Source organism: Phyllostomus hastatus, unplaced genomic scaffold (genome assembly GCF_019186645.2).
Source record: "Phyllostomus hastatus isolate PE091 unplaced genomic scaffold, TTU_PhHast_1.1 phas_contig_113, whole genome shotgun sequence".
NCBI classification, from domain to species: Eukaryota; Metazoa; Chordata; class Mammalia; order Chiroptera; family Phyllostomidae; genus Phyllostomus; species Phyllostomus hastatus.
In genome coordinates this window covers 12,548,360-12,692,538 of record NW_025333530.1, presented here as the reverse complement: position 1 = coordinate 12,692,538, position 144,179 = coordinate 12,548,360, and the positions used below count along the sequence as shown (strand labels likewise).

At 45.2% G+C, this 144,179-nt stretch overlaps 1 long non-coding RNA gene and 1 pseudogene across 1 annotated transcript; one reads left to right on the top strand and one right to left on the bottom strand.

The window, feature by feature from the left end:
• LOC123819716 overlaps positions 1–1,587 on the bottom strand; it is a 2,791-nt pseudogene extending 1,204 nt beyond the window's left edge.
• Positions 1,588–39,482: 37,895 nt separating this feature from the next.
• Positions 39,483–119,286, top strand: LOC123819728. The gene is made up of 3 exons (XR_006785852.1): positions 39,483–39,740; positions 86,488–86,561; positions 119,076–119,286. It is a non-coding gene; the product is annotated as an uncharacterized LOC123819728 (long non-coding RNA).
• Positions 119,287–144,179: the final 24,893 nt, after the last annotated feature.

The following is a 144,179-nucleotide window of genomic DNA, read 5'->3' as shown; positions in this document are numbered from 1 at the left end:
CACAGATTCCGAAAGATGCCTGAAGCTGGACAGCAACTGCAGACCAGCTAAGCCACCTACATTTATGATACTTTGGGGTGGGAGAAGAGGTTCCTGGCACAACCTTGAACTGAGCTGGCAGAGGGTGACAGGGTGATTTTTCTCTGGGTGTTGCAGAGTGAAAGGGCTTTGAGGCAGAAACTTGGCATTATTTCCAAAGACCTTGGTGATAACAGCACTGTGAACAGATTTTTGTTTTTGTGTTATTTTCAGTTCTTGAACCTGTGTAGTAGTCATAATGACAAATATTTAAATAGCTATTTTTGATGTCATACTTTGACTTTTCCTCTTTTCTTACTTTTGTTATCCAGATATTTTAGGCAGAAGCTTGCTATTAAATAAGATTCCTTTCTTTTCCACCAAACTCTGTCTTGGGAGATTTTCCTGGTAGGCAGTGCGCAGTAGAACCTCCCCTACTGGTTGGGTTTGGTAACAGTTCCTTCCAGTTCTCGAGCTCAGAAAGGGGAAGAAGATCCCATTTGACGTGCAGCCCTTAGGTGAACTCTCCAGGCTCCACAGGGAAGGAGCTGTAGGCCAGGGTGTCTGCACTGATGATGTGATCATTGAACACATGACCTTCCGCTCGTCCTCCCAGTAAGGGCCGCAGCCACATCACATTCACTTCACAGCAGCTGTCCAGGAACACCAGGTCTTCTGTCGCATGGGCTGTTGTAATCATTTTTCCTCAAATTAATCCCTCACACTTCGTGTTTCTTATTATTTTAATTTTTTCCAGGGAGGTGTTTTTGGACAAATTCTTCTAGCTCTCCTTTCAAATCATTAAAGTCACTGCCATCACCCATGAGGATGATTTCATGGGAAACTGGAATGGTGTTTGGTCTAGAGTGCTGTGCACGGTCCAGATCCATCTGCTATGTCTTATATTTTATGCTGCATTCCTGGTGTCTGGCACATCTCTGTGTAGCCCAAGCGGTAGCTAAGAAGCTTATTGAAGATGTGCTTCTAATACCCTAAGGCTCTCAACTCCTGATCATGTTCATTGGAAGTCATACCCAACTCAGAGCAGAATTTCACATTGCCTTTTCCTGCATCTTCAATATGACTATCTACCACATTATCAATTTTGTTTGCTTTGAACTGTAATTCTAAAACTTGACTTGGACCTCGAATGAAATGGGGGTAGAAGTTTTGAGGAATGTCTATGGGTCCCAGGAGTGGCTAAGTCACTTCACTGAAGTTGTAGTAAACAAAATGCAAACTTGTCTAGGTTGCAGATGTAAAAAGACATCCATAACAGAAATATTGAACTGTGACGCTTCCCATTACAGACCTAGCACAGCTGAAAGGCCATTTTCAATTTCCTAGAGCAAAAGCTGCTGGAGCCTTAAACTCATGCTGGAGGCTGGGCGTGAACTGACGTGAGAATTAGACACTCCGAGGATGTAGTCTTGCGCAGAGGACACATTTCTGTGGGCTTTACCTCCAGGAGCCTCACTAGGTCCTCAAGGTGACAGTGACCATCCCAGAAAGATCCTCTGGTGAATCCCAATGTAGGACCCTGGCCTTCTGGGACTCAGGTTGTGGCATCTTCCCTGACACCAAGCCCAGGTCCAAACTGCACTAGCCGTACTGCTGGGGCAGGGGTGGGGAGGGTGAGAGCTGGTCAGAAATGCTAATCAAAGTGAGGTGGCATCTGCTGCTGGCCCAGGACCAGGGGCACTGGCCCAGTGCCTGCACCATAGCCTCAGCTCCAGTGAGAGCGCCCCCAAGTGTCAGTTCATTAAAAAGTGGAGGCAGCTGGGGAACAAATTGTGGAAGATTAATGATGCACACAGACCATTAAACAGGGCCAGGTTGGGGAGTAAACACAATCACTGGGCTCCCTCCAGTGGGTAATCCTGCTCTTTTAGATCTGTTCTGGTTAGCTGGCTAAGGTCAGCGGGCTAGGGATTTGACAGGGCTCGCCAGCCTCCCAGGTGGAGGACAGTGGGGGAGGGTGGGGCTGGTTAGGGCCTTGAGAAACTCCATCAGGTTGAAGCACAGCTGGGGAAAAACTGATGACTCCCTTTAATAATGTAACCGGAAAAGACACCGGCTTCGGGCTGCCTGTCACTATCAAACCCAATAAGCAATGACAGCAATTGAATCTTTTATGGGCACTTTATTCAGATGGCGCCTGCCATCTGAGAAGATAGCAGGTTCATACCCTAACAAACCATCTTCCCTTCTCTTTCCTGGACAGATCTTTTATAAGGGGGTGGGGGAGGACAAGCAAGGTGCAGTGAGGGCTTTGAAATTCAGGGAGGATTAGGTGAGCGAAGCTGCAGCCTTCCTCTTCTCAGCAGTTAGCTGCTCCCAAGGGGGATGGGGTGGTCACACAAAGGGCCAGAATGCCTCCAATACGTCCCCAGGCAGTAATCTCTAGCCAGTGCCCCAGGAGGTCGGCTGCTTTTCTCAGGAGCCAGGATGGGCCTTATCTGTAGTTTCTGAAACAAAAGCTTAACATACACATTACTTGCTAGACTTACAGCTTTTGACCTTAAGCTAAAATTTTCCAAATCTTGAGTCCCCTATCAATAGGACTTCCAGGCTGGATCTGGGCTTAGGAGTTGTCCTGCCTAGGTGGGGTTTCTTGAGGAACCCTCAAGATTTGGGGTCCTGAGAGCTGCCTGAGTACACCTAAAGTTTTAGGGAACAGAGGCTCTTACTGGCCTCAGGTCTCCCTCAGCCTGTTACAGAGCACAACAAGGGGGGCCTGGGACAATATACTATTACTGAAAGAAACTCCCAGGTCCGTTATGTCTGACATCTATAGGAAAGATGTCTCTCAATGCCAGAGATTCGTGAAAAAGAAAGGAAATGTTTATTTAATGCTGTACAGACTCAAGTAGTGACCTAATGTCTTTATCAAAATCCCAAAGTCCCTTAAAACACCCACAAACACACACAGTCTTTCCTTCCCCCTTTGCCCAGTCTAGAATACCGTATCTCAGGAAAGGAAATAGAAGTCCATGACTCAGGCAGTCCTCTGGTTATTCCCAGTTAGTACTCTGTCTTGACTGGGAGTCCTCCCTGGGTTCCTGGCATCCTTAGCTGTGTCGCCGGGATCTCTGCTAAAGCCAGGTGGTGGTTCCCCCTTCTAAAGCTGCAGGGGTCCCCACTCTGGCAAAAGCATGTGGTCCTCTCTCCCAGGGCCATGGGAATCCCCACTCAGCCAAAACCACATGCTTCTCCCCTCAATGACTGCAAGAAGGGGGGTCGCCACTCTGTCAAAGCTGAGTGGGGGTTCTCTGCTAAAGCTGCATGGTGATTCTCTCTCACAGGGCTGTGGGAGTCTCCACTCTGCCAAAGCTGTGTGGTTCTCCTCAATGGCTGTGGTCTTCCCTGCACTGCCATAGCTGCATGGTTCTCTCTCCAATGGCTGCCGCATCTGGGTTTAAATCCCCGCGCCAATCTTCCTCTGCAGCCCTATTTCCGACTCCTCCCACACTCAGCCTCACATGCCAGCACTCATATCCTTCCATCTTCACTGGGCTGCCATCATGAGTCTGAGCAGGCATGGCCCCATGTCATGGAGCCAATCACCTCCAAGCTCTCACGCAGGCACTGTGACTTGGGGGACCTGCCCCCCAGTTATGTCTTGGTGGGGAAGTTCCTTTCCATCCCCCTGGCCCAGAGCAAGGCCACAGCTATTTAACATATCTATACAGCCAGTTAAAGGTTATAGATATGTTAAATGACCACACCAGAGGGTAGCTGCAAGGCTATTGCTATGCGAAACAGCTCTCAATGGCCCTGCTCCATTTGTCCCTTCCCCCAACCCACACCCTGGGGGCGTGGTGAGGGCATCCTAAAATCTCCTGAACACCTTGAGTTCTGGGCCCCATTTCAAATGCCCACTTGGGGTCCCCCCTCTTGGCTGCACCCTGTAACAAGCCTGGCATGGAATTCTGAGCCAAGGGATCAGAACACTTGGTTGCAGAAAGAAAATGTCTCAGAGAGGCAAATGTGAGCTGCCTACCAAGAATCCTGCTCTTCATATACCAAAAAAATCCTTCTAGAGGCCACTTTGGCTAGACTCCCGTCTATGGTTTGGGACAGAACACTCCGTGGTGATTTCAGATGTAGGTGGGGGGAGGTAGTTACAGAAAGAAAGGACGACCATTCTTTTGAATGACTCCTGGACCTCATGCATTCATTTAATAAACACTTATTAAATACCTATTACATGCTAAACCAGGGGTGGCACTTAGCTGGCATTTGTTCTATTACCCTTCCCTGCTACCTTCCCATGGTAGACATCAAGATTGAATACAGCACTTTTTGTCACAGAGTTCAGAAGAGTCCTTGGAATCCTTCTTAACAACATTCTAATAGCTACTGACAATTAATTGGCACTAGCTGCTGAAATGAAATATGTTTTCTGTCCTTATGTTAGACATTTTAGAAAATTCTAAAGTTTATGTTGTAAGACAAACTGCTGAGGTGAGAGATAAGAGCACATTTGGAAAAAGAAGTCACTGATCTGAATGAGAACTGAAGAATGGGAGATGTTCATTACACTCATTTGTATACAAGGAACACACCCTCGCTGGAAAGCTTTCAACTTGTGGGCCCCACATCTTTTGGTGGAGTGAAGGAGGGCAGAGCAGACAGGAAACAGGTACTCAGATCTCTCTTTCCCTATGTCTCCAGCTCTCCCCAGAGGGATGGTGTATAGGATGTGATCAAGACCAGAAGGCAAGTGAGAGAAGACCTACTTAGGACAGGGAATTTGTTGAGTCTGCTCTGTGGGTTCCTTGTCAGGTAGGAGAACAAGCTGGGTTGCAGTTCCCTTTAGGAAAAGCTTCCTGGAATAGCCTTCCATTCATCTGTGACTCTGGCCCCACAGTTTCATTTCCTGGTTTCCTCCTGCTGCCAGGTGGCTCTTGACATATGGAATTAGCCTGTGCCCCCACCCCTTCTCACGTGATGAGGCAGAGCCTGTGCTCCTCCTTTCTCAGCCCTGGTCAAGGGATTCTAGTCTCCCAAGTCTTTGTTCCCATCCTCTCATCTCTACTCACCCTCTGAAATGGAAGGTTATGCCCAAGGCTTGACCCCTGAGAAAGGTGAGGAGGCCAGGAGGAGTCCCTGGCTGCTAGTAGAGCAGGGACCCCAACAGCAAATGTCTTTTTCCTGGTATCAGAACCAGGCTTCCTCTTCACCCACAAATCTCTTTTTTCTTTGGACTCCCCTATTCTTGCTCCAGGATTCATGATCCCCAGGCCCTGCACTCACAGCCCAGAGGTATTTCTGATTTCCTGGGCCAAAGACTTTTGGATGTCCTCCAATGACCATCCCTGCTCTCTTCCTAGTGACAACTCCTAAATGTTTTCAGGGCACAGTGGGTCCATCCAAAAGTCTCCATTTCCCACCTTTTTTTGCAGCTAGTATTGGCTGTGTGCCTAGATTCTGCTCAATGAGATGTAAGAGGAAGTGTTATAAGAGAAAGTGTGGGGGTTCCTTAAAGGGAGCTGACTCAGAGGGAGATTTTTGCCTTCTCCTCCTTCCTTCCTGTTGGTACCTAAAATGTAGACGTGAAGGAAGAAGCCTCAGCAGCCCTTTTGGTCCATGAAGTGACCTTGGGAATGGAAACCATATGCTAGGATGTTAGAACAGGAAGAGAAGAAGCCTGGTTCTCTGATATGTCTGGAGCTGCCCTACCAACCTGGACTAGTTTCTTCCAGTCTTCTTTTAGGTAAAAACACTTTATTTTGGGTTTCTGTTGCATTCAGCCACACCTAACCTTAACTGATATACTGCTTTTTCTACATTGCTTCTTGCCTCGGGAGTAGTGAAATCCAGTGGGGTTGTTCTCCAATATACCTCCTGCAGTCTTCTGGCTATTCCCCCAGTTTTGAGCATTTCATGTATCCAAATCATATATCTTTAAGGGACCCCCATTTTTCTAAATAAGGAAAAATTGTTTCTTCTGGCATCCAAGATCTTTCATGGCTGGATCTCAACGCACCTTTTTAGTTATACCACCTTTGTTCTAAAGCTTAGCCAGGTTGATTTTCTGAATCCCCAGCTATCTCATAGTTTTTTGCTCCTCATCTGTGGCTTCAGTGGTTCTCCTACCTGTCAACCCCCTACCCATCATTCCAGGCTTGTCTAAAAGTTGCTTCCTCCATGAAGTCTTCCCGATGCTTCTAAGCTAGGAGTGAGGGCTCTTTCCTTTGTTACTCCCATAGTAAATTATCTGTAGCTATTGGGATATACCTGATATTACTGCTATCTCTGCTTTATACTGACTTTATACAACCCTTATAGGGTTGGACTGAGTCTTGCTCATTCCCAAATTACCAAAATAGACTGGCCCAGGACTGATACACAGTAGGTGCTTGGTAACTGTTGCCTTAGGTGACTGACCCCTCCACTCTCTATCTCTGGCCTCTGCCAAATCCAGGGTCCATGCAACTGTGCAGAAGTCCCCTCCTGAGGTGGGGCTGTCCCTCTTGCTGTCATGCAGCCACTTACTTGTTCAGCACTGGATGCAGGAAGGTAGGTGGTAGAAGCAGCACCTGGGCTGGCAGACAGACAGGTGCTGCCGCCTGGGCAAACAGAGATGTCAGTGTTGATGTGGAGGAGCTGGGCTACTCATTAGATCTGCTAAACTGCTGTCACAGGCTCGCTTCTCTTCAGTGACAGGGTTCACCTCTCTCCGCCCAGGTTCCTTGCTTGCTCACCACCTTGTCCTCTCTGCTGACAGTTCTGACCTATTTGGGCGCTGCTCTCACTCACTAACCCAAAGGCCACTGAACGTCAGGGCTGTCTCCACAGAATACAAGGCCATTTGTCTTTCAGAAGGGATGGCCTCTCCCTCCGGGGACTGCTTGTGGCTTCCTGTCACTCTACAACTGTAGTCAAGAGGAGCCAGGGGAGAGAGAGCTGGTGTGGGCTGAACTGGCCTTGGATTCAGCGTGTTTGGAATCTTTTGTGCTTGAGGCAATGAGTTCTACCTAAGTGAAGTCTCAATTAAAACAATAAATCATTACCAGGATAAAGTGTAGCAGGGCCACAGAGAGTTGAATCCAAATCTGAATACCATAGGCCTATAAATTATAGTGATGCTGTTCATTCAGGGATGAAGGTGCAGGTGGACCATCAGCTTAGGGGGCAAGCAGTTTGCATGGCCATGCCTGGGAGGATATATGTGTTTTGGATCTTTTTCACTAACAGAAGGCAGCAATAAAGCAAGTAAAAGTATATAGCCTTTGAAGTTAAACTGCCTGGGTTCAAATCCCAGTTTGACTAAGTGATAACTGAACTTGGGTATGTTTCTTAACTTTCTGGACCTCAGTTTCTTTGTCCATTAAATGAGCATTCACAGACCTCCTGTGCAAATTACACAAGATAGTACAGGTAAAGCACTTGTAAGAGTTTCCAGCATGTCATAAATGCTTAATAAATCTGCTTATCCACTAGAATGGAAGCTCCTAAAGGTGGGGATCTTATGTCTATTGACCATCTCATCATCCCTAGTGGGATCTCAACAAATGTTTGTGGAATGAATAAATGTGCATCTAGAGAGTAAGTTTTGGGATGACTGGATAATGCATTTTTTTCTATCCTCCTATGTCCCACAATACCTACTATAGTACCCTGCATAGAATAGATGCTTAATAATTAATGATAAATTTCAATATAAAGTGTCCTTGCAATTTTGGAAGATATTTTATATATGATAAGGAGTTTCTTATCATATATAAAAGATCTTAACTAAATAAGTCCTATACTTGGAAGATTTCTCTATCTTCTGGAGTCTCTCTCAGGCTTTGGCTAAGTCACTCCTCCCAGAACTCAGCAGCTTGACTCAAGATAAGGTGTTGTGGGAAAGGTTCAGGACTGGGTGTTAGGAGTCCTTGGTCCTGTTCTTAGATGTTTAATGATTTCACTATTTGACCCTGGCAAGTCACCCTCTGGCTCTGAGCCTCCATTTCATACATCGGTAATGTGAAGAGGTTGGTTGCCTACTCTTCCAGATTGATTTCAGTTTGAGCCTTATAGCATTCTGATTTTAAGGTGCCAGGACCTAAATCTGGGCTCTTGTGTGATTCTGCAATTCCTTCCTCTGGATCAAGGACCCAGGAATATCTTTTCACCTTTTGTCCCTCACAGAGAAACCAACATAAAAGGTTGGAGGAGATGCCATGGAGGCAGGAATCTGGAGAAGGGGGCCACTGTGGAGAGGTTGAGCAGGCATTGCTGCAGCCCACTGTCCTGCCGGTTGGAATGGTGGTGAGGGTGAGCTACAACAAGAGTCCCATTTTATGAACCACTCTGACCCAATCTTTAGGGTGCCAGTGCAGGAAATTGTTACACCTATTGGACTACCCCTTACTCCTAAGAGGCACCAGTGGTAGAGAGGGGGAACATGATGAAGGGAACAAGAGTCAGCATTGCTATCTCACCTTTCCTAGCCATCTGCTCCCAAGGGACCATTTTCTGTGTGGAAGTCTCACTGGAAAAGATCTGGTGTAGCACTGAAAAACCCTCCTCCATGCCCACATCACCTACTGCACCTTGTAACTCATGTAGCATCCTTTAGCTAGCTATGACCTCACCCTAGTACTGGAGCCTAGAGAACCAAAGAAACCCTCTCTATAGAGTCTAGGGTCTTATTGCCTTCAAATTCTACAGAACAGATGTCATATTTTCTCAAGTCTTATGGAGTTACCTGCCCAAACTCTCAGTCATGCATGATATGCTGTGTTCTCTGCTCTTCTAGGTCCTGGGGACTTTTGTGTCCAGTGTGATGGGGCAGCTGGTAGCCTGGAGAGGGCAGAGAGCCATGGGGAACACTCTGAATGCCAGAATCAAGCCAAAACTCTGTTGTGGGACATTGGATCATTTACTCTCTAAGTTTTATTATTTTTTTAAAGATTTTATTTATTTATTTTTAGAGAAGGAAGGGAGGGAGAGAGAGAGAGAGAGAGAGAGAGAGAGAGAGAGAGAGAGAGAGAGAGAGAGAGAGAGAGAGGGAGAGAAACATCAATGTGCAGTTGCTGGGGGCTGTGGCCTGCAACCCAGGCATGTGCCCTGACTGGGAATTGAACCTGCGATGCTTTGGTTCGCAGCCCGCGCTCAATTCTAAGTTTTATTATTAATAAAACAGGGATAGTGATAATTACTTTGTAGTGTTTTGTTAAGAGCAAATGAGATATAGAGAATGAAAAACATGTTTCAAGCTGTAAAGTGCTGGGCATAATAAGGCACTGACACTGAAGGAAGCTGTCTGCCTCCTGGGGAGGGGGGCCCCTTTGGAGCCACAGGCTTATTCTGGCAGAATTTACTGCCTCCCCAAGCAGCTCCTCCTTTTCTCCCAGAGCTCTCCTTTGCAGTTTGATTCACCTAATTGAAAGACTACTGGATCAGGCAAGGAATTTATCAAAGGAAAAGAGAGGAGAGCCTAGTGCCATTTGGCTCTTCACAATTTGTCCTTTCAAATCTTTGTAGGTAATTCCATTTCTGCATTAGAAGCAAGACTGGGGTTTTGCATGAGAGGGAGGAGTAAGCAGAGGAGAGCAGGAGAGCAAGGGATGAGGTCAGATGCTAGGGGAGAGCTGAGGCTGTCAAGTCCTGAGGTTGGACTGGTTAGGGGTTGTCTTGGGTGGAAGAGACCATGGCAATGGCAGACAGCAGCCAAGACAGAGGGGTGAGGCTGAGGAGGCCAGTGCCTGGCTAGAAAGGAGCTCACTTAGGAGGTTGTGGGGGGTGGTAATGCCAGGCCCTTGCAGGTCTTCTCTCTCCTGGGTATGAGGAGGCTCCAGCTGCCCTGGAGCCAGCTTTGTGACATGTCATTCCCTGCATGGAAGCCAGTATAACCCTTGATGCCCCTTCTCAAAAGACGCTTCCCCAAATGGGGGTAGAGAGAGATGAGGATGGTGGCAGAGGCCTGACCAAGATCTTTTCTAGGAGGATTCAACCCAGTCTGACACAAGGAAGACAGACCATCCAGGGAAGAAACTGAAGGCCGTGGGCATTAGGAGGGGAGCTAAATGGAGGGGAAATACAGAGACTAGAAAGAGTAGGGCTACACATACTATATGGTGGATGCTATTTAGAAACTGAAAAATGCCATCTCAAGGAAACTCCAGGAGGGATTATAAATCTCACTTTATGATGGAATATGTTGGAGAAATTTACTACAAGCAAGTGGGTTAGGCTGAAACTTCAAGGGGTGTGTGTGTGGAGTAGGGGATGAATGGGCCCAGTGCAGACAGCTGGGACTGGTGGGGTCAGGGCATGCTACATCAGGAAGGTGGGGATGGGATGGATGAACAATTCTTTTTTTTTTAAAGTATATTGTATTGATTATGCTATTACAGTTGTCCTAATTTTTTTCTTCCCTTTATCCCCCTCAATCCTGTTCCCCTTCCCCCTTAGTTCCCCCTAGCATTCCCCTCCCCCTTAGTTCATGCCCATGGATTGCACATATAAGTTATTTGGCTTCCCCATTTTCTATACTATTCTTAACCTCCCCCTGTCTATTTTATGACCACCTATTATGATTCTTATTCTCTGTACCTTCCCCGCCATTCTCCCCCTCCATCTCCCCACTGTTAACCCTCCATATGATCTCCATTTCTGTGATTCTATTCCTGTTCTAGCTGTTTGCTTAGTTTTAGTTTCTGTTTTTTAGGTTCAATTGTTGATAGTTCTGTTTGTTGTCATTTTACCGTTCATAGTTTTTGATCTTTTTTTTTTTTAAAGATTTTATTTATTTATTTTTAGAGAGGGAAGTGGGGGAGATAGAGAGAGACAGAGAAACTTCAATGTGCAGTTGCTGGGGGTTATGGCCTGCAACCCAGGCATGTACCCTGGCTGGGAATCGAACCTGGGATACTTTGGTTCCCAGCCCGCGCTCAATCCACTGAGCTACACCAGAGTTTTTGATCTTTTATTTCTTGGATAAGTCTCTGTAACATTTCACATAATAAGGGCTTGGTGATGATGAACTCCTTTAACTTGACCTTATCTGGGAAGCACTTGATCTTCCCTTCCATTCTAAGTAATAGCTTTGCTGGATAGAGTAATCTTGGATGTAGGCCCTTGCCTTTCATGACCTTGAATGTTTCTTTCCAGCCCCTTCTTGCCTGTAAGGTTTCTTTTGAGAAATCAGCTGGTAGTCTTATGGGCACTCTTTGTAGGTAACTGTCTTCCTTTCCCTTGCTGCTTTAAGATTCTCTCCTTATCTTTAATCTTGAGTAACTTGATGATGTGCCTTGGTGTGTTCCTCCTTAGGTCCAATTTCTTTGAGACTCTCTGGGCTTCCTAGAAGTCAATTTCCTTTGCAAGATTGGGGAAGTTCTCCTTCATTATTTTTTCAAATAAGTTTTCAGCTTCTTGTTGTTCTCCTTCTGGCACTCCTATGATTCATATGTTGGAATGTTTAAAGTTGTGCCAGAGGATCCTAAGCCTCTCCTCATTATTTTTTGAATTCTTGTTTCTTCATTCTGTTCCAGTTTGATGTTTACTTCTTCTTTTTGTTCCAGATCATTGATGTGAGTCCCAGTTCCCTCCCTTCAGTATTGGTTGTCTGTATATTTTCATTTATTTTACTTCTGTAGCCTTCATTTTGTGACTGAGCTCAGACAGATCTATGAGCATCCTGATTACCAGTGTTTTGAAGTCTGAATCAGATAGGTTGTCTATCTCCTTGTCGCTTAGTTCTTTTTATGGAGTTTTGATCTGTTCTTTCATTTGGGCCATGTTTCTTTGTGTAGGTGCACCTGTTACATTGCAAGGGGTGGAGTCTTAGGTATTTGCCAGGGCAGGGCAATTCTCTTTGCTGTGTTGGGGCATTGTCTGTGGGGGAGGTGTCAGAGAGGGAACAATGTTGCTTGCTTGGCTCTTGTCCTACTTTCCATCACTTCCCTTGCTTCTCACAAGTGGATTGTGCCCTTTTAGGTGCTGATTCACTGGTGGGTGGGTTTGTGTATGTTTTAGGACCCTGTGGACTTCTCCGATGGAGTCTTGTGTGAGACTGGGAGTTTCCCTTGTCACTGCAACCCTCACATATTTTTTTATAGCCAGGGGTTTTGAGTCTTTAGTTTTCTGCGTTGAAACTGTGGGTTTCACAGTCTGTCTCACTCCCCTGTTGTTCCTCCTGGCTTATCTGTGTGCGAATGTGGGGGCATTGCCTGCTTAGTCCACTGATTTGCCTTGCTATGTGTCCTCTCTGCCCCGGCTGCCAGTCTGGATGAATGTTTCTTTAACTCTTTGGTTGTTGGACTTCCATGCAAATGATTTTCTGGCAGTTCTGGCTGTTCTTTGTTTTTAAATTGGTTGTTATCCTTCTTTTGGTGGGGCATGGAAGTGAAGCATTTCTGCCTATGTCTCCATTTTGGCCAGAACCTCAGAAAAGAGCTGGATGGACAATTCTGAACAGAGAAAGAACACTGTTCTCTGTGAGGCTGGATTCAGGTGTTCATGCACTATACACCTTTCAGCATGGCATGCCAAGGAATAAGGTCCAGCCCCCACCTTTGAGGACATTGTGGTTTAGAGAGAGGGCAGATGTGCACATGAGTACATGGATAAATGTAATGTAGTATGGTGAGTTAGTGAAGGGTGGGGAGGTGTGTGCATTACACTCTGGGAATCCTGGGGGAAAGCTATTGATTAGTTCCCTGATAATGGGACAGGTGCCAGGAAAAACTTCACAGAGGATGTGGTATTGCTCCTGAAGAGATTTTACAGATTGATTTCTAGGGTGTTTATATAGGTCAATTATATTCCAGAAGAAAGGAGTGTCTGCCCTGTGCTCCAATATGTTAACACTTGTAATTCTCACAGTAACTATTGTGAATCATTATTCTTTCCCTCTCCTCATTTTTCAGAGGGAAATACTGAAGCTTACCTAAATGTGCTGCAGCCTGTCAAGGCCAGGCAGGTTCACTCAGGATTTGGGTAAATGGAAGAAAATGCATGGAGCCATGGGAATGCCAGACATGCCTTTATTCTAGGATGGGGAGAACATGCAGACCACAAGCTGTGGGTCACACAGCAGGAAGCCCCAGATCCCTTATATACTAAATGTACACAAAGCCAGCAAGGTACCCAAACATTGTATAACACAGCATGATTCTGTGCATGCAGGCCCACTCAAGGTTATGGGAATACAGTTTATTGGACCCACTCTCAAGGCTATGGGAACACTGCTTATCTTAGTCACCCAGACATCTGGGTGAGGGAGCCAGACTGACTCTGTTTACCCTACGCTAGGAAATATAGATTGTGCCTTTTCTATTTGATCTGCTATCTTAGGCTACATGCTAATGGGCCCTCTTGTTGGAGGAAGCATTGGTTACACAAAAGGGGACTATGACAACCAAGAAAAACAACACCTTGGACAGGGCCCAAGGGCTAGCCAAGTTCCAATTCTCCAATATATAAGGTGATGGAATCCAGGGCAATGGCCATAAAATGCCTTTCCAAAATCTGGGGACCTATGGAGTGGGCACCATTATTTATAATATGATACAATTTGTGGGTACTAATGAACTTGAGCTCATAGACCACTGAGCTAGTCTGTGACTGTTGTGTTGAAGATAGGACTGATCAAGCAGAAGAAATTAATAAACATGTTTTTGGAGAGGCTCCAGGCCATTTTGTCCCCACCCTCCCAAACAAATACTACCTGTGAGAGGTGGAGAGAAGCTTTAGAGACCCTGTAAAATGCATTAGCCAAGAGAAGACCCTGTATTAGCCAAGAGAAGATATAGCACAGGACAGGTACATCTTGGAGGGGGAATTGGAATAGGCTAAGTGTGTGCCAGTTTAAGGGGTCTTGTGGCTTCTGAGCGGAGGGCTTACAGAAGACATTATCATAATTTTGCTTCTGGCTTGTATCTGTGTTGGAGTCAGGGTGAGATGGAAATCTTGGTCGGCGAATTCCCCATTACTGAGAAATTTTTAATGAGAGTGGTCACACAAAGACAGATGCATGCAAGGAGACACCAAAAGAGAGAGAAAGGATCATGTACACATACCACCAATATGCACAGAAATGTGTGAAGGGCCTGCTTGCACTTTTATTGGCTGATCATCACAGATGGTATCTGAAGGCCAAGAATGATGATGATGATGATGCCAATGACTTCCAGCTTGTTAGATCTTTTGATTTCCTCCTAAAATCCTGCAAAGTAGACAATGTTCTTTCCATTTCTCAGATGAGAAAACAGATGGGGAAGGTTAAACAAGTTGTTGAAGATAATGTTGTTAGTAGGAGCATAAATGCAGCTTGTCAGGAGCCACGTCTACTGCACCGAAGATGAAGTTGGTGGTCCAGGGAGCCCTATTCCTATGGCCCAGATCAACTTCTCAAGGCACGCAGAGAATCAGGCCAATATAACTGGGAGGGTTCCTATAAAGAGCACAGGCATTGAAGAATGTAGACTCAGGTTTGAATATTGGTACTTCTTCTTGTACCATATAGCTGTGTGATTTTGGGCAAATTCATCAGTTTTTCTGAGGTGACATTTTCTCAGCAGCAATATGGGAATAATAAAATCTACCCCACAAACTGTATGAAAAGAGAAGAAAAATATGAGTGGCTTAACTCAGTGCACAGAGTTATAGAGGATTCTGTTTACCCTGAATGTCCAGGACCTGTCCTATTCTATGAGGGATGCGATCTACCCAGCAGGTAATGGTGAGGGGCAGCAGAGTAGTGTCTTGGAGTAGTATTAGTGGAAGAGAGGTGGCAAGGGGACTGCATAGGGTTTTTCCTGATGTGGGAGCTTGAATTCTTCCACACCTAGGGACTTCAGCCCCTAGAGACACCAAGTAGGACTTCAGGGAGATAGCCCACTGGGACTGAGGCCAGCTCCCCAGGTAGTGATGGGGCTTGCAGGGGATAGCCTGATGAGGTTTTGCACCCAGAACTCCAGGATAGGGGAAGAAAATCTCCCAGGTTCTGCTTGGAGCTCTGCCTATAGTTTCTTGCCATCAGCAGGCAAGACACAGGACCGCTTCATGGGCACCAGTGCATGTGAGGTGATTACATCTTAGTGTTTAATGTGCTGAAAAACCATTAGACCCTGAAATGGACAGTTCTCAGTTGGTAACTTTAATTATTGTTAAAACTCAGTCACGCCTGCTTATTAGCAATTATGTAGGGTACCTCCCAGGGTGCTAGGGGCCTTTTCCTTTTCTTTTCTTCCTTCTTGGGAGAGAGCAGGGTTGCAGGCTGCTGCCTTCAGGTGGCTGGAAAAGCAGCACCAACCAAGCAGCTGGTTCCTGTTGCTGTGTTCTGTGGCCTGGCCTTACTTAGGACCAAAGAGGGCTGTCTACTTCTTCTCAGAGGGGAGGACAGGGAAGAACCTTCCAGAACAAATTGGGAGGGCCCAATAGGCACTAACTGCATATCATGGTGCCCTTTACAGAGCACCTTTGCTTTCATTACGTCATTTCCTTCTATCACCACCTCCATTTTGCAGATAAGAAAACAGCCCTGGAGAGGTTAAGTAATAGCAGTTACCTCTTAGAGAGCCTAGCTGATGTGCATCCACTTCTTGGAGAACTGCCCATGGAAGCCTTAGGCCTAACTGCCATGAAAATAGCATGTGACCTCCAGCCAACCTCTCCCCTCACTCTATTTCCATGGCTGCCTGATCCAAGGGTGGGTTCTTGGTCCTCACTGGGCCACTCAGAGGCTCCTTCTGGAAATGCAGAGTTGGGACACGGCTGAATGCTGCGCCAGGGAATGAGGACCCTGGGTGGCCCATTTGAATTATATGTAAAGAAAGGCAGACACTAGAAATAAGTTCACAGAGGCAGGGAGAGGAAGGAGAGAGAAATGGGTGTAAGAGAGAGGGAGAGAGAAGGGGAAGCCACAGAAAGACACAGAAATCACCCCCGGTTCTTTGCTCTCTACTTATGAGACTTTGCTTGTACTTGCTGTACTTGCTACTCTCAGGTTTCTAGAGGCAATCCTGTATCCTTTACCTGCTTGAGATAGTTTCCTATCCTGATTCCCTTAGTAATCTCAGACATAACCATTTTGAGGCCAGCTCTGGTGGTCAGTCAGAGATTACAGGGCTCCGGTGTCTCATCAGACTTCAGGGGCTAGGTTGGTCCCTGGAGAACTGCCAGTGCAGCTCTGATTCTAGGCTTGAAAGAGGAGGCAGAAAGGAGGCAGCCACTCACCACAGATACCAGCAGTGTTCACTGTCCCCTGTGGAATCTCTCCTACCACCTTTCACCCAACCCAGAACACCCAAACACTGAGCTGTGCTCAGGCAAATGGAGAGAGATGCCACTTACCAGCAGCCAGGCCTCTGGCTCTGGTTTTTAAGAAGGGAAGGAGAAAAGATGGAAAAAGTGAACATGAGTAATGGATCTGGAATGAGGCATACGAGATAACACTGAATAATAACATGTCAAAAACTACAAGATGTATTTTTTTTATTTCCCAGTGGAGTTTCCATTGCGCGAATCCATCATTGTAGAGCAGGCATGATTATATTTCCACCAAAAAAGCTCTGGGAGATAAATGTGAGTAAATTAGGGTTTATTATATTATTTGGGGTGATATAATTTCCAAGTGGGTGCTTATTAAATTACTTCCTCTGGTGCTGAGACCTTCTGCCTGGGTCTGTGCACCTTCGCTCCTCTTTTCTGTCTGGAGCTGGTTTGTATTTTACTGCCTCTCATTACTTTTTGGGGGGTGGGGTGCCAACAGAGAGAGCTAGAAGGGAGGCTGAGTCACCGCTACTAGCGCTGGGTGTGGTCTTTGCTGGGCTTCCTACAGTCACAGAACCACAGACTCACACAGCACAGAGATACATATAATATAGAGATACCCAGCCTATTCCCTCATTTCACAGATAGGGAAACTGAGGCCCAAGGAAGAAAAGTGAGTTGCTAGGGATAGAGTTGAGATGGGTACCCATGTGTTGACTTCCAGATCAGTGTGCTAGTCAGTCTTCTTGGCTTCAGAACGGTTTCAAGTCCAACAGCAGAACCCTGTGGAATTTAGGAGTCTTGCTTGTCTACCATGGGATCTTTTCCATGACCCAAAGGGAGATATGAAAGAAGATCTGTGGTCTACTCTTGGTTTGATCACAGAAAGGTTGTATGGACTTAGGGAAATGACTTTATCTTTCTGAATCTTTATAATAAGTGTACCTTTACACTGAAAAGGCTTGGAACAATGTAATAGTTTTCAGACTATGTTTGTAGCAGTAGAGCTCTGTTTTGGAACCCTGTTTGGAACTCTAATATATAAAACAGTTAAATGAGGAGTTACTCTGATTGAAGAAGAGGACAGGGGATTAGATGGCCCTCCCTCACTTTGCCCCCATCTTTCCCTACCTGGTTTGAAACTACTGGGCCCAGTTTCAGCGTGTGACCTGATTCCATCCTGTGATACCCTTCTGGCAGCCTCACTGAGTACTGCCCACTCTCCAGATGTGCGTGCCATGTCTCTTCCAGAGCTGAGAGACTCTGATCAAATTTCACAGGACCAACCCACACAGTCTTGCCTCGGTCCCAATATGCATAATTCCATGGATCTCAGCCCTGTGGTTAGTACATGGTTTTGCCATTTTTTAGCTGTGTGATCTTGAAAAATTATTACTATTATTTTTAACCTCTCTGAGTCTGTCTCATCATCTATAAAATGGGCTAATAATAATTTTGACCTCATAAGGCAATGATGCTTGAAGGAGAAAATACATATAAAATGCTTAGTGTGGTATTCAGCATGCTGTAAATTATAGTTATTATTTTCATTATGAATACTACTACCTTGGTGTTTTTTTAGTCAGGCTTGTATAAGGATTTATTACAGAACACAATAGATGCTTACTAAACGATAACTGTCATTTTTACTAGTTATCATGTTAATAGGCACAATGGGGAACGAGTTGTGAATACATTCCTGACCCCACTCTCAGGGAACCTTAAGTTCTGCTTGCCCACTTGGATATGGGCACTAAGGCCAAATGGGGACTGGGATCCAGGAGAAGACACTGGGGGAGGCTGAAGGAGAAAGTCATGAGCCTCAGCAGAGGGTTCGGCCAAGGCTTCGGAGAGGAGGTGGACTGCTTTCCTCTGGCTGCACACCTTACTCATGCAGAGCAGTTTAACACAAGACCTATGTACCACCAAGGCAGAAAATAGAACGTGGTTGCCGGGGTCTGTGGGGAGAGGTAATGGGAGTTAGAGTTCAATGAGTGCTGAGCTTCTGTTTTGCAAGATGAAAAGTGGTCTGGAGATTGGTAGTACAACAGTGTAAATATATTTAACACTGCTGAACTGTACATTAAAAATGTTCATAAAATTTTTGTTATGTGTGTTTTACCACAATTAATAATTAGAAATAAAATGATGGGAAAACATACAACAAAACCCTATACAACACTATTTATGACTCCCCTCTTCTGGAGGTTGAAGTCTGGCCTGGCTCACAGTACCCATGAGGCTGAGCTCAAGGTGTTGGCTGGAGTCAGTTCTCATATGGAGGCTCTGAGAGAGAAGCCCACTTGTAAACTTGTGCAGGTCATCAACAGCTATAGATCTGAAGTCCCATGTACTGGCTGGTGCTTGGCTGGTGGTCGCCGTCAGCCAGCAGAGGCTGCTCTCAGGCCTTTCCCTGGGCCACTTCTACCTTCAAGCCAGCAGCAGTGTGTCAGATTTTTCTTAGGCTTCCAACCTTCCTGACTTCCCTTCTATGACCAGCAGGAGAAGCTTTCCTTTAGAAGGGCTCGGTAAGTAGGTCAGTCCACCTGAATCATCTCTGTGTTTTAAGGTCACTGATTTTGGACTTTAGACACATCTGCAAAATTCCTGACAATGATACCTATTTAGTGTTTGATTGGATGACCATGGTGAAGAATCTTGGGGGGCATTTCAGAATTCTGTCTACTCTGGGATGTGTTCTTAGAATGGGGATCGAAGGAGAAGAAGGATTTTAAAAGGTGAAGAAGGGCATTCCAGGACTTCTGGCCAACATGGAGGCACAGGTAGACACACTGTGCCTCCTCGCACAGCCAAGATAGAGACAACAACAATTCAGATACAGAATAATAACCAAAACTGACAGAAAATTGATCTGAATGGAAGTCGGACAGCCAAGAAGTTGAAATAGACACGTTCATCCAGACTGATAGGAGGGGCAGAGTCGGGTAGCTGGTCGTGGGTCGCGGTATGGAGAACAGGGAGCATTGGGACCGGGCACGTGAGGCATCCAGGGCACATAAGACCACAGCGGGTGGACCCTGAGTGCACAAGCGGCAGCTGGCAGACCCCAGCTGAGGGGTGGCAACCAGCAGACCCAGCGAGGTGGTGATTGTGAAGCAAGGTTCTGCGTGCAACCCAGGATCACAGCACTGGGAAATAGAGCCTTGGGCACTGCTTGAAAACACCTGTGGAGGTTGAGATGCAGGGAAGGACTCCCAGCCTCACAGGAGAGGTCCTTGGAGGGTCCCACAGTGTGCACAAGCCCACCCACATGGGAATTGGCACCAGAGGGGCCCAGTTTTCTTGGGGGAAGCAGTGGAAGGGACTGAGGTCCCATGGAGAGTAGAGCAAGCACCATTGTCCCCTCTCGGACCCCACCCCCACATACAAGGTCACAACTCAGTGACTGGGGTACCCCTCCCTGGTGAACACCTAAGGTTCCGCCCCTCATATGCAACAGGCATGACCAGACCAAAGCGGGGGGGGCGGGGGCGGGGGGGAAATGGCTCAAATAGAAATGAAAGCTCTGCAATCAGTTTTTTTTAAGCAATCGAGAGATAGCCAACCTATCAGATACACAGTTCAAAGCACTGGTGATTAGGATGCTCAGAGAATTGGTTGATTTTGGTCACAAATTAGATGAACAAATGAAGCTACAATAGGTGAAATGAAGAAAAATGCACAGGGAACCAATAGTGATGGAATGAAAGCTGGGTTTCATATCAATGGAGTGGACCAGAAGGAAAAAAAAATATACAACCAGAAAAGAATGAAGAAATAAGAATTCCAAAAAATGAGGAGAGGCTTAGGAACCTCCAGGACATCTTTAAATGCTCCAACATCCGAATTATAGGGGTACCAGAAGGAGAAGAGGAAGAGCAACCAGTGGAAAACTTATTTGAACAAATAATAAAGGAGAACTTCCCCAATCTGGCAAAGGAAATAGACTTCCAGGAAGTCCAGGAAGCTCAGAGAGCCCCAAAGAAGTTTGGACCCAAGAAGGAACACACCAAGGCACATCATAATTACATTACCCAAGATTAAAACAAAGGAGAGAATCCTAGAAGCAGCAGGAGACAAGGAGACAGTAACCTGCAAAGGAGTTCTCATCAGACTGTCAGCTGATTTCTCAAAAGAGACCTTACAGGCAAGAAGGGGCTAGAAAGAAGTATTCCAAGTCATGAAAGGCAAGGACCTACATCCCAGATTGCTCTATTTAGCAAAGCTTCATTTAGAATGGAAGGGCAGATAAAGTGTTTTTCAGATAAGGTCAAGTTAAAGGAGTTCATCACCACCAAGGCTTTATTCAATGAAATGTTAAAGGGACTTATCTAAGAAAAGGAAGATAAAAAAACATGTGTAGTAAAACGACAGCAAACTCACAATTATTAACAACTACACCTAAAACAAAAACAAAAACAAACTAAGCAAACAACTAGAACAGGAACAGAACCACAGAAATGGAGATCACATGGAGGGTTAGCAACAGGGGACAGAGAGGAGGAGAGAGGGGGAAAAGGTGCAGAGAATAAGTAGCATAGATAGTAGGTAGAAAATAGACAGGGGGAGGGTAAGAATAGTATGAGAAATGTAGAAGCTAAAGAACTTATAACACATGGACATGAACAAAAGGGGGGATGTGGGTGGGAGAGGGTGTGCAGGGTAGAGGAGAGTGAAGGGGGGAAATGGGACAACTGTTATAGCATGATCAATTAAAAAAGTATATAAAGGGCATTCCAGGTAGAGAGCCTAATAAGGGATATGAGGAAGTGAGTGTTTGTGGGGTAGGGGTTTTGTGATGAGAGGTGAGGTAAGGCTGGCTGGCCACATGATTGTCTGAAGCCCCCCACTGAGCTGGGGGATGGGGACTCTGAAGATGTTTAAGGACAGGAAAAGAACACCTGGGATGGTTTTGGATGAGAGAGTGTGTGCACATGCACACACAAAGTATACACCTGTGTATACTTTGCGGGGTGTGGGCCCTTTGGACCAGAGAAGTCTGGGAGAAAGCAGAAATGTTCTTCTTTGCCCTGGGTAAAAGGAGTGCTGCTTTTTCTTCATTCCATTATTCTTCATCTATTTGGTACAGAGTGCCTATTATATGCTAGACCAGTGATAAACTCTGAGGACACAGTGGTGAGCAAGATGGGCATGACCCATTTCCTCTCAATGCAGCTTAGAGTCTGGAGAGAAGAGAGTAGATAAAGGGACTCCCATGCAGAAGGGAATGTAGTGACAGGGGACACACTGTGTGCTATGGGAGCCCTGAGGGGGACCTCTCACCCCAGGTCCTGGTTTGAAGTGGGTGGAGCAGGAGCCCCTTGCCCCCACCCAGGGGTCAGAAGGTAGAGGAGTGACAGAAGTCCAGTGAAAGGCCATCCAGGGAGTGCTTGCCCAGGCCATTCTGCCCTTCACCAGGAGGAGGCCTGGGGTGGCACTGGGAGGAGCCCAAGGTTGGCCTGAAATGTACAATTGTGAGAAAAGGGGAGGCAGAGGGATGTACAAAACTGTTTGATCAGAGTCTGGCCCCAGGAAAGAGCTAAGTGTCTTTTTGCTGGCAGCTGCAGCAAAAGGTGCGATCATTAGAAGGTGGAATTTTGCATTAAAATTGTTTCCATCAGCCAGTGACATTTTCCTGTTCCTTCTGGTCAGGAGACCTTTTAGTGCCACAGATTCAAATGCTCAGGCTTCAGAATTTCTTTCCTGCTAGGAAAGAAACCCAGACTAGTCGCCCTGGGGTGGAGATCTGCATTAGCTGAGGTTAAAATAGCAGATGAACTAGTGAGCACAGCAAGGCCCAAGGGGTATGCATGAGGTTCCAGAAAAGAACAAAGTCTGTGTTCTATGCAACTAAACTGTTATGTGTCTATGAGGATGACAGGCCTAGGTTTGGGGCCCTGCACAAGGGGCCCTGAAAGTGCATCCATTATTGTGGATATAGAGACCTACATTTGAGTCTGAGTGTGAGTGGTGCACTGAGGAAAGAAGTAAGCAGTTGTGTGTGAGTGTGTGTGCATGTGTGCAGGCAGGCACCATCACTGCCAGGGTGAGTGCAAGGCTGTACTGCTCAGGGCAGGTTGTCAGGCTGTTTTCTCTGAGGCGTGGGTGGCAGTGACTCTCACCTCTGCTCACCTCTCCTTGCTCACAGTCTCTGATCTTGCTGAGGGGTGCCACCACATGCTCAGCTGTCAATCCCCAAACCCAGGAGTCCTTTTCCTTCCTTTCTATCATCTCAAGTTCAAGTTTCTCCAATTCAGATAGATCTCTTGTGACCACTTCAGTCAAAAGAACTCCACAACAGCACAAACATCATTTCCTTTATAGCATTATCTCTCCCTAAAATTATTTTACTCTGTGTTTGTTTATATGGAGAGCATTCTTGCCCCACTCCAGGGACTGGCTTTCTTGCATGTGTGTACACCATGCCAGTATACAAAAGGTACTCAGTAAATGCTGTGTAGAATGAGTGATGACTTGTTTCCTTGTGTGCCCCAGGGGCTGACCTAGGCCATGAGAGAGAAAAAGTATTGCTTCAGTGCAAAGACACTGTAACAAAGGACAAATTAACACAGGAGAGAGTGAGTTACTTGTCATGAGAGCATTCAAATGGCAACTGAATGAATGCTATGAGCTTTCCATGCCTACAGGTATCACCCAAGTGCCATGTTATGGGACACAAGGCTCATCAAGCACTGGTCCCGTTTCCCTGCCCAGCCTCTCAGCTCTCCGACTATGTGCGCCTGTCACATGTGCTGTTAACATGGCCTGGAAGGCCCTTTTTATTTTCTTCACTGGAAGCTCATTGTCATTCTTCCAGCCTGTGCTCAAGTATTCACAATCTATGAAGTCTCCTTCTATTTCTCAGAAGGAACCAAGTTTCTCTTTGTCTTGTCCCTTCTTTGGGGGCCTCTCTTGTGGGCTGCTTAGCTCTGACCATTGTGATATGCTTGCTTTCTTGTGTACCTTCATAACAGACACAGACCTCCTGCAGACAAGACCTATAGCTTGGTATCCTTAGAGCCTAGCATGGAGGTGCTGTGATACCAATACATGCTTGGCAACTATTTGCAAAGGGCATGTGATGATATATCTGGCTGGACAATGTAAGGTGTAGTTCTAACAACAGAATCTCTGCTCCCTGCCCATTCCCCCAGTCCCTCTGATTTTGTGGTCACCAGAGATTGGTCCAATCCAGTGACTCCTGGGTTCAGCTTGAAGGTCTGTGATGCCTCAGTGAGAAGAAATTCAATGGGTGACTGTTCAGATGCCTGGTGAGCCAATGACTGGAGGAACAGCTTCCTCAGCCTGGGCCACTGGGAGGAAGGACCTAGGACTCATGCCATTGAGGAAGTTTACAAGGCCCCTCCTTCATAGGGCCCAGACAGATTGTTCTGTGGAGACCCCAGGAAGAGACAACACTTTCTGAGAATCCAGGACTGAGTGAGGATGGGAAAGGTGAGCCTCAAAGATCCCCTCTTCATTGACATTCCACCAGAGAGAGACACAAAGAGCAGAGATGAAGGCATTCAGAGAGAAAGTATGAGGGGTATGGCAAGGAGGGACCCTTTAGGAGTAAGTCAGTTCGGGCTGGTCCAAAGTGAGCATTCAGGGCAGCTCTGGCTACCAATTGTGGGGTGCACACCGGCAGCACTGAGACCTGGGGATATGATGAGGGACAGTACCCTGAACTGTGGGCTCTGGTCTGAGCTGTGGGTTGAAAACTGTGGGCTCTGGTCTGGCTGTGTCAATTTCTAGGCACATAACTTTGGATGGAATTCCCACATTTGTCCAGGCCTCAGTTTTCTTACTTACAAAAGAGGAGTGTAGGGATTAAGCACTGTGTTGTGCTCTATCTCACTTAACCTTCATGGCACGTGTCTATGAGATAAGTACTACTAGATTTCCTGTTTTACAGATCAGGAAACTGAGGCTTAGCCATGCAGCTGGTGCAGGGATTTGAACCTGTGCTTTGTCTAGCTGTTAAGTCCATGTCCTCAGCCACTACTCTACATTGCCTTGCAATTTCTGCCAGACCTAGTTCACAGGACCAATGTGAAGATTTGAAGAGGTCATGGCTGCACACACAGTGTAAGGGACTCAGCAAGGGTCACATGTAGGACCATGGCTGTGTGCCTTGGGGCTCAGGATAGCCACATCTCCCTGCACTGCTCCCCTCCCCTCTCCTGAAGCTCTCTCTGGGCTGCTCCTAGGGACAGGTGAAGGCTGATGCCCCCTCTGTCTGCTTCTGCCACCACTAAAATTTACACTGGGCTCTGTCATTAGCCCAACAACAAGCTCCCTGTTTGACTAGCCCTGTCCAAATTTGCTTGGTGTGAGCAGAAGCCCATGGTAAGTAAACGGTTTTCTGTTGATATTTGAACACTAATGAAGAGGCAGTGAGCGGGCCCCATTAATAACTGAGGAGATGATTGTGTTTGCACAAGGCCTGTATACAGCATGTCAGCCTGCCCAGACAGGGCCACCTCCTCATTGATTTCCCAACAAGCTGCCATGCTCAGTCTGGAGGCATGCTCTGTGCAGTGTTAAGGCTGAATCTCCTTTCCCTGGGTACTGCGACCCCATAGAGGATCTCAGCCTGGATCTCAGGTGAGGGTGGGGGCTTCATTCTTTTTTTGTTGGTTCATTCAACATGCATTTGAGATCTTTTATTCATGGCTCACTGTGCCAAGATCTAAGTCCCTATGCTCACCTAGAAACAAAGCTTGCCCTTGACCTTACTGGGGAGCATGGTGTCTGATACCTCTGGGCAGACTCATGGGAAAAAGCTGTACTGCGTGGACCTGTGATCATCACTAAAAGCTGCCCATCAGGACCTTCTGCCCTCATCCTGAACTGACCAAATGCCTGATCTGTGATGACAGATGGCCTTCTGGCTGGTCTTAGGGGGTGGCATCTTCCCTCCCCATGTTATCCTTTGGCCCTAAAATCCAACAGGCTCAGCTTGGGAATTTCTGGCTTTGGGTAAGATAGTTAGTGAAGGAGAAGGGCTGCAGGGCAGGGCTGGGGATCCACTCATTCTCCCCACTGGTCACTTTCCAGATCTTGAGCTCTCCAGGAGGTGGCACAGCTGATCCAGGACCAGGGCTCAGGACCCCAGCCTAAGCCTAGTTTGGGGGTGATTTCTGGCTTGTCTTGCATGGGGCATCAGGATGACAAAGGCAATATCCTATTTCACAAGTCTGTAGTCTGGTAGAGGAGGTCAATGAATGAACAAATAACTGGAGAAAAATGTAATATGTTGAGAAGCATGTATCCAGGGCTTTGGAGCAAAGAGGAGGGAACAGAGAGGACTTCCCAGAGGAGAAGACATTGAGCAGATTCTTTAAGGCTGGATATAGAAGCCATAGGGACTGCTCCCACTGATGGGGGAGGACAAGAACAACATCTGCCATTGACTGCAGTATTGCAGAGAGACCCGGACGTGGGTCCACTGGCCAAGGTAGTTATTTGGGGGGAGAATTTTGTCAGGCAGGTCCCTGAGTTGGAACTAGGGTGTTGGAGTTGGGCATAGGATGAGAGGCCCCTGGAAAAAATATTGTCCTAGAGTAGGTGTTGGTTTCCATAGCATTTCCCCCCATTAGATTACTTCTGGGGAAAGATGGGGGAAGGTGTGGGGATGGAGTCAGGAAGCTCAGACTCTCACCAGCCCTGCTGTTCTCTGGGAGGAGAACTTCATTTCTTGAAGTTGCCATTTCCTGAGGCAGTCAGTATACCAAGAAATAACAACCCAAGCACCTGTATTTAACTTTGGTTTCTAGATAGAGAAATACACACATCTTATACCTTGTGGTCCCTCCCACATCACACCAATCTCTTGCTACAGCCCTGCGGACAGAGCCCATCTGCAGATAACTGAGGAGAAACGGTATTTGCAGGAGCCCAGGGACAGATGATGATGCTGGGGACCAAGAAGTGAGTGAGAAGGACTGAGGAGAATGCCTGAGCTAATCCTAAGGGAGCCAGCCTGGGACCATGTCCTTTCTCCTGGAACACAGAGGACCTGGGCAGGGCTGCTGGCTTGAGTACCCTCTAATAAGACCCTGAGCTCCTGGGATCAATGGGGCTATCTGGAGTCCTCCTGGGTGCCTGGAAGTATTCTGAGGAGTGAGAGTGTAGCCCATAGGGCCTGATCTCTCAGCCTTTGGTTCTGGTTTAAGCTACCTCCCCTCCCCTCTTCTACCTTTTAGTTCTAGGAAGCCCTGCCAAAGGCTGCAAAGGGGCAACCCTTCTGTGGCTGAAACCCCTACAGCAGTGGGTGTCTTTGACCAGATTCTAATGGGATAGAGAAGGTCACATCTACTGTGGTGATCTCCTTCCTACTGTCCTCATTGCCACACTGTCTTGTCTTACTGTCTCTCATTGAGAGCTGGAAAGAACCAACCCCAGCTCTCCCATCAATTCCTGTTCCCTAGCCCTGGGTTAGCACAGCAGTATGATATGGAGGCATGTCTGTTTATGCATCTGGGCCCCTTTCCTGGGATGGGGACCTGTCTCTGCCACCTGGCCTATCCAGCAGAAAAAGAGGGTCTTTGGTAAGAGAGTGAAAAGTGAAAAAGACTTTGTTAGCAATAATAATGTATTTCAGCTACACAATGAGTGGTGGTCAATATCAAGGCGGTGATTCACAATCTGGTTGCACTTTAGAATTACCTGGAGATTATAGGTTATGTCTGGACCTCACCTCAAACCAATGCAATCAAATCTCTGGAAGCTAGGCATCTTTATTATGAAAAAGCTGCCTGGTGGTTTGATGCTCAGTGAGGGATAAGCACTGTGAAGCTAGAGAAGCTTTATCTCCTTGGGTACTTTCTCTCAGAGGCTGGTTCCTTCATCCTCTATCCTACATTTGCAGAATCAGAAGCCCTATTTGATTTCCATCAAGGGGAAACCTGGATGGACCTATTGCCTGAGTGCCTGAGCCAGAGGTCAGAGGAAAAAACGGCTGGACCCTGGGAAAGGAGAAGAGAGGCCTGGAGTCTGAGGGGGGAAAGGAGCAGAAAGAAGTCCAGATGTCATACAAGGGGGACATGGCATGCAGCAAAGGAGAGAACCACTTTGCGCTTGATTATCAGATAAGAAGATTTATTTCTGAAAATGAGTCATCCTTCCTGTGCTTCCAGCTGACAAGAGTAACATGTTAAGGGTAACATTTGGGGAGCTGCCTTTGGGGTTTGGCACCTGACTTTTGCAGCCTGCTGCTGCACCTCAGAGTAACACCATTTGTGCTGGGCTCTGGTTTGTCCCATGCCTGCCTACATGCTGAACTCGGGCTGAAGACAGGAGGGAGAGTCAACATGACCCATGGAGTGCCACTGGAAAGTCACAGAGATGTGAGATAACCACACTGAGACTAGACTTGCAGTTTGGAAAGAAAGAACTGGGTGATCCAGGGGAAGAGTCTGACTTCTGGAACATTAAGTGAGAACACAAAAAAGAAAAAGCCTACAAAATTCCTTCATGAAATGATTAACTGGGGATTTAAAACATGTAGCATCAGTGAACACCTAATTTCTTAAGCAGATTTTTTTTTTTAGGGGGAGAGAAAGTCAGGGCTGATGCAGGAGCTTGTTCTTGGCTTTGCCCTGCACCATCACCTGCGTGCGACCCAGACTCCTGGGTCTTGGCTGGGGCTTGGTGTGGGAATCAGCCAGTTCTTGTATCACTGGCACTAATCACCTTCTAGAAACTGGAGAAGAGTACTAGGAATATGCCACTGAGAATGAGAGCAAAAGATTTGAATCATAGTTAGAATCTCATAGAAATGGCACAGAAATCTCATAGAAATGGCCTAGCTGGCACGTAGGGTGATACTGCCAATTATGATACCCAAAGAGCTGAGTCATATGCCCCTCACAGGAGCTGCTCATGGACCCAGGGCCAGAGAGATGGACATTTCTTGCAGCTCTGCCTCCCTGCTCTAGATGGAGCACAGAGCAATGTGGGAGGAGTCACTCTTTTCCTCACTCAGCAGTCTAGCTGGCCCATTGTATAGGAACTGCAGCCCTTCCAGCAACAGTAGGGAGCTGCTTCTTCTCTTCCCTTCATGGTCTCAATCACTGCCTCTGTAAATGAGTCAATGAGATGGGAAGAGGGGCTAAGTACTGAGGCACTGAGTACTTAGTGCTAAGTGCCTAGTACTCAGGCACTTAAGAGTAGCCTGAGTACCTTTCCTCTCTATCCTGCCAGGGCTGCCCTGCCTTCAATGAACCTGTCTTCCTCTTGTCTTCACTGGGCAAAGTCTATCCCTGTAGGGAAAAGGCCTGCACTTTGGAGCACCATGTTTAATTCAAATGAAAGAATTAAGAGCCCAACTGCGGGTATAGGTCCAAGCTATGCTTTCCAATCCCTCCTTGTCAGCAATAAAGCTGGTAGTTTTTTCTGTTCCCATGGAGGGAACTGGTATTTGAGACAGAGAGCAAAAATGGATAGCTTGGGTTGGGACTGAGAAAGCATTGCAGCAGAGAAGGTAGCATGAGCAAAGAGGTGCTGGTAACGGAAGAAGGCTAATAACAAACACAGGTGACAGGAGAGGCTGCAGGCAGACTGTAGAGGGCCTTGCATGCCAAGCTGAGGAGCTTGAACTTGATTGGACAGACATAGGGGAAGTCACTCAAGTCTGTTTAGGTCAAGGCATAACAAAAACCAGAATTGTAAGAATCTAAAAACTTGGGTACTGATTAGATGGCAGGAGCAAGAGAGAGCAAGGTATCCTGAGGAACTTCAGGGTTTCAAATTTGGTTGCATGGGAATGTGGATGGCCTTCTGAGGAGCTGGGAAATAAGGAGGAGGAGTTGGGTGGGGTTGGGAAAGACAATAACTTTGGTGCCCTAAGTTTGGGGTTTGAGCTGTTATAGCATAACCATAGAGAAGGATCTAGTAAGTACCCTTTAGAAGGGAGATGGGAGCTTTCTTAAGGGGAGAGGGGGCCTGAGGATTTAGACATGAGAGTCATCTCTATCTTGGTGGAACAGCCACCAAAGGAAGGGTGGAGACAATGGCTAGAGAAACAGCCAATGTGACAGCGACACATGGGACTCGGGGCTGGAGGAGAGAAAGGGTACTGACAAGAGTAACATGTTAAGGGTAACATTTGGGGAGCTGTGAAAGGAACAGGGAGGACATGGTCAGAGGGAGAGGAAACCCAGTGAGCAGCAGTGCAGTGTTACTGAGATCAAGACCGGGAGTGCTTTTCATGAAGGAAGGGTCTGATATTGACTCAAATTACAGCATAAGGGGGCCGTTCAAAGTGAGAAATGCCACTCAGAAGTCAGAGAATGAGAACTGAGAACAGCTTAGATGTGATAACTGGGAGGTCATCAGTGACTACAGCCATAAAGCTTGTTTGGGTGGGAGTCAGGCTACAGGGGTGCGAGGGGTGAACAGGTGGTAAGTGGAGAAGCCAGGGCAACCCCCCCCCCCCACCACCTCTGAAGCTAGAAAGAGAAGGGGAGAGAGGGTCAGAGGTCACTGGCTCAAGAGAGAATCGGGAATGAGGGACATTACTGTGCTTGTGGGTCGATCTGGAAGTGGGCAGATGAGGGAGTGGGGCTGGGGGTGGATGAATTTCTTCTCATGGTCTCTTTACTGGAATCCTCAAGGGAGTGTGATGTTTCCTTCCTCCTGGCAGGGAGTGGGCTGCTGGCCAAATGCCAGTGGGTGGAGACAGCAGCTACCTTAGCAAAGCTGGATGGGGGTGGGGATTGCACAATGGGTGTGGGTACAGTAAGACTCATTGGGAAGTGGTCTGGCTCTCTCCAGTCCTGTTTGTCTTTATGTCCATGGGGTGGTGGCTTTGTTCTGGGCTACTTATTCACATACCCCTGCCCTTGCTACATGACCCACAGTGAGGCAGTGATCACTGCTGCTCACCTGCTGTTGCTTCCTGCCCCACCTTTAATTTCCTGAATTATACAACAGATAACACACACAACTTCAAGAGTGCTCAGAAAACCTGGTGGGGCCAAGGGATTGTTTTCAGAAGGTGCAGCAATATTCCCAAGTAGAAATACTCTGGCTTGCTCCCAATTTTACCGGATCATTCTCACATTGCCTTCAAAGTCATCCTCACAGCAGCCAGACTCCTCTGGTTCCCATTGACTCAAGTTCAGGCTGCTTACACAGCATGTGAGAGCTTTCACCATGTTACTCTGCTCATTTTTTCTGCCAGATCTGGATTTAAGTTCCTCATGCCCCCAAGCATGCCAGTCCTGCCAGGCAACTAGCTCCTCGTCCTTTGAGCACCTTGCTATGCATATGCAAATGATGAGCCCACTGTCTGGGACAACCTTCTCCCTCTTGTCCCACTGACTCCTGTCCATTGTCAAAGACCCAGCTCAGAGATAACTTTCTCGAGACAGTGTTACTGGCTGCCTACCCTTTCCTTGGGGATTCTATCATGGTTATTGTTGGTAGTTTACCCAATTCCCATCTCAATTTTTAAAAATTCATGACAGACCCTGATTCTGTTTGGGCACTTACTGTTCTCCTGCACAGCCAGTTGCTTTAGGGGAAGCTGACTCCCCATGACCATCAAGCGTCAGGGTCGAGTCTGATTGGTCTGAAATAAACCCACTCCCCCTAGCCAGTGACTGGTTGAGGAACTGGGAATGCAATGCACATTTATGCCAATCAGACACACAAAAATAGGTAGACCAAGAAGCTTCTGGGAAAAGTCTTCTTGGTTTTCAAAGACAGCTAGAGGAAAATGAAAATCTACCTTCTTTGTGTGATGCATATTGTCAGGTCTGGAAGGGATGCCTTTAATTGCTGCAGGTGATCCTGTCCCCAGACTGAAGATGAAGCCCAAATGGGGAGAGCATAGAGGAGGGGGAGAGAGGAGATGAGCTGGGTTTCCTGTCACATCACTGAGCCTTGGGGTGAGCCAATTCTTGGTCCTGCCTTACTTCTGGACTTCCTGCTATGTAAAACAATACATTGTCCTTATTATTTAAGTCATTCTTGAAAAAGGATTTTTGTGACTTGCAACCAACATCATGCTAACTGATGCAGTTCCAAGAGTACTTTTTATACTCTGTGATATCATATCATATTCCAGACTGGGAGATTCTCACAAGTGCAGCCCATTTGTATTCAGAGCTCTGTCCCTGGATCTGAGTATTGTGAATTGGAGTACCAGTTCAAATGTGGAATGAATAAGTGAATGGATGAACTCAAGGCTCATTTGGACTTACTCCATAGGGTGTTCTGCCTTAAAGTCTGCTTTATTATTAGTTCTCTTCCAAAAAGTTTCAAGTCTTGCGTAAGCATTTCATCTCTGCTCCCTTCTTGGTATGGCTGCCATGGGGCAGACATAACCCAGGCTGCAGGGACTTGCTTGATGATATGCAGTGGGCTGCTATCGTCAAGGGTCAAAGATCGAGACTCCTGACTCCCAGACAGGCACCTACCATGTGCTAGGAGCTGTGCTAAGGATGTAGAGATAAATGACAGACAGTTCTTACCTTCACAGGCTTTCCTTTCTTGTCAGACAGCTACAGGAGGAAACACAGGTACAGGCAGCTGGTGTGAACCACTGCATATACTTGGGGAACAAGCATAGCTACACTTTTAAATCAGGTTGCCTGAGAGCACACCTTTCTGACTTACAATTAGTCTGAGATTTTTTTTTGAGGCTCCTCCACACCCTTGCATTGGTCAGTACTCCTGGTGGCATACTTGGTCCAGATGGAGCTGCCTTCTCCCCATTACCAAGTGCAGAGAGAGCTGCAGCCTGAGGGCCCAGCGTGACTGTGACTTGCTGTGGCTATGAGAACATAGCTGACAGTGCTCTGCGTAGCCCACGGGCTCTTGCCCTCTGATCCAAAGGCCCCTGTCAGACCACTCTGTGTCCCCAACCTTGGGCTTTAAACCTGTAGCACTCATGGATTAAACTCATATAGTCAGCCATTGCTACCAAAGTACAAGCACTACCCGAGGATCTCTGGGTCTGGAGGAAATTCTACAGGTCTACGTGGTTTGCCAAAACCACCCCCTTTGTTTGCATTTTTTTTTGTCCCTGACTTGGGCCTAGGTTACTCACCTGGATACCCTCTTTCCTTAAGATAATTCTATTTTAGGGGACTGGATTTTATAGTCCATTAGTCCAGCCATACACATCCCTGACTTTGAGTCATAGGCAGCAGAGGTTAGGCTATTCATCTATCTCTTTCTTCCAAAAGGCACTGGTTTTGTTGTGTGAATTGGACTTCTGCTCCTAGAGTCAAAGGTAAGGTGAGTTTTGCTAAACCACTAAAACAAAACAAAACCCCCAAAACACAGGTTTTGTTATATCTTAATCCCTTAAACAACAAACTTATTCTAGCCTCAGGTGGCCCTAGACAGAACAAAGATGGGCTCTACAAGGACAGAGCCTGTGTAGGGTAAACAAAGTTAGTGAAGAGTAGTGGAGAGTTCTTTGGGGAGCTGGTGTGTGTGGAGTGAGGGCAGAGCAAAGGAGAAAGGACCATGCCCCCCATCCACATTTTATTATGAAATATTTTAAGTATACACAGAAGTTGAAATAATTTTTCAGTGAATACTCAACCCACCTATTTCATCACAAATCTATCTGTTCATCCCTCCATACATCCAACAATTAGCTTTGCTGTTAATTTTATTTATACTGTAACATTTATCCATTGCAAGTGTACACTTAAATGATTTTTTGAAGTTGAAGTAGTTGTGTGACTATTACCACAAGCCTGTTTTAGGACACTTCTGTCATCCCCAAAGAGTCCTTTTGTGCCTGTGTGCTGCGGTTACTGTTTTGCCTCAGCACAGGGCAATTGCCCTTTCACTTTCAACCTCTATGGGTTTGCCTTCTATGGAAATTTTATGTAAAGCCTGGCTTATGTTACTTAGCATAATGTTTTTGAAGCTCTTTCTTATTGCACATAACAGTAGTTTGTTTCTCCCTATTGCTGACTTGTGGTGCATTGGGTGGATACACCACAGTTTATTTATACATTCACTGGATGATGGACATTTGGATTATTTCTCGTTTAGGGCTATTATGCATTATTTTGTCATGAATCTTCCTGTACAAGTCTTTGTGTGAACATGTTTTCCTTACAAGGTTTAAAAGACCAAACAGGAACTGACTAGGTCGTTAAGCCAGAGGAAAGCATTCTTGGCAGGATGCACTGTATGTGCAAAAGCTCAGAAAATCAAAGTGCCTGCTGTATGCAGGGGATTCAGCAGTTCAGTATTGTAGGGAAGGCAAAAAAAACTTTTTTCCTTTACCCACCTTGGGTTCATTGACTGGGGCCCTGAAAATTAGACTGAGAAAAGAGGTTAACAAGAGAAAAACAGAGTTAATACATGCATTGCATGTACACATGGGATAACCCAGTGATGAGTAACTCAAATGGGTGGTTAGAACTTGGGTTTATATAGCATCTTAACAAAAAGCAATACAGTTGTAGAGATGTGACAAGACAAAGAACAAGGGTATAGGCTTTAGGGGTGGCCAACTGTGGAAGGTAAATGTATAGGGGAAACTAGTGGAAGATAAGGATTGTTTTAGCAAGATTTGTCTTGTAGATTCCTCTGTGTCATCTCTGGGCTGATAAGAGTCTAGAGTCATGTCCAGTGATTAAGAGTCCTCCTGCCTTCCTGCTAAGAGAGAAGGAGGCCTGAGAGTTTGCCCTGTGTCTTTTTTTAAAAAAATTGACTTCAGCTCAAAGTAATTCTTTTGCCAGAGTGGTATGTTTTGGGGTGGCATACTCTGAACCTCTTCAGTGTCATGGGGGAGTGAAATAGAGAGGTAGGCAGGCACTAGGCCTCAGAGCTTAAGGTGTTGTCCTAGGGGGAGTGGGGTATCGGACTGTACTTGTATCTTGAAGGCTGTAAGGAACCTCAGAGTTTTACAATATAAGAATCAACTTGGTCTGATGTGGTTTGTAGAAAGACCATGAGCTTGCAGCACAGAGAATGGGCCAGCTAGAAAGGTGTTATAATTGCTAGGTGAGAGATACAAGGTCTTAAACCTGGTCCTGGTTTGGGATGGAGGTCAGTGGAGGGGGTGGGGTAGGAGAGGTGGGGGAGAAAAGGGGAAAACTGTTGGGGCCCGCCCTGCCTGGTCTCAGGAAGCTGTAACCCCCCGAGACTTAGGCTGAGTGAGAGACCTCCGGACCAGGAGCTACTAAGGAGACAAAACTTATTTCCCTGGCATGAACGCTGCCTTTTCTGTGCCTGGCCTCCTATGCTTGATCAGTTAGCCAATGATGGGTAAGATTTCCCATGGGGGGAATTGTCTAAGACAGGCATGATCACAGGGAGGCCTCAGGGAAGAGACTCGGGGCTGTGGAAATGAAGGGGTGATCGACATTGACCCCTGCCCCCTCGGCTTTGTCAAAGCCTGAGTTCTTGTTCTTAGTTGTGAGAAATCCAAGTCTCCTGGCTGCCTTTGTCTCCTCTGCCCGACTCAGGGGAAATAACAGGGGCAGTGCAGCCCAGACCAGAGTCAGCGGACCCCTGGGGTAATCAGGCCTGGGACATAGAATATGCAAGACCCTGTGAAATCTGCTTGCTGGAGGATGCTATTGAATTAGAATATGAAGGCATGGGCAGGAAACGAAACTAGCCTTTTAGATCCTGTAGTCCTTTTAAGTGATAAAACCCCAAACTTTGCCCAGAATCCCAGCGGGAGTTCTGTCAGACCCTTTGAAAATTACCTATTCTTTTGATCTTCCCTGCCAGACTGTAATCCACAAACTGTATCTGTATTCTCAATAAAAACCTGCTTGGGCAGGAGAACGGGGCATTCTCCACTAGAGAGAGTGGCCGTTTTGTCCCTATTTCCCCACAGGACTTGGCTGTCCCTGTGTATGTTTTTCTCGTGTTTCGATGAGCCATCTGCAGCAGGGATGGATACTGCTGGCCAGGATCCTCCACAGAAAATGGCATAAACTGAGACTGTGTATGTGTGTCCTTGGGGAGGTAAGGACAGGGGGCATTCAGAGGACAGTCAGTAATCCCACCTAGTCCACTGCCCCACAACATCCCTTCTCCAGGGGGAAGGCAATCCCCAGCTCTCTGGAGGGTGTGTGGCTCTTAAGATTAGTGCCAAGGGGGTCAGTGCTGTTTAAATGTGATTGTGGAGACAGTGGGAGCTGCTCAGATTTCTAACTAAGATTAAAGAATGTACCCAGCTTGTAAATGGTTCTCAGGAATGTATAATTTGATTAGCTTGTTTTCTCTGGGCACTCTAATTTCTGGATTAGTGACCATTGCCTCTGACTACAGGTGGGGCCCCTTGCTCACAACACACAAAGGGTGGAACTTTGTAGGGCATTAGGATGGGGTAGCGGGGAGGGGATGAAGCAAGAGAAGGTGAGGAAACCCTGGCCAGAGTGGTGCTTCTCTTTCTTCCTTTTCTCTCCACTGGACAAGAATGAAGAGTGCCAGTTGGGGATCAAAAAATGCCCACATATTGACCATCAAATAATCATACTCACCTGATCCCATGTATATCCATTTATTTCTATCCAGAGCTACTGAAGGCAATGTCCTCCCACCCCTAAGGTTGGAGAGGCCTGGTGCCAGGGAATGGCATGAACTCAAGGTCTCCTTCCTTCTCCCAGGCCCCAGTCTGCTTACTTCTCTCCATTACCACCCCCTATCCATGCCCCCACTGCCCCGTCACTGTGGTCTCTAGAGAGCAATATTGGGCCAATATTGTTAACACTGTTTAAGGAATCAGGAAGAGAAAGGGATAGGTGTGGTTCAAACTCTGCTTTGTGGAGTTTAGAGTCTTCATTTCTAGAGGGTGGGGATTACTTCCCCATCAATCCCCTCCACCCCATTAAAAGGCTTGTCTTTTCATGGTTCTAAGGGATGGGTTTAGGGGCTCAGCCACATCCATTAACTTCTGAAAAACAACAGGAAATATTTTTGAGCAAAAATGCTTGTGGATGGATAAATGCTCACTTGCAGGAAAGCAGCATGAGCAACAGTGTAGGCAATAGTTGCACACATTTAAAAAATATGATCCCAGTCACTCTAAGAGGGTGGGCTATAAGGTGCTGCCCAGGATCTGAGAGGACACCCCTGGGCTCTGAAATAGGATACAGCCAAGAGGGGGCCCCCAAATAGGGGTTTGGAATGGGGTCTAGAACTCAAGGTATCTGGGAAATACTAGAAAGACATATAGGATGTCCTCACCCCTTCCCCCACAGGTGTGAGTTGGGGAAAGGGACACATGGAGCAGGAACATGCAGGGCTGTTTTGTACAGTCACAGCTTTGCAGCTAACCTCTGGTGTGGTCATTTAACACATCTATAACCTTTAACTGGGGTAGCGGGGAGAAGAGGAAGCAAGATATGTTTAACTGGTTGCAAAGATATGTTAAAGAGCTGTGGCCAGGCTCTTAGCCAGGGGGATGTGAGGGACTTCCACCCAAGATGTAACTGGGGGGCAGCTCCCCCTGGTTACAGCACCTGCATGAGAGCTTGGACAAGATTGGCTGCATGACATGTGGCTGCACCTGCCCAGATTTGCTATGGCAGCCCAGTAAACTTGGAGTAATACAGGAATGTTGGCAGGTGTAATTAATTGTAGGAGGATTCGGAAAGGGGAGTACAGAGGAAGGTTGGCACAGGATTTAAACCCAGACTCGGCAGCCATGCGAGGAGAGAACCATGCACTTTTGTCAGAGTGGGGACCCCCACAGCCTTGGTGAGAGAGAACCATGTGGCTTTGGCCAGAGTGTGGACCCCGTGGCTTTGGGGTACACCCTTTGGCCACATGGCTTACGAAGTAGGAAAGACTTTGCCTGGAAGAAAAAAAGGGTGAAAGGGTTTTTACTGGTAAGGTATGAGAAGGTGCCCATGTGACTTTGGATTCACTGAAGATCCTGACAGCGGTGACACAGCTGATGGTGCCAGGAGCCTGAATCACGGACTTCAACTTTTCCTGAGATACGGTACCCCAGATTAGGGCAGAGGGAGAAGGAAGCACTGTGTGTGTGTGTGTGTGTGTGTGTGTGTGTGTGTCTGTGGGTATCCTAAAAGACTTTAATATTTTAATGAAGACATTGGGTCACTACTCTAAGTCTGTATAATTTTAAATAAACATTTCCTTTCCTTTTCACAAATCTCTGGCATTGAGAGACTTTGTTCCTCTGGCAGTGGACAAGCGAACCTAGTGGGGGGTCCTTTTGGTAATAGTATATCGTAACCCTCCTTGGCCCTGTTCTGTAACAGCTCCTGCCCCAGCACTGCCACTAACCAGGATGTGACCTAAGGCACCTCTTCTGACACCTCTGAGCCTCAGTGGCTTATTAGAGCTTAGAGCCTATTGAAATAGTGCATATTGCAGCAATTTGTAAATGGTAATGGACTTGATAGGGTACTCAAGGCTTGGAAAATTTTAGGTTAAGGAAAAAAGTTTTAAGTCTAGCAAGTAATGTGTACATTAAAGCTTTTGTTTCAGAAACTACAGATAAGTCCTGGCTCCTGGGAAAACAGCTGACCTCCTGGGGCACTGCTAAAGATGACTGCCTGGGGACAACTGGAGGCATCTGGACCTTTGTGTTCCAGGGAGAGACAGATGACCACAGCCCCTGGGAACAGCTACCTGCCCAGGACAAGAATGTTGCAGCTTCTATAACCTAATCCTCCCTGAATCTCAAAGCCCTCACCACACCTTGTTTATTCCCTGGTATAAAAAGTCTGGCCTGGAAAGAGAAGGCAAATGGTCTGTTAGGGTATGAGCCCACCATCTTCTCAGATCACTGGCCATCTGAATTAAGGGCCCATAGAGATTCAATCACTGTCATTGCTTATTGGGTTTGGTAGTGACAGGCAGACAGAATGCTGGTGTCTTTTCTGGTTACAAACTCTGCATATCATTCATTATTATTTCTCTAAGTATTGTGGTTATTCCAAGGTAGCTAGCAGTAAGGTGTGTTCATCCAGCACTGTGGAGGCCAGGGTTTGGCTATGCTTGCAGCTGGCTATGTGACACAGAGACCCTTCAAGGGCCGGGGCATACAGTCACCCTCCCTAAGAAAGGTGGGAAAAAGAACTCAACATTCAGTCTGGGTTTACTACTTCCTGGGCAGCGTCACTCTGAGTGCAAGGCGGAGATCCACCTGAATTATAGCCTGGTAGGTATACTGCTTGATAAATCCGTTCTGAGTTTGGGTTTGTGCCTCACGGTCCTTCAGCCCTGGCTAGGGCCACACAGGAGGCAGGGATTGGGCAACAGGGTGTCTGGTCAATGGGGGGTATGGTTGTGTGGGCAGCCCTGGATGGGGCACGGGGAGGGCAGCGGTGGGGGTCAGGTAGCAAAACCCCAAAGATTTAGGAAGACACATTGCTTAAGGCTGTCAGGAGGTGCCAGGAGGTGTCAGTACCAGTAGACCACCTCCCTCGCGCGACCTCTGTGGACTCCTACACATCAAAAACTTGGAGCGCCTCCTCAGTGAGGCCTTCCCAGACATCTCCCTCACCCTTACCGGGAGTGGGAATGGACAAACCTGCAGTTAGTCACGTTTTGTGACCTGCTCCTCTTCCTCCCCCATCTCTGTCCCAGCGTCCTGATTATTAGAGGGACTGGGAAAGGGATCGAGAGTCAGGAGGGGTGGGGGGGTTCAGACAGGCGGCAGTCCCAGTGTTTGAGGTCTCCTCGCCGCTCCTGGTGGCTGCAGGCTGGCAAGGGGACACTCCAGGTCTTCTGGCGCTGATCTGAAAGCTATAGGGACAGGACTAATGATAATTATCACTTGGGTCGCGTTTTGTCTTCGAAGTGCTTTACAAACACCACCTAATTAGCCCGCGGGGAGAAGCAGCGCCAAGGAAACACTAGCTTTATTATTCAGTTCTGTACCGTCTGGAGTGCGCAGCCAGGTGGCGCGGTGCTGGCATGGAGGCTGCATTGGTTGGAGCTCCTGCTCCCAGATCCCTCCCCACCTCATCCTCCCGCACTTGGTGGGACTGGCGAGTGACTCTGCGCAGTTCAGCCCTTCTCAAGCATTTCCTTTAATCTGCGGGCAATCTAGATAAATGGGTAGGCGCTGCGGTTCAGAGAGGTTAAGTGACATGTCCAAGACCGCACAGCCCATACGAGGACTCGGATATTCAAATCCAGGTCCTCCAACCACAGAGCTCCAGGTTTTCACCACCTCTCCGGCGCCTCCAGGTTCCTGAACAGTGAGGTGTCTGGGCATCCCGCCAGGCTCACCAGGTCTGCACACAGCCATGAAGGCGGGCGGAGGCTGGAGAAGGCAGGCGGGTGGCAGCAGTGCGCACAAGCTTCCGGGCCAGCCGATACTGTTGCCAGTGCAAAGCTCCTCTCTACACCTGAGCGGGGGACAGATGTGCATCAATATTTATTCGGAACTCCCAGGAAACCTGGATGAAGTGTAATTATCTCAGCTCAATCAGCTTGGATTAGCATAACATCAAGTCAGCCATCAGATGGAGAGTTTGATTTCGGGGATCAAAGCGCCGCGCTGTATCCGCTGATTAATCCGGGAGAAGAGAGCGGTGAGAAGAAAGCTGCGCGCGCTCCACGAGCCACACAGCTGCACTACTTTGATGCATCCATTGTGCCAAGTTAACTTTCCCGGCCTCCGGGTCCTTCCCGGCCATCCAGTCGCTAGCTCTAACGTAAACCCTACCCACCCCAGGCTGTGCTGGGAAGCTGGATGCTTGAATGTCGATTTTCTGCTAGGAAGAGCTGGGAGCTTCGGAGCTTTCCAGCGTGGGGCCCCGGGCTGGACTCTGGCGAGGAAGGACGTGTTCTTCTCCTCGGATCTTTCCTCCGAGAGCGCAGAGGTGTTGATTCTTTAAGGCCGGTCTGGGGATGAGCATAGGAGCAAATACCTGCGTTCAGGGCCTTCCCCAGGCCCCTCCCGCCAGCCTTCTTCACCTCGCCTGCCCTTTCCCCTCCCGCCTCTCTCTCTCTCTCTCTCTCCCCCTCTCTCCCTCTCCCCCCTCCTCCTGCCCTCCCCTCCCCTCCCCACTCCAGGTTTTCTTAACTGGCCTGCTTTCTAGATTCTGTACCTTTGTACAATTTTTTCCGCCGACTAGGATGACCTTCCGTCTTTTTCTTTGGCTAACCAGTTCTTACATACTTCAAAACAGCCCAGTACCAGTCTTTTCTCGGGACCGAGAGAGGGGAGCCTCAGGCATTGTGGCATTGTGTTGGCAGGTTCTGAATAGCTCCCTCCTTACCTACCAGACTTCCACTGTGCTGGGAGGGACCCCGGAGGCCCCAGAGAAAAACATTTTCTGGGGCATCAGGGTCAGATTCATAGATAATTCACACCCAGGTCCTGAGGACTTCAAGACTCCCTCTCCTAATTTGCACCGGCTCCCCACTTCCCCCTCAGCTATTCCAAGGACAGGAACCCTGGCTCACCCATGTTTGTTTCCCCTTGGATACAGTACTTGGCACAAAGCAGGTGTGGATTCCAGCCCTGCCCCTTTGCTAACTCTCTGTTTTCTTGACCAAGTCACTTGACCTCCCAGGAACTCAAACTGCTGGGCTGCATAAATCTTTGAGGCTGTAATGTTCTGAGTTCTGTGATCTTCCTTCATAAACTCTGTTTAATGAAGCCACTCCCAGAACACAGTTCCCCAGCTGGTGTCAGAGAATCCTAGAATCTTAGCATTGAAGGGAAGCTCATAGACCCGTTTCTCATCCTCCTGACAACTAGTCTTCATCATTTGCTTGATGGAATGCAAGGGTTGAAACCAGGGTCCTGAGGGTGTGCTCAGTAGCTGGCCCCCTGGGAATTTGCCCATTGTGGTGGGGGCAGAGGGACTGAATGATCTACATGGCTTCCTTTTAAGACCATCTCTGGCTGGTAGGATGAAGGTATCAGCTATGGCTTCACCTAGGGTGTCTGGATTCTCCCTGCTAGAGCAATGGAGACTCAGGGAAGGTCTCAAAGCTGAGACGTGTTGTATTCACTATCATCCTTCTTTGGAGTATGAGCCCTTTGAGGGCAGGGACCATCTCTATTTTATTCCCTAATGCCCAAGGATCAAAGTTCAGTGCCTAGCACATAGTAGGTGTTCAATAAATAGATGTTGAACAAATAAAACAAGAAGAAATGAATGAGGAAGGAAGGAAGGCAGGGAGGAAGGATTAAAGCATTGCCTGACCTGGCAGGGGTCTGAGTCTTGAGAGGGGGTCGGCGTGTGCCCAATTTACTGACAGAGAGATGACTTTCTGTGTCAATAAATTCCATTCCAAATCTCTGCTACTCAACATCATGAATTTTTCTCTCCCCGTTAATTAAGAACTAAATATAGATCTTAATTAAGACACTGATGAATTTAATTTAGAGTGGCATTAGGGCTTTAACTTGCAGAGCTCAATGCTGTGTTTGTATAATGTGGGATATAAGCTAAATGAGTGCTTGCTTGTTACCACTATAAATAACTCTCTTGCAGTTCCCTTTTGAAGCAGCGCTAACACTAATCTGCCTCTATCTAGAGGATGCTCTTGGATGCCCACTGCCTAGCCCCTCTTCATCTTTCTGCATCACAGGACGGCCCTCTCTTGTCTCCCATACTCTGACCAGGCTGCAGGGGAACTTCTTTTCCCCTCTTCAGCTGCCTTGACCACCTCTGCCTTTGTTCCCACAAGTCCCACCACTGGGTATGCCTTTTCCTTTACTTCTCACTCCAGGTTTGTCAGGAGAACTTGCCTCCTTCTTTCAAGTTCTAGTGCAAGTGTGTGGATTTGATGAAGCCCTCTCTACTCTTTCTGTGTCTCCTGATATCCAAGCAGGGGTGGAGGGGTGAGTTCCAAACTCCCACAGGGTTTTGTTGATTCCAGCAGTTCCCTGCCATGTCCCATTATTAATTCATTGCCTGTGTTATCGCCCTGGCCCAAACTGGGTTGTGAGTGCTAAGGATGGGGGCCTATGCACAGTAGAAGAAGCTGTGATTTTGGCTTTTATTCATGGAGCTCAAGGAGTCAACCTCCCCATCTAAATCCTGGGTGTTAGGCACTGAGCTAGGATCTGGGAGACCTTTGCAATTTCTTTAGTGCAAGGCACTGTTAAAATGTGTTAACTCATTTGACCCTCAGAGGAATCTTATGTGGTGCCTGTTATTCTGTTATTCACATGAGAAACAGAAACACAGAGAGTTTAATACCTTGCTAGTAACGTGAGCTACAGGGATTCAAAGCCAAGAGTGTGCCCGTTATTGCCATGCTGTGCTGTGGCACCATGCTCTTAACAGGAGCTTTCATGTTCATTTCATGTATGAGCCCCATCTCCAGTGACACCTCTTTCTAGAACTGTACTGTCCAATTTGGCTATTCAAATTAAAATTAATTAAAATGGAAAATTTAGTCCCTCCAGCACACTGGCCACATTTCAAGTGCTCAATAGCCCCATGTAGTGGTTATGTGTTAGACATAGCAACTGCATCCCATCTTCGTAGAGATTTCTGCTGGGCAGCACTGTTCTAGTACTGTGGGAAATGAATTTCTTTCTCTTAAGGGTTTTTTGATGTACATTTCTATGTGCCACCAGAGTATTGTGCTTATTTAACATTTATTAAGTCCCAGTGATCTATCTGAAACAGTATTTGGGACTGAAGATATAATGGTAAATAAATAAATAAATAAATAAACATGGGCCATGCCCATAAATGTAATTTACAGTGGCATTAGGTTGTTAATTTGCAGAGTCCTATGCTGTGTTTGCATCACGTGGCTTAGGAGCTGAATGAATGTGAGGGGTGCTAAATTTGTGCAAGGGCCAATGTCATGGTAGCCAGGACAGGGGATGAATAATTCTCTCAGAGTTGAGTTATAGCATGATTCCTAGAGGAAGGACCTGGGGATCCTTCCTTGAAGGATACTTGGTAATCCTTGGGCAGGCAGAGACTGGTTAATGCTATGCTCTTTGGGTTTTGGAGTTGCTTACACTGTCTTTGACTGGATTTCTATTGCAGAAACTTGCAGCTAAGAAGGTAGAGCTGTGAGGGCATGTCAACATTATTTAAAGGGTATTTTATTAATTGGTAAAGAAGTTACATTCCAGGTGAACCCACGCTTGAGTAGAGTGAGTGGGGTAAGAAGTGCAGAGGTAGAAAATATTAGGTAGTATTAGATACTACCTAATAGAAAATAGATACTAGAAAATATTAGAGGTAGTATCACCTCTGCTTGCACCTCCAAACGCCCCAGCATCCTTCTTTTCCTAATTCCAAGCTGAGCCCTTCCTCCCACCTCCCTGGAGCTCTCAGCCTCCACTCCCCACTATTATGAGCTGACCCTGACCAATTGCCCATCTTCCTACTCCAATTCAACACTCCCCTAGCTCAGAAATTGCTTGGTGATATTGGGAACAATGAGGCCTGACTCTGTTAGTTCAGAGCAAAATGGTTTTCTTTTTTTAAGGGTATTGCATTCCTGGTGATGTATGGACAAGTCAGGAGAACAGGAAGAGTGCTGGGGCCAGAGAGCTGGGAGAAAGTGAGTTGGGACTCCAGAGTGGCCTGAGCCTCTCGGGGCTGCTCCTGCTGATGCATGGGCTCCTGGTCCTCGCAGCAGGGCCCTGGCTAAGCTTGGCTAGAGGAAAACTCTGAGAGGGGTGAAGCCATGAGGGCTGCCAAAGAGCCAGGGGCTGTGGAGAGCATATTCTTCATTGGAGGCAAGAGAGGGATCAAATTTAGCTTCACCTTATCCTTCATCTCCTTACAACAAGAGTGAGGCAGTGAGATGAGCTGGGGTGAGAAGATTCACATAGGACCACAATGAGTCCAGAAACTGCAAGTGATTTGCCTGGGGTCATCAATAAGTTGGTGGCTCTGTCACTAGAACTGATGACTCTGTGTATTAATAGTTCATTCCTTTCACTGTTGAGAGTGGTCCATGGTATACATGCATGACAGGTTGTGTACCCATTCATTTGATGATGGACATTTGGGTTATTTCCAGTTTTTGGCTATTACCATTTTTAGTTAATAAACTTTATTTCTTTTAGAGCAGTTTTAGGTTTAAAGCAAAATTGAGTTGGAAGTTCAGAGAGCTCCCTTAGACCCCTTTAGTCCCCCTTTAACCTCCCCTCACAGTTTCCTGTATTATTTAACATCTTGCATTAATGTGGCATATTTGTTACAATTGATGAATGGGTACCGATACATCATTATTAACTAATGTTTATAGTTTACATTAAGGTTCCCTCTTGGCTTTGCACACTCTATGGGTTTTGACAAGTGTATAATGACATGTATCCACCATTACAGTGTCATGCAGAATAGTTTCACTGCCCTAAAAATCCCTTAGACTCTACCTGTTTATCCCTCCCTGCCTCCTAACCTCTGCCAATCACTGATCTTTCTACCTTCTTTACAGTTTTCCAGGGCTTTTTCATTTGCTTTTTAAAAAATATTTTCTAGAAGTCTTCCTTCTTGGATCTCTAGTCCCAACCATGGCTAGCCATAGAGGCTTCTTAGAATCCAGGCCTCACGGGGAGATGGCTTAAGGGTCTGTGAGCAGCCTGCATATGAATTTGAATTGATTTCTTTTAAAGACCAACGATTGCTGGAACTGGCTGATCTAGCCCCATTGCACTTGTTGAGTTGTGGTCTCTAGAGAGCTTATGTTCCAGGCTCTGTTTCGGGGTGAGGGAGAGCAAGGAGGAGAGGCAGTGGCTTTGTCAATTGAGAACTCAGCTCTGGGCCCTTTTCCAACCCCAAGGCCCTTGGAGACCCCAGTCACTCAGCTCCTTTACAACCAGCTTAGAAGCCAGCTGCCTGGGCCTTCTCCCTCCCAGTGCCTTTGGCTCCGCCTGGGGCTGCCTTCTGGCTTGTAGGTTCCCTCTGTAAATCCCACTTTCATTTCTAAATAAACAGTAAAATGAACAATTGATTTTGGGTATTACATGAGCTGGGTGAGGGAAACTTTAATAAGGAGAAGAGCAGAGGGAGGGTCTGAAGATCTGAGACTCAAAGCTACAGAAAGCCCACTGTCTCCAGCCCAGATGGAAACAGCTTCAGCCCTTGGGAAAAGCCTTGCCCAGCCTCATCACAGTGCTCTGTGATGTCCCACTGCAGGCTGAGCCCAGGAAAGACTTTTCTCCCTCCTCGCACCGTGGGTCCCAAGGTCATCCATCCATGCTGTTCCTCAGGCCATAATGTACCTCTACAGTCACACCTTCCTTTGGTTCTCAAACTGCCCTTGGAGGCAGACTGGGACTTCAGACAGTCATGGACACACAGGATGTGAGAATGGGAAGGGACCACTGTGACTGCCGTCAGCACTTCTCCTTGTAGGGATAAGGGAACCTGAGTGAGACGGTGCTGTTAGTGCACAATGGAGGTTACAGTGCAGGTATTCCAGAGTGTATGGCAGGGCCCATGCCACTGTTGCTAGGTGAGATGAGGAATACGCAGTGCTGTGCAGGGTATCTATGATCAATACTTTCACCGATACTATTGATGCTGCACACACTCTAGATGAGGAAACAGAGCTTTCTTTGCCTAGGCCTTTGGATTCCTGGTTTGCTGTTCTTCATTATTCCATGTTTTCTTTATGGTCCTGCCTATCTAGCCCATTTCAGGTTGGGTGGGCTCTTCAGACCAGGTTATTAGGGTGTGTGTGGTGGGGGGAACACAAGGATTATACACAGGGGGAACTGATACTTGGCAGGGGGAGGGTAGAAGGTTAGTGAGGATCTCATGGATACTGCTGTGCACTGCCCTCCCAAACTTGGGAGACCCTCATTTAGAACACATGGCCCTGAGCAGCCACACGGGCACTGGTGTAGCCTCTGCAATCCCTTTTCTTAGACCACTTCTGCTCTAGAGTCTGAAGAGTGCTGGCAGACAGGTCTGTGAATCCCACGTCTCTCCCTAACCTGGAGTCCCATGAACAGCACCCAAGAGGGCTCAAAGCCTTGATAGGGGACCTCTCTGTATGGCCCACTATGAGTCTAGAACCCCCATTCTGTTTTCTACATGGAGGCCAGTTCCTCTCAAGGGAAGCACAGTGGAGGGTTTAGGAAAGGAAGGCAGGTGTGGGAGGCAGGCTTTGAAAAAGCAGCTTGGGTGTAGGAATCCATGAAAAAATCATGCTTTTGACCAGGCCCTAGGTTTCTCAGTGTTCACTAGGGATCCCCAGATTTCTGTTAGCAAATACACCATAGAACCCCTGGGGCCAGCTGTCCTTGGTATTCTACTTTCTCTCCTATTCTACTGAGAGGCTTCAGATTTGGTGTCCCTTTGGTTGTTTCTGAAATGGGACTCTGTGAAGGGGAAGACCATGTCATGGTCATGGGCTGACCCTATAGCACTAGGTACAGGGGCAGGAGAGATGGACATCATCCTTGCTGGGCTCCATGTCTCCCTTTGTCCCCCTCCATATAAGGCAGTGTGGGGAGGGGCTTCTATTAACAGTCCACCTGCCAAAGTGAAGGTCAGGCTGGCTCTGTCTCCTCTGGCTTGACCTGGGAATCTAACACTAGACTCAGAGTGGCTACAGCCGTGTATAACAAGTTCCAGTTTTGATCTTATGGGAGGGGGATCAAAGCTGCAGGGAGATGGATGTGGAATAGGTAAAGGGACAAGAAATATTTAGGACCAGGCAATTTGACCCTGTATCTTCCCCTAACTTTTGCATTTATTCCAGTGACTGAAGGCTAAGTTGCTTGTTGTGGCATCTTGGGAGGGAAATGGGAGTGACCGAAGAGGAGCCTGCTGCCTGAGAGGGGAGGAGAAGAGCCCTGTCTCCCTGTCACTGTTTACATGCACGTTGTGTGATATGTGGTACTCTGTGAGAGAGACCTCCCCACTCCCACCTCCTGCGCGACCCAGCAAAGCAGGATTCTCATGTGGACTTTAGATTTGGCATGTATCTTGGCACCACTTCAGGAGGCATCTTTCTCCCTCTGCCCGAGGGGTTGCCAAAGCTTTAAGGCTGCCTTCAGCCCAAAGCTTTCTCAGGTGACTCACATGGTATTTACAGAGAAGTCAAGTCTTACCACTTGCAGCTTGTAAAGAGCTGACAGTTGAACCTACATTGAGATCAAATCAGACCTCTGAGTTTAGAAGCAGGGGTAGGAATGGGTGCATTCAGTCATGGCTCCCCCGTGTGGTGATAAAGCCCCTGTAGATTAATTTATGGGGCAGCCTGTGAGGGGTGGGTCCTGAAGCAGAAAGCTTGAGGGTTCCCAGACCCAGGACTGAGAGCCTGTGTCCTGGACACCAGCCCAGCATTTCTGCATTCCCCTTGCACCTGGGAGATGAAAGAGCTCGACAACTGCCAGCCCTCTGGCCCCCAGGCCTCTCAACTGAGGAAGTGGCTGAATAATGAATGAGGCCAGAGCACTTCAGAGAGGTGGCCCCAGGGACAGTAGAGGGAGGGGCTCAGACAGGTGGGGGGTACCTGGCAGGTGGAGAGAAGACAGAAGCCCCAATGAGAGCTGCACTGTGTCTTCCACTGCAGGCCAGTGCTGTTGACTCACATGGAGGAAAGTGGCCAGGAGAGCTTGTTTATGGATTGTGTTGTAAACCCTCTACCTGTCGCACATCTAACCTTTTGGTGCTACCCTTATTGTACCTACTAAGAAAAGCTACCTGTGGACTTTGCAGAGATAGTCTGTGGGTTGGGTTTAGACTGATCCCAGGGAAGCTCCCTACTATGAGGATTGCAGGACTGAGACTTTCCCAGGGCATTTAGAGAAGAGCCAGATTCACTGAGAGGCTGGTTGTGGTTCTTATGACTTCTGGCAGGTGCTGGACAAGGGCAGTGTGTGTAGAAGTCCCTGAAGGAGGCAGAGGTCCTTCCCTGGGAAGTACCTCAGGGGCATCCCAGCCAGGTGCTGGATTGCTTTTGGTGATGAGATGCTCTCTTTTCTTCAGGCTGCCCTTTTCATTCAGCAGGTCAGCTACATCAGCATCCAAGAGTGTGACCTGGGGACTCCCAATGCTCAGCCTAAACAGGGCAGCACCTCCCCCAACTCAGCCTACAGAAATAGGAAACACACCTTTGTTGAATGCTTGCTGTGTGCCTAGTTCTTTCCTCATTGAGTCCACATGATAGTTCAGATACAGGAGTAGGAGTGTCTCCCCTTTAAAGAGAAATAAACTGAGGTCCAGAGAAACTGATAACTGGGTTCAAATCACATTGCTAATACTACAATAAATGGGTGAATTGGGATGTACATGTATATATATAGCTGAGCTGGGACTGGAACTTGAGGAAGTTCTCATTTTATTGGGGCTTCCAAGGGCCTTTCAAGCAGGTTCACTGCTGGACGGAACCTCAGGTGCTGCCCACTGCCCTAGACTCCAGGTCTCTCAAGCCCTTATGGGCAGAAAGTCACACCTAGAGCGTGTTTGTGGCCAGAGAACCTGCCTGGTCCTAGATCTCCTTCCCAGGAAACCCTGTCTTTGCAAAGTCAGGTTGATGCAGACAGATGGCCTGTTTTTGCCAGGTGAGTGGGACCCACCTGAGAGCCCTGCTTCCTGATCTTAATGTAGGAGTGCTTTTCTGGGCTTTTTCTCTCTGCCAGTACTAAGCATGTCCCCAAAGCAAGTAGGGGGCACCCCCTTTCAGCTCAGAGCCATTGGCCTATGCCCACCCTCTCACCTCATCCCTCAGGCAGGAGGCAGCATCCCTGGGCTGTGACTGGCAGAGCACCTTCCAGCACACCTCTCTCACTGGGTGGCAGTCAACCCCCACAAGAAGCCTGCACTGGCTGCTTGTGGTAAATATCAGGACCAGATCCCCTTCATCCACTTCCCTTCAAAACTGACTTAAAGAACTGGGCCCTAAGTCTGGCCCTGGGAAAGATGGTTTGATAGGAAGGTTTTCAGCTTTGGTGTCAACCAGCTGGTATTGCCAGAGGTCTGGGAATGTTTTAGAAAGTTTTTCTCTACACACAGGATACACTGGCTGGGAAGTGGGGGAGGCAGGGGACAAACTTCCCTCAAAAGAACTTCCCTGAAAGTTTGAGGCCATCTTGCCTGGGCTCAGGGTCTTTGCTGGAAGCATCACCTAATCTGCTGCCCCGAAAGAGCCTTTTCCCTTCCTCTCTCCTCCCCCAAGCCAGACCCCTGGGCCAGTGCGTCAGTCTGCCACCCTGCCTGCCACCCACTGGCCATGCGCAGGGCTGGCCTCCTAGCGGGTCTGCACATATGGGAGGCACTTTTGGGCAAGGTTGCATTAAAACAACACTTGTGCTTGGAGATTCCTTTCAACCTTAATGCACATATCACCACATCTCACAGTAAATTTCACTGTCGTTCATGTTTTATTAGTATAAGTGCCTTAAAAGCAGATCAGAGATTCAACTAATTTGCTCATTAGTAAAAGGAAATTAGCCATTTGAGATCTGTTCTAATAAAATTAGCTTGGTGACAAATGCTTTGTTGCCATGTTTATTAGATTACCATACTCCTTGCATTTTAAAGGCCAGAGTAGTCCCTGCAACTCTTCAGGGTATTTTCAGAGCTTCTTTCTTCCTTGGTTTTATTCTTTTTTTTTTTAGGCTTACGGAGAATTTTTTTCCCTTTTCAAGGCTAACTGGGAAGGCCTGACCCAAATCTATGTTCTATTCACAGGCCCCACAGGCCAGGGAACCCATGGTCTATGTTGCTTCCCCTTCAGTCTCCTCTTCCCCAGCCTCTTGACTTGGTCCCGCCCCCCCCCCAACCCCCCATTCTCATCCCTTAAAGACTCCCTATGTTGCTGGTTCTTTAAAAACCAGCATCTCCCTGCCATGCACTTCCCCCACCCACACACAGACACTGAGCCCAGCCACAGGCTGGCAGCCGCAGCCTTCTGGCCACTGCCCTGATTGCCATGCAAGGGTCCTTTCACTCCTTGCATGGTCTCCCTACCTTACCAAGCCTTCTGCCTTATACTCCAGTTTAAGAGCACCCTGACTTCACCCAAGCATTTGTTTCTAGTCCCCTGGAATGATCTGCCTCCTCTAGAGTGGTCAGCTAACCCATTTACTACTTCTTTTTAAACATCTTTTACATTTTTATTTATCTTATAAACAATCAATATACTTTCCTTTGAAACAGTAGAGCCCACACCCTTTAGAAAGAAAAGTTCTTTCTAAAAAGAACTTTAAATGTTATTTTTCAATTACAGTTTACATTCAATATTATTTTGTATTAGTTTCAGGTGTACAGCATAGTGGTTAGACAATCGAATACTTTACGTGTTTCTCCTGATATTTCCAGTACCCATACATAGTACCTAGCACCATACGTAGTTATTACAATATTATTGACTCTATTTCCTATGTTGTACTTTATATCCTATGAGTATTTTGTAACTACGAATTTGTGCTTCATAACCCTTTCACCTTTTCACCCATCCCTCCAACCCTTCTCCCCTTTGGCAACCATCAATCTGTTCTCTGTACTGTATCTATGAGTCTGTTTCAATTTTGTTTGTTCATTTATTTTGCTTTTAGATTCCACATATAAGTGAAACCACTTATATATGGTTATTGTCTTTCTCTGACTTTTTTCATTTAGCATGATACCCTCCAGTCAGGGGTATCAAACTCATCTTCACCAGGGGCCATATCAGTCTCTCAGTTGCCTTCAAAGGGCTGAATGTAATTCTAGGACTGTATAAATGTGACTACTCCTTAATAGTTAAGTGAGAGCTTGGCACTGCCGCTGGGTAGAAACAAGGTGCTAGGCTGGATAAAACAAGGTGGAGGACCGGATTCAGCTCATGGGCCTGCCTTGTGTTTACCACCTGTGCTCTAGGTCCATCCATGCTGTCACAAATAGTAAGATTTCATTCCTTTTCATGCCTAAGTAGTATTCCATTGCGTATATGTACCACTGCTTTTTAATACACTTGTCTATTGATGGGCATTTGGGATGCTTCCAAATCTTGGCTGTTGTAAATAATGCTGCAATGACCATATGGGTGCATACATTCTTTGGATTTAGTGTTTTGGGTTTCTTTGGATAAATTCCCAGATGTGGAATTGCTGGGCCATAAGGCAGTTCCATTTTTAATTTTTAAGGACCCTCTGTACTGTTTTCTACAAGGGCTGCACCAATCTGCATTCCTACCAAGAGTGTACAAGGGTTCTCTTTTCTCCCCATTTGCTTCCATCCTTGGCTGTTTGGTACCTGACTGGCATGGACAGAAAACTCATGGCACATCCCATTACTCATACACTGAGCTGCCTGGAGGGTCCCACACAGTCTGAGGCTGGGAGGGATGTGTGGACTGTGTGGGAAGCTCCTAACTAACTCAGGCTGTGATTTAGGACCAAGTGTTCCCCAGCATTGTCACAGCATCTACTGGCACCTTGCTTTCAGCAGCATTTCATTCCACCTACAGTCATTTTCATGACCACAGTGAGCAATTACTCTGCACCAAATACTGGGGTCAGTCAGTGCTTTCTTGGCATTCTTTAATTTTCTGGATGACATTAGGAGGTAGACCAAACTGCTATTCCCATTAAAGATACAGGGACTATTGTTTGGGAAGATTTCCAAGGTGACCCTGCTTGTAGGCTGAGAATGTGAACCAAGGCTTGTGTGTGTCCAAAGCATGGTCTCTAACCACAGCACCTTGTACAGGAGTAAATGCTGCCTGCCCAGCACACTGGAGTGTGGGGTGAGTTTCCTGAAGGTGGAGCCTGTGAATCAGGCATCTCATATTCCTCCCAGTGCTGGGCACAGACCTGACATGTGGTGAGTGCCCTCAGCATTTACTGAGTGAACAGGTGGATGGGGAGGGATAATCAGGTAGCTTCAACTACTCTAGGGGCAGAGGCCTGTTGCAGGGGGACCTGGGCTGGTCCAGCAGAATCTAGCACTTTCTTTTTTCTTTTTCTCTTTTGCTGCCAACAGCTTCAGTCCCAGCCTTTTCCTGCCCCTCCCAGCTCCCTTCTCGCCTGATAACAAATCATTGGCTTAGACAGTAGCAGTGAGTTTATCCCACAGGATGTGACTTTGAATATTAGAATGTCAGAAGTGGCTGCATTTGCAATAAGTTGCTGTCAGAGAAGAAATAAAAGGGGCATTGCAGTTATTTAATTTGGAGCATGCAGGCAACAAGCTGGGCCTGAGGACTCACTACTGTTTCCCCAGCAGCTTGGGCATCAAACCCTCAGGTACCATTGATTCTCACCCTGGTCACAGCTTCCTCCAGCCCTGTATGCCCCACCCACCAGCCTTTATTCATGCCTCCCTACCCACCATGGCTCTCCTGCTCCTCCCATCTCCCACACCCCAGCCCCCTCATTTGTCTTCAGGTACTTCCCAGCCCTGGCAGTCCTGCAGCAAGCCTGTGGTTTCACCACAGGCTCTCCCTCCCCTACTGCCTTGCCAAGGCCTCTCTTCTACATATTTACTATATAGCATCTTTACTATATATTTTCTGTTATTTCTCCTACCACTCTAGTGAGGTAGATAAAAATTGAGGCTCAAATAGGCTAAACATCCAGGTCTTCTCTTTCACCTAAAGGAAGACACAAGAGGAGGCCAATAACAGTGGTTCAATAGTTCTTACGGAGTGCTTTCCATGAGCTCCACTCTTAGAATGTCCAGATAAATGAGATGCCCTTGGAGTGGGAGAGGAGTGGGCCAGCTGAGCTCTCTATTATAGGGGCGGGGGTTCTGGACCCAGCCGGAAGAGGCTGTGGATGGGGCCTCCCTGAGTGGTGACTATTTTGATCTGAATCTCCCTAGCTCCTATGACAGTGAAATCTCCTTTCTTTGGTTTTGGCCCTGGATGGGGGTGGGGTGGGGTTGGCATGTAGGCTTGGGCAAAGTACACTGGTGTTGGAGAGGGTGTCCAGGCTGAGACTTGGGAGCTGGTTTGTTGATGGAGACATTGCCTCTCTTTCCAGAGCTGGGCTGTACATACAAAGCCTGTGCCCTGCTGATCTCAGCCTCTTACTAGACAAGTTTGCGGTGAACATTTGGAGCAAGATACCCAGAGAGATAGAGAGGAGAGCAGCTTGGAGAGCTAGGAGGCAAACGCGGGCCCATCAGCTGTGTGACCTCAGGCAAAGTGCTAACTTTCCTGGGCCCCAGATTTCTCATCTGGAATTCATTCTTTAGGAGGGCTATGAGGATGAATAGAAATGTGAGTGGAGCTGAGAGTGGAGGATTTGGGGAGTGATGATCACCTCTAAAGGCAAGGCCAGACTGACTTCTAGCCAGGCACAGGACAGGCTGCTGGGCCTGGTTCTGAGGGTCAGTCTGGCTAAAGTTGTTAGAAATGCTGAGCCTGCCTAGAATTGTGCCTGTCTAAACCCCAGCCCCCTCCTGGTGAACCAACCCCCTGGAGGCAGGGCATGGCTCCCTGGGGAGTGGGGCAGCCCATCCTGGCAAGAGGTTCACTGATCTGCGGAAAGAGAAGAAGGTCCTGTGGATTCCTGGATGCTTCTGTGCTCACGCCTGTTCGCAGTCTGTTCCTCCACTCAGCGCTGCAGTCTGCCTGGAGTCACTCCATTCCTTTCCCCTACTGCTGAGTCCACAGGGCATTAGTGTGTGAGCTGAGAGGTATCAGGGTGCTGTGAGAAGGGAGTAAAGAAGAGAGAACTGGGTTTCAGTCCTGGCTTTGTGAGCAGGGCAGTTGCACACCACCCTGAGTCATTTTTGCCTCTGGGGATTGTGACTACAGAACTGCTCACAGACTTGTGAGGGCCAAAGCACCTATGTAAGTGTAAGCATTGAGCACAGCACATGGTGGGTATAATTTCTCCTTCTTGAAAGGCAACTCAGAGCTGAGTCTTGCAGAAGCTCTAACTCAGCACCTTCTGACCTCCCTCCCCCACTTCCCCAAATCCAAAGCAGAGTGGTGAAGGGGACTTCAAAATTGGAGGCTCTCTTGATTCTTCAATTATTTTTTCTTCTCTTTTCTCTGTCCCATCTCTGGGCCTCACATTGTAGACAAGTATGTTGGTACAATTCACGTTGCTCCTCAGGTCTCAGTGTGTTAATTTTTCTTCAATAATTTTTCTCTTTGTTCTTCTGACTGTATCATTTCTGATACAAGTTGACTGATTCTTCTGACATCTTAAATCTGATGCTCAGCCCACATGGTGAATTTTTTTTCTGTTACTGTATTCTTCAAAACTATGATTTTCATTAGGTTCTTTCTCATAGTTTCTATTGCTTTATTGAGATTCCCTATTTGTTAAGTCATTGTCATCATGTAGTTCTTTAATTATTTAAACATAATTCTTTTAATTCATCAAACACATTTAAAACAGTTGCTCTGAAGTCTGTCTATCAAATCCAATATATGTACCTGCTCAGAGTTGGTTTCTATTGACTGTTTTTTTCTTTTCTAAATATGGATTATTTTCCTGTTTCTTTCTGTGTTGTTTTCTTGTTGAGAACTGGACAATTTAAATAATATATTATACAAACTTGATTTTGATTTTTCACTCATGAGCATTGTTGTTGCTAGATTTTTAAAATTTTTAGTAACTTATTTTGACTTAATCTGGGGAATCAGTCTCTTCAGTGGTACATGTTGCTAATATCTCTACTCAGTTTTCAAAAAATAATTTTTTACAAAATTATAGTTGACATACAATATTATATTAGTTTCAGGTGTACAACCTAGTGACTGGACATTTATACAACTTACAATGTGAACATCCTGATAAATCTATTACCCACCTGGCACAATACATAATTAATATAATATTACTGACTATATTCCCCATGCTGTGCTTTATATCCCCATGACTAGTATGTAACTACCAATTTGTACTTCTTAATCTCTTGACCTTGTTAACCCATCCCCCTTCCATTAGGCAGCTGTCAAAATGTTCTCTGTATCTGTGAGTTTGTTTCTATTCTGCTTGTTTGTTTATTTGTTTTTTAGACTCCACATATAAGTGAAATCATATAGCATTTGTGTTTCTCTGTCTGACTTATTTCACTTAGCAAAATAATATCTAGGTCTATCCATGTCATTGCAGGTGGCAAGATTTTATTCTTTTTATGGCTGAGTCATATTTCATTGTATATCTGCACCATTTTTTATTCACTTGTCTATTGATGGACACTTAGTTTACTTCCATATCCTGACTATTGTAAATAATGCTGTAATGAACATATGGATGTATGTCTTTTTGATTTAGCATGTTTTGTTTTGTTTTTTTTTTTTTTGGATAAATACCCAGAAGTGGAATTGCTGGCTTCTTTGTCTCTTTTTATGCCTTTGTTATAAAGTCTGTTTTGTCTGGTGTAAGTATCGCTACTTCAGCTATAGTTTTGGTTCCCAAGTCCAGGAAATATCTTTTTCTATTCTTTTACTTTCAGTCTGTGTGTCTTTCTATCTGAAGTGAGTTTCTTGTAAACAACATATATAAGAGTATTTTTTTTTTGTTATCCATTGAGCCACTGTATGTCTTTTGTTTGGTGTATTTAAAGTAAATGCTTGTAGATATGTATTTATTGCCATTTTATTGTTCATATTTTTAATCTTTTTTCTCTTCTTATTCTTAAAAAAGACCCTTTAACATTTCTTGTAATACTTACTTGGTGATGATGAACTCATTTAGCTTTTTCGTGTCTGAAAGCTTTTTATCTGTCCTTTGATTCTAAATGATATCTTTGCTCAGTAGAGTAGTCTTGGCTATAGTCCATGCTTTACATCACTTTGAATATTTCATGCCAGTCCCCGCCGGCTTGCAAAGTTTCTGTTGAGAAATCAGCTGACAGTCTTATGGGAGCTCCCTTGTAGGTAACTAACTGCTTTTCTTTTGCTGCTTTTAAGATTCTCTCTTTGTGTTTAACCATTGCCATTTTAAATATGATGTGTCTTGGTATGGGCTTCTTTAGGTTCATCTAGTTTGGTACTCTCTATACTTCCTAGACTTGTGTGTCTTTTTCCTTCATCAGGTTAGGAAAGTTTTCTGTCATTATTTTTTCAAACAAGTTTTCAATTTATTTCTCTCTCTCTTCTCCCTCTGGTACCCCCATGATTTGAATGTTGGTATGCTTGAAGTTGCCTCAGAAATCCCTTCCAGTAGTTTCATTTTTGTAGATTCTTTTTTCTTTTTTGTTGTTCCAACTGGGTGGTTTTTTGCTTCCTTACATTCCAATTTGCGGATTTGATCCTTGGCTTCATCTACCATTGATTCCCTATAAATTATTCTTCATTTTAGTTAGTGTATCCTTCATTTCTGATTGGTTCTTTTTCAATGTTTTCTACTCCATTTTTATGTTTCCAAACCTCTTTGTTGAAGTTCTCACTAAGTTAATTAACTCTTTCTCTAAGTCCACTGAGCATCCTTATAACAAGTGTTTTGAACTCTGCATCTGGTAGATTGCTTGTCTAAATTTGTTTAGTTCTTTTTCTAGAGTTTTGTTCTGTTTATTAATTTGGGACATTTTTCTTTGTCTTCTCATTTTTGCTGCTTCCCTGTGTTTATTTCTATGTGTTGGGTAGAGTGGCTATGTCTTCTGGTCTTGGCAGAGTGGATTAATATAGTAGGTGTTCTGTAGGGTCTGGTGGCACAGCCTCCCTGGTAACCTGATGCAGGTTACCTCTTTGTGGGTTGTGTACACCTTCCTGTTATAGTTGAGCCTGGAGTGCTGTTGGCACATCAATGGGAGGGGTTTATCCCCAGGTCAATTCGTTGTAAGGATTGACTGTGGCCACAGTGTTGGATATGCTGTGTAGGGGCTAACCCCACAGAGCAGTACTCACTTCTGTGGGGCTGTGGTGCCCCAATATGTCTGCCCTTATGTGTACCACATGTGGAGGTAGTTGGGTGGTGCTTCAGCATGGTCTGAAGCTGTTCACTGGTTGTATTGGCTTTGGAGGTGCAGGCTATGGTCAGCTACCACCTTTGCTTTGCCTGGGGCCACACAGAATGTGCTACAAAGTGATTTGCAGATGTCTGCTACTGTGCTGGGCTTGGAGATGCCTGGGAGATTCCAAGCTGCAAACTCAGTTCGGTTGCTGCTAGTGCTGGACCTGGGGCCTTTTAGCAAGATGTATGGGGCACACTGAGACCAGATGTTGGTTGCTTGGAGTTTGAGTACTTTTGAGAGATTTTAGGAAACTCCAAAGCATGAACCAAAAGAGGCCATCACATGAAAAAAACAGTGGAAAAGGCCTGAGTGGGCCCAAATTTGGGCGGGGAAGGGTTTTGGGGAGTAAACTGGGCAGGTCAAAAAGTGTTAGCTAGGTTGATGGAAATTTAGATATGACACCTGCCTGTCTGCTCTGTTGAGGTGAGGAAAAATGGCTTCTGCCAGCACTTCTGTCTGGGAGAGAGCTACCCCTCCAGCACTTGCTCTGATGCCAGACACTTCAGCTCCTCCCTATATGTCCCTGGCAGCTTTTGAGCTGCTGCCCCAGGGCTGCAGCTCACAAGGAATTAGTCCAAGTAAGTACAAGTAAGTCCAAGTAAGTCCAACTAAGTCCAACTAAGTCCAAGTAACGCTGTTTAAGAGGAAAGCCTGGGACTCGAGCACAAACCCCATTGTTTTTTTACAGCCAGAAGTCATGGGGACTTCTCTTCCCAGCACTGGAATCATGGGGGGGTTTGGTGTGTGGCTGAGACCCCTCATTTCTTAGGGAGGACCTCCATAGCTGAGATATCCTTCCTAAGTTTTAACTGCCAAACATGGTGTGGGACCAGTTCACTCTGCCCCAGTCTTGATGTGGCTTCTTTATATCCTTAGTTATGGGAGTTCAGCTAGATTTCGGGTGTTCTAAATAATGACTTTTTTGTAATTTAGTTGTAATTTTGATGTGGTTGTTGGAGGAGGTAAGTATTGCATTTACCTACTCTGTCTTCTTGACTGGAAGCCGCTCTACTCACTTACAAAAATTTAAAAAATGTTTAGCTTGGCTTCTTAAGGGTTGTGTACACATCTTTGTAGCTTGATGGTAAGCCAGTGACTGGTCAGGGGATGTGTAAACACCTCAAGCCAGAAAACCCTCATCCTCTGTGTTGATTGTCGGGGCAACATTAAAAGTTCAGTTGGTTTTCAGGTCTTCCCTGCTTTGAATTTCTGAGGCTATCCTGGTAGTCCTTGCATGTGTGCAGCCTCCAAGGAGAGCAGGAAGGGATGTTTCTCTAGATGCTCTGTGGTGCTCTCATTTCCAGGAGCTCCCTCTTAAATTTCAAGCTTGTTTGCTGTTTTGCTGCTCTGCTGCTTGCTCCCATGAGACTGCAGCCTCAGTCCAGCAAGACTGTGGACCTCACCCAGGTGCTTCCCCACTGATGGATTATTTGTACTGTTAGCTACTGTACTTGGGTTCCTCACCTTTCACTTCAAATCAAATCATCACTCTCTGTGGTCAAGGCTCTTGTTTACATGATCAACACTACTCAGCACAGGTGGGGTTGGTGATAGGAGCAATCCCAGACAGAATTTTCCACATTCCCACATTTCTTACCAAGGTTCAGTTTTCCATGAACAAGCGCTTCTCAATTTATTGTTTTGCCTTTGGTTGATTTCCAGAGATCTGAAGTGGTTGTTTTTGTTTCTGACTATTTCCCCCTAGATTTTGGGAAGAGAATTTGCTGGCTTCTTCACCCCACCATCACCAAAAATCCTGCCTTGATTTTTGAGGCCTGGGTTGATCAACGTGTAGCTTGAGTTCTATTTTCAAGTGAGGACAAACCCTCTACATTTTACATGTGTCTCATGAGCTTATTGAGGACTTCGATGACCTAACATTTTCTCAGGACAAAACCAATTTAGATGCTTGTCATGAGCCTTGGATGCTGTCCCTAAAGTCTTCTCCACTATTGTCCCCTTGACATCAGAGGACCAGCCCCTGCACTAGTTACTTCAACACTTTGAGCCACATCCTCCCACCACTGAAGGTCTATTAACCCATCAACCATACCTGGTGCATGTCACTGATGGAAATGGAGGGGATGGTTTCCATCCAGAACCCCTGAAATTGGAAATCTGCTTTCTTATGGGGCTTGTCTTATGACCACTCCCCTTAGAAGAAGAGTATTTGTCCAACTCCTCCCTGGTGGAGGGGGTACTGCTCTTTGAAGATTACTTGATCTTTACTGCCTTCAGGATCCCGCAGTATTTGGAGCAGCAGGTTTTTCTCCATAGAACTTTCTAAAACAGTACTCTAATTTATCATGTTCTTGTTTAAAGCCTTATTGTTTTGGCATTTGCTATTTACTAACATCTAAAACTTTGGGCCTGGGATTCAAGCTCCTTCATGATCTGGTCCCCACTCAATTTTCTAGCCTTCCCTCCTGTTACTGCCCCTTACACTCTGTGTTAGCCCAGGGAATAATGTTGTTGCTCTTTGAGCATGCCATGCTCACTCACCTTTGCCTGTGTTCTTCCCTCTGCCTACAATGCCTTATCCTTTCTCCATCTGGTAAAGTCCTTTCTTAATGACCCGTCTCAGTTGTCACCTTATCAGTTGTCGCCTTATTAACCCCTCTCTGATTTCTCTGGTCAGAGGTGCTGTCCCTCCTCGGTCCTTCCAGAGCACTCTGTCTTTGCCTGGGCCAGCCCATCATTCACTGCTGTTTATTTATCTCTAATTTGTGAGTTATCTGAGGGCAGGGTCTGTCTTCAGCTCATCTTTATATCCCAGTGTCTGACACAGTGCTTGGCCCGTGATGGGTTACTAATAAATGTTTGTTGAATGTGAGATGACCTTCTATAATCTTTTCTGCCGGAAGTGAGTTTTCTTGATGGCATACTGTAGGTTTTGAACTCTTTGGAATACAATCTGATTATTCAAAAGTAGGATTTACATGACAACACTCAATAAATTCAAATTGTTTTTTATTATTTTGGGTGGCTTTTAACTTATTTGATAGTTATTGTTAGTAGCACTGGGGCATGCCACCTTCCCCAAACTCTATATTCAGGCTCTAGAATTGCTCAGTTCAGTTTTGTCCATTTGTTATAAATAACTGTGTTTGGAGCCTGAAGAAACATCCTCTCTGACTTCAGGTCAAGATGGCAGCATAGGCAGACATGGCTCACCTTCTCCCACAACCACATCAAAATTACAACTAAAATATAGAACAGCCATCACTCAGAGCTGTCAGAAATTTAATAGAATGGAAGTCTGACAACTATGGAATTAAAGAAACCACATCAATCCAGACTGTTAGGAGGGACACAGGTGTGGAATGGCTTGGTCCCTCACCCATGTGTGGTGAATAAAAATTTGGGAGGGATATCTCAGGAGCAAGGAGTCCCAGCCCTACACCAGGCCCCAAGCTGAGGGTTCCAGTGCCAAGAATATATAAGTCCCCACAACTTCTGGTTGCAGAAACCAGTGGGGATTGAGTCAGTGGAAGAAACTTCTGGAGCCCCAAGCAGTTCCTCTTAAAGAACCACACACAGACACACCTACTAAGACTCACTTTCTCTGAGCTCTAGTGCCAGGGTAGCAGCTTGAAAGGGACCAGTTGCATACAGGGTGAAACTGAAGTGTCTGGGATCAAGGAGAGCAGAAGCCATTGTCCCTTTTCTGAACCCTCCCCCCACAGAGCCACAGAGCCAGCAGGCAGGTACCATATCTGAGACTCCATCAGCCTGGCTAACACTGTTTGCCCCACCCTGGAGATCCCTTGAAACTCCACTCCACCCAACTTACAGGCCCATCCAAGCTGCTTTTCCATATGAATGGTTGGTTTTGGCTCTTCACAGCTTTCTAAATCCTTTCAGACAAGCAACAGTTGGCCTCAGTAAGCCTCAAGCCCAGCACTAGCAGCAAGCAGCCTAGATTCACAGCTTGGCTTCATCTGGGATTCTCCAAGCCCAGCACAAATAGCAGCCATCTCAGATTGCTTTATAGCTCAGCAGGATAGCCCTTGGTAGAACACTGGTGGGGGCTGACCTTGCCCTGCACAACCCAGGAAACCCCAGAGCTTGTGCAGCTAGTGGGCAGCTACAGACCATGTTAGAGCACCATCACCCTGCTCCTGCAGAGCTGATCCTCCGTAGAGGGAGAGGGTGGTCGTCAGTGGTCACAGCCAGTCCTTGCAGCTGGCTGGCCTGGGAAAATCTGTTCCACTGACCTGCCAACAGCAACCAAGGCTCAACTACAAGAGGAGGGTGTACTCAGCCCACATGAAGGGTACACCTCGAATACCTAGCCTAGGTGGTGGGGAGGCTCTGCCACTGGACCCTACAGAGCACCTACTACATTTGCTATACTATCAAGACACAGAGTCAAAGCAGCTCTACCTAATACACAGAAACAAAAGCAGGGAGGTTGCCAAAACAAGGAGACAAAGAAATATGACCCAAATGAATGAACAGATCAGAACTCCAAAAAAAGAGCTAAACAAAATGTAGATAAGCAATCTATCAGATGCAGAGTTCAAAACACTTGTTATAAGGATGCTCAAGGAACTTGGTGAGGATCTCAGTAGCATAAAAAAGATTCAGTCAGAAGTGAAGGATATGCTAATTGAAATCAAGAATAATTTACAGAGAAAGAACAATAGAGTGGATGAGGCTGAGAACCAAATCAATGATTTGGAACATAAGAAAACAAAAAACAATCAATTAGAACAACAAGAAGAAAAAAGAATCCAAAAAATGAGGGTAGTACAAGCAGCCTTTGGGACAACTTCAAGTGGTCCAACATTTGTATCATAGGGGTGCCAGAAGGAGAAGAGAAAGAGCAAGGAATCAGAAATCTATTTGAAAAAATACTGAAAGAGAAAGTCTCTAATTTGGTGAAGGAAATAGACATGCAAGTCCAGGAAGCACAGAAGGTCCCAAGCAAGATGAATGCAAAGAGGCCCACTCCAAGACACATCACAATTACAATGCCAAAGGTTAAAGATAATGAGAGACTTAAAAGCAGCACAAGAAAAGTAGTTAGTTATCTACAGGGGAATTCCCATAAGACTGTCAGCTGATTTCTTAAAAGAAACTTTGCAGGCTAGAAGGAATTGGTAAGAAATATTCAAAGTCATGAAAAGCAGGGTCCTACAGCCAAGATTACTCTACCCAGCAAAACTATCATTTAGAATCAAAGGGCAGATAAAGAGCTTCCCAGACAAGAACAAACTAAAGGAATTCAACATCACCAAACTGTTATTATATGAAATATTAAAGGGACTTATTTAAGAAAAAGAAGATCAACATTATGAACAATAAAATGGCAATAAATACATACCTATGAACAATAGATGGAAAGAGGATGTGGCAGAATGGGTGAAGAGGTGAGGGGATTAAGAAGTACAAATAGGTAGTCACAGAATAGTCATGGGATGTAAAGTCCAGTGTAGGAAACTGAGTAGTCAAAGAACTTATACGAATGACCCATGAATGTGAACAATAGTAGGGGGATTGCCTGAGTGAGTGTGCAGTGCTGGGTGGAGAGGACAAAGAAGGAAACATTAGGACAACTGTATTAGCATAATCAAGGAAAAGAAAGGAAAAGAAATGTCCTCCCCACAACTCCACCTTTGCCCTCAGGGATCTTGGTTCTCAGTGCTATGACCATGGGATTTGGTGAGACAGCTGGTATGTGTGTGTATGTAGGAACACTTGTGTTTGGGAGGAGAGAATCTCATCAAATAGTATGGCATCAACTTACCATTTTATTATTTGTTATTTTAAAGCCAAATTACTGGTGCTGGCAAGTTGTAGAGATTAATCCCATAAATTCCTCTCTGAGCTGCAATGAGCCCTTAATCAAGCCCTTTCCTTGATGGAATACCTTCTAGGAGGGAGATTCTGGAGCAACTCCTGTCCTTGTGGGGGGAGTTTTGAATCTTGAGATGATTCCCACCCAATCTAGTACCTGGAGGGTGGCAGTCTGGGAGCTCGGAGGGGAGCAGGCAGGGCACTGGCTGTAACCCCACTTCCTACCACCTCCTCCAAGCCAGTACCACCCTGGAAGAGATGGTGATGCTTCAGATTACCATACCTCTAGGTATATTGATGGGATAAATCAAAGATATCTATCGGGTGTTCAGTTCTCAGAGAACAATGGGCAGTATCTAATCTGCCACGTGATGGCCCTTCTCGCAGCACCTCCAAGACTCTGTGCCCTTAGTTCTATGCATGTCTGACTCCCATCAGACTGTGAGCAACTTGGGGCAGGAACTGTGTCTAATTAATCTTCATGTTTCAGTAACTTGCACTGTGCCGGGAATGTAGAATAAGCTAAGGGCTTACTAAGTGAGAAAAAGAATGGGTGAATTGGAGAATACAGTTGTAGTTGGAGATGGGTCCAGACAAGAGAACCTTGACTCAATAATATAAATGGTGCATTGGCTCCTGTGTCTCCATGGTGAGCCTCTTATTTGTGAGGACACTAGGTGTTCTCTCTCATATACTCTGCAGACCACTGGACTCCTGTCATTCTCATAGCAGCTTAGGGCTGAGGACAGGGTCCCTGACTGGTGTAGAACAAAGAGTAGGCCAGGCCAGGGTCCCTGCTGGAAGCAGATTGTCCACTCCAAGGGAGTAATTAAAAAGTGAATCTAATGAAGGGTTAAGGGAATCCAACAAGGATGGCAAAGAACCCCAGGGCATAGCAAGATATTACTACTCAAGACTTTGAGGCAGCTGTAGCTATGAAATTCTTAGGTAGAGTCTGCAGTGGAGGGAGCTGGAAATCAATAGCCCTACTTTTCTTTCCTTCCACCCTCCACTTGCTTGCTAGTGTTTCCTCTGGTGAACTCAAATAGAAGCCAGAGAGCAAGAAAGTTTGGGTGATGCAATTCATAGAAGTGGGTCTCCTGGGTCTTGTGGCAGGTGGAGAAGGGTGCAGCTAGTACTGGAGGAAGGAAATGATGATATGTAGAGCATAGGGTATAGGGTGAGATGAGAACATCAGCTCAGAGAGATTTGTGACTCCACAGGCCTCACTACATATAGCGCCTGGGCTAGGCTGGATGTGGGCAGGTGTGGCCTTGAGACTCCATGCCAGAAACATAGGAGTATATCAGCAATTTGTCCCGAGCACAGTCCTCTCTCACCTGACCTTCCTCTGACTCCATGACCTAACAGACTTTTTCTCTTTCTCTCACTAAATACCAGGCAAGAAAGCCAGCTGGCTGTTGATGAAACATCAATAGGCTTGTCCTCTCCCAATCACTGTTGGAGTGGATTGGGAAACAATTAGTGGCTTTTTATATTGCAGGGAGTAGGCTGTCTTTTGTTCAGGGTAGAGGTGGAAGGCACCTGGTTGGGGACATTGAAGTGCTTTATAAATAAAAGCTAGTGATTTCTGGGTCTTTTGAGGTTAATGGACATTTGTAGAGTTGATGTTTGGGTTTGATTGGGGTTGGGGAGTGGGAGGGCAGATGATCTCAAGACCCTTGTCCTAACAGAGACAGAACCATGGATATGGAGAGTGTTTTGATGGTTGCCAGATGGGAGTGGATGTGGGGTAATGGGTGAAGAGGTGAGGGATTAAGAAGTACAGATAGGTAGTTACAGAATAGCCATGGGGATGTAAAGTACAGTATAGGAAATAGAGCAGCCAAAGAACTTACATGCATGATCCATGGACATGACCAATGGTGGGGGGATTGCGTGAGGGAGTGGGGTGTGCTGGGTGGAGGAGTACAAAGGAAGAAAAGTCAAGACAACTATAATAGCATAATCAATAAAATATAATTTAAAAAAGAAAAAATATAAAGAAGTAAGTTTGGAATTGAGGGAAGGAGAGAGGCCTTGGGTTCCAGGGACTGATGACTTTTCTTGGCCCAGACCAAGCTTGACCATGAGTTCTCAAATCATAGAGTTCAGGGCCTTACAGCCTGAAGAACCTTAGTGACCTATGGACAACACTCCTCATTTTACAAGGGAGACAATGAGACTTCATGAATGTGTGACTTTCCCAAGGCCACACATTATCTTATGGAGTCCTTTTAACCAGCTTATCAGGTAGGCTGTATCCAATCTTTTTTATAGCTGAGGAAGTAGAGGCTCAGAGGGGCCAAGGAACTGGCTCAAGGTCACAGAGGCCAAGTCTGCCTGGCTCTGTACTCCACTCCCTCCCACCAGACATTCTGAGATAGTTGCCAGGTCAACCTGGGACCATCTCATCATCTCACATCCTGTGAGCAGAGTGTGGATTTTTTTCTTTATCCAAACCCAAGGATATGTTTGTTGATTTTAGAGAGAGATGAAGGAAGCTAGAGAGGGAGAGAAACATCTGTTGGTTGATTCCTATAGTGCCCTGACTGAGATTAAATCTGCAACCTTTTGTTTTGTTGTGTGGGATGACACTCCAGCCAACTGAGTCACCTAACCAGGGCAGCAGAGTATGGGTTTTTGTTTTGACAACATCAGAGTCACATATCACTAATTGCTATTGTCTGTCTGACATGGCACTGCTCTGTGTTTGGGTTGATGCATGAGGGGGAGTCTGGGAATAATTAATGGGATTCATCCTCCTTTCTTCTGCTCAATTGAACTCAATTTGGGTGATTTTCATTAGTCTATCTGGAGGCCTTTATCCCTCACAGGGGTGGGAGGCTAATGGGCTAGTTGTATCCGAGGCACCTGAGTCTCCCACAGCATGGTGAGTGGGCTGACACAGTCCCTCATCATTGTCAGGGGTCAGCAATGATGAAGTCCCCTGCTCTTCAAGCTGAAGACCTTGATGGATACTTCTCTGAGCTTGTGCACATGCAGGGAGCAGCCAGCCTCTCCATCTGGGACTCCCTGGAGGATGAGAATCTATGAAGTGCTGAGCTGAAAGGAACCAACTTGCTTTCTAATATTCGAACCCTTTCTCCCCAAACCCCCAATCCCATCTTTACATGCCTTCAATGACAGGAAACTCACTACGCCTATACCAGAGCTTCTCCAGTGTACTCCCATTGGGCACATTTTGTAAATTCTCCTCATTTTTTAAATTGCCATGTGGGTGGTGCAGTCCCATCACTGGTTGCCTCCAGCTGTGGTTACCTCATTCATTCCTCTTCCTCAGTGAGTGGTACAGATATGATCAGTTTCTGTGTAGGTCATGACGTGAACGAACTTGGGAAGCACTGCCACATGATGCGTCTGTTAGCCCTAAATTCTAGGACCTCATATGGTGCCTAAATCATCTTTTATTCTACAGTTTCCAATAACAGTATGAACTCCACATTTCATAGCTGGAATGGTCAAGTCCATTATAACAGCTCTTTAAATATTGGATACTTTGTACCTGCAACTCTTCCACAGACTAAATATGCCCAATTCCTCTACTTTTTCTTCTTTGATATCATTTGAAGTCTGTCCTTATACTGGTCACTGTCCTGTCTAAATCTCTCTAGAATGGCAATCTTTCTCATCCCACAACATACAAGCTAATTACTAAAATTCTTTGGCAAACCTAAAAACATATTTTTTGCTTCTCTGACAAAAAATAGTATAATTTTGATTCATTCACATTCAATGGCTATTGATGTGTTGGCTGTTGTCATTTTTATTTATTTGACAATCTAAGGGAAAAGACATCAGTGCCCCTGACTAAATAGTCAGTATTTCCTGTTTTAAAAATTCTTGCAGTGCAGTGGTTGAAACTTGCTGCTCTATACCACAACACTCGGCACTAAACCCAGTTCCCAGGGAGGACTTACCCTACAGAGACAGAGAAGACTATCATCTCCTTTATTTTGGACCTGTGTGTCCATGAAAGCAGCCCATACCCACTAGTGTGGCTGGCAACCCCTGCACAGTGTTGACTTCATTCTGGAGTCCCTGAGTCCCTGTCACAACGACCAGGTAAGACCTTATTGCAGGTCATCATCCATGGCCCTTGAGATGCCCATTAGAGGCCATTACCGTACTCTACTCTGCTCATTTAGTTGAGGAAACCAAACCAGCAAATATTTTCTGACTGATCATTACATTTGGTCTTTTGCTAGTTCAAAACTAGGAGACATGGCTTCTGTTCCCAAGAAAAAAGAGACCCACGAGGATGATGTAGATCATGTGAGTGTCCTGTGAGGGGAGAGATCTCTCTGGCTTTGGTGCCCAGTCTCTTGGTCTGTCCTTCCTTCCTCCTGGTCTCCTTGGTGACCTGTCCCTGCTCACTGAAGTCCTACCCAGTTGCTAGCAGATCCTTGCTTAGCCTTGGTGGTAACACAGGTTGAGGGGAGGGAGTGTGCAAAATTCTAAACAACTCTCATCCAACATCCTCACAGTAGGTCAAGTTGTTCATCCTCCTACCTCTAGGTAGGTTGAGTTAATTCATCCCAGGCTGGTGATCAGATGCTAGGAAGAGGGACCCATCTTTATAGGCCTTCAGATCTTCACAGCCTCTGTCCATGGTCCAAGTCAGATTCTGATCTCTGTATGCCAGATGCCCTCTGCCCCCTCAGTATGTGTGATTCCCTGGGCCTGAGTCACAGAGACCCAGGTCCTAACCCAGGCTCTTCTTGTTAGCTGTGTGTCCTTAGGAAAGCTACTTAACCTCTCCTAGCCTCAGTGTCAGAACGTCCTTAACATGGGGGTATAATTTCCATTTGCCAGAACTGATGTAGAACAAAGGAGATACCATTTGGTCTAGTGTTCACATAGTGCCAGGCATGTTGTAAAGAATCAATTGATTTTTTTTAATTGGAATTTTTTTTACCGATGATGAAATAAACACTTTCCAGGGTGAGAAGTCTGAGTAAAGCAGGGATTAGTTGGTGGTTAGGTAGTGTGGTTTGGTGTGTGGGCAGCAGCAGGCCCCTCCCCAAGCCCATCTTCCTTCTAAGGTCTGGCCTGAGTGGCTGGGTAGCTAGAGAGTCTTCTGTGCCCCTGGCTTTAAGATCTAGTGACACTGCAAGAAAACAGCAGTTGTCGGAATTGATTTAACGTTGATATTTTTATCACATATCAAGGCCTGGCACCATGGCAAGAAATGACAGAAGCAGAATGCTAAATAATTTCTCTAAATAATGAATGCTTCCTGGGCTGCCTGGAGGGAGGAGCAGAGGGAGAGCAGGATTTAGTGTGTGAGGGACACACTTAGTCCCTCACCCCCAGGGTCCTGCCGCTGGCAGCCCCATGTGGGCTGCCTCCAGGGTGAGTAGAGCTGACCATAGGGCAGCAGAGGAGGGTGGGAGTAGAGGCCAAGAGGAGACAGAGTCAGGGAAGGGGAAGAGAGACAGGGATCAGACTCAAATACTTGTTGATTTGATTAGAGAGGGGAGAAGCAGGAGGGAAAGGGAGGACACACAGGCAGAGGCAGAGCCTGGGGCTTGAGTTAAGCCTGGGAGGTGAGAGTGAGGCCCAGACTCCGGAGACAGAGGGAGAAGGGGAAGCCAGGGAACAGAGCAAGAGAGTGGGGAAGTGGAAAAGACAGAGATGAATGTGAGGGAGAATGACCCAGATGGAGCTGCTGTTGGGGAGAGGAAAAGGGGCTGAGCTGGGGGTCTTCTTCCCTTCCCCAGAAAGGGAAGAAGGGGGTGGCAGATATATGGCAGGGGGTCAGATCAGAGACCCCAGGAGGCCCAGGCAACAATGCCAGACAGGTCAGGGTCCCAGAGGGTGAAAACTTCAACTACTGTACTCCCTCTCATTCTGAACATCCCCTCTCCTTCTGGGCACAGAGTTATTCCTCTGAGCTTTGAGGGAGGAAGGGAGCTCAAGGCTGTGCATGTTCAAAGCCTTTCCAAACTGACTAAGCCATATCTAGGAGAAGCCCTGCATCCAGGGTTGGGGGGCTGTCTCACCTGTCTCACTGTCACCCTGCTGAGGAGGGATCACAGGCAAGGGCACTTTCATGACATGGCCCAGTCCCGTCTCCCTGGTTGTAGATGATGACTCCAAGAAGGACTTCCAAGGGCATTGAGTGCTTTCAGCCTATGTCTGCCCTGGAGAACCATGCTGGTGTTTGCATAGGGAGTGTCTAATTCACCTCTGTAATTCCAGCCTCTAGCCAAGTGTTGGAATATGTTAGGGGGTGATGCATGTTCACAGAAGGAATGAAGGAGTGAGACATCTCGGGGTGAAGGAGGCATCAGAAATGTAGAGAAGTTGAATGACCCTGTCCATAGCACATTTGTAACGGACCCAGGACCCACAGATCCCCAGGCTGGGGAAAGGTCTTCCAACTTTTCAGTAATGATGGAGTGGAAGGGTGGAACCCTAATCAGTCTAGGCTGTGACTGAATCCATCTAGAAAACTCTATCTTTTTACCTTCCCACTTTCTCTTTCTTCCCTCAACCATCTTCCCCCATCTCACTCCTCTCCCAATCCAATCTGCCAGGGAAATATTGTGACTAGTTATGGAAAACTTGTGGCTGGCTAAATCCCACTCCAGCTCTCATTCATGCCATCTTTGATTACCACATAGAAATGCTTATGCTGCCCTAGCAATGAACCACCAAATTTCAGCAGCTTATCACAATCTGCCTCAGTCTCTGTCCTCATGCCAACACCTCCCAAGGTCCTAGGAATTTCAGTGGACACATGGAAGACCTATCCAAAACCCTGGCATCTCTGTCCTCAAATCTCTTCATATGTGTATAGGCAGACCTCAAAGATATTGTGGTTTTGGTTCCAGATCACCACAATAAAGTGAGTATTACAATTAAATGAGTTGTAATGTATTTGCTGGTGGACAGCCTTGTATTCTATTTGTAAAAAAAAAAAAGCAACAGCTGCAAAGCTCAGTAAAGCAAAATTCAATAAAACGAGGTGTGGCTGTGTTGGTCTTTGTCTTCATTGTACTTCCAGCAGCCACTCCCTTGGTGACATCTGCATCTTATTGTCCAGAATTGCCCCCTGCCCTCCTTGGAAATTCTACATCTGCACTTTGACTACAACTTCTCATTAGCTGAGTTCTCTTGCTCAGTTTTCCTTCCATGAAGTGTGTTTTTCACTCTCTGGAGTGTCCCTGATTTCATTACCTTCCCTGTCTACATTTCCTTCCCTATCCAGCTTAAATTTTCTGGTCTATGATTTAGCCACTGTATTAATCAGGTTTCTTCAGAGAAACAGAACCAATAGGCTATTCTAACTAGATCTATCTTAAGAGATTTATTATAAGGAATCCATTCACACAATTATGGAGGCTGAAAAGTCCCCAGAATTCTCAGTCAGGAGGCTGGAGACTCGGCACTGCTGATGTTGTAGTTCCATGCTGAAAGTTGGCAGGCTGAGACCTAGGAAGAGCCGATGTTTCATTTCCAGTCTTCCAGCAGGGAACTGCAGTTGTCCCATCTTGGAGGCCCTTTGGCAGGAGGAGTTTTCCTCTCCTTAGGGTAAGATCAGCCTTTATGTTCTAGGCAGGCTCTTAACTGATGGATGAGGCCCACCCACATTGCGGGGTGGGGAGGGCAGTCTGCTTTACTCAGTCTTCAGATTCAAATGTTAATCTCATCCAAAACACCTACAGACACACCCAGAATCATGTTAACCAAATGTCTGGGCACCCCATGGCTCGATTTGACAAAATTAACCATCTCAGCTACACTTTGCAATCTCCTCAAATTTTTTGCTCCATTGCTTTTGTCTTGTGACCTGGATCAATCAATGGTCTCCTTTTTTCACTTTTTAGTCAGAGGCAAGGAGTGCTGCTGGATACACACTGCACCCACATGCACAGGGCTGAGCAGACTGGTACCTCCTAAATTCATGGCATCTGGTTTCACTGGGCCTTCAGTACTGTCAGCAGTCCTTCGATTTCCCAGGCAGCCCTCTTTCCATTTCTTCATGAAGCTGTCTCAAACTTTTTTTTTTTACCTTCCTAACTTCCTCAATACTCCATCCTCTTCACCCTCTCATTCCACCTTTGGCTCCACTGAAGCAGCAGCAGCCCTCAGGCTGGAAAGTCTTCAACAAACCCCTCACCCAGCGACTACCACACCAGTTGTCTCTGCATTTGTATCTGGCCTTTTCCGGGCTCTTTCAAGGCCTTGTGCCCAGTGAGACTAAATGTTCTGTCCCCTGCTCAGACACTTCACATCACTATCAATGAACTCGCTTCTGTGCTAAGACTGCAGGCATCTTCCTTCCCTTTCTGGATTCATCCATGGATCATTTAAACATACCCATCTCCCATTATATAAAGAAAGACATCCCCTTGTTTGATTTTACTCACCTCCCTGGTTATTGCACCATCTCTCTTTTCTTCTTTACAGCCAGTCTTCTTGAGACATTGTTATAATTTCCTATTTTTATTTCAGTTGCGTGATTAGAAGCACTGGGCTTTCGTCCCACTGCTCTGCTCTGCTCACCTATGGCCTGTGTGTCACCAATGCAATGGGCGTGTTTAGCTCTTGTCCTGCTTGATTCCCCAGATCATCAGATCTAGCAGATCTTCTGAAAATGGTTTTTCTTTGGTTTTCATGGCACAGTTTTCTTCAGTTCTCTTTCCTTCTCCCTTTCTTCAGATTTGGACATTTCTCATGTTCAGTTCTCTGCCTCCTTCACTGTTGTGTCACACAGTCCCTTCAGGTCAGGGGTGTCCAACTCATTTTCACGGGGGGCCACATCAGCCTGCGGCTGCCTTCAAAGGGCCAAATGTAATTTTAACTCCTTAACAGTTAAGGAGTAGTTACATTTATACAGCCCTAAAATTATTTCGGCCCTTTGAAGGCAACTCTGAGGCTGATGTGGCCCCCGGTGAAAATGAGTTTGACACTCCTGCTCCAGGTGCTTGAATCCAATCTGGTGGTTTCAGCTGTGTTCCATTAGGTGATTACTCTGGCATCTTCCCCCACCCAGATCATCTGTGTACCCTCCTCTTTTCTGAATATCTCTGAAACTTAACTCATCAACACTCTCCCACCCATCAAGCCTGCTCCTCCTCCTGTATTTCTGCCCACAGTGAATTCATTCATTCAGCTCATTTTGTCTGAGGGTCTGCTGTATGCCTGGCACTACTCTAGGCTCTGGACGCCCTCTACCTGGCTGCCCAAGACAGAAACCCTGATGTGAGCTTTGGCTGCTTTCACTTTCCATCTAGTAAAAATACTGAGTTCTGTCCAATATAGCTCTGCTATAAAATACTTCCCTGTCACTTCATTCCTATTGTTTTCTTAGCTCCCAAGTTTATCTTGCTGTTTTCAGCCTTGCCTCCTCCAATCCCTTATCTCTATTCAGACCAGATAGTTCTTACCATTCTATTGTTTCAAACCCTTTAGTAGATTCCCTTTGCTTTCAGACTCCTAGGTACCTAAATTACTCACCTGTTTTTGTATGACATGACTTCTGCTCATTTCTCCAGCTTCATCTCTCCTAGTTTGCCTTCATCTGGGTCTATGCTACATCTAGGATGAAATACTTGTCATCCCAGGCCCAAAAAAAAAAAAAGCACTGTCCTTCCTGCCTGGAATGCCCTGCCTCCTCATCTTTGCCTAGCAAACCTTTCCTAGTTCAGAAAACATCTTGGATGTCCGTTTTAATAAGAAGCCCTTTATCTTCCAAGACCAACCCAGGAGTTTCAACAGAAGTGCTCTAAAGCACCCTGTGATTCTTTGTCTTGGAAACCACCACAGTGTGATGTCACAGCTGCTTTACTCACTGTTCTCCACCCCACCATGAAGCTCCTGCTAGGAGGGGGCTGTGTTATTCATCATTTGTATTCCTAGCACTTCACATAGTAACTGGTACATAGTAGGTATTCAATAAATGTATGTTAAGTAAAAGAGTAAGGATAGCAGTGCTGGCCAGGTGGCTTAGTTGGTTGGAACATCATCTCATAAACCAAAATGTTGTGGGTTCATTCCCTAGTCACAGCACATACCTAGGTTGTAGGTTGGATTCCTGGTTGGGCCTGATCAATGTTTTGTTTTTCTTTTTCTCTGTCTCTCTCTCTTTCACATACACTCTCTCTCTCTCTCTCTGTAAACTCAATGAACATATCCTTGGGTAAGGATTAAAAAAAAAGAGTAAGTAGGGCAATGAGACAAGCAATGCATCAATTGACACAGAGCCCAGCTAGGACCACAATAGACAAGGGCATCTATGGATAGGAAGGGCTTCGAGGGTGTGGCATACAAGGAGGCCATCACCACACAGCTGATGGCCTGGTACCTGTTTGGCAACACCAGTGATGGTGGAAGCAGGAATGAACTCTAGGTCAGAGCACCTGAATTCAAGTTATGTTTCTGCCAATTCTTAGCTATTAATGACTCATAAGAATTCCTCTAACCTGCTCAAACCCTTGGTTTTCTCATTTGTTACATGAGGAAATTAATGCCAATCTCACAATATTGTGGTCAGAATTGAATGAGGTTAGAGTTACGAGAATCTATGTATTTCACAAGTGTGAAGAAGGAGGTCTCTTGGGCATTCATTGGGGACTTGGGTGAATGAGGACCTTAGGCTCCATACACAGGCTTCCATACACAGGAAGGAAGTGGCTGTTCCTTGGGCCTGGGGTTGGAGTCTCAGCAGGACAGAGAACGCCAGCTGCTTCAAAGCTCCTAGGAGCATCACTGCAGAGAGAGGGGCTGCAAGACTCAGCTCCTGCCTGGAGCCAGGCCTTTTGCCTAGGAACAGACCCTGACCTGGATCCCCTAGGAGAAGAGGGTGGCCTGAGGTGACTGGAGAGCAGGACTGCCCAGTTCCAGTGGGAGGCTTCACCCCACTGAGACTCTCCCCATTGTTGCTGCTTCCTGGACTCACACCTGACCTCCCAAGGAGATTGCCTCTGAGCCTAAAGAGGCTCCCAAGTGTGGGCCAAGAGGCAGTTCTCTATGGCAGGAACTCCATGAAGAAATGAAGGGACTTGGTTTCTGTCCCAGCTCTACCACTTCCCAAATCTATGGCCTGGGCAGTTGCTTCTGGGACTTTTCTGCATTTCAAGAATGGAGTTAGGAGCCCACCACATAGATTGTTGTGAGGATGAGTAGATAAAAGATGTGAAACTACCCTGTGAATATAAATGCTATTTGGATAGTAAGAATGATCAGAGACATCAGGCTTTGTGCAGGCCTCTGTGAAATTAATGCAATGGTCAAAAGATAAGTCTTGGACTTTTGGCTAAGATGGAGTCATAGGTAGATATACTGTACCTCCTCATACAACCAAAAGAAGGACAACAACAAATTAAAAAACAAAAAACCAACCAGAACTGACAGAAAATCAAACTGTACAGAAGTCTGACAACCAAAGAGTTAAAGAAGAAACATTCATTCAGACCGGTAGAAGGGGCAGAGATGGGCAGCCGGGCAGAGAGGACTTGTGGCAAAGCAGTGGCTGGGGGACCCGGGTGGGCACGGTGGCGACTGGTGGAGTGGGCAGTCCCATACTTGAGTGCAGATAAACCAGGAGGGACAACTGGCAAGAGGGGCAGACTGTGTGACCCAGGGTTCCACTGTGGGGAAATAAAGCCTCAAAACCTCTGACTGAAAAAACCTGTGAGGGTTGAGGCAGTGGGAGAAACTCCCAGCCTAACAGGCAAGTTAATTGGAGAGACACATAGGGTCCTAGAATGTACAAACTCATCCATTCTGGAATCAGCACCAGGAGGGCCCAATTTCCTTGTGGGTAGCAGAGGAAGTGACTGAAAGCCTACAGAGAGCTGAACAAGAGGCATTGTTTCCTCTCTAACCCTGTTCCACATACAGTGCCATAATGGAGCATCCTGGGTTGCCCCAGTCTGGTGAATACCAGGATCTACCCCTTACTACATAACAGACACTCGGAGACCAAAAAGACCAAATGAAAGAAAAAATCAAAGCTCCAGAAAAAATACAACTAAGTGATCAAGAGAGAGCCAACCTATCTGATGCAGAGTTCAAAACACTGGTGATCAGGATGCTCACAGAATTGGTTGAATTTGGTTGCAAATTAGATGAACAAATGCAGGCTACAATAAGAGAAATGAAGGAAAATGTACAGGGAGCCAATAATGATGGGAAGGAAACTGGGACTCATATCAACAGTTTGGATCAGAAGGAAGAAATAAACAGTCAACCAAAACAGAATGAAGAAACAAGAATTAAAAAATACAAGGAGAGGTTTAGAAACCTCTGGGACAACTTTAAATGTTCCAGCATCTGAATCATAGGGGTGCTAGAAGGAGAAAAGGAAGAGCGAGAAATTTAAAACTTATTTGAAAACATAATGAAGGAGAACTTTCCCCAATATGGCAAAGGAAATAGACTTCCAGGAAGTCCAGGAAGCTCAAAGAGTCCCCAAAAAGTTGGACCCAAGGAGGCACACACCAAGGTACATCATAATTATATTACCCAAGATTAAAGATAAGGAGAGAATCTTAAAAGCAGCAAGAAGAAAGGAGAGACATACAAAGGAGTGCCCATAAGACTATCAGCTGATTTCTCAAAAGAAACCTTACAGTCAAGAAAGGGCTGGCAAGAAGTATTCAAAGTCATGAAAGGCAAGGACCTACACCCAAGATTAGTCTATCCAGCAAAGCTTTCATTTAGAATGGAAGGGCAGAGAAAGTGCTTCTCAGATAAGGTCAAGTTAAAGGAGTTCATCATCACCAAGCCCTTATTAAATGAAATGTTAAAGGGACTTATCTAAGAAAAAGAAGATAAAAAATATGAACAGTAAAATGATGACAAACTCATAGTTATTAAACAACCAAACCTAAAACAAAAACAAAAACAAACTAAGCAAACAACTAGAACAGGAACAGTACCACAGAAATGGACATCACATGGAGGGTTATCACTGGGGGAGTGGGAGGGCGAGAGAGAGAGGGAAAAGGTACAGAGAATAAGTAGCATAAATGGTAGGCATAAAATAGACAGGGGAAGTTAAGAATAGTATAGGAAATGTAGAAGCCAAAGAACTTATATGTACCACCCATGGACATGAACTAAAGGGGGGTAATGCAGGTGCGAGAGGGTGTGGAGGGCAGAGGGGAATAAATGGGGGGAAATGGAACAAGTGTAATAGCATAATCAGTAAAATATATTAAAAAATTTTTAAAAATGAGTCTTGGCCAGGACTTCTTAATCTTCAGCCCTGTACGGGGATATGTGTGATAGGGGTTTGGTGAGAAAGGAATCCAAGAAAAGGGAATTTCCCTGCTTTGTGTATTCCAGTGTTAGAACTTCCTTGAACGTGCTTGTGGGGAAGAGGGGCTCCTGCCCAGTTTCAGGAGGCATTATTGCCCTGATCAGGAGAGCCGGGGGGGTCTAATGATGGAGCACCCCGTGAAGGAGGCCAGGCTGATGCCAGGACTCAGCTGTGCCAGTTTTAAACTGGTTGCTTATAGTTGAGTGTTTAAAGCAGTTTACTCGTGGTGCCAACTGTTCTTGGATGATTTTCCCTAAATGTTTTATGTTTTGTACTTGTGCCCAGAGGCAGTTTTATCTGGTGGGGGCACTTCTGTCAATCTGTCACCATGAATGATTAGAGGAAGGAGGGAGGAGAGGCAGGGAACAGAATGAGAAGAGGAGGAGTCTCTGTCCATCCAGGTGACTGGGGTTGGTCTGTGTACTCAGTCGGCGAGGTAGATTGTCCAGTATTTAGTCCATCTGCTTAAACTCCCCAAATGCAGCTGGATGGGGGATGGGCGAGAAACAGGCTGGCATTCTTGCCTTCACGGCACTTAGAATTGCATGATGGCTCTCTCTCTCTCTCTCTCTCTCTCACACACACACACACACACACACACACACACACACACACACACAAACTGACTCAAACACACAGAGGAGTCTTCAGTACAAGCTAATTTTACCAGTGACTGGTTTCCTACAGGGAACAATTTAGGGCATTCTGGGAAGACTCTCCATCATGAAACCTTTCTTTGTTCTATTACCTGAAATACCTTTTCCCATGAGCAGTGACTCTGACTTCCTTCAAATCTTTGGTCAGCTACTTGGAAGCCAGAGCAAGCACTAAGAGCAAGTTGCCTAACCTGGGAGGTGGGCAGGCAATGGCCCAGGGATCCTCTCTCTTTGGTTCCTGAGTTGAGTGCTTCCATGCTGAGTGGTAGCACTCTGGGCTCAGAGCTAGGCTTAGGGCAACCATAGGACTGTGGTTGAAGGCCAGAATGTAAGCTCCTAGAGGTACAGGTCTGTGTCTGGTGTGTTTAGTGCCTAGAACTGTGTGTGGCACTCTGTTGGCATAGAGTAAATGTTTTTTTGAAGGATGAATGAACGAATGAATGGAGACTTTTCATGATTCCACAGTCAAGGTTTTATTTACTTTGTAAGCAGGCTTTTTGAAAATGCAAATGCCTGGGGGAGAGGCAGTGCACTAGGTTGTCCTGTGTCATGGAATGTGGCCTGGCTTTGAGTTAGATCCAGGATAGAATCTCAGTCTGCCCATGACTAAGTAGGTGACCTCAGCTTCTTCTTCTGTGAAAAGGCCTCACCAAGTCATGGTGTGGATTAAATGTGTAAGAATGGGAGTGAGAGGAGAAGGAACACAAAAAGCCCCAACAGAAGTGGGGCCAGAAGGAAGGAAGCTTAATCTCAGTGGGCCCTTGATGTAATCTGGTTTGGACTTCCACAGCCCTGGCTAGCTTGGAAAGCCAAATCCTGCTCTGAGGTCTCAGTCTTACACTAGTGGGGCATCTGGGACTCACCAGGAAGGGGGCTGAGTGAACACACCATCCCTTAACTGGGACCATGCGCTCCTCCCTGTTATAAGTCAATTCCACTTTCCTGTGTACACGTTTGCAAAGCCCTCTTTGCCTTTCTGACTAAAGGGATAAAGTTCAATGAAGTGCCAGGGAGAAAGGATGATAACCTGGGCATGTGGAGGTGACATGTGAGGTTTACACAGCCTGTCACAGCCTGGGGAAGAGCATAGAAAGATCTCTGAGGATCTGTTTTACCCTGGACACACTTGCTGGAGAACTGGGAAATCAAAACATAATCATTCTCCACATCAGACTTTAAAACCTATGCCATTTCACCTAATTACTGCAAAAGCTCTGAGAGATTTTCATGGAAGATGTTATTTTCCCATTTTGCAGATGGTAAAACTGAAGACTAGAAAATGGAAGCTGTGTATGCAAGCTTGCTTTGTAGATGTCTGTCAGTCCCTGGAAAATGTATTTCTTGGTTGAAGGGATTGTAAAGCTACAATAACCAAATGGCCATTTGGGAATTTTGGTCACCAAGAGGCCAACACTTCCAAGATCAGTGAAGAAAGACTGTGGACAGCAGGGACAAGGGGACAGTGGGGATGAGCTTACCTCTGACTGTCAGGCACAATGGTGGTTGCAGCCAATGGCTGTGGCATCCTTGCCTCCAGGGCACTTAGCATTGAATGATGGCTCTCTCTCTCTTTCTCATACATACATGGGATCCCAGGGGACAATGAGCAGGGCTGGAGCCAGATGCTGTAGCTCTATCCCCAAATCCAAGTGGCCCTACACCCTGATGGCCTGGTATCAGTGTCACCAGCAGTGCAATGGCTGGGAGTCCTCCTGACTCTGAGGTCCTTTCAGTATCGGGGATCCAGTCTGCATTCTGCTCCTCTTTGGCACAAGCCTCTGGGTCCTCATTAGCACAATGCTGAATTCTCTGGGAGAGAGTTTGTGCCAGAAAGGGAGGCTAGACAGGTGAGAAAGGCCTCTTTGACCAGAAAGGTCTGGCTGCTAGACTGCAGGTGGTAGCATGTCTGACAGGTGCAAAACAAAACACAGTGTTTGTGGAATTCAGATGTATCCTGGACAGGACCAGCTGCATCGCAGGGTCTCTCCCAGATCAAAATGAAAATGGGGGCCTCTTATTCAAAATGATTGGGAATTTCAAAAAGGTGATATTGGCTGTTCAACAAAGTGCAGGGCCCTCTGAGTGTGAAGCCTTGTGTGAGTGCATAGGTCACACACCCATGAAGCCAGCCCTGATCTTGGTCTGTGGCTAGTGGGTGGGTCAGAGGGCTGCTTGAGTTGAGGAGAGGTCTCTCCTCTTCATAAGGGGCTTATATTTGCCCAGCACATCCTCAGTTTGTGTGGGGTAGGAAATGCTTTTCTTGTAGACCTGCCCCCTGAAGGGGCTAGGGGCCTATAGTGGAGCAGAGGAATGTGGGTATCAGGGTGAGGGGGCTGCTTCTGCACTGAGCAGCCACAGAGGGAGGTCTCCCCACCTTCCACCCAGCCCTGTTCTCTCCTGCCTCCAAAGGCAGCACAAGGTAATAGTTTTCGACACATTTCATTGAAATATAATAAAATATTTGCATGGTGTTATTAGATAAATAAGGGTTGACTTGAGTCAGTGCTTATTGGGAAATGTGATTTGAAAATTCATTTAATAAGAAAGAATGTGGAAGCTTAAGTTTATGGTAATGAATTGGTTGCAGATAGTATCTAATAACTCCATACAAATATATTTCAATCATAATATCTATCGGGTTGGTCTTTGGTTCCAGAGGCTTATAGGGGTGATTGTATGCCTGACCTCTCTTCTGGGCCAGATTAGAATTAATTAATTGCTAATATTGTGACATTAATTTGTAATTAAGAAAATCCATAATTTCCAGTGGCAGTGAGAATGAGAAGTGTTTATTATTGTCTCAGATGAGGCTGGGAAAGGAAGAGAAAGTAATAGCAGGGAGAGAAATTTAGAGGGGAGGATTGTATTATTTCATCCTCTGTGTCTCGAGGCTTTCTGTCTTGCCTGCAGAGTGGGAGCCCCAGATAATGGTATCAGGGCAGGGCCAGGGCACAGGTTCTGGCACCTGCACCCTGCAGGGAAGGTCCAGAGTGGTGGTCTCTCTGAGACTTGCTGATGCCAGCAGGCAGAGCCTAGGAGCCAGCTCAGTGAGGGGGCTGTGGCTGGGGGTAGTGGTGGGGGAGAGAAGCAGGGACCAAAGGTGGGTCACAGTTGATGAGTCCATGACATGCCCCTTCCTCCCTTGATAAACTGTGAAATCCATTTGTCCCTGGCTGGGATGAACTCAGTGAGGAGATGGCTGTCACTTCAGGGCATCCACAGAGGGCCTGCAGGAAGAGTTGGGGAGGTGCCTGTTAGTGCTCATATCCTGGGCTGTTTCCCAATACACGACCCTGGGAGTTTGCTTGTCTTTCTCCTTTTTCCTTTCCTGGGCAGAAAATGGAAATAATTTCCTTTGAAACATGACATTTCCTAATCCGTCGCCTGGCTGGCTGACAGCAGGATTAGTGTACACAGCTGCCGGGCCTGGCTGGCCATATGCAGGCGCTCCTGAGGGGCTGCCGTGGCCAGTGCCAGCCCCTCTTCTGGCTCTTCTCTCGCCCCTAGTCTGGCCTCAGCTGTTCCCTGTGCCTGCACATTGGGAATTGCTGCCTCAGAAGCCCTTTCCTGATGTGTGTGTGTGATGGGTGCAGTGGGGGTGGTGGGGATGGCCAGGGGTAGGGGCACCAGGTGGAGTTTCACCCACCAAAACCCATTAGTTTTGTCACCTAAAAGGGAGGAGCAGAAACTAGGGCCTGAAAAAGTGGGTTCAGGTCGTGGCTTTGTGTGACAACCCATGTGACCTAGGTCTGATTGCGTCCCTTCTCTGGGCTTTAGTCGGTTTTTGTTTGAAATGATAGTACTGCATTAGATTGTTTCTACCCTTCCTGCTTCCAATAGTTGCTGATTTTCTAGTCTTTGTCAAAACTCTTTTGTTAACAATAAGGGCCAACAGAATACAGTGGTACTTTGGTACTCACCGTTAGTTAATTTGATAACTAACGATGAGTACCGGAACTCATGATGAGTGCTAACCAACGAGTAAGGAAGGATGAAATATTTTTGTGACTCATACAAGTTCTAGCAAGTGCCACAAGTCCTGAGCAAATGCTGAGTGCTGAAACAATTTTTTCCTGTCAAAATGAGATGAGCACAGGGTTTGACAAGTTCTGAAGCTGACGAGTGCTGAGGTATGTCTGTAATAGGAAAGCAGTAGTTGTCCTGCAAGGGCATGGCAGGCAGCCCCTCAAACCCTCTAACCACTATGGGCCATGCAAATTAGAACACATGAAGTCAAAACCTCATGACAATCTTACAGGTAGATAGTGTTTCTTTTTACAGATGAAGAAACAGAGAATCAGAAAGGTTAGCTAATCAAGTGATTAGCTCAAGCAAATTTGAACCCAGACAGCTCAACTCCAAATCCCCTGCCCCCTCAGACTCCCTGTCCCATGTCACCATATGAACCATCCTTTCTCCACCCCATCCTGCACCTCCTGCCACATCCATGAACTCCAGGAGCTGGGCTACTAGCCCTAGACCACACTGGCTATGTAGTTTTTACTTTTTCACTGGGGGAGGGGGGGTTGTGGTACTTCCTGTGGGGCATGGTCTAGTGTTCCTGCCTGCTCCACAGTCTGGATCAGGCCTTGTGATCTCCAAGCCTGGGACCTTTGGGGGTGTCCCCTGACACACAATGCCTGATCCCCAGATCAAGATGAGAGCTAAGCACTCAGATTAGACAATGCAACAGAGAGAACTCTACAAGGAGATCTAAATTGTTTTCCTGGGGTGGGATTTTCCTGAGCATTTTGCTGGGGATCTCTCTTCCGAGCTTTGAGACCAAGGACCAAGGGAGGCAGCAGAGGGAGCCTGGGGTTTGACTGGTGGTTTAGCAAAGGAAGGAGGGAAGCAAGAGGTGTGGCTGGCTGTTACCTAACCTGGGGGAGGGGGTCCTGGCTCCCTCTGCAATGGAGTTTCTTCCCTCCTGTAGGGCTCAGCTTCTATATTAGTTAATCAGAGACTGGGCTTGAGTCAGAGATTCTAGGGTTTCTCTGAAGCTCTTTGAGGCCAGTGTACTGATGAGAGAACTGTTCTGCAAGTATGGTCTCCCCTTCATTCTCATTGCTCCCTTGCTTCTGTGGGCCAGTGTTGTAACATGTGATTTGTAAGTCTAAGAGCATTTGATTCAGGAGGCTGGGGTGTTTGTGGTGGAAACTGGGGAGGGGAGTTCAAGGGTAATTGTTGCTGTATTAGCAGGAGGAAAAAAAGTACACACACCAGACTCAGATCAGCCCTCCTTTGCCCATCCCCAGCACAATTAGTCCACAATCAAGCTCCCTCATTAAGGTTCAGAATTACAGATGGGAGAAAACATTTCCAGCTCAGGACCAACAGGTAGAAGGAAGAGAGTTTGGTCATAGAGTGCCCTATTTGGAAATGGTATTTTCAGCTGGAGATTAGAATAGCAATACTCAACACAAATCCAAACACGGGCTAGGAGAGCCGGGCCCACCTGCCTGAGAGCTGGGCCCACCTGCCTGAGTGAGGTGTGGTCCACTGGGAACACTGTCCCGACAGCTGCTGTGGATGTTTACCTGACCAGGTGCTTTTGAGTCCACGGGGCCTTGTTGCACTCCACACTCTTTGTCTTCATGCTGGTTCTTTTTTCTTGCTGTGTTCAGCGTGTCTTTCTTGGTGTCTCTGCCTGTCCCATTTTTCTCTCCTGTGTTCTCCTTCCTGATGGGGCTCCCGACCTCCATATTAGCATTCACAACCTCAGCCCCAGCCACTTAGGCCAGAAAGACAGCTCCTTGGAAACACAATTGAAATATTTTTTATAAATGACCAGCGGAGCTTGAGTGACATGCCCTTCTTAGGCTAAATAAAATTAAAGTTAAACCTTCTAAAAAATACATGAGCCAAACATCCTCTGCACATTTCATTATGCAAATGCAGCTGTCCTGTGCTGCACAAATTAGCCCTCCTTTTGAAATTTGCTGCTGCTACTTCCCTTTTCTCTGCCTCCCTCTCTTTTTTCTCTGGGTTTTGAGTGAAAATCCTTTGTGATTTTAGGTCAACAGCTGGAGTCTGAGGGAGAGGTGGGAGGCTAGAGGGTGAGAGGGACAACTAACTCTCGTTTTCCTCTTTGTACCCCTCCTTCCCTCTCTCTGGTGGGGTTGGGGGACGGTGGTGAGAAAAGAATGACTCCTCACTCTTTCTCTTTCCAAACTGCTTTGCAGGGCCTGGCTGGGAAAGGTCAGTCTGGGGTTGGGAATGGGTGCTCTCTGGAGTGGGTGTGCTCAGCGGTTTCTCCGTCTGGGGACCATGGGACCCTGCAGCTCAGTGGTGAACTGGCTGACAGATGGCAGACCCACCTGTGTCCCAGGTCTAGCTAGTTCTTCCCAGGGCCTCCGGCACCAAATAGTATGTCTTTTTTCTATTGTCTGAATCCCAGATGACAGCTGGAAAATTTGAGAAATGTTCTAAATGTGGCATCTCCTCTGTGCCAGAGAGGAGCTTGGGTTTCATGCAGGTGGGAGAGGGTCACAGTGAATTAGATAGATTGGGGATAGCCACCCAACCAGGCCAGCTGACCTGGTCATGTAGGGGAGACTATGGTTCTTATAATCTTCCCTGCATGTGGAATGCCACTATTGGAATCACTTAATTGTCCCTATCCCTTTAAGAGGAAAAAACTCCAAGGAAGTGAAACAAAATAAATTACATAAAGGTGTAAATAACCCCCTAGAATCTCAGCATTGAGATGTGCCTTGGAGGGTTTTGTGCTATAGTACACACACTGAGATCAAAGAAGAAGTGCTGCCCCGGCCGCAGAGCAGTCCTCCACATCAGTGCTCTCCAAGCAGAGGCACCAAGAGCAGGGCATAGAGAGAAGAGGGCAAGGGAGTGTGGTGGCAGAAAGAATCGCCAAGACAAATATCAACTGATACTTCCCAAATATGTTTCTACCCCGACCCTTTGGGTGTCAGATAGCATGTGGCCTAGCATCCAGACATCTTGCTGTTCATCCTCATGTGGTTAATACAATTTGGAATTGCAGGACTGAATGTGAATTTCAGACTGACTTCATCCCTCCACTCCCATCTTCCAGCAATTTGGGGCTAGTCCATAGGGTCTAAGTTGATTTTGCCCTGAGGTTCTCTTTCTGAATTGAGCTGGAGGGAGGGATGGGAGTGGAAGAGGGAGAGCAGTAGATGAAAGCAACTCAGATGAGTAGGTAGTGACAGTGAGTGGACGCGACAGCAGCTTTCCTTTCCATTGCAGCCTCCCTAGTCTAGACCTTCCTCCTCTTAAGCTTGGTTGACTCCCATTCTAATCCACCCTTCCGCAGTTGGTTGTGAGATTCCTATTCTGAGTCTACAACTCTTATCAGTCACTTTCTTTTTTAAAAGATATTTTATTTATTTATTTTTAGAGAGGGAAGGGAGGGAGAAAGAGAGAGAGAAACATCAATGTGCGGTTGCTGGGGGCTGTGGCCTGCAACCCGGGCATGTGCCCTGACTGGGAATCGAACCTGTGATGCTTTGTTTTGCAGCCCATGCTCAATCCACTGAGCTATGCCAGCCAGGGCTTATCAGTCAGTTTCTTCCTCAAAAATTTTAAATGTCCAGCCTGGTGCCAACAAACATTTATTGAATCTTTGTTACATGGCAGGCATTGAGCTAGGCACAGAGGGGCATGGCCCCTGCTCTCATGGTGGTTATAATCTAGTAGAGAAGCAGATGTGGGTGTGAGGGAGAAGTGCAGGTACCACAGGCGTGACTGGCAGTGAGGGTGTGACCGAGTGGCAGACACTGGCTATCTTTTTACTAAAACTCTTTCCTCCCTTTTCTGGGGCAGAGTTATACTGCCCCTTCCAGTCTCCCTGGCAGTTTGGTATGGGTTTGTGACTGTGGTCCTGCTCTCTGCCAGGCAAGGCATTGTCCCTTGGGCAGCAGCATCAGTCACTGTTACCTGGGAGCTGACTGGAAACACCAGTTCTCAGACCTACCTCAGACCTCCTGAATCCCAATCTCTGGCTGCTGAGCCTGGAACTGCAGGTTAAAGTGTGAGAAGCCATGCTTACCAATGGAATGTGTGTGGTAGTGCTGTGCTCGTGCAGCCCAGTGATTCTGAGAGATTGCTTTCTTTTTGTTCTAGTCATTGGATGCAGATGCACAGAATTGAGCAGATTGTGTCTTGCAGTCCATGGCAACTATCATCATTCACCTGGAAAGATGCCATTTTGCCTTATTTCATTACTTCTTTTCATTTCCTCCCATCCTTATCTCTCTAATATATATCATATGTATGACATATAGGCCAACTATATATACTTACATATTTTATAATGTATATTATGTATAAAATATCTACATACTTTTGGTCTGTTTCTTTAAAAAATACTTCATTTATTTGTTCTTAGAGAAAGGAAAGAGAGGGAGAAAAACATCAATGTGTGAGAAAAGCATTGATTGGTTGCCTCTCTCATGTGCCCTGACTGGGGACTGGCTCACAACCCAGGCATGTACCCTGACCAGGAGTTGAACCAGTGACCTTTTGTTTTGTAGGACAATGCCCAACCAACTGAGCTATACTGGCCAGGGCTGGTCCATTACCTATGTTTTTTTTCAGTCAACTCTGTTTTTCACATTAGTTCTGCTGTTTCATACCTGTGTTCCTACTTCTGGCTGCTGCACAGTGTTTCACACTATGCATCCACTATGTGTTGCTTTTCATCCCCTTAGTGATAGGCTCCCAGACTAACTCAATTCTCTGCTGTGATGAAAAATTTTAAGCATGTCCTCTTATGGGTCCCTGGGGAAATTTCTGTACAGTATACACCCAAGGGAAGGCTTGCTGGCTGAGTTCAGTTTCATTAGAACTGCCAGGTGACTCCTGAGAGCAGATCTGTCCACAGACTTTCCCACTGCAGTACCTGTGAGGCCTGTTTCCTGCATCTTTTCCAACATTTGGTGTTACCTGACTCTCTGCTGTTGCCAGGCTGGCAGTTTACAGGGTTACTTCTCTAGCTTTTGGATTTCTCTCACTACTGTGCATATCTCTTCATGTACCTGTTATCGGGAAGAACTGCAGATTCTACCTTATGTGAGTCACATTTTTTTGCCCTTTCTGGGTTCTTTCTGTTTTTTTTTCTTGTTGATCGAACTACTTAATATAGATGATATACTAGATATGTACACATTCTCTATTTTAGTTATAGCAATATCTTCTCCTGGTTGGTCACCTGCTTGTTAACTCTGTCTTTCTGTTCTGCTAGTGAATAGAAAGCCTCAATTTTATTCTAGTCAAATTCATCATTTCTTTTTTGCCTTATGGTTTTAGTCTTTTGGGGTCTTATTAAAGAAATCTTCCCACACTGAGGTCAAATGAATAACAAAGATATTCTTTTTACATTTTCCCCATTAGTTGTGTAGTTTTACAACTCACATTCAGGGCTCTAATCTTCTGAAGTTGAAGTTTTGTCTAGTAGGAAGACAGGTTGAAAGTCGTATTCATTTGTATGAGAAGTGGGTCTTCCCCACAATGCCCACTCAGCAAACCATCTTCCCCAGGGCTTCATGAGCTCCCACAGCGTGTGCCCAGCACATAAACACATAACTTACATGTATTTATATTAAAAATATGTGTGTTTGTGAATTTTCTCTTCTGCTTCATTGGTTTAGTTATAAATCCCTGTTCTAGGACTACCATTTTCTTTTTAAAAGATGATTGTTGTAGTCATTAGTACTGTTTACAAATGGCGTTGTTCTCTTCTCTTCTCTTTCAGGAAAATGGCAGGGTAGCATTTCCCTGTCCACTTGGAGTTCACTGTGCCATGTGACTGGATTTGGACAATGTAATGTGAGTATAAGTGACACATGTGACTTCAGGGAGGAAGCCTTCAGAGATGGTGTGCATTCACCATGTCCTTTCCCCCTGCCATGATAACCTGCAGTGTTACGGCCTGGCAGGTGCTGTTGGCCACACCCTGGAGTGGAGAGGCATAGAGCAGGACCTCCAAGCAACCCCCAGAGGACATGTAATGTGAAGAATGGGTCTTGGTTGTTTTAAATGATTGCCCTTGAAGGTTTTGTCTCTGCAGCAGAATCTAGTCTACCTTGGTTAAACAACTGCCATGGCTGTACTATTACCATTACCTGATAGTGCATGTCCCTCCTCTTTGTTTTTCTTTTAAAACATTCCTTAGCTCTCTATCGCTTTTTGTTCTCCCTTTTGATGACTTGTCATTTTTCTAAGAAATTCCAGCTGGAAGAATCCACCCACACGGAAAGTGTTGAGCAAGAGTGTGACAAAAGAGAGTGGTTTATATTGCTGAAATGCAAAGAATTCTAGTTTTTATAACAAGCATCACCTCCTAAAGTACGTGTATTGGTTCCTCATCTCCAACTTACTCTACTGACCCCTGACGCACTGTAACCTTTTGCCAGTTTCTGACTCATCTTTTCACCATCTTTCCTTCTTGATTTTCATTCCCTCACACCCTTGCTTTTATGTGCCTTACCACAAATTCTTTCTGAATCTCATTCAGAGCAGCTTTCCCCCTTATCAAGAGTTTTGGTACCATTGTCATTTGAGCCTTCAGGGGGTTCACCTTCTTAAACAATTTTTAATTGAATTTATTGGGGTGACACTGGTTAATAAAATTATATAGGTTTCAAGTGTACAATTCTGTAATATATCATCTGTATGTTGCATTGTGTGTTCACCACTCAAAGCCCAGTTTCCTTCCATCCCCATTTATGCTTCCTTTACCCTCTTCTACCTCCTCCCACCCCTCTTCCCTCTGGTAATCACTGTATGTGTCTGTAGTTTTTTTTTGCTTATCCCTTCACCTTTTTCACCCAGTTCTCCAACCCCCCTTACCCTCTGACAGCTGTCAGTCTGTTTTCTGTATCCATGAGTCTGTTTCTATTTTGCTTATTCATTTATTTTGTTTGTTAGATTCCACATATGAGTGAAATAATATGGTGTTTGTCTTTCATTGACTGGCTTACTTCATTTAGGATAATGCTCTCCATGTCCAACCATGCTGTCACAAAGGGTAAGATTTTCTTTTTATGGCTGAGTAGTATTCCATTGTGTGAATTTACTATAGCTTTTTTATGCACTCATCTACTGATGGGCACTTGGCCTGCTTTCAAACCTTAGCTTTTTAAAATAATGCTGCAGTGAACATAGGGGTATACATATTCTTTCAAATTAGTGTTTCAGGTTTCTTTGGATAAATTCCCAGAAGTGGAATTGCTTGGTCATAGGCAGTTCAATTTTTAATTTTTTTGAGGAAGTCCCATACTGTTTTTTACAGTGGCTGCATGAACCTGCATTCATGTGGATTCCACATTTATCAAAAGAATTTTCTAAACAGTGACATTGTCCACTGAGAGGAATTCTGATGTCAGCTGCTAAGATAATGCAAAATTATACACTTAGTTACACAGACAAGATCCTGGGACAAATTAGAAAGTTGACAGGATGGTGAGAAGGTGATACATACATTCAGACATATATTTTATATTGTAAAAAAAGAAGAATGAATCCATATGGAGAAAGAAGTTCACCAATGTGGGGGAATGGGTGAAGGAGATCAAAAAGTACAAACTTCCAGTAATAAAAGAAATAAGTCATGGGGATGCAATGAGCAGTGACTATAGGTAATAATACTATAATGCATATTAGAATGTTGTTAAGAGAGAAAATCTTAAAAGTTCTCATCACAAGAAAAAATTTTGTGATTATATATGGTGATGGATGTTATGTAGACTTATTGAAGTAATCATTTCACAATAAACTATGGCACAAATATGGAATCATTGTGTTGTACATCTGTAACTAATATGTTATATGTTAATTATATCTCAATAAAAAAGAAGTTAACTGTAAAAATAAATAATAAAAATAGAATAATTACCTGCTTTTAGTTTTTTTGAAGCTTAAAATTAATGGAAGAAATCATACACAAACTGACAGACCTAACTACATAAAAATGTAAAACTGCTAACTGTCTAAACAGTATAAACAGAATTTAAAGGCAATCAATAAGCTTGGAGATATTTCTATAAATATGACAAGAAAAATGTAACTTTAGTAACATGTTCATCAAATCAAGAAAACCCAGTAGTACTCTTAAGAAAGAAGGCAATCATATCAACAAGCATTTCTCTAAGGAGGAAGTTAAATAACTAAATAATTAATATGCAGAAAAAAATATTCAGATCCATTCATAATAAACTAAAAACTAATTTTAAACAATCCTGTTGAAATTTTGTTCAGAATTATATTGAGTTGATAGATTAATATGGGAATAATATTCTTCATTTATTTTACTGTTTTACTTTTTAGTAGTCAATAATTTTTCTATGTCAAAGTCCGTTAAATTTTTATGTAGGATAATGTCCAGATACTTTATATTTTTGGTTAGGTCTGTGGCCAGCACCAGATTTCCAGCAGAATATTGAGGGAGGTGGGTTCAGCTGCCTTTCCTAAAGCAAAAGATGGGTTCAGCTTCTTTTCCACTTCCAGCTTGCTTTGTTCCAGTCACCAGATGAGATACTGACCCCTCAGGTGTAAGGGTGCAGGGAGGAAGGCTGAGGAGGGGAGAAAGTTCTTCCCTGAATAATGCTATCAGAAGACAGTGGGTTGATTTACACTGTGTCACCCTAGCTTAGCTAGAATTCAGTTTCCCAGAATTTCTTTCCTGGAATGATTCTGGGTTAGGATTGACTACAAGAGAAAATTGGGCAAGATTTGGAAGACAGAAGGAAAGCCCCAACCATTATGCTGGGAAAGTCACTGCATGGACTCAGGTGCCACTGTAGCTCACCCATGTTGGTGGCAATCTACTGCCTCCCTCATTGGGGCCAGGCTGCAGCTACCACTGGGTCCCCTCTCTGCTTTCTGAGTCCTGGGCCAGGAGTGTGTGGCTTTGTGGGCAGGAGATCCAGCTCTTCTGTAGTTTGTTTTGATTTGGAGGCAGAGAGAGACTGGCACAGGCTCCAGGCTGCCCTTGTTCTTCCTTGCTTCATGACCTTTGGTGACTGCAGGCCCAACATCAGACAGAGGCAACAGCCTGCCATAGACTCCTTTACCAGCTGACACAATTGTGTGAGGTTTAATTCCACCTTACTCACCTCAGTTCCACTTTCCTGATGAAACTCTCCCTGGCACCAAGCTCTGTGCTCTCTGTGCCTAGCAGATATTTAAGCAGACTTGTTCTCTTGTGTGTTCCTCACAGGCTCCTCTGTGACCGAAACTTTCTTATACATGGGCCTTCCTCCAGCCGTCACCCCTCCCCAGAGCTCCCGTTTTCATCAAGAGTGTGCCCATCTTGTGTAGGATGCAAAATGGCTTCAGATGTCTGTCTCCCTTCCACATGAGCCACTTCTGGTCCAGGGAAATGCAGAAGCACCATTTACCCCTGACAAATCCTGGTGGTACAGGCCTTTTCACTGCAGAAGCAGTTCTTCCTTTGCTGTCAAAGAAAGTCATGGACCTGATTTTCTTACTCTTTAATATCCTGGCAGAAGCTAGACACCAGTTCCTGCCTCCCACTCTGGGAGGAGGAAAGGCTCTGTCCCAGAGAGCAGAAGCTCTGAACAAGTTAGTCATGGGTAGAACATTCTTTGAGCTCACCAGGGCTGAGTTGCTGCTTGACCAACCTGTGAGGGGTGTCAGCATTACTGTATTAAGCACTGTGCTAGTTTGCATATGCCATTCTTTTGAATTCTGAAAATAGAAAATTCTAAGAGATAGTGCTAGTAATTTTCAGGGTAAGAAACTTGCCCAGAGTCAAAAGATCTCTGAGTAACAGCCCTGTGGAGGCTCTATCAACTTATGTTCCCACCAGCAGAAAAAAAACCCTGAAAAAACGGTGTCTCTGCACCTTTTCCTTCACAAGGATTTTCAACTTTTTGACATATGAACATATGTGTTAGGCAAAAATGGCATCATTAATTTATTTTTTAAGAGATTTTATTTATTTATTTTTAGACAGAGGGGAAAGGAGAAAGAGAGGGAGTGAAGCATCGATGTGTGGTTGCCTATTGTGTGCCCCCTACTGGGAACCTGGCCTGCAACCCAGGCATGTGCCCTGACTGGGAATTGAACCAGTGACTCTTTGCTTTGCAGTCTGGCACTCACTCCACTGAGCCACACCAGCCAGGCCATATGTACTCCTTGATCCTTTACCTTCTTTACCCAGTGCACCCCAAAACCCTCCCCTCTGGTTACCACCAGTCAGTTCTCTGTATCTATGAGTTTGTTTCAGTTTTGCTTGTTTGTTTATTCTGTTCTTTACATTCTACATATAAGTGAAGTCATATGGTACTTGTCTTTCTCTAACTTCTTTCACTTAGCATAATACTCTCCAGGACCACTCATGCTGTTATAAATTGTAGCATTTTAGTCTTTTTATGGTTGAATAATATTTCATTGTATAAATATACCATAACTTTTTTTTATTCATTCTTGGGATGCTTTTATATTTTGGCTATTGTAAATAATGCTGCAGGGAATGGAGGTGTGTATATTCTTTCAAATTAGTGTTTTGAGTTTCTTTGGATGAATACTCAGAAGTGGAATCAATAGGTCATAAGGCAGTTCCATTTTTAATTTTTTTTAGGTAACTCCATACTGCTTTCCACAGTGGCTGCACCAGTCTGCATTCCCACCAACAGTGCAAAAGCATTCCCCTTTCTACACATGTTCACCAGCACTTGTTGTTTGTTGATTTATTGATGATGGCCATTCTGACAGGTGTGAGGTGATACCTCATTGTGGTTACTGTTATTACTATTTTCCCAAAAAATCATTGTAAGTTTTTTTTTTTGTACATTTTCACAAAGTTTACAAAGCATCAGAACTACCCATTTCTTAAAGGTGTGTTAGAATTCTCCTGGAACACTGTCTGGACTTGGTGCTTGTTTGGTGGAGGGTAGCTCTTGGACAACTGTCTTTATTTTTCTGTAGCAATGAATCATTAGATTGTGTAACTTTTGTTAAAGTAACTCTTGTTACTTTGGGCAGTTTATATTTTTCTTAAATTTACTCTTTCATCCCCATTCCCAAGCTATTTGACATAGTGATGAGCAAGATAGTATCATACTATGTGTTAAACTTTATCAGTTTTTATGGTTATTTTCCCATTATAATTACTTTGGATATTTCTGTTTCCTCCTTTTGATTTAATAATGTTAGCTAATGGGTTTTCTCTCTTATTACCTTTACTATTATTTTTTAAATAGAGTCAGCATTTTGGACATATGTATATATATTCTACAGTTGTAATTAAATTCATTGTATTCTGCTTCATACAACTAATATCTTCTTTCTGCTTTCCTTAGCTTGAATTTGTTGTCTTTTTTTCTAACTTCTTGAGTTGCATGCTTAATTAATTTATTTTTATTTTTACTGATGAACATACACACCTTTAGTGTAGATTCTGACATGTTATTTTCATTAAGATTATTTAAAGTCAATTTCCAATTTCAGTTTTGATTTCCTCTTTGTCCCAAGTGCTGTTTAAGAGAAAGGATTAAAATTTCTGAGTGATAAGAGTTTTATTTCAACATTTTTATTTTATTACATTATAATCCCAGAATATTATTTGTATGGCTTCCGTTTTGGGGAGTATATTGAGGTTATCTTTGTAGCCTAATATTTTCAGTTTTTTAAATCTTGTTTTTAGGGTATTAAATGTATTATTTTCAGAGTGTCAGTTAGAATAACTATTATTTTGATTATTTGCTCCTTTGCCTCCTTAGTAATTTTTTGTTTACATCTCCCTTGGTCTGGGTGGTCAGCTACAATCTCTGACTATGAATGTGATTCCTTGCACATACTGTAGTTGTACTTTAAGGATGCTGATGTGATGGTATTTGAAGTACAAATATTCATAATTGTTAGTTTATCATTGGGGATAGAGCTCCTTTTTTATTTTGTGACCCTCTGCATCCCCACTCCCTGCCCTAAATTTTGTCTTTTTAGCTACAAAAATGGTGCTCCTTTCTTTCTTTTTGTTTGTACTTGCATATTATATCTTTGTTCATTCTTTTGTTTTCAACCTCTATAACTAATTGTGTTCTAAGACATAGAAGAAATTTGGGCCAGTCTTGGAGTAAAATATTTCAGTAGGTAAAATGATCCCATTCACATAAATTCATATGACAGACATGTTTGTTCTAGGTTTTCTTCCTTTTAAATCATGTTTTATGTTATATTTCTGGTTTTATTGCTGCTTCACTTGTTTTTTTTTCAGTCTTTTACTCTATATTCTGTTTCATTTGGTTGGTTTTTATGTGTATATTTCTTCTAATAATTTGAAAGGATTTTATTCCCCAACCCCAGTGATTACCTTTTATGTAAATATATATATTTTCTTAGTATCTATTCACTACTTTTTCTAAGAATGACAAAATTGTTATATTTTCCATGAATCCAAACTTTCCCAATCACATTATTTTAGTTGAATATATTATTACTAATTTTCTTAATACTTCCCTTTTGTACCTTTATGTGTTCACATATGTGTTTGTCTATCATTTTATTAGCTTTAAACATCTTTGACTAAAACCAAAAATGTTATCAGCATACAAACACTATTTTCTACCTTCTCTGAGCCAAATTTTGCTAGTTATAAAATTTCTACATTACCAAGTTTTATGACCTTTGTATTTGGTTCTGTAACCATTGTTGCCACGTTGCTTTAGTCATGACCTATACTCATGTACATTGATTTACTAGTGTCACTCCAGTGTTTCTGCTATACTTTCTCCCACTCATATTGTGATTGGCTTGAAATTATCCTCTTGTGGATTATTTAGGCTCAGGAGATGGAGGTTCTCATGTTCTTTCATTTTCATAAATGTTGCCTATATAGTTAATTGACAGTTTGTCTGGATATAGCACCTTAGGTAACACTATTTATTTCTTTGCATCAAATAAGGTTGTGGTGATGCCTGAGGTTACCCTGATATTTTTTCTCTCCCTTTTAGGCAACTTGACCTTTTGGGCTGGGTGTTCCAAATGATTCTTTGCCTTTGAAGTTCAGAATCTTTACTATATTGATCATTCTTTGACAGTGTTTTCCTGGGATACAGTAGACATTTTTAATTTGTAGATTGAGTTCTTTTTTATTTTGAAAATTTCTTATAAATTATATCTTTATCAGCTCTCTTTGTAGGGACATGATAGCATATATATTTATCTATCATATCTGCCATTTTCTCTCTCATCTTTTTTTAATGTCTTATTAATTTCTACTATCTTTTTTCACCATTTCTATTCTGTTTTCTACATCCTTTCCTATGCTTTCAGTAATGTCTGTGGTTGGTTTTACATTTTTCTTTCACTAATTTTTTGAGCTCTACCTTTTTATGATTTATATCCTTTGCTTGTCTTGTCATATGTATTTTTCAGAAAATTTGCATTTTTTTGTGTTCCTGGTTTGTAGAAGTAATTGTTTCATTAAGCTTAAACATTTTCACAGTGATGTGTTTGCTCATTTTTTCTATGGCAATATTTTTCTGGTGAGTATTTTTATCTCTCTGTTTCCTCCTTCTATTTCTCTTTTTAAAATTGCAGTATCTTCATCATATAGCTTCTGTGGTAGTTTCTTTTTGATTATTCATTCATATTTGCACAAAGTAAATTCTTCTTGCACTAGTTGTTTGTATGAGCTTCTGGAGTGGAAAAGGGAGGGCATGGCCATATTCTAGGCTACCAGGACTTTCCTGTCGGGACATGAGTGTGAGTGAGATCTTTTAAGCTTTACTTCTCTCCAGCCAACTGACAGTAACAGCTGCAGATGTGCTCACAATATGGAACTTTTGTCCTCTGTGCCACCTCACTGAGAGACTGCTTTCTGCAAATATGACTTCTTTGCATGATTTATCATCAGCCCAACCTTTCCTATTTTTATTTCATGTTAAAATAAGTTCAGGAAAGATCCCACTGCCAGCCCACATACCTGTCCTTATTATTCCTAACAACAGGAATTGTTATTTTTTTTGACCCCGGGGCATGGCAGTTCCCTTGGAAAACTGGGTTTGGCCAGTGTCACCTGAGGTCTGTGCCACAGAAGCTCTCATAGTGTTTTCTGCACCTTGGTTATGTGCCATGTCTAAATTTATATGTCTTTGCTAGCTTGATCAAAGAAGGAGCTTGTTTCTTATTCTCCTTGTTGCTTTTAGGTAACTTTCAAGAGAAGTATTTTTCTTTTAGAGGGAGAAACACCAACCAGAGGTTCTATAGATTATTTCTTTATTTTGTGTGATCTGCTTAACTTATAGTTTCTATTTACTCCTAATTTCTGCTTACTCAAAGCATATGAATAACTCTATTACCTCAACACCTACCTATTTCTACATATCTTTTTAAATTTTACTTTTGCTATTGATACTTCCACATAGTTTCCTATTCAAACTTCTGAGATTTTGATTGGTGCTAATAATCATTATCCTTATTTGTGTAGAACTTTTTGCCCTCAAAGATCCCAGGAAAACCTTTGGATTAAGCTCCTTTCACCTGCCAAGTAGCTGTGAGCTATCCCTCTTCTTAGCAGGAAAATATAGGCAGGAGGGTTTGTATAGGCAAGCATAGTGTGGGCAATGACTTGAGGTTAGGACTGAGTTTGGAGAGTTTGGGGTGGAACCCCTAAACCAATCCTGGATGAAGTAGAACATGTTGAGGAGTAGTGCAAGATGAGATTGAGTAGGTAGAGGGGGTGGCTGGCTATGTTATGCTTTGAATTTAATGCGGAGAAGTTTGGACTTAAACTCATAGGCTCTTCTGAGTCACTGGAAACTGGAAAGAAGTGGCATGACAAAAGGAAGAAGCGAAGTAACCAAGATAGAAGGGGCTATTCCCTGCAAGTGTTGGGAGTAGGAAGCAGTCTATATCAGTAAGTCCAGATGACCACAACAAACTTATGCCAGCTCTGCACAATGTTGATATTCAGGAGGTTCAATCTGAGCATGGGACTACAGTAAAGGGAGCTGTGTTTCTGCCTGTTTGCTGAGCATCAGCACAGGAATAGGGTGACACATACAAATTGATGCAAAAGACTGAAGAAGGTGTTTTTCCCCTTGCTCTAGGGGAAGATGCTGAGAGTAATTAGGCAGATCAAATACTGTGCCAGAGTTGAAGTCTAAGTCTTTGTCCAGCTGAAACTTGGAGAAGAATCCAGAGATTCAGGCTGAAGAGCTCTGAACCTGGTTCTGCACACCTCATGGAGATCAGATGGGAAGGCTGATTTCCAGTGTTCATGTATCTGTACCCAGCCCTCAGTGCTTCTCACTTCCTTCTCCTCCTTACCCTGGGAACTCCCCCAGAAAGCAGCAACTCTCATTGGCTCACGACCTGGGTGGCACTTAGCTGAGTTTGGCAGTTGGGTAGGGCCTAGGAGATACTGGGTTTAAGAGTGAGAACATGCAAGGAAGCACCAAAGGAAGTGAGTTGGAGAAAGAATCCAGTTAGGATTCTGTTGCCTTTCCATATGAGGGTGCAAGTCCCTGGAACTGAGAAGAATGAACTTCTACAGTCAAGATGTTGAAAAATTCCAAGACTGAGATAGCATTGGAAGGAAAGAGAGGAGGGCCAGAGGCAAGATCCTCTGCTAAATCTGAGCCATAGAACTCAAGTACAGATTGTTGATGTGGGCATAGTGGAGAGTAGTCAAAGATTGTACTATTGACTGAAACCGGCAAATGGGAGGATTACACTGGTGCAGGAGAGAGAATGGGGCTGGGAACAGAGGTGGGTGGGGAGAACTTTTCAGGTCACCAGCATTGAAGAAATTGAAGTTATAAAACAAATAGGTTTGTTGTACCAGTTTCAAGTTATCGCAATAAATATTTTCTCTTAAGTGACTGATAGAAACATTCATGTCAGGCTGGGGTGTCACTGAGTTGGGCTGGCCTCTGGCTCTCAGTGTATCATATGTAAGACTGTCCTGGAGTGTTGTCAGTGTGACAAATGGAAGACTTGCGCCTTCTCTCTCATTTCTCCGCAGGCTCCTCTGGCCTCCTTTACTCCTACTACTTTTGTTCCCACTCCGGTCCTTGTGCAGTAATAGGATTATGGGTTATCAGAGGTTAAGAGTACCTTAATGACAGTCTAGTCCAGCCCTCTCCTTTTACAGAGGAGAAAATTGAGGCCCAAAGAGGAGACATGACTTAAAAAAAATGGAGAACTCAGGCCAGCTGACTTTTGTTCTGGTGTCCTTTCCACTATGCTAGATGACCTCTCTTATCAGTATGCAGGATTTCCTCAGTAAATGATTTGTACTGCACGTGTGTTTGCTTTGAATATATGTATATCAGAATGTCCCAAGGAGTCCTGTAAAGCAATATTTTAGAGAAACTTCTCTAAAGTGGGTGACCCAGTCTCTGATTCTATAAGTGTGTGCAACTTTGAGGAAGTCCTTCCACTGAGCCCCTCACATGTCCTATTTATTTTCTCTCTATACCACAGCTCTCCAAGCAGCCCCTTCCTTTGGGGGGTGACTAAAGCTGTTGCTCTGATTCAGGCCTCACAACATCTTGCCCAGACTGCAGCAACGGTTTTGTGTTGGGCTCTTTTTCTCCAGTCCTGTTATTTACTATCCCTCTGTTACTAGCCAAATTGTGTGCTTACCCCACCCCAAATTCATAGTTGAAGTTCAAACCCCTAATATCGCAGCATGTTGCTGTTTTGGGGGACAGGTCACTTAAAAGGCAATTAAGTTAAAATGAGGTCATATAGGTGGGCCCTAATCCACTATGGCTGGTGTCCTTATAAGAAGAGGAAATTAGGACACACATAGGTGCAGAAGAAAAAGCATGTGAAGACAAAGGCAGAAGGCATCTATCTACAAGCCAACGACAGAGAGACATTAGAAGGAACCAACACTGCTGACACTTTGGCCTCCAGAAATGTGAGAAAATAAATTTTTATTGTTTAAGCCCTTAAGTGTGTGGTACTTTGTATAGAAGACCTGGCAAATGAATACACCCTCTTTTCCCTCTAGTCTGAATGAGCTCCTTGACTTTCAGTGCCTATGACATGAAGTCTAATGTAGCCCATAGCCATTCCTCATCTGGCCCTGCCAACCTCTGAGCCTCATCTCTTCCTAATAGTCAGGCATTAAGCTCCAGAGGTATAGAAAAGTTTCTATTGTATTTCCTTAACAGACCATGCCCCTTCACACCACCTTGTGTCTGCCTGGAGCACCCTTTGGCTCTCATCTGCCTAACTCCTGGCCAGCTGCAAAGCCTGCTCAGAAATCACCTCCTCTGGGCACTCTTTCCCAACTGCTCCTTCTCCTGTGCCCTCAGAACCTTGTTCATCTATTCTGTGTGGCTTACACTGATGTGACTGTCCTTTGTCATGTTCCTCTACTAGTGAGTGTGTTTTGGGAAGGTCTTACTCTACTATCTCTGGGCTTAAACTGAGTAAGAAGATCCTTAGGAAACTTCTGTTGAACTGAGTTGAATTTGGCTCTCCAGGGGCCATGGGCATGTACTCTAAGGGGAAAATAAAAGAGAGACAGTTGCTTACATTTTGGCTCCAGCAAAGCCTGGCATTAGCAAATCTCTTGAGTATCTGATTTGCTGCTTGGAACATGCCCCTGGGATGTCTGTTGGCTGGTGCATGGCACAGCAGGTTGGGTGAATGTTTGTCTCCATTTCTGTAGGTTGGCTTGACATTTCTGTTCCTCAGTTGTGTCTGTCCTGGGGCCTAGCACAGTCTAGTGAAAGGCACCAAACAGACTTAAATGGATGCTTCATGGGCAGAGAGAAGAAATTAAGAGTATTTCTCTTACCTCAAAGAGGTATGGGTGTGAATTCCAGCTCCACAGTTTAGTAAGTGTGTGACTTTTGGGTAAGTTATTTAACCTTGCTAAGTTCTGTTTTTCTCATCCATCTAATGGACATAATAATACTGGTTCCTTACTGCTGTTGAGAGGATTAAATATGACAACTTCTCTTTCTTATCTATCTATCTATCATCTATCTATTTATCATCTCCATTAATTTATCTATCTAATGTTTTTCCCAGTTTCTGACAAACACCAATGCTAAGCTGAGGAGGAATATTTTTTCCTTTCCCTCATATTAAATGACAGGGCTCAGAAAGAAGGGGGCCTTTTCCAATGTTTCTCATATAAATTTTTTTTGCTATTTATAGTCTTGACTATGCCCCTACATTAACCACAGGCTATTACTACTACTACTACTAATAATAATAACAATAACAATAAAAATAATAATAGCCCACTCTGTGGAGCACCTGGTAGTTCATAAAAATGCTCCCCATCCACCATTGTGTGATAGGCACCCAGACATCCACTCATCCCCGAGGCAGGAAGACCTTGGCATCCAAACGAGACACAGTGAGAGCATCAGCAGCAAAAGCAGCCTTCACATCCTGGTACCCAAATTCTGCTCCTCCTGTCCATCATATTCAATTCTTTTGCTTGCCAGGAGGCCTGAATACAGAAAGCTTTTCCAGAAGCCAACTGTGCTTTCAAAGGAGTTTGACCTTTAGGGTTCTTTGCCAGGGCTTGGAGAAAAAGTGGAGGTGGCTGGAACCTGGGCATCCTTTCCCCACCGGCCTGTGGCCATAACTACCTACTTTGCAAAGGTTGGCTCTCCCTGGCAGTCATCCCAGGCAGCCAGCCCCTCCCTTGTGCCATCCCATGGGGCCATGTCCTTATTTACAGACCATTGGGTGCAGGCTGCCACTCTCTCTTGCCTAATTGTCCTTGTCCTTGTTAACACCCTCCCTCTGCCTTTGTGCCTCATACCCACTCACTACTATGGGCTCCCCCAACAAGTGTCTCCTGCTTGATGAACAAGATGTAAGTATACACATTATTAATCTTCCTACCAAGGCAATTACAGCTCTGCAAAATTCCTCCCTGGCCATGTTGGCTCTTCTATGACAACCTTATCAGGTTTGCAACTGCAGATCTGCATTAAGTGTTCAGAAATCAATTTTCAGCTTATTTTGTGTTGCGAAGTTTGCCATGCCTAAAACTGCACTGCTAATTGAACAAGAGCAATTGATGTTTTAGCAGTAATTAAAGATGGTAATTATGACCAAATCTCCCCCACGGCCCTGCTGTGTTTGCTTTTGGATATGTCAGAATGGTGGAGAGGCCAAATCAATCTTAATAATGTTGGTCTTCAGAAGCCACCCCAGAAATGGTGTTACCCTCAGAGTTAGGATGATGGAGCCACAGGGATCAAGGGAGACAGTGTGTTTGGGGCCATAGGGTGATCAAATAGCTGGACAGTTTGGCAATCATCATGTATGGGCACTTTGGCCTTCTGAGTGCCCAGCCAGCAGTGAGCTGGGGGTTGGGTGAGGGGAAACATTCTAAAGACATAGAGGATACTGTACTCTTGCCATTGAGATGCTCACAACATATTTTGGAAGATATGATGTATGTGCATGCACACAACTTCAGAACACTTATTTTTATTCATAAATATTACAGAGTACTTACTATGTGTTAGGTGCTAGGAGAACTAAAATAGAAGGCATCATACTAAATAAATCTACCCACAAGCATAAATGACTATGACTCTTGTATCTTAATGTATGCTGTTGGATAGTAGCAGTCTGAAGGGAGATGAGGGAGGTGTGGCTGTTGGTAGGGAATCTCCTCCATCCCATTCAGAAAGTCAGCATCAGATCTGGACTGATCCCCCACTCTGTTGTCTCATGAGGATGCTCCTCGGTCATTATCACTCTGTGTGCCAGGTAGTGTGCTTCATGCCTAAAGGCACAAAGATGACTTTTTAGAAAAGCTTAGGGGAATCCCAGCAACTGTTGTGCTTGTGAGCAGAGCATTAACATATAAAGAACCCATGCGATCCCCAGTCTTTGAGTCTCGTGGAGAGGGGTACTCTGTCTTAAAATGTAGGTTATTGTTATTTAGGTATGATGAGGCTAACAGATCAGGAGATGATTGCCACTGAAAAGATAGTCTGTAACATTTCCCTGTGTCTTGTTGCACAGGGCCACGAGGGGCACACCAGGACCAATCAGGAAGCACAGGGAGCAAGAGGAAAACGTGGGCTAGAGACTGTATTGTGATCTCTGTGGGAAGAAACAGGTGAGGCAGGATAAGTAGGTTTGGGATTGGCTAATCTGAACAATTTCAGTGGGCTCTGGGACATAGGGGCTGTCCCTAGTTGTTTGGTACTGGTCTGTGGGTGATTAGGGCAGGTAATGGAGTGTAAATGCCCAGTATGAGCCCAATAAAGGAGGCAGGTGGGGGGGTAGAATATAGAATGGCTGGTCTGCAAGTGAAAGGCCAACTCTACTCTAGGGGAGTGAGCACTGGGAGGGCAGTCCCTCCAGAGTTAGCAGGAAATAATAAATAATCAGATATTAAAACCTCAGAATAAAAAAGCATTGCTATTGTTCTACTGTTTTATAGGGAGAACTTGAGAACAACTTTGCAAAACAATCTAAGTAAGCATGAGTGCCAGCTGCTTGAGGGACTGTATCCCAGAGCTGGGTATGCCAGCTGCCCAGCATTACAGCTTCTGGAACTGTGGGCAGCCACTAACCTCAACCAGCTCATGCAAGGCAACCTAGGGAGAGTCATCAGTCATTCATAGGCATTCCTGTCTGCATCTCTACAATGACTTGGATGCCGTGCCTGATCACGAGGAGAGGAGAAAGACCAGTAACAGGTAGTAAGAAAGTGCAGTATAGCATCATTATCAAGCTATTCCAGGTGCATGGGAACACTGAAGAAGGAGTTGGGTGGGTGAGGGAGGGGTTCATGGAAGCTGGTCTTTAAGGCTGAGTAGAAGCTGAGTCAGTTGAGGTTGGAGCATCCCACTGAAGCAGAGAGTCACAGCATGAGCTAGGGCATGGATGTATGAAGCATTGTGGCAAGTTGTGGGGTCTATACTACTAGAGTGTAGAGGATGAGGCAGGAGGTATGAGAGAAGACTTTGGAGAGGAAGACATGGCACACGTTACATCAGAGCATTTGGGTAACGCAAGCCATCTGGAGATGGGGCATGGGAAGCCACCAAAGGAATTACACAGAAGGTGTCTGGTTTTCTTTTGAGAGAGTTCATCCTAACAGCTGTGTGTGGGTGGCAGGGTGGGGACAGATGTAGCAGTGAGGGCTGAGGGACACATTGCCTAGCAGCTCTCTAGAGATGAGCCTTGGATCTTTCTAGGAAGACTGGAGGGATTCTTCAGACAAATGCTACCCCCACTCTTGTGCCTGGTCACATGTACAGGGTCAATGCAATTGAGCAGAGAGCCCACGGCTGAATGACCCTTACAGTTCCATATGAAGAGCTGCCTTACTCAAACATCTGCCTTGGTGGAGTTGGGAAGGAGCAGACACAAGTTGACAGCGGCCTTCATGGCAGCGATGTTGGGCAACACTGTAAAAACGACTGTCCTGGAGAAGAGAGCAAGATGAGCAAGATCTCTGGCTACAGAAATGTCCCCCAGCCTCTGCTGGCATGCAACTTGTGTTGTCCACAGATGTGTCTCAAAGCATGGCTATTTAGGTACAATTCACACGTTCAACCTGCTGAGATATATATGTATACATACATATAACAAACATACGTGCCTGCCTGAATGTGAACACATTGAGCAACAGAGGCCCACACACTCATAGGCATGCAGCAATGTACACAAATATGCCTCAAGGTATGCATCTCTGTGTTCTCACAGAAACATCTCTGTGTGCTCACGGAAACACCCGTGTGGACACCATTTGCATCCACTTCCAGGTACCCAGGGTGGACATATGCTCTCAGCCCTATAGCACAGCCCTAAAGGGAGTGGCTGCCCTCTGGTCCAGGTGGCATAAGTTCAAAAAACAAGGTAACTTGGGAACCAGACATGTATTCAATCAGAAGGCTTAAATCTTCCAAGGAGGCGATGGGGCTGGGGTAGGGAAGGAATGTAGAGGACAGGGGAGGGGCTGCTGGTCTTTTGGCTTCTTTTAAGGGGTATACATCACTCTCTTCATATCCTGGTCTTTTGTGGGGGATGTTTAGTTCCCTCAGATGGGTCTACCCTAGTGTTCAGACTTCCAATCATCAGTCCCTTCCTTGTCAAGGTCAGGCCAACCTTTGCTGACAGCCACAAAGGGCTGGCTGATTTAACGGGAAGATACTAATTTCATGTGCACAACGATGTGAAAAGCAAGTCAGAGAGTCTTTGAGTTCAGAGTCCATCTTGCTCAACTCCTGCATTGTCTAGATGACTTGATAGAGGCCCAGAAAGGACAAGTGACTTGCCCAAGGTCACACTGAAGCCATGTACGGTTATACCTTATCATAGCTCTGAGGTACCCTCTTTAGCAAACCATACACCATGGGCTGAAGGGGATCTGTTTTTAGAGTCTGTCGAGCCAACACTTAGAGATGCATGCTAGTTTAGATTTTATTTGCCAGAATGATGCCACTTTTAACATACCTTGGTACAAAGTGAGGATCTGTGTGTAGCCATCCTTTTGCCACCAGACAGCCCCATCTTGCTCATCAGAAGGTGTGTATTTGGTCTCCTGTTTTAAAAGCTCTTCACTGGTAGGACTCTTCTCTGTCCCCTCAGTACTGTCCCTGAGTCATATTTACTTTTCCTAGGCAGGACCCTCTTCCAGTGAGCAGCACACTCCCCTTCCCTGCTACTTGAGCTGCCTGAGACTGCTGAAGCTCCTTTCCTTTGGTCTCAGGAAAAGAGTCAATTCTTCCTGATGTTTATTTATGCTAATCCTCTAGACTGGTCCAACTTATAGATATACACCTTGCAAGCACTTTGTAATCTTTGGCTTCTATAGGAAACAGCATCAATGGAGAGACATTGAGAATGGTGGTGGGGTTTTTTATTCTCACCCGTGAAGCTGATTTTGTCTGTACCTTGATGGGTTCTGTCTCCTCTCCTGGCTGGAGCTGCTGTGACAAGATCTCCAGAGGTCTATTTGTGCAGAGTTGGAAGGGTGGAAGCCCAGGCCAGGGCTCCAGGACCAGATGTGCCCATAACTCTCATGTTCAATGCCTACTGAGCTTCCTCTAGCACTTTGGACAACATGCTCTGGAACTCTTTTCTCTTAGCCAGCCTGTCTGTGTTCCTGAAGCTCCTTCTCTGGATGGGTGATTGATTGATTAATTGATTTACATATTTATTAAAATGTATTTTTGTAGTGTCTTTGCCTTTGATGCCAAATCTCATTTCCTATTGTGGGGCTGCTGACAGCCAGCATTGTAAATGCAAAGACACTTTACAAAACAATTTAAATAGCAATTGCCACCAGCTTAAAAATGAGCAAAACAGACAAATAAAATACTGATGAGGAAATTGGCAGCTTCAGGACATGGAGGGCCAGCGGTTTCCAAACAGCCAGCAGCTCTGGGGATGGTAAAGACTGTGTAATTGTGTCTTTAGAATGACCCAGATTTTAGGTGTGGATGAAGGGAGATTAAAAGAGGCTGCTCAAGTAACAAAAGTGCCTTGCCTTTAAAAGCGACTCATCTTCATGGAACTTTTCTGAGTAGAGGGGGCTACAGATGAAGGGAGCACTCAGGGTTTGAGCCCTGGATCTTTGCCCAGCAGTTTCAACTTGCAAGGTTGCGTCTGCTTGCTCTAGGGAGCATTGTGGGCATCAAGGATCTGGGAATTAGTAGGCAACTTGTTCTTGTCCAGGCAGAGGGAAAAGTGTGGACAGGAAATTCAGTCTCTGGATTCTGGCTGTAGCCTGGCCCAGCTGTGATCATGCACAGGCTACATTCCCCCTCTGGGTGTCTGCTTCCTTTGCAGGACACACTGAAGTAGAAATCCAAGAGCACTAGCTGGGACACCAGAGATGTGGCATCAAGTCCTGCTCTTTATTCTGCAGCTGTGTGATTCCCAGCAGATCTCTATCCCTTTCTGGGCCTCATCTGTAACATGAGAGAGAGCAAGAGACATTGACACTTTGTGTCCTTCCCTTCTCTCCCTGTCCTTTCAAAAAATCCATGTTATGCTAGGTACCCATGATCCTATGTGGTCCCACTGATATCCTGATTGTAGGCAGGGAAAGAAGGGAAGGCGAGTGGCTGTGCAGCAGGAGGTGCCACCTGCAGAACAAGAAGCTGGGACTAGCCAGAATTTGGAATAGGACATGCTTGCACTGCTCCTGAGAAAAATCAGAGATGAAAGCTGTCAGGAAAGGGCAAAAGTTTCTAAAAGTGAGTCTGATTTTGCTTATCTTCCTTGTTCTTTTATCCATACTGTCCTCTGGCTGACTCCTACCTCCCTTCTCTATCTTTACCATTTCATTTCCTATACCCTAAGGCCCCTCTTAATGCCACCTTTTCCTGTGGCTAGATTCACTTCCTGTATGAGCTCATTTTCCAGCTATTTCTTTCTTTTTCTAAGATGCACAAATGTTCATTTCCAGTCTTGACCTCTTAACAGAACTGTAATCTCATAAATCCACCAGTTTGTAGGGGATACCTCTCCTTAAATATCTTGCTGTAACCATGAAAGGTCTAAAACCACATTGAGCATCTGCTCTCACAAATCAGTGCTTCTGAACCATGAGGCCCCCAGCATTCTTTTTTCAGAATGCATTCTTTTTTGTTTCCTGTATACAGGCAGTTATCAAAAGAAACCTTTATATGGTATTTATGTTTTCAAGTTACCTTTCTGTATGTGATCATATTTCTTTCAGCAAGCGTGTATTGAGCAGCTATTATCTGCAAGGCACAAGATACAGGAACAAAAAAGCAGACACAGCTTCCTGTCCTAATAGGGCTTAGGTTTCAATGGCCTCTTTTTGTCACCGGCCTCTGACAGGGGCTGCCTTATGCATAGATGCTGAAACAGTGCTTTGCTTCCTTTAGGAAATTTCTCAAGACTTTGAGCACATAATTTGGTTTAAAGAAAACAATCCACACACACACATACACACATACACACACATATATGTATATATATACACACACACATAAATGTGGAATATGCCTTGTGTAAGGAACATGCCTTTAGTACTGTAGCATTTAGTACTGTACTAAATGCTGAGGGTTTGAAAGTAGGAGCCCAGCCCTTAGGGAACCTGCAAAATGAAGGAACAATGAGTCCACAAGAAGAAAAGTGGCAAACCTTGACAGTGGTGCAAGATATTCACAAGGCAGTGAATATCTTGATATTTATATCTTTATCAAAGGCCAACATGTGCCAGACACTGTTCTGGTTGCAGTAAATGAGATAAAGCAAACAGTCTCTGCCCTTGGGGAGACAATGCTCTGGTGAGGAGAAAGATACAAAGGCAGAGATCTGTGAGGACAGGATAGAGGTGAAGGAGACAGGCATCATAGGACACTGTAGGGGTAGGGAGGAGAGGCCTGGGAGATGGAAGCCTTCCTGGAGAGGGGAATGGCTTACCTGGCTCCTGAGGATGAGCAGGCATTAGTCAGCAAGCTGAAGCTGGGTGGCTGGTGAGGGAGGGAGGGCACTTCAAGGAGAATAGCACACATACATGCATAGGGAATGTGTGAGCTTTTGCATTGGTGACTGGGCAGTTGTGCAAGGAAAAGCTTAACTGTCCATTGAGTGGTTGTGACTATAAGGGCAGAGGAATTCAGCAGAGGAAAGAGCCTTTCTGGAGAGATCAGCAAAAGCTTCCTGGTTGGAAGTGGGTTTCCAGCTGCACACTGAAGGGTAAGGATTTGGACTGGTGGGGTGAAGGTGAAAGGCACAGCTCTTATGGCTCCTCTTTCACCATTATAGTCAGGTACTCTGTGCTCTTGCTCTGCCCAACTTGGGCTGTCTTTCCTGCTGACTGTCCTTTGAACACTCTACCCTAGGAAACAGGACACTTGAAACTCCTGGTGCCTTCCAGGATCCATAGATCACTCAAGCCATCTCTTCAGTTAGAAAGGCCTCTGTATTCTAAATGTGAAGATTATAACCATTCTTCAAGATCAGGGGTGCACAATAAGCCTCTTCCTCCATGAAGCCTTACCCCTCCCTGCAAACAGTCTCTCTTCTCCTGCTGAGTGTCCACAGCCCATTTCTCTAATGGTTGTGGCTCTCCTCTGTAGCTCCCATGTGCCACCTGTATGATAGATATCTAGAGCATAACTCGCCTCTTTTGCTGGATTGTAGGGCAGGAACTTGGTGGTCATCCTAATGGCTTCCTGGGCCTGGTGTAAGGTTTGTGTGCAACCACTGGGGTTCAGAGTGAGTGAGTCAAGGTGAAGTGATGGGAGCTGAGCTTGTCATGAGGGGACTTGGTGGGGCTCAATACCTTAGCTCAGATCCAGAGAGGGAGATGACAATGTATAAATTGTTATAAACATGTGTGAACTTTTCTTGTATGCATGATATGGTTAGTGCATGCATAAGATATACTGTGCAGCTCTAATGATGAAAGCCACCTCTGAAAGTGTGGAAATGAGATATCACATGAGAAGTGAGAGCTCTCCTTATATGCAAGTCAGTACCTGTCATTTTACCTGTCCAAGTGGGCTAGGTGACCTCTTAGACTGGAATCCAGCCCCAGATGAACAGCCCTTGCTGGGTAGGAAATGTGTCTCTTATGATTTCCTCTAGTAAGCAATAAAGCTCTTCATTCATTCATTCATTCATTCATTATTCATCCAACAATAAATTAATGATGATACATGCACAAGTGCTGAGATGCAGCAGGTAATCAGGTGGTACCTACCATTTATTTATGTTAGCTGTCATTATTTACTTTTTGTTTTCTCTGAATATTAAGTTAAGTTCTTTTAAATGCCAGCCAGCTTCTGCTGTGCCATGGGTAGAGGGTATGGGACCAAGCTTAGACTGGCATTTTCAGGGTGTGGAAGCCACCACCCCAGGGAGCCAGGGAACTGTGAGAGGAGGTGGCCTTGGAAGGGCAGAGGTGAACTGATTCGTCAGCCTATCCTCTAGTCTGAAACTCTGCTTCCTGAGTCTTTCTCTGCCAAACCCTTGAGCACTCTGGGTTTGTCTTTAGCCAGGGTCCTTTCTTCTCAGGAGGTAGTGTGTGGTTCAAACACAGGCTGTGAGGTAGTGCACCTGGGGTTGTGTCTTCCCATGAGCCCATTACCAAGATGGCATATCCCTCAGAAGGTGAGTGTAAGAGTGAAGAAGATTGTGTGTGCACTGCTCTGATCCAGTGCACACCATAGTGAGTCTTTAATGAGTGATAGCTATCACTGTCCTAGAGACATGGGATTCTCCATTGTCAAGAGGGAGAGAGAAGTGAAAAGTGCTATATTTTGTTAACATAGGGCAGGTGGGTTCTTGGCCCATTATCTAGGGGCCTTAGTCACACACAGTTTGGTCAGGGTAATAGGCTTACACCAGGGCCTTGAACACAGTGAGGGAGTTAAGTGGCCAACAGGAGGATTAAACCTACAACCTTGGCTTTGTTAGAACCATGATCCACAGGGCAGGTAGGCAGTCACTTGGGCCTCCCTGAATATGAGATCCTTCACATGGTGTGGTTGGGAGATGGCTGAACTTCCACAGATCTCCCTCACTGTCAGCCTCCTTTTCAGCGTCCCAGGGTGGAAGCTCCCTCCTGCTCCTTTCCCAGGGAGCACCATCCACGGCCATCCCCATGGCAACAGTGGTGGGAACCTGTGGGCGGAGGACAAGAAAGGGATGAGGAGGGAGAATAATTAAGAATAAGTTGTTTGGGAAAAAAGAGGAGTGGAGAGAGAGATTGTGAGGGGGCAATGATAGGAAGGCAAGGGGAGAGAACAAGAAGGGTGGGGAGAGAGAGAAAAGAGTCTTCTCTTAAGGGGAAAATGGAAATTTAATCAGATCAGTTTTTATAGTGCAAATAGAAAATCAGTTTTAATAAAGCCAAAAGGAAATGCAGAACAGCAGCTTGAGATGGAGATTGTGTTAAACAGACAGCTCTTTAGAAGTAGCTGCGTCTGGGATGTTTATTGTGCACAGACAGAGAAAGACGGGGATTTCTAGCTGAATTTCAGATAGGCATTTGATTTGGCTTTAGTGGTGGGTGATGAGCCCCTCCTTGGTTCTCTTCCCACCCCAGGCCCATCTGTCCAGGAAAGGAACTCATCCAAAATGAGAGGGGGAAAGAAGGGAACAGTGGGGACACCCTCTAATGGGGTGTTGCCCCGCCGGGATCCTAGCTGTCCAGCCCACGCCTCCTGCCTGAAGACTGGACTCTGCCCTCTGTTGACACACCCACTGTTTTTCAGCTCTTGATTCTTAATTACAGTTCTGGCCCAGCTCTTGGTTTCACTGCTTTCATTTATTATAAAAGGACCAGTGTCTGTTTTTTGAATTGGCTATCTGGCCAAATCACAGTGGATAAGCAACACTGAGCTGTCTTTTTAAGACAGGCCAAATTTATCACACTTAAAAAAAAAAGCAACCCTTTGACGACCTATTAGAAAATTTCCCCCCCTTTGCTCAGAGTGACATTTTAGTAAAAGGCTTTATTTTTTCCCTTCAGCTTTCACAAAGCCATTGCCTTGAAAAAGAGAGAGAGGGAAGGAGGGAGAGTGAGATGCAGAGCACTTTTGAGGCTGTTCCATAAAATACATAGAGAGGTCATAGAAGATAACAGAATCTGTCCTAATGGGGGCTGTTAGCCCAGGAGGAAACAAGACGGCTTCTGGCATGTGTTTGTCAGCTGTTATTTTTATAATTAGGAGAGCAACTGCACTTTACATTTCAGAAACACAGCTATTTGAGGCTGCAATGAAAATATGGGGTCTGGGCCAGAAAGATAGGTTGGGAGAAGTGAGGATGGGCAAGACAGAGGTGGTGCCCAACCTGGTGGCTCCTGAGCTCATCTGTCACTTTTGAAGCTGGCTCACAACAATAGAGGAGCCCCACAGGTCCTTGTCATCCCCTGTCCTTGCTGAGCAACTACCACCACCCTGTATTCACTGAAACAGGGTGAAGCCAAGCAGTAGACCCACCAGGCTGTTGGGGCAGGCAGGGGCAGGGTCCAGGCAACAATCTTTGGTGGCTGTGGAAGCCTCTGACCATCTGTCAGGGCCAGGACAGCACCTGGGGTGAGGCCATTCAATGGGCTTAGCTAGAAACAAATGTCCATTCTTTGCTGCTTGCAGGTTGGTTGTAGAAAGAATAGAGGTCCAAGAGGTGGGGTGGGTCCCTGCTCCTCCTCAGTGGGTGGGGCATCCTGGGGAACATGCTTATGTCCTGCAGCCACATGCTAGCTGCTAAAGGGTATGGAATGGAGAAATCAGCAGGCAGTAAAAGGCTCACCTGCACACTTATGACCTCATGCTCCTTCTCGACTCTATGCAATTATCCCTGAAGGTTGTTTCATTCCTCCTTTGCTTCTTTTTCCTATGCTTTCCTCCCCTGCAGTATTTCTCTGCATGTCATTCTGAACAAGACAACTCTAATTGTTAAACAGTCACCTCCCCTTGTTCCGGCCTTGAGCCTGGTTTCAGGGGAGAGCTGTAGATAGTGGCCTCTCTCCATTCTGCTTGTTTCTCCCCTGACTCTTTTTCTAGAGTGGATGCCCTTAGCCTCCACTCAGGACCTCCTTCCTCTTCATGACACTGAGCACCTGACTCAGCAGCAAGGGTGCACCTGACATCTGCTATCTCGAGATCCAAAGAAAGTCAGATTTGCTGAAGCCTGGACCACAGTGATCAGTGGCCTGGTGGTGAATGGAAAGGGCTTGGGATTTGGAGCCAGAGACAATTGGTTTGAAACCCAGCACTACCATTAGCTGAGCGATAGTAGAAAAATTCTTTGATTTTTCCAAGCTTCAGTTTTCTCAGCTGTAAAATGACACAGACTTGTTGGGAGGATTGAGTAAGATAACGGATATAAGGCTGTGCCCAAAAGCCTGGGACTCAGTAGTACTAGTGTTTCTCTCACTGCCTATGTAGGAAGCAGGTGGGAAATATCTGCCTGGCATGTCCTTTGTTTCAGGGGCAGAAGTGTGGCTCAGCAGGGGAGAGTATGTCATGGTTTGGGAGTCCCCGCCAATGTCCCTTCTGTCACTCCACAATGTCTTAATCTTCCAGGGGCATCCCGAACAGCCCATACCTTTCTCTAGGCCTCAGTTTCCTCATCCTGGATAATCTCCAAGGTGGTCCAGTTCCAAATAATCCAAATCCTATAAATCCATTCTGGAACTCTCTGAATCTGTAGACCTGTATGATCAACACCACTCCTGGAGGCTGGAGAGCTGAGCTGAGTTTCACCATTCCCTGCAGACTTCATAGACATGGATAACCAACCTCAAAAGCGAGTGTGACATTATTGAGGACTGCAACCTTCAGGTCCAGTGAGGAGGCACAGAAAGTAGGGGCCACCGACTACCCGGTTTGCCAGGAGCTGTGGGATTTCCAAGAATGGAGGACTTGTAGTGCTAAAACTGAGGAAGTCCTGGGCAAACTAGTCTGATCTAGGTACCCTAGGACAGGGTTCAATCTCAGTTTCATAAATGGTGGTTCATGCCCAGCATGTCCAAGGCACCAAGATACAGGAATGACAGAAACAAGCTGTACCTTGAAGGTGCTCAGAGCACAGAGAAGGAGCAGCAAGAGGGACAGATTAATTGCCTTACAGTGGTGATAAGGAGGCTGACTGAGACCTGTGTGAGACCCAAGAGGCTGGAAGAGTGGAGGTAAACTCTGGTGTGCTGGTGGTGTGGTAGTCAGGAAGGCTTCCCAGAGGTGGTAGTTGAGGTTTTGAAGGCTAAAGAGATGTTTACAGACTAACAGACTGAAAGGTAGGTTGGGGGTGGAGCTCAAGAGGCAGGGCTTGGATATAGTTAGACTTGCGAACAAAATTATGTGTAATGGGGTGTTTTTGTAGCACGGACCCTGGAGAGGGATGTGGTTGGGAAGGAAGCAAGTCCTCAGAACCACTTAAGATGGAGACATAATTTGTACAGTGTCCTGTTTCCATCTCAGCCTTCCAAGGCCTAGGAGAATGTCACAGGGCTCCTCCATGCCAGCACTGCTTGGCTCCCTGGCATGGCTGGGTGCCTGGCCTATGGCTGGAGGCCAGTGGCCCAGAGCCCAGAAAAGCCAGCTGGTGACAGGATAGAGTTGTCCTGGCTTTGGCTGGCAGACTGGTGGGCTCTGACCCAGGCTGTGATCCCTACAGAACCTCTTCTTAGAGATATTTAGCTCTGCAAAGAGGCAAAGACACTGGCCTGGCTCTGCTCAGGGTGTCCTCTTGCCTCAGTCACACTAGCACAGGGAACCTCAGGACTCAACCTCTTTGGGGGCAGGGCTGAGTTGACTAGCTGGCCAAGGTTAATTCCAACTCTCTCTACCCCTGCAGTCAGAGTGCCTAGAGAGATTTTGAAGCTGTGGATCAGCCCTGGCCAGGTGGCTCAGTTGGTTGGAGAGTCATCCAGTACACCAGAGGTCTGTGGTTCAATTCCGTGTGAGTTTGATCCCTGGTTGGGGCATATACAGAAGCCAACTGATGGATGTTTCTCTCTCACCCTGATATGTCTCTCTCACATTGATGTTTCTCTCTCCATTTCTCTCTCTCTAAAGTCAATAAACTCGTCTTCAGGTGAGGGTTAGAAAGAAAAACAAAACAAAACAAAAAAAGAAGCTGTGGACCAGTATCAGACAGTGAGCGCTAGACCTCCATCTGCAGACTAAAACCTGGGGCTGGGACTACTATATGAATAGAACAATGACTAATGGGCAAGCCGAACTTATTCCTTTTGCCCTTGTAGGAGAGAATGCATTGTCTTGGTCCACTTCAAATCCTTTTTTGGAATAAAACAGAATATTATGAACAATCAACCAGTCAGCCAAACAATCAACCATAACAACTTGATCAGAAGCTTCAACACAGCGTCTCACATGAACCTTGGGTGCCAGGCACCCATTGAGGATCCAGGCCTCTGGCATCCATTCATTCACACAGCCCTTTGTGTGGTGGCAGTACACTTGACCTTGAGAGTTTGGTGTCAGAGGTCCCCACACTTTCTTCTCCTAACCTAAAACTGTATACCAATGATGATAATTTAGGGGACCCAAGGCTAGAAATAAATTCATATGGGTACTTAAACAATAGACTAGATGAATACAATGATGCCAATTTAATAATGTGTGTGTGGGAGGAAGGTGGTGGGAGTGCATATTGGGAACCCCCAGTGCAATGGGTTTGGGTCCTGATCCTGTTTCTGTCACTCAGTTGTAGTCAGGTTACTTAGCCTCTTTGACCCTCTGTCCCTCCCCAGTGAAGTGGAACGGTAGGTCCATTAGGTTTTTTAATTTTCTGCTCAATTAGTAGGTCTCCTCAGTGGACTGTGAATTTCTTGAAGAAAGAGGCCTCCTTTTTTCTTGTCTTTGTATCCCCAGGGCTTGGTGTAAAGTAAAAACTCAATAAATGTTAGTGGAATGAATGAATAAACGTTTGAATAACAAAAATACCTGCTCTACCGACCTCTCTCAGGATTATTGGGAGGATCAAATGAGATAATGCACATGAAAGCACTTTGTAAATTGCAGAGCTCTATACAAATGCAAATCATCCACAGCTTTGGTGGAAATTATCATTCAAATTATTATTATTATTTTCACTCTGAAGGAGGACAGGAAGGAGAGGGCAATGGAATCAGGCCTTCACGGTGGAAGGCCAGCCTCTGCGGTGCCAGGTAGTGGGGCCGCGCTCTCCTGCCTGCCTTGCACCCCTGTAAATCCTTCCTCACTAGGCTGCTTTCTGGTAAGGTGAGCCTGACAACCGCTGCTCAGGGTGGGGCACAGGCTGCTGCTGGAATCCTGCCCGGTGTGAAGACGGAAGCTACAAGCACATCTTACCCAGTACAAAGTGAATTAAACGCCAAAGTCTAAATGAAAAAGGTTTTCCTTTCTCTGCTGCTTAAAAAAAATTTTTCAGTGAAAAGTTGGTGTGCTAGGAATGGAGTGATGGCAGAGAGAGAGAGAGAGGGAGGGAGGGAGGGAGAGGGAGAGAGAGCGCGCGAGAGCGCGCGCGCACCCCAGGGGGTGCTCCCCAAACCCAGAGTTTCCCTAGTCTCCTTAGGCTGAGCTCATACTTTCAATGTTAGTTTTCGGCCTCTTCAACCCCTGGCCTTTGAAAGGGAGGGTGAGCGGCTGGGCAGCCAAGAGACTGGGAGCAAAGGCGTGATTGATAATTGGCGACTGTAATTCTATAATTCATCTCCCTGCACCGCAGTAAAATTAAAAGAGTTTAGGTTCCCAAGCATAATGATCATCAATTAAACGCCGGGGAGATTTAGTGTCCTCATTTGAATTTTGCTTTATTTATTTAAATCTGTCTCTTTTTGGGGGGAGGAGTGTCTCTGAAGTGGGGAGCCGGTGAAGGAAGGGCTGGGACTAGAGGGATGCAGAGGCGGGGCGGGGTTGGGAAGCCTTGGAGGAGCCTGGTCGCGCCGGGCAACCCGGGCGCGGTGGAGGGCGCCGCGGGCCCGCGGGACAGCGGGCTTAGCGAGACAGAGGATCCATCATCCCGGGCCTAATCAGTTAATACTGATAAACTGCCAGCAATAACTGCCAATTGCACCGCCGTTTTGGAACTGCCAGTTCATTCATTTAGGGAGCGCGGCGGCACATCAGGGGAAGCGCTCCATGCTCCCACGTCTTTTCTGTCTGTTCTCTCGGAGGAGAAAATGCATTTGGCAGAGGTGAAGGTCCACCGCCGACTTCTGCCTGCAAAGGGAAAGGAGCACCGGCCCGCTTGAGGGTGACTAAGCGGAGGCGGCCTGGGCTGGCCTGGGTTGGGCAGGAGACACCTCATTCTTTCTCGCGGTGGGCGGGCAGATAGCACCACTTTGAGGATGTCTCGGAGGGAGATGGTCTCCGCCAAGCCACGGGGTTTCCCTGTCCTTGACCAGAAAAGGGATCCTCGAGAGTCAGGCTACTTCCTTAGGCATTGCCATGCCCAGCTGAGTGACTCAGTTTCCAACCCTGGAAAGGAGAGACTGAGCTAGATGGCCTCTCAGGGTCCTTCTGGCTCTGTGGCTTTTCGGAAACCACTTTCTTGCGCTGGTCTGGAGGTGGGGTGGATGGCAACCTCAGACCTCCCTCTTTTCCTCCTCTGGGCAGTTTGAGATTAGGTGCTGTCCAGATGCTACCTCTCTTCCTCCTTTCTGAGCCCCTCCTCCCACCCCGTGTTGCTGTCCATTTTTCTGGGTTGGTTACTGCTGCAGTTTCCCGGCATACTCTGATTCCTACATCTCACTTGCAATCAAGAAACTAAAAATAGAGTAGAAAGGAGCTCTCCAAGGGGGTGGGTGGGTGTGTGCAGAGGATGAAGAAAGTGCTTGGTTCCTCCTGGGAATGAGGACTCATCAGCTCTACATAGGCAGTTAGAAATCCAATCTAGACCATTGGCAAGGGGTGGGTGTGGGGTAGGGAGACTTCCCCATCACCAAGTGGTGAGCCTGAGAGAAAATGGTGTGTGTGTTGAGGACTCACCTGGGAAGTAAGGGTGGGGGAGAAGAAGGGTGACTACTAGATCCTTGGGGATGAGGCCCAGGACATGTCCAGCACAGTGGCTCCCCACTTGTGGGTTGAGTGAGAGCTGAGATCCACCTTGGGGGTTCACTTGGGCACCAGAGGGCCCTGTGTTCTAATTAAGCTTCCTGGAGGGAGCTCCCTATTCTCATTTTTAGCAAACAAGACCCTTGCCAGAAATTTCTTGGTCAGGACCTCAGATATGGTGTCTTTTAGATTGTAAGGAATGGCTGTATTCAAGCCTGCCATGATAAGATTGGAAACTTGAAGACAGTGGGGTTGTGCTAGGATTTGGCCCACAAAACTGAGAGTTGAGTGGGAATCTAGACTCTCAGACATCTGGTACCAGAACACAGGCGAGTCCCTCCCCTGGCAGAGTTCCTTGAAGCTCAGGAAGGTAAATGGGCTTGTGTAAATTACTCAGCAGGTACTGGGGGAGAGAAGCCTGATTCTGGAGATTCCTAGGCTGTAGTCCTAGCTATGTCACTCCATGCCCTTGGGCATGTTGCTTTTTCCTCTGGGCCTCAGTTTCCCCTCCTGTTTAACAGGATGTATTGCATAAAAGCTGTGTGGGTGGGAAGGTGCTCAAAAATTGCAAAAGACCATACTTATAAGTTTCATCTCTCATGTACAAAAAATGGGCCTAGCCTCATCTCCTAAGGGACAGTTCAGAGGGAAGACTTTGTCTCCACCCTGTCTGGTGCAGCCTCCCAGCCCCCTTTCTCACACAGGGCTATCTTTAGGACTCAAGATGCTTCCCCCCCAACCCCCCCAAAGGGAGAAAGGGAAATGGCTGATATTAGAATCCAGAGACTTGCCATGCTTTTGTACCACTGATTCAAATCAAGATACTGTCTGTCAGTCTCCTTTCAGTCTTGCTGAACTCATTCCAGTTCCCTTACCAGGCCCATGGAGAGAAATAGAGAGAAAGAGAGAGATAGAGATAGAGAGTGAGATGAGAGAGAGAATGAGAACGAGCTGGTCCTTGAAAATGTGACTTCTCCAGTGAGGAAGGGCTGAGCTGTAAGGAGTCCGGCCCTACTGTATGGGGGTACCAGCACACCCCCACATGCCCATCCCTGGGTCTTCTTAATCTCATCTGCAAGGCAGTCTTCAGTAAGGCCGAGGGTGTCCTGGGTTGACTGAGGAGAGATGAAGGGAGTCCCGGTTCACAGGGGACACTCACTTCCCTTTCGGTGTTCATCATGTTTTTTACTGCACCTGGGTCGTCAGTCCCACGGTGTCTTCTCTCTCCTGACTGGCCTGGTGACAAGGGCTGTTCTGTGGCACCCCAGGAATGTTTTTGGACCTTTGGGCAGATCAGGAGGCATATTTGGGAAGAGGAGCTCTGAAGGGCAAGGACTTTAAAATTTTCTGTGTGAAATCTATAAGAGCACCAAGCCCAAGTGGGCATGAAGCCCAACAAAGGCTTTTTAAAATTACCATGCACTGTCCTTTCTCTGATTACAAAAGTAATACATATTCATGGTCAAAAACTTGGAAAATATAGAAAAGCACAAAGAAAAAATTCATCCATATTCCACTACCTGAATGCAACCACTATTAATATTTGAGGTGTATCACCTCACTGTCCTTCCCTTTCTTTCTGTCTCTTTATCTCTGTTTTTCAGTAAGAATCTCATGCAGTAATACTTTCTTGTCACCTACTTCATAACAGCATATTGGGAGCGTTTCCCTACACAAAATGTGTAGCCAGGCATCTGGTCTGGGGTTGGGGGCTCTCAGGGGAGATCTCAACACTGACACATTAGGCTCTCTCCCACTTCCAGTGAAGACAGAGGGCCACAAAATCCATTGGCTGGTGAGGTAGCCAGAGAGGCAGGGCAGTGTGCCATCCCCACTGTCCCAAGGATGTCTCGGGATTGTGCCAGTCTGATCCTGCTGCCTCACTTGAGATCCCTTTCATTGCATCAGCTTTCTTCCTATGCTGGTTCTTGCCCCAGCCACAGCAGGCCAGAGGAAGGTAAAGAGAGGGTTAAGTTTCCAGTCACTTGGAGATCAAACTAACAATAGAAATAAAAACGGTTGCCCCATCATTCACTTGGAATAAGGTACAGCTGAGCATCCTCTCCCCAAAAGGGACACACTTGAGAAACTATAATAACAAAAAAGGCAGTCCCCTTTAAAGGCAGAGCTTTAGTTTAGCTAAGTATGGTACGTGTCTGGGGCCCCCAGCCTTTCAAATGCTGAAAAAATTGTTCCAGGATCTTGATTTGGACACTCTGCCCACCCCCATTGCCCATCTGGTCAGCACAGCACACCAGAATCACCTACCTTAAAGCATTCTGACTGGGTCACCCACTTCTGACTTGACAAAAGCCTATCTCCTCTCTACCTGCCCAGGCTTGTTTGTCTCTTCATACTTTGCTCAAGATGCTCTCCCTTCAACAACAATCCCCCCCAACAATGAAAAAAATGGGCAAAGGACCTAAACAGACATTTCTCCAAAGACATATACAGATGGCCACCAATCACATGAAAATATGCTCATTAAAGAAATATGCTCATTTAATCATTAAAGAAATGCAAATCAAAACCACAGTGATATATGACTCCACATCCATTAGGATGGCCACTATAAAAAAAATGACAATTGTTGATAAGAATGTGGAGAAATTGGATCACTTGGTGAGATTATTAAATGGTGCAACTGTTACAGAAAACAGTATAGTGGTTCCTCAAAAAAAAAAAGAAAGAATTACCATATATCCAGCAATCCCACTTCTGAGTATATATCCAAAAGACTTGAAAGCAGGGTCTTGAGGAGATATTTGCACACCCATGTTCATAGCTGCATTATTCACAATAGCCAAGAGGTGGAAGCAACTGAATTGTCTATTGATGAATGTATAAACAAAATATGTGTATGTATACAATGGAATATTATTCAGTCTTAAAAATGAAGGAAATTCTGACACATGCTACAACATGGATGAACCTTGAGGACATGCTGAGTGAAATAAGCCAGTCGTGAAAAGACAAGTCCTGTATGATACTATTTATGTGATGCTCCTAGAGTAGTCAGGCTCATGAGACAGAAAGTAGAATGGTGATTACCAGGGAATGGGGGGAGAGAAAAATGGGGAGATGTTGTTTAGTGAGTATTGGGTTTTAGTTTTACAGGATGGAAAGGGTTTTGGAGATCTGTTGCACAACATGTGAATGTACTTAACATTACTGAATTGTACACTTAAAGATGGTTAAGATGGTACATTTTATGTTATACGCTTTTTACAATATTTAAAAAATAAGTTACTCTTTCTGTCTTCTCTGGCCAGTCTGGCAAGGAAGAACTCTCCCTTTTCAGGACCCCTAATAATGCTTGCATTTTTTATGACTAGGCCCCCAAACTGACCTGTTACCTTTTTAGGTGTCACATTTAAGCTTCCCTTGGAACAAGTTCTTTGAAGGCAGGGATAAAATCTTTTCCTCTTTATTTTCCCCATAGCACCTAACACAGTTCCTCAGACACAATAGCAGCCCAATTAATATTGCTGATTGAGTCGACACTCCCCGTGGTGAATTGTGGACTGTGGGCAGGACGGTGATAGACAGAGAAGAGAGCAAATACAGAGGAGAAGGGTGGAAGGGAGTGCCTGGGGATGTGCATGGTCCCCTCACTGCCTGCACGTGGGTCAGGCAGCTCTTCCGCTCTGGCCGGACGCGCGGTCCTCACACGCCGCTCCGTGTGCACACAGGGGGGTGATGGACGAGCTTTGGGGAGTGGCGAGGCCGCGGGTTCCTCGTCTTCAGTGAGAGTTACACCTAAGGAAACGGTGTTTGGGACAATTTCAGAGGTTTTAGAGTAAAAAATGTTGGAAGGCCTTAACCTGAACTACCCTGCCATGTACCCAAGTCTACTTTTCTTTCTACTTCCTAGAGAAACAGATTTGCAGCTCTCCTCGAGGACACAGAGAAGCGTTTTCCACGCTCCTGCCTCTGCCGGAAAAGTCTGTCCGGACCTCTCCGCTCCAGCGGCCCACAGCACGAAGACTTCTCGGCTGAAGGAGGAGCTGTCGCTCCCTTGCACCATATCCCCTGTGGGCACTTTGAAAGATTGGATTTTAACGGAATAAAGATCCCTGACATGAGCTACCTGTAATTTCCTCTCAGTAGGTTGGTTCCTCTGATAAATTAATTGTCTGGTTCTCTTGAAAAGCAATCTTTTCCCCCAGTTCATGTTCCGTTTTTGACCTAACATGGCCATTCTTGGCCTTTTGAGTGGGATTTGCTTCTAGTCTTGAATTTCCCTGGCAACGCTGGCGGCCATCTTGGAAGCGCTCCCAGCCCCTCGGCGACCGCAGCCCCGCCCCTTTTCGCCCCTTTTCGCCCATTCGCGCCGGGGCGGGGCCCCGCCGGCGGCTGGCCGCGGGCACCCTCGCTCTCAGTTCGGTCCCCGCGGGCGACAGCCCGGGCGACTCAAACTGTTAATGGGATGAACAGAAAATATTGACACATGAAGGACTCTGCCTGTTTTAGTTCCTGGGTGCCTTGCGCACCTGAGGAAACATTGGTGTTTACTTTTTAGTTTCACAACATTAAAAAAAAAATCCTGGGATTGGAGATTTTCATCTTATTTCTGAATCAACTGGGCCTTTATCTCTAAGCAGGGCACCCTGCTAAGCTCTAAGCAGAAGATGGGCCTGATTCCTAGCTTTGGGGATTTGTCTGTTTGTTTAAAGTTTATTGTTTATGGCTGTTTAAAGTGAATCATAGTAAGTTGGAGGTTTTGTTTTGTTTTGTTTTTCAAACACACAACCCAGCTCCGTATCAGTAACTCTGAAAGGATTTCTGTTGGCTGTGGCATCAATTCCAAACTCTGTAACGTGGTACTCAAGGCCCCCATGTCTCTGTCCTCAACTTGCCTACTTGGTCTTAACTGCTTTACTTCCCCTTGGGTTCCTATCCACGTGCTAAACAGGATATTAGCATTTTGTCAGAATACACCCAACATTTACCACCTTTCTGCCCTGTGCCTTTGAACTTGTGACAGCCTTTCTTCCAACCCACCTGTTGAGGTTCTGCTCCTTCTTTAAGGAAGGGCTTCCCAGCTGATGTGTACTGAAGTAATCCTGCCCCTTAGTCCTGAGGGCAGCCAGTTGGGGCTGGAGCCCCTGGAAGCCCTCCTGGTCAGTGTTCTCATGCATGGGTGGCCTTATCAGTTCGTCCCAGTGAGACAACCAGCTGTTATGATTTCCTGTGGGTGCCATGCTATGAAAAGTTTGGGAAGCATTGCTTTGAGCCCCAGCTTAATGCAGCTTCCTCCACAAAGCATCTTCCAGGCCATCCAGAGAGAAGGCTCCATCCCTTCCTCCAATGTCTCCACCAATCCTTCCAGAGTGTCTTACAGTTTGCTTTGTGTCACGGGTATTTATTGCTTTGCTAGTGGCATCCTCCCTGCTTCCCTTCTCCCAAGAATTGGGAGCTCTTTGAGAATTTTGTTTTTGTTTGGTTACACATAGTGTCTAGAACTTGTCTTGCATGTTCTTGGGACTCCTTGAATGTCTGAATCACCTGATTTCTGAATCACCTGGACCTTTATCTCTAAGCAGGGCACCCTGCTAAGTGCTAAACAGAAGATGGGCCTGAATCCTAACTTTGGAGATTTATCCATTTGTTTAAAGTTTATTGTTTATAGCTGTTTCTTGATTTGAAATCTAGAGCTTAGTAACCTTAGATTGTCCTCCAAGCCCAACTGCACTTGCTGCTTTGTTTTTATTCCAGTGACCCCACCACTGTTCAAAATATTCTGGGAATTTCTTTTCTGGAATTGCTTTCAGAGGAGGTTTATGAGCCAAAGAATAAAACTAGTCTCTTTTCTTTAGAGTCAAACAATGTGTATTTAATTTTCATGTTGTAGTCATTGTTAGTAAAAAAATATTTATTGAGCTCCAGGCACAGAGTTGTTTTTTAAAATTTAATATAAACTACTTGTCTACCTTATTGGCAAGATTTGGCTCCAAATAAATTTGATCTTTTTCCAGAAATCAAATCTACCTTCAAAACATTAAAGATTTACTATGTCGGAGTAGATTCACAATAATGAAAGGAAGGAATACAAAACTGCCAAAAAACCCAACCCAAAACAAAACAAAACCAAAAAAACCAAAACAAAATTTAACCAAAGAGCAGTGGCAACATCACTGGAATAAATGCAGAGCCTTCCAAAGTACCATCTTGTGAGGGACATTAACTTAGATCCATAAACTTTGGAGTGCTTCTTAAAAGGACTCAGTCTTCCCAGCATATGTCATACCTTGTACAGGTCTGTGTCATTCAGAGGAGGATGAATCAATATAGTGTGGTTAGATTATGCCACTTGAGGCCAACTGATGCTGTTTATGTTCTTGCTCTATTGCCTTTTAGATGGACTACCTTGGGTAGTTACTAACATGTCTGGTAGTTTCTTGTCTATATAATAGGGGTATGGTATCTATAGGGCTGTTGTGAAAATGAATGTTGATTCTGGCACACAGGTATTCTGATTTCAAAGAAAACATCTACAAACATTTTGCATTGTTATTTTTCTCCTAGAGAATAGAAGGGCTAACAAATAAATTGCTGCCTTTAAATTTTTGGAAACTTAGATTACAGACTGGGTTTTAAGATATTCTGATTCCTGAGAATAGTAGAAGACCTGGCATGTGGTTGCTTTTAATATAAGCTGGATTTCATGAAGACCTTCCCTGAAGATGATTAGGCAGAGAGATAGGTGAATAAAGATGGTAGAGAAATAATTTATTAAGAAACAGTATCCTAGCTTGGCTGAGTACATTAAAGTAATTCCTAACTTCTTCCAGTAGAATAGCTGGACCTGCTGGTAAAAACTCAACTTCTCCAGAAGGCTTTTCCAGAGAAATAAGACTTTGCTGATAAATATGGTCACTTCCTGTGTGTCAGGCACTGCACATACACCCACTCATTTAACTCTGGAGGTAGGTACTTTAAGAGTCCTTACTTTATGGATGAAGGAACATTGGCCCAGAGAGGCTAGCAGATTGACCAAGGTCAGGAGGTTGTTAGTAGCAGAGCCAGGATTGGAGCTATCCTAGTATCTCAGCAACCTCATCACTCTTGACTCCTTCCACATTAGAAATTTGCAAATTACTACAAATGAATGAATTATTACTACACTTATTGTTTTTCTCCACCCCACAATCTAGGTTCTATGAGGTTAATTTTTTTTTGTCATTTTTAATACATAAGAGATGCTTAACAAGTGTTTGTTGAATGAATGAACTTGTTAATTCATTGCAATACAATGCTTTCTAAAAAACTCTCACCCACCTTTTGTTAGAATATTGCTTTTTTAGGAGTTTTGACCTGGGTGACGCTGGGCCTTCTGCCAGCCCTGAGTTGTACAGGACTGGATTTCTGTCATTGTTGTTAGTCAGTATACCAACTCTCTTTCAGAGAAAGCAAATCCCCAGTCTAAAGCCTGTTTGCTGTGGCTGCTTTTCTTAGTTGGAGGCAATCATAAGTCTCCAAAGTAAACTAGTCTCAGGGTTGTCAAGATAAATAATTTTCTGCAGACATGATTTTCTGATTTTTTTTAAGTCAAATGCCTTTTGATGGAAATATACTCATCTCTGCCACATTCCCCTACCCTTATTGTTTAACACACAGCTGTTTAGTCATCTACTTTCCCTCCTGGTTCTTAAATGGAGTTCATGATTCTAGTTTAACTGCATTATTTTCCAGTTGAAGAAACTGATGCTCAGAGACGGGGGTGACTGACTGCTCATGGTCACGTAGCTGGCAGAGCCTGGAATCAAGTGCTGATCCACCTTCCAGGCTGTGTGCTCTCTCTCCTTCACTATGTGCCTTAGGCAGGAGTGCTATAGCTGGTCAGGGATGAGAACAGGTATCATTGTTTCAGAGGATGGTGAGTTTGGGGTGAAGGAATGACAGAGAGGAATTGAATGGTGACAAACACCACTCCTTGTTCTCCACCATCACATAGCCACTGTGTTCCTTGGCAACCCCATCAAATATAGTATTTTCAGCAAAATGGGAGGGAGGGAGGTCTTCTCCCCCACCCCACAAATTCCCCATTGTAATTAGTTGTCAAAAATTTTTAGATGGAAGGGGGAATGCTCAGGTTCTGATGAGATGATACAGCAAAGATTTCATTTCGTCTTGAATTTGACATTAAACTTTAATAGTCTCAAGGACAAGAAGCCAAGAGATATCAGATGTAATGAGATAAAGCAAAGTTTCTCTGACAGCAAATTTGATCACAAATGGGCTCCGAGATTGCTTCTTTGATATAAATGAAACATAATTCATCTTCCAGTGCCCTGAATGGGCTCTCAGGCTGGGGAAAGGCTGGCATCTCTCTTGCCTGGTGCTGACAAGTGGCAGCACAGAGAGAAGATGAGGGCTTGGCTGGATTCTGCCCTGGCAGTTTAGCTGCTCTCTCTGGGAAGAGATGGACAAATAGCCACAGGAGTTTGGCCAGCCATATCAGGAGGTTCCTGCCAGTGGCTGTAGACACCTGCTCTGAGATAGATTTCGACTTGGGAGGTTCTCCTCAAATTTAGAATGGCAAAGAGGGTGTCCCAGGTCTGGACTCTGTGGGAAACTGTCTGTTTGAGAATTTCCTGGTTTGGGTATGAGGGACACACGATAATTTATGTCTGAGCACCCCATTTGTTCTCCTCTGAAATGTCTTCTTGATACAGTTCCTCTCTTTCCATACCTTCTTCTTCTCCTTCTCCTCTTCCTCCTTCTCCTTCTTCTTCTTTTAAATTGCTTTACTACTTCTTTCGAAGTTATCATGTCTCTATTTTTATCCTCACCTGAGAACAATGCTTATTGATTCTAGAGAGACAGAAAGAAAAGGAGAGGGAAAGGGAGAGAAACTTAGATGTGAGAGAAACATTGATCAGTTGCCTCTTGTACATACCCCGACTGGGGATGGAACCCGCTATGTAGGCATGTGCCCTGACTTGGAATTGAGCCCAAGGCCTTTTGGTTTATGGGACAATGCTCCAACCAACTGGGCCGCATAGGTCAGGGCCCCACTGGTTTTCTTAATCTTGCACAGAGTACAGGTGCTGTGGGGTCAGTTCCTCAGAGTTTGGTCAGGGCTATTGCCATAGCTTCCTGCTGGGCCTCCCAGCCTCCAGCCTTTGCCCCTTCTGATCCCTCCTCCTTAGGTCACAAATCTGTAGGTACTTTAGGACAGGTACATTAACCTGATGTCCCAAGTGCCCTTCTAGCCCACCCTCAGTGCCTGTCATAAGCATCCCCTCATGACCACAGAGGGGAGAGCCCTTCCAAAGCAAACTATAACGCATCATGTCCTTACTTCCACAGTCTTCTCTGGAAGCACTTCCCTTCCTGCTCAAACATGACTCACCCTTCTTTAACCTCTGTGGTCACATCTCAGAAGACTCCCAGAGGACAGCTCTCCTGCTCTGGGTTCTCAGGCCCCTGTATGACCCAGGGTCTGTTTTTCTGTCTTAATGTGAGTCCTACATGTTTCTGTCTCCTTTTCCAGACCACTGGCTACTCAGGCCATGTGTTATTGATCATTATACACCCCTGGTGTACTGTGGTGCTTGGCATGGATCAGGTATCCAGTGAGGACGTACTGGATGAAATTGTGTTCTGGTCCTGGCATGGTCTTCTGGGATGTGCCTGGCTCAGTGTGGTCAATAACCCTCCTCTGGAGTTAAAAAGATCAGAATATACTCACACTTATGTATCTGCCCTGATGGGACAAATATACCAAATACAATAGTTTAAATAACTTTGTTCAAATTCTCATTGATTGACAGTTTTAAATTGCAAAATTGAGACCAGATTGATGCCAGAAGATCTGCTGACATCATCTCCTCCTTTTCCCTAGTGGCTTAGAGTGAGGGCTCACATTAAGGCATCTTTACATCTCTCAGCTGAACACCCTAATGGGTGCTGTCCTAGGAGAGGCAATACTGAGAGTAGAATTACTTGGGCTACACAAATCTATGGCCAGGGGAGCTGTGTTTGAGTAGGGTCTGTGTGGAAAATGGGCTGGGTCTAACCTGGTAGTCAGAATCAGAGCTGGGAAGCAAGGGGAAGGTGGCTATGAGAACTCTGGGTCCAATCAGAAATGTAGATTTAGCTTAAATGTCCAACAACAGATACAGAGATAAACAAATTTTGGTATATTTATACAATGGAATATTACTGAGCCATAAAAAGGAATGGGGTACAGATACATGCTACAATGTGATGAACCTCAGAAACATACTAAGTCAAAGAAGCAAGTCATGAAAGTCATATATTGTACAATTCCTATATCCATGTCTCCTGCTCCCATAGTCAGGATGGGAGCTGCCAACCAGGGGGGACTGAAGATTGATCATCAAGATCTAGTAGGTAAAAAGAGGGTCTCCCCCCATAGCATCAGTCTCCATCCCTGCCATCCTTCCTCTCTCCTAACACAGTGGTCATTGCCAGCATCTCAAAATACAGTGGGCAAAAGAGGGGGAGATGACTTGAGGTGATGACAGAGGAGACCCAGAGTCATTATTTTAATGGACTCATTGGCTATGCTTCCAAATCTTCTTATCAATGTTATTAGAATTTATTTGATTGCATTCTCTCTCTCTCTCTCTCCATTCTCATCAAAGATTACTTTCCTCATGGATGTTACCCTAGGGCATGACAAGTTTGCAGTCATTGGGACCTTTGAGGCGAAGGTGGCAGTGTGCAAGAGCTCCTGCTCACTCAGAGCTGACTGCAGAGGCTTCCTCCCTGGACACCAGCTTCTCTAGCTCCCAGGGCACTGTCTGGGGGTGTCCCTAAAGAACTAAGAAATCTTATGTCTGCTTCCATCAGCCACAACAAAATCTAGGGACCATAGCTCTAAGGAATTTTGTTTTGCTCCTTAATACAAGATTCTTAAGCCACATGGAATTCTCCACCCTGCTGGTAGATTCCCCTCCTACTCCATGCAGGCATCACAGATCAGAACCTGTGCGACTGTGTCATAGGGTTGTTGGTAACCAGCACACCATGGACGGTAGAGGTAGAAATCAACAGGTGTTCGGGGCATTGGACACTCTGCCAGTGACCTGGTTTCAGAATGAAGTATCTGTGAGGGTGAGGATAACTTTGTACTGAGAGGTATTGTCTAGTGGGTGAGCCCCCGGCCCCCGCCCACCAACAGGTCTTGTCACTGTCTCCTCAGAGCTGGCTTCATTGAGACTATAAGGTAGAAGGGTAGCTTTCTGAGTTTTGGGAAAATGTCTACTTTCCCCATATGGAGACTTCTTTGAGCAACCTGGGAAGCTTGCTGTGTGTTGTTCTTTTGGAAAGACTGCATGGAAAGGTCCCTGGTGTGTTTGCTAATCTCCAGTTTGAGTTTCACCTGGGTTAAAAATAAGGAGTACATAGCAACTGCAAATGGCACCCAGAGTTAAGCCTTTGCCTGCTGCCCCGTGGCCACTTGCCTGGTCTGATTTGCTAGAGTGGATTGATTCTGATTTATGGGTTGGACACTGAATGGCTATACCTCTCTAGCAGGCATGCTCTGGTTTCTGCATCTGGAAGAATTCCTTGGAATGGCCACCTGCTCTGCATTTCTAGAGGGCTCAGGGTCATGCCTTGCAGAGGTTGGAAGGGGAGATGATGTGGCAGTGTACTGGAGCAAATGGAAGCCAGGATAGAGTCTGAGATCAGTTGGAGTCCTGCCTCAGCCACTATCTAGCTACAGGACTTTGGGCAAGTCATTTCCCTTTATAGGCTGATCCAATGGGACTGCCTGGGCCTAAGCATCTCCATTTTTACAAACTCCTTGTGATTCTGATGCCCAGGGTCCTCAGATAGGTTAAGTAATTATGCTTTCCACAATGCATATGTAAATCAAAACATCAAGTTATACACCTGAGAAATATACAATTTTAATTTGTTAACTATGCTTCAGTAAAGATGGGGAAAAAGAAGTACCACTTTGTCTTTTGGTGCAGACTTGGGTACTGACCTCACATTACAGGTGGACTGTAGATGCTGGGACAGGGGGCTGAAGGAAGAGCAGTCTAAACTTAGCTCTCAGCTTTTTGGATCCCCTGCCCTTGCCTTAGTTACTGTCTCACACAGAAACTAAGACAGACCTGGGGTCATGGGGCTCTGCAATATGCATGTCACCTGAGTCTTCTCTTGGGCCCCAGGGAGAGAATCATGGCTGTGCAAAGGGAGCAGGGACTGTGGGAGAGGTGGGAAGCCCCTATCACTTTGACAACTGTGACAAACACCTTTCATTATCACTGAGATGAATAAGTCACATTTTGCAGTCCTACCTTTTTTTCTTAATTGGTGAGCCTGGGCTGATTTATTTGTAATTTAACAGATGGAGGTGCATGCAATTATGTGGTTTGCTTTATTTATACTGGGAAGGGGTGGGTCTCTGGAGAGTGCCTGGGGAAGGCGAGACTTCCTGATGTAGGGACTGGGATAGTGGATGTAATGGGGAGATGAATCAGCCTGGGTGGGAACCTTCATGGCTATACCTGTTTCTCCAGTTGTATCTACACTCCTCCACTGACTAGAAAATCATTGTAACTTTCTCATGCCATTGGCAAATTTGTTTGGTCAGGTGAAAAAACACAGGCATTATTGATTTAAAAGCTCAAAATCTCCTCCTTTCTCACAGTTTTTCTTTATTCCCTTCTTGCACAGATATTGCTTGTCTGATGCTATGTGTATTAGGCACTGTGCTAGGTGCTGGGAAGCCAAAAGTGAACACTACAGGCACAGCCCTGCTTTCAGAGGTCAGTTGCCCTCTCCCATGAGGTGGGGAGCCCTCAAAGTGCTCCTTTTAAAATTTGAGATACAACTGACATAGAACATGGTATAAGTTGAAGGTGTACAATGAGTTGGTTTGCAATATGATTCCTACAGTAGCATTAGCCGATACCTTTGTCATGTCACGTATCTATCATTTCTTTTTTTGTGTTAAAACAGTTAAGGCTTAGTCTCTTAGCAAGTTGAAATTTATACCCTAGTATTGTTGACTACGATTATTATGCTGTGCATTCGATCTCTAGAATTTATTGATCTACTAGTTGTAAGTTTGTGCCCTTAAACAACACTACTCCAATCCTCCCCTTGCCTCCATCGCAGGCCCAGCAACCACCATTCTACTCTCCATTTCCACAGGTTCAGTTTTTTTCAGATTCCACATATAAGTGACATAATACAGCATTTGTCTTTTCTGCCTGACTTATCTCACTAAGCACAATGCTGTCAGGTTCCATCCATGTTGTTGCAAATGGCAAGATTTCCTTTTATTCTCATGGCTGAATAGTATCCCATTGTGTGTGCATGTATATCAATCACATCCTTTTACATTTATCCACTGATGGACACTTAGGTTGTTTCCATATCTTGTCTGTTGTAAATAATGCTGCAATGAACATGGGGTGCCAGTATTTCTTTGAGATATTGATTTCAATTCCTTTGGGCATATACTCAGAAGTGGGATTGCTGGACCACATTTTGAGGATACTCCATGCTGTTTTCCATAATGGCTGTACTGACTGACACTCTTACCAACAGTGCATGAAGGTTCCCTTTACTCCACATTCTCACCAACACTTATCACTTGTCTTTTTGATAAAAGCCATCCTTTTAACTGTGAGGTGATATCTCATTGTGGTTTTGATTTGTGTTTCCCTGATGATTAGTGATGTTTAATGCTTTTCATGTGGAGTATTTAGTGTGAAGAATCCATGACTGCAGGATGCTTTGTAACAGCTCAGCTCTGGGCAGACCCAGCCACACTGAACACTTGGTAGATCCCCTCCGGGCTGTACAGACCTTGTTGGGAGAGTGGGTCATCCCCAGTACAATGCCAGTACAAGTGGATGTCTTTCCCTATAGTTGCTCACATGGAAGCAGAAGCCCAGGTCTGCCTATACTGAATGATGTTGACAGAGCCCTACCCTGGCACATGGGCATTCCTGAGACATGTCTCACTTCAGGTTCACGCCTTTTAATCCCGCAGGTCAGGATCAGACTTTCAAGGCATCCTTTTTCCTTTGATCCACAGCTCGAATTCTGTTTAAAAAGCTATGCCACAGGTGGCAAACATTCATCCTGAGGGCCTACTCCAGCCCTCTACCTCGTTTTATGTGGCCCGGCACCTTGTTTGTAGCTGGTGGCAGTGCTGAACTCCTTCCCCCTAGTAAAGGAGTAGTTACATTTATACAGTCCTAAAATTACATTCAGCCATTTGAAGGCAACTGCGAGGCTGATGTGGCCTCTGGTGAAAATGAGTTTAATACCCCTGATCTATGCCAAGTAAGTGGCCATATCAAGGCTGAGTATTAGAAGTTAGCCAATGTCTACATATTTTGTAATTTGAAGTGTTTAGTAGTTTTCCTATTACACTGTGTCTTAGCACACTTAATCCCAGTAACAAACCTATGAAATAGGCACTGTAATCGCCTTCATTGTGCAGATGAGAAATGGAGGTGTGGAGAGATGAATGTCTTCTAGCTGGTGAAGCACAGAGGGAAGGTCTGGTTCTTGAGCTGGTGTTCTGTATCACCTCCACCACCCCCTTCCCAGGACAGTGAAAGCCTTCTTCATGGCCAGATCTGCAACTACACCCATACTGGATCTACCTTCTTTCTCTTCCTGTCTGCACATGCTCACACCTAGATGAGTATCAGGGCACAGTCTGGGCTTGTGATCAAGCATACTGCAGTGAGAGGCCATTTGTCCTTTTTTCTCTGCTTTGCTTTCCCTCCTTGTCTATATGCTAAGGGGCATGTTAACAACATTTCAAATAGGTTGAAAGAAGAAGAACAATAGCCTCCAGGAAAAAGCAGTTGTAGGCAGGTAGTATAATGGCTCTGGGCTCAGGCTCCAGGGCCGGATTGTCTGTGTCACAGTTCTGCCCTGACACATAGCAGCTCTGGGACCTCTGGCAAGTTACTTCACCTCTTCAGGCTTTAATTTCTTCCTGGGTTAAATGAAGATAGTAGTAATACTTGTCTCAAATAGTTATATGGAGATTGAGTAAAGGTAATGCATGTAAAGGGCTGTAGTAGTTGCAAGCAGAATAGGAGATGAATAACTGGTGGTGGTGATGATGATGTTGATAAAGATAATGATAATGGACATGAAGATGATGTTGGTGGAAGAGGAGAAGGAGAAGAAGGAGTCAGGCCTGTGTTGAAATCCTCCTCACCAATTTCAGAGAGAACATGCTCACTCTCCTGGCCCAGAAGTGGCTGCCAGATGGCTATGGAAGAAGCATCCCTTAGCAGATGTGCAAGGATAGGAGTGATTTCAAAGTATTCTCTTCATGATGGTCAACCATGTGTCTACATATGTGCCCATTCCCCCTATGCTCTTGAGAGCACTCTGACAATGGTTCATACATCATACAGTGTTACTGTGCCAGCTTCTAACTCCTCCTATTTTAACTTTGCTGAGTTTATTAGAAGTGAAACAGCTTCTCTAAGATGCCCCCAAAAGGTAACTATTGCGGCTAAGCGTTCATAATAGCTACCATTGTGTCCCAACTGTTAGTTTCTCCACACAACAAAGTGATCCTGTAAAGGTTAAATCAGACCATATTCCTCTGGTGCTCCAAAGGCATCCCAATTTCACTAAAAGAAAGGGCAGGGGAGCCAAAGATTATGTGGCCTATTTGTTCCTAGGGAATCTAACCTAATACTCCCTCTTGGACTTCACTTCTTGCTACTCTTTTTCTTCTCTGTTGTTCCAGCCACACCAGTCTTCTCTGTACTGCAAACATGGCAGGCACACTTCTGCCTTAGAGCCTTTGCACTGGCTGTTTCATTTTCCAGGAATGCTCTCCTCCAGGTATCCTCATGGCTCACTCCCTCACTCCTTGGAATCATTGCTCAAATGTTCCTATCTCTGTGAGGACCATGCTGACAACTTTAATTTAAATAGCAAACTCTTCTATATCCCCTTACTTTGGTCTACTTTCCCCTTAAAAACATCTACCTTCTAATATACTAGATAATTGTTTAATTTATTACAGTTGCTTGCTTTCCCAATTAGAATGTAGACTCTATGAAGGCAGGGATTTTTATCTGTTTTATTTAATGAGATAGTCCCTGGGTTTGGATTACTGTTTGGCACATATTAGGAGCTCAATAAACATATGTTGATGGCTAAGTAAGTGCTTTATGTGTATTCTCATATTTAATACCTAAACAGATTTGTAAGGTAGGGTACTTATATTATCCCTATATTACAGATAAGGAAACTGAGGTCAAGAGAGATTAAGCAACTTCTTCAGGGTCAAATAACTATATAATGGTGGAGCTGATTTTGGAACCTAGTATAACTTTAGAGATGAAGCTAAGGTCAATTATATTTTGCTGTTTCATCCAACCAACATTCTGTCATTCATTTGCCCACCTCACTTCCCTCACCCTCAGCTTCTCTCTTTCGTGCCTGTACACAAAATCTACTTCCTACTAGGTACTATGATAGGCTTGTGAATCCAGAGAAGAGCTGACACATAACTGAGTGGTCTTTGCCTTTAAGGGTACACAGTGCAGAAGGACAGGACTCAAAGAAGCCACATCAGATTTGTAGAAATGTTGTTACTAAGCATGATTAAGCTGGAAAATTTGGGATGATTTTCTTTGTGATCTAGCTTCTAGTAAATTAATCTATTTTTTTTCTTGTCTGTGTTCCATAACACTCACAAACTCTGCACAAAGTCTCTGCATAGGAAGGCAGAAGTCTCATTCTAATGTTCTATTTGGTGCCTGACACAGTGTTGGTCTCCTGAAAGCTCTTGGTAGAAATAATGAGAGGTGGGGGATGCTTGAAGTAGGAGATTGTCATTATGTTGCTGTTTTAGTTAGAGCTCTGGATAAAAATCATAAGAGAATATAATTAAATTGGTCTTCTATTTATGTGCAGTCCCAAAGGCTAAAAGTCAGGTTTTTAGTGTTGATCAGTGAAGTGTCCATATAAAGGAATAATTGAACCTGGTTTCTTTGTATGAGATGCAAGTTTTATGAATTTCTTTTGTACTAGTCAAGTGTCAAAGTAATTTCATTTGTTATTATTATTTCTAGAAATAATAGTTAACATTTATTACCTATTATTCATAGTTAATCTTAATCACAGCATTGTTAAGGATCAGCACTGCACCAGACCTGCTCTAAGTGTCTTGCACATTTTACTCAGTGTTCACTATACTCACCACAGGTAGGTGACATGGGTTCCATTTTACATAGAAGGAAATTAGCTTGGAGAGATTAATAATGTAACATATTCAATCTAGTCCAGTGCCTGGATTATTGTGGGTGCTCAAACAACTTCAGTTCCCTTTTTGGCTACTCTTAGTAGTACACTATGGTTATAGATGCCTTGAACTTTCCTAGATACTCGTGGAATCCATTAGTATTTGCTGCCTATACCACCTTTTGGGTTAACGAGTTTTATAAGCTGACAACCAGCTGTGCCAAGCAGTTCTTCCTTTCATTTGTTTTAAACTACCTATGTTAGGCTTCAGGTGGTGCCTTTGTAGATCCAGTGATTCAAGAGTTGATGAGCTCATTCAAGTTCATCTTTGATAATGTTTAATCTTACAGGCATTTATATTGTGCACCCATTAGGTGCCAGGCATTGTGTTACTCTCTGTGGATACAAAGAAGAAATCTCCTCTCACCTTATGGAACTCTCAGTTAAAAGACATTATTTGCTGGACTGTATAATATAGTTGTAAGAAAATGTACTTTGGAACCAAGTGAGCAGGGTTGAAGATTCATTGTACACTGCACGACTTCAGGCGGTGCCATCCACATTGCATACAAGTGTGCACCACAGAGTTCTGCAGTGAGCAACCTGCACGTCAGCAAGCACTGACCTTGTAGCTGGTGGTCACAGCAACTTAATATTTTCTTTAAATTTTCTTTCTTTATCTGTAATGTGGCAATCTCACTATCTTTCTCACAGAGCAAACCTGAGGATTAAATGAGATCATGCATGCAGAGGGAAGATTACAGCATCTGGCACATAGGGGCTGCTGAGTAAGTAGGAGTCTCTAACACCTTGTCTTTTCAGAGTCAAGAATGTCCTTTGCTATAGAGTGAGCTCAAATGGGCCTGATCTTATCTTGGGAGGTTCAGGCCTAAAGTCTCACCTTATTCAGACCTTGGCACTAATCAATAGAAATAGTATTCTCAACAGCTGCTGAAAAGTTAGAGATTTCATTTGAATTCCTAAGGGTGAAATGGCTGCACAGAATCCTCCCTATCTCTTTCCTGCAAAGCTTAGATGAAATAATCATGCAAATTATTATTGCTATTTAATAAGTCTTTGACATGTATTGTTTGAAATCTCTCTTTAGAATTGGGTGATTCATGCAACTTTGGTAACTCTTTTTAAGGTAGAGACCTGAGGACTTACATCATCAGCCTCCCTTGCTACTGAGACCTGGCTTGTGCCTGGGGTTGGGCCAATCACACTGGTCCATAGATAATTGCTTAGAGAGTGAACAGTGAGTGTAAACCATCAGGCAGAAGGGAATCAGTTTTCAGGCTAGTGCAATGGTGTTTGGTGTTCTCAGGGGAGTAGTGTCTGAGCTCCTGGTTTTTTGTGCTGACCATCATAGGAGGCAAGTCAATGGGGTGTTTTCACAGACCACCTACAGTGAAGTTAGTCCGTTGGTCCTGACTGCCTGGCTTTGGACACTGGCTCTGAGTTGCTGGGAGCTATGCATATCTTTTCATAAATCCCTCTCTCTCTTATTTTTTTTTGCAGGAACTAACCAGAGTATACTGGGTTCTTTTCACCTAAGAAGGCTGACTGATACTAGAGTAATGACAATGATAATCTTTCACTTATTGTAACTATAAACCATTCTTTGGCAAAAGTGATTGGGGGTTTCAGAACTCCTGGTGGTCCTGGAAAGAAGTCCCACTAACACACCTCACACCCCTTTTCTCCAAGCACCAGGCCTCACCACCACTCTTTGAGCTTAGTCTTCTCAGAAGGATGCCTTTCATTGTCCTGTAAGTCAACCACGTGAGAAGTCCCCTCACTCTTGGTTCTGCCCTCTATTAAGCTTTCAAGTCTCCTTTTCTGACTTATTTCTGTACTTCCTCATCCCTTTCCTTTGCTCTCTGGAACCTCTGGACAGGCATCAGCAAAGCCCCACTTCCTCAGTTCTATTGTAAAGACGTCATTTTCTGGGAGCTCTTTTAATTGGTGGCTCTTTTCTCTCTGATTGCATTGCTGGGCCTGGAGGTGTCTGGGAAACCTTCCTTTACTTCTCTTTGCTGCTTTCATGCTATTTTTGGTCTCCTCTCTAAGAACCCTCAACTTTGGAACTCATATCATCAGTTGTTATGGTTACCTAACAACTTGGTGACTTGCTCTCTGGTGATTCTTTCAAGATTTCAGCTCCTGGCTCACTGTCACTCTCTCAATACAATTTCTCCAAAATTTTTGGTGGTTTCAGTATCCATGATCTTTCCAGTGCTGTGACCTCTTAGTTCTTTGACTTCCTCTTCCAATGTTCTTATTCTCCATCCTACCCTAGCCACACACTCCCATGGCCATACCCTAGGTGCTGTCATTGGTGCCCCTCCAAGATATGTATGTTAGAGAGTCCTACTTTTATTCTCTGACCCCCACTTTTATTCTTCTAGTGCACAAGCTCTGGTACACTAACCCTAATAATCCTTTACCGATTGAAACATCCAATCTCTTGGTCCAAATTCAATGGGGGGGGGGCTTCCTGTCCTTCTCAAGTCCTCCCTTTTATTCTTATCCAGCTTAAATTCTATAGACCATCATTATAATCTCTCTTTTGCATAGCCCCTGGTTCCCTTATGCCTCCTCTCTTTACATTTGGGGACCAAAACTCTAAGTCTGATTAAGTCCCCTTGTCTATTGCCTTTGAACTTACAGGTGGGCAGCTGAACATGGCTGGAGAAAAACACATCCTTATCTTACTAGTCTTATTTTACAACCATGAGCCAAAACTCAGGCCACCTGAGTGCTGCCTGACAACCTTGCTATCATTTCCCCATCTCTCACTCTCCTCCATAACTACTTCATTCCCTTTCCCCCTCCTTAATTGCAGCACCTCCTCCCCTCTCCTCACCCTCAACTGATGACTTTACCTCCTATTTTGCTTCCACATCCACCCACCTATGCACTTGTGTCCCTATTCCTGCCTCTGTCCTCTAATCATGGATGAATCACCTAGGCTCCTGGCCAGGTATGTCCTTGATCCCACCCCCACTAGATTTCCAAGGACATCACTCTGCAATTCTTTCTCCTCTCTCTTGTTCATCAATATCCTCCTCTATGCTGCATCATTTTTCTCAGCATGAAACACACCATTATCTCTTATCCTTAAAAAAGCCCTCTCTGAACCTCACACCTCCCTTTAGCAAGCTCCTCCAAAGAAATGCTTGTACCTCTGCCTTCAATTCTCTCTTTGAATTTTCTCTACAACCCATTCCAATTAAGCATCACTCCTATCTCTGAAACTGCCATTTCCAAGGTCACAAATGAGCTCTGAGTTGCTAAATCCAATGGTCAATTCTTCATATTCATCCCACTTGACTAATTGCTGACATCTGGCAGAGCTGATGACCCTTTCCTTCTCAAAACCGTTTCTTCTTTTGCCTTTAAGGACAACAGCTCTCCTGGTTTTCCTCTTTACTTACCAATGCTTTTTGACACCCTGTCCTCTTACTGTTGGAATAGCCCAGAGCTTGGTCCTTAGACCTCTTTCCCATCTACCCTAAGTGATCTCAGCCAGTCCCATAGCTATAAGTTCAGGGCAGATAAGACAACTCTCAAATGTATATACATAGTTTAGTTCTCACCCATGAACTCCAGACTCAGCTGCTTATTTGACATCTCTACTTGGATATCTAAAAATGGACTGCTGACCTTTCCCTCCAAACCTGCCATAACAAGGTGGTACAAACTGAGTGGCTTAAACAACAGAAATTTACTCACAGTTCTGAAGGTGAGAAGTCTAAATCAAGGTGTTAGTAGGGCCCCACTCTCTTTAGGAAAGGATCCGTTCTGTCCACTCTCCCAGGTTCTGGTGGTTTTTTGATTTGTGGCAACATCACTCCAGTCCTTGCTTTGTGCTCTCTTGTGTGTATGAATCTGTCCAAATTTCTTGTTTTTATAAGGACAACAATTATATTGACCTAGGGTCCACCCTAATGACCTCAACTTAACTTGACTACATTTTCAAAGACTCTATGTATAAATACATTCACATTATCAGGTATTGTAGGTTAAGACTTAAACATATCTTTTTTGAGGGACACAATGCAATTCACATCTACTCTTCTTAATGGTACCTCATTTTGGCAAGTGGTAACTCCATTCTTCTGAGGGCTCAAGTGAAAAACCTTAGAGTCATCAGTGACTCCTTGCTTTCTTACATACTAACAACCAACTCATCAGCATATCTGGTGATACACCCAGAATCCAAATATATCTCATTGCCTCCACTGCCACCTCCCTTATCTGCGCCACTGTCTCTTATCTGGATTAGTGGCAGCAGCCACTAACTCATCTTGCTTCTTCTCCTTCCTTCTTATAGTAGCCAGAGTGACCATTTAAAGATGTTAGATTGTGTCATGGCTCTGCTCAAAACTCTTCCATAACTGGGTAATGGTCAAGATGAAGGCATAGGTAAACATGACTTGCCTCCTTGCACAACCACAGCAAAAATTACAACTAAACTACAAAAAACACCCCAAACAAACAAAAAACAAACCCCAACTAGTATCTAGAATCATCAGAAAATCAAGATGTATGGAAGCCCAACAAGCAAGGAGTTAAAGAAGTCACTTTCATCCAAATGGTTAGAAGGGATGGAGATGCAAAGTGGGTGGTCACTCACCCATATGTAGTGGATAAAAATCAGGAGGGATACCTTGGGAGTGAGGGGTACTAGCCCCACACCAGACCAACCAGCCCAGGGTTCCAGTGCCAGGAAGATAAATCCCCACAACTTTTGGCTATAAAAACCAGTGGGGGTTGGGGCAGTGGAAGAAACAGCAAGATTGTCAGGCATCTCCTCTTAAAAGGCCCTCAATGAACTTTGAACTTAGGACTTATGCAGACTCATTCCCTCTGGGCTCCAGCACTAAGGCAGCAGCTGCAAGGACACCAGTGGCATATGGGGAGAAACTAAAGTGTCCAGCATCAGGGCAAGTGCCGGGGGAAGCTTCCTCTCAGATAAAACTCCAGTGGCCAGGCTGCAGCTAGTGTGCCCTTTCTGAGCCCTCCCCCACACAGAGCCACAAAGCATGACACCATATCTGTCATTCCATCAGCCTGATTCACACTGGTTGCCCTGCTCTGGCGATTACCTAAGGCTCCACCTCATCCAACTTATGAGTGTGTTTTTCTACAATGGGCTACACTACTAAGACAAGGAGTCCAAGGAGCTCTACCTAATACACAGAAACAAACACAAGGAGGATGCCAAGATGAGAAGACAACGAAATATGGCCCAAATGAAAGAACAGAACAAAACTCCAGAAAAAGAACTAAACAAAATGGAGATAAGCAATCTGCCAGAAGCAGAGTTCAAAACACTGGTTATTAGGATGATCAAGGAACTCATTGGGTACTTCAACAGCATAAAAGAGATCCAGGCAAAAATAAAGTTACACTAAGTGAAATAAAGGAAAATGTACAGGGAATCAACAGTGGAGTGGATGAAGCTGAGAATCAAGTCAATGATTTGGAATATAAAGAAGAAAAAAATTCAATCAGAATATTGAGAGGAAAAAAGAATTAAAAAAAAGCCAAGCATAGGCTAAGGAGCCTTTGGGACAACTTCAAACATACCAACATTCGAATCATAGGGGTGCTAGAAGGAAAAGAGAAAGAGCAAGAAATTGAAAACTTATTTGAAAAAATAATGAAAGAAGACTTTCTAATTTCATGAAGGAAACAGGCATACAAGTCCAAGAAACACAGAGAGTCTCAAACAAAATGGATGCAAACAGGACCACACCAAAATACATCATAACCAAAATGCCAAAGGTTAAAGATAAAGAGAGAATCTTAAAAGCAGCAAGAGAAAAGCAAATAGTTATCTAGAAAAGTTTCCATAAGATGTTCAGTGATTTCTCAAGAGAAACTTTGCAGGCTAGAAGGAACTGGTGAGAAGTATTCAAAGTGATGAAAAGCAAGGACCTACAACCTAGATTACTCTATCCAGTGAAGCTATCATTTAGAATAGAAGGGCAGATAGAGTGCTTCTCAGATAAGGTCAAGTTAAGGAGTTCATCACCACTAAGCCCTTATTACATGAAATGTTAAAGGGACTTATTTAAGAAAAATCAGATAAAAACTATGAACATTAAAATGGCAATAAATTCACAACTATCAACAGTTGAATCTAAAAAGCAAACTGAGCAAACAAATGGAACAGAAACAGAATCATAGATGTGGAGATTATTTGGAGGGTTATCAGTTGGGAAGGAGAAGGGGAACGTGGGGGGAAAATGTGCAGAGATAAAGAAGTACAAATTGGTAGGTATAGAATAGGCAGGGCAATGGTAAGAACAGTATAGGAAACGGAGTAGCTAAAGAATTTATATGCATGACCCATGGACATGAACTAAGTCAGGGGATTGCTGGAGGGAATGAGGGGTACCTGGTGAAGGGGGATAAGGGGGAAAATTGGGAGAACTGTAATAACATAATCAATAAAATATATTTAAAAAAACTGCTTCTATAACATTATTCACCCCAATCCCCCTCCATGGGACATAGAGTAGAAGCCAATGATCCACAAGGCCTTATGTGGCCTGCCACCTGCTTTACCTCTCTGGACTCATTTCTTTCTACTCTCTCTTTCCTCCCCTGCTCCACCTACTCTGGCCTCCTCACTGGTCCTACCTCAGGGTCTTTGCACTTGCCATTCCCACTGCTTAGAACACACTTTCTCCATGTATTTATCTAACTTGCTATCATTGTTCCTTGAGACCCTCGTCCAAATATGAGATCTTCCCTGTCTGCCTATATCAAATTGCAGCCCTCCTACCCTACTCTTTATACTCCCTTCCCACTTAATTTTTTTCTTTAGCATTAAGCTTCACCTGAAATACTACATATTTCACTTGTTTTTTGTCAGTCTGTCTCCCTCATTTGAATGCATGCTCCTTGGTTACAGGTTATTGATCTTGGTTATTTATCTATTCGATTCCTGCTGTACCCCCAGGCCTAGAACAGGGCTGACACAAAGTAGGTGATCAGGAAATATTTGTACAAGGAAGTAATTGAGTTAATAATCATAATTACAATAATGGTAAATGGACAGTGGTTTGCAGTTTTCAAAGGATGTTCACCATTTATTTTATCCCATAGGAGATTGATGAGGTAGACCTTATTATCCTCATGTTGCAAATGGGGAAACTGAAGCTTAGTGTGGCTGTGTGCGAGGTCCTAGGTCACATGGGTAGTAACAAGCAAGAACTTGGCTTTGGTATCAGACCATTCAGGTTCAAATGCTTACCCTGTCTCTTTCTGTATGTGTGTCCTTAATCTCTTTTCCATAATCTTAGGAAGCCTCAGTTTCTTTTTCTATAAATTGAGGATAATATCAACATAGAGGCATTGAGGAAATTAAATGAGACAATTTGTGGAAGTGATGAGTAAGTAAGAAGCACTTGATACATTCTAGCTTTTTGTTATTATTTCCCCCAGTTATTGTTACTGTACTCCACTGATGAAGCAATAAATAAAATTGTGGAGAAGGGATTCCCTCTCAAAACCTTTATTTTAGTCTGGCATCAGCTAGGACCCAGCTACAACAGTCTCCTAAAATCTGGACATTCAGGATAAAAAAGCAGGCCCGATCCAGTCCCTGTCTCAACAACTGTATGTAAATGCTTGTGTGTATGTGGGTGTGTGTTGCTTGTGCCATGTGTCTTTATTTTCCATTTACCTAGAAAATTGATAGATTTCCAATTTAGAACAAGGAGGTACCAGGAGGGAGAAGGAAAATGGAGCTGCCCATCAAAATTAGCAGAAAAGTGGGTAAGGGTCATTTGATCAGAGCTTGGCTGTGCTCTGAATTAACCTGCATAACAGACTTGTGGAGTTTGCAGCTCTTTAAGGCACATATTAACACACCAGGAGTGAGGCAAGGAGACACCCAGAGAGAAGGTCAATTTGTGGTTGCTCGGATCAGCAGGGCTCCTGGAGAAACTTGGCTGGAGGAGCCAGCTCTGGGTGGGTGAGGGAGGAAATATGCCTTTCCTATGGCTGCTTCTGGAGTGTGGCTGAACCTGTGAGGATCCTAGCCTAGCCCTGGGGTTAGAAGGGGCTTTGCTAGAGCTGGAGCTGCAGCAGACAGAGAATTAAAGAGAAGTGATCATCCAGTCTGGCAATTGCAGATTCATTAATTGTCTGTGGGGGAAATAATGGGAGACATTTATATGCTAAAGATGCTGGGAAATTAGAGGGAGCAGCAGTGCTGTTTACTGTTTTTATTTTATTTTTATTATCATTAAATTGCTTCTAGTCACCTGTAATTTTCTTAGGCTGTCACAATTACAAATCTTCAAGGATTACACAAGACACACACAGTCAGAAAGGTATAATTTATATTTTCAAAGGGCTGAGGGTCTCTCAGCCCTTCCCTCCAGCCCCCCTCCACCTAAGGCAGGCTCTAGCAGCTCCCAAGCTTTGTGATTTTACCACCAACTTAGGGGGCATATTGGACCACAAAGCAGCAGGTATGCTCTGGAGGGAAGAGGCCTGACCTGGGACCAAGGACCCAGTTTCATATTGCTGCTTTGCTCCAAAATGGCTCTATGCCTCTGGATACGTCACTTACCTCTTTGTGTATCAGTTTCCCTACTGTAAAATGGGGGTTTTGATTATAACTTATAAGATTATTGTTTGGCTATAAAGGACTATGGTTTCTGTGTTCTGACACCAATTCTCTGACAGCAGCTGAAGGTTCTGCAATTCTATTCAATTCTGACACTATTTGGAGTTAACACCAGAGTTTGTAAATTAAGGGCCAAGATCCCCAACAAGACTGTCCTTACCTTAGGTGCTAGCCACACGTGAGATCCCTATCATACATGTACTCCTGTCTGACTTGGCTACACAACTGGGGGTTCCCACAGCTTCCCTTCAGGTTTAATAATTTTCTAGAACTCACAGAACTCACTGAAAGTGCTACATTTACAGTTTTGTTATAAAGACTTCAAGTCAGGAACAGCCAAATGGCCTCAGGGTTGGGGTGGCACAGAGCTTCCATGCTCTCTGCTTATAGAATCAGGTCAAGTCACCTTCCCAGCACATCAATATGTTCATCATCACCCAGAAAGTTCCACTGAGCTTCAGTGTCTGGAGTTTTTAGATGAGTGTCATTATGTGGGCATGGTTGATTAAACCAATGTCCATGTGATTTAACTCAACCTCCAGTCTCTCTCCTTCCCTAGATGTTGGACAGTGGAAGTGAAAGTCCTAACTCTCTAATCCTGTTTTTGATTTCTGGAATGGCCAACCCATTCCTTGAAACTATCTAAGGGTCCACCACTGGTATACACTCAGCATGGTCAAAAGGAACTGGTTATGAATAGACACCCTATCAGGAAATTTCAAAGGTTTTTGAAGCTCTGTGCCAGGAACTGCAGACAAAGGCCAAATATATATTTTTTATTACATCAAGTTTCCAAGGTACAGTTTTCTTTAAAATCAACCCAGAGTATATTAAAAGTTCAGTTTCTGCTCTGGTTGGGTTGCTCAGTTGGTTGGAGCACTGTCCCATGCACCAAAAGGCTGAGGGTTAGATCCCCAGTCAGGGCACATACCTAGGTTGCTGGCTCAATCTCTGGTTGGGGAGCATACAGGAGGCAACCAATTGATGTTTTCCTCTCACACTGATGTTCTCTTTTTCCCTCTTTCATTCCCCTCACTCTAAAATTAATAAACATATCCTTGGGGGAAGATTAAAACATAAAATTTGAACTTCTAGGGGCCTGGTCCTGCAGGTCTGGGCTGAGACCTACAAATCTGCATTTGTACCATATACCAAGGTTGTGTTGATGTTGGTGGTCTATGGATCACACTTAAGAAATGTGAAGGTAATAGAATGTATAGTAACATGCGTGAAATTGTTCTGCAAACCGTGACATTCAACACAAACCTTAGGCATTATCATGAGGAATGTCTCCTCCTTTGAATAGATCTGATTGTTGGATATGTTTTAAGTGTAACTGTAATTAAATATCAGAGCTGAAGAAAGTGTAGAAGCCTCAGGGAGTCTACTTCCCTGGAGCTCTTAGATGGGTTTTTAGAGGTTGGAAAAAGTGGGAAGATGAGGTCAGAAACGGGGGTGCTCAAAGCCTATTAGAATCAGAGTCCAGCCAATTGCAGTGTTTCCCTGCTGATTCCTAGAATCACCCTCCTTTCTTCCCCTGTTACTTCCTTCTTGTTCATCCAAACAACGGGCAAGTCCCACTTACTGCTTCCCCCCAGCACTCCTAGGCTGACTATGAAATGAGCAGCCTGGTTCCTTCACAAATCTGTGACCTCAGCTGTAACCCCAAACTCTTGTAAGCTTCTGATTTAGTTTCTCAAACTGTGGTGTTGGGACATCTCCCCCCCAAAACCCCTGGAGAGTGACCCAGATCAGTGTCTTTACAGGGGGGCCATGGGATTGTCATTTTACACAGGTTCCCAAGGACTCTAACCCACCCTCCCTTTGTGGATGGCCTGGTCTCTAACTTCCTGGGAGTCTAACACAGGTTAATGAAGGTCAGTTTTTCATCTGGCAGGTAGACAGCACTCAGTGAATGTTTATGGACCAAATGAGAGTATCCATAAACGAATTCAGTTTTCCTTTCCTCCAGTTTCAAATACTTTTGTATCTTCCCTTGTCTTTCCACTCTCTAACTGATGTCCTGGCCAAGGAATCGGTAACTACACTTTAACTTCCAATCTTCTGAAACCCCTAGATTCCTATACTCCTGGACCTAAACACGTGCTGCATTCTCTTGCCTCCTCGTCCTTATTCTGTTCTTTCCTCAGTGCTTTCACTGCTCCCCTGCTCAATCTGTTTACCTCCTTCCAACCACAATGACACCTGTTCCAGGAAGTCTTCCATTATCCCCGGAATCCAACAGTCCACCGCTTGTCTCTTCTCTGCTTTGCTTTTTGATTACTTATATAGATATATGTGTCTTAACTTCTGAGGTTATCAGCTCCTTGAAGGCGGGTAATAATGTCAATTACAGCATGTCCAGTGACAAAAACTACTTTAATTGTTGATGGAGCACCTACTATAATTAATACGTCCTTCATATACAATAACTTTAAAACTTATTGTAGTCTGACTTTGTTATCTCCATTTTAGAGTAGATATAGAAGCAAAGGCTTAAAGAGGTAAAAGCCAAAAAGCTGACAAGTGGCAGGAATACGATTCAAACCCAGATTGACTCCAAACCCACTTCTTTACACTTCATAACATGGCTCCCAAGGCAAAGAAGAAAATCCACATTTATTGAGCAACAACTATGTGCCAGTGCTGGCAGGAGTCCAAAACTGAGCAAGACAATTCCACGACATAATATATACAAAAGTGAGTAGCACAGTGTCTGGCATAATAGGTGCTTAATATAAATGCTAACTGAGAAATGGATAGAGCCAGTGTCTACTCTGCACCATGCTTGCTCCCTGGGTGGGGAGCTGTGCAAGGAATCCTGAGGCCAAGATCTCATTTGGGCCTAGCTAAATGCAGTTCTGATGATGAGCAAGTTTCACAGCCTCTCCAACCTCATTTCCTCACAGTGAAATGAAAAAGCTGGTGATTTTTTTCTAAAGCCTTTCCAGCTCTAAGAGGTGAGGTGATATAGGGGTCATTGAGTTGTAAACGACAAAGCAAATGTAAACGAAAGTGATTATTTTAATACTTTAGATCCTTCTTGCAGCAAGGGCATTTCTTTGTTTTTTTAGGAAGAAGAATTCCCTTCTC